This window comes from Leptonychotes weddellii, chromosome 15 (genome assembly GCF_054177405.1).
Source record: "Leptonychotes weddellii isolate Sample4059 chromosome 15, ASM5417740v2, whole genome shotgun sequence".
NCBI classification, from domain to species: Eukaryota; Metazoa; Chordata; class Mammalia; order Carnivora; family Phocidae; genus Leptonychotes; species Leptonychotes weddellii.
Genome location: NC_138383.1, coordinates 28790955 through 28900776, shown reverse-complemented (window position 1 = coordinate 28900776; position 109822 = coordinate 28790955). Strand labels below are relative to the sequence as shown.

The 109822-nt window shown below is 37.1% G+C and overlaps 3 protein-coding genes across 5 annotated transcripts in view; 1 reads left to right on the top strand and 2 right to left on the bottom strand.

Moving 5' to 3' along the window:
- Nucleotides 1-1947, top strand: part of PTRH2 (peptidyl-tRNA hydrolase 2) — a 5875-nt gene extending 3928 nt beyond the window's left edge. For both annotated transcript variants that reach the window (XM_031035606.2, XM_006740313.3), the window contains one exon: nt 1334-1947. In XM_031035606.2, coding sequence (XP_030891466.2) covers nt 1334-1867 — 534 coding nt within the window. In that variant the 3' untranslated portion in view covers nt 1868-1947. The remainder of the gene's footprint in view (nt 1-1333) is intronic.
- Nucleotides 1948-6393: 4446 nt separating this feature from the next.
- Nucleotides 6394-66164, bottom strand: CLTC (clathrin heavy chain). 2 transcript variants are annotated; one of them, XM_031035608.2, is made up of 33 exons: nt 65836-66164; nt 45058-45265; nt 41932-42200; nt 41120-41281; nt 40095-40208; nt 39500-39673; nt 35982-36179; nt 35050-35250; nt 32851-33003; nt 31919-32041; nt 31126-31263; nt 30762-30926; nt 30431-30611; nt 28857-29020; nt 24171-24296; nt 23471-23613; nt 21343-21577; nt 20546-20668; nt 19418-19563; nt 18999-19182; nt 18635-18827; nt 17807-17964; nt 17461-17625; nt 17233-17340; nt 16986-17153; nt 16706-16855; nt 16480-16611; nt 16047-16157; nt 15001-15171; nt 14425-14646; nt 13156-13176; nt 9526-9601; nt 6394-7429 (listed from the first exon to the last, which is right to left on the bottom strand). In XM_031035608.2, the coding sequence occupies exons 1-33, from the start codon at nt 65875-65877 to the stop codon at nt 7305-7307; spliced, it is 5049 nt and encodes a 1682-aa protein (XP_030891468.1). In that variant the 5' UTR covers nt 65878-66164; the 3' UTR covers nt 6394-7304. The 2 variants fall into 2 exon arrangements, with proteins under 2 accessions (XP_030891468.1, XP_006740378.1); XM_006740315.3 differs by lacking the exon at nt 13156-13176 and having other exon boundaries at nt 65836-66161.
- A 9503-nt stretch (nt 66165-75667) lies between these two features.
- The window catches only part of DHX40 (DEAH-box helicase 40), a 49404-nt gene continuing 15249 nt past the window's right edge, over nt 75668-109822 (bottom strand). Inside the window, exons 8-18 of the mRNA XM_081806034.1 lie at nt 107978-108077; nt 105879-105965; nt 105560-105742; nt 101011-101091; nt 99874-100031; nt 84541-84655; nt 83781-83889; nt 82547-82641; nt 80035-80104; nt 79312-79540; nt 75668-76958 (exon numbers count right to left, since the gene is read on the bottom strand). Coding sequence (XP_081662160.1) covers nt 76819-76958; nt 79312-79540; nt 80035-80104; nt 82547-82641; nt 83781-83889; nt 84541-84655; nt 99874-100031; nt 101011-101091; nt 105560-105742; nt 105879-105965; nt 107978-108077 — 1367 coding nt within the window. The 3' untranslated portion in view covers nt 75668-76818. The remainder of the gene's footprint in view (nt 76959-79311; nt 79541-80034; nt 80105-82546; nt 82642-83780; nt 83890-84540; nt 84656-99873; nt 100032-101010; nt 101092-105559; nt 105743-105878; nt 105966-107977; nt 108078-109822) is intronic.

Genomic DNA, 109822 nt, shown 5'->3' with positions numbered 1-109822 from the left:
CGGCTGCTAATGGGTATAGAGGTTTCTTTCTGAGGCACTGAATATGTTCTGGGATTAGATAGTGGTGATGGTTGCACAACCTTGTGGATATATTTTTAAAAATTGTACTAAATTATACACTTTAAAAAGGTGGATTTTGTAGTATGTGGATTTTATCTCAAAAAATTTAACATCTCCTATGCTATCCTCATTTATTTTTTAAAATTTTAAGTTATTTTTAAGTAATCGCTACACCCAGTGTGGAGCTTGAACCCACAACCCTGAGATCAAGAGGCACATGCTCCACCGACTGAGCCAACCAGGCAGTTTCAAAAACATTAATGTCCTAATTTTAAAATAAATGAGAAAAGGAAATTTGACTGCCGTCTATGCCATGTAGATTATGCAATGCATAATCAAGGTTATTATGTGTCAGCACTACAAATATGGTGGCCCCATGTATTTCAGTATATAAATGCTTACTCTTCCACTAGAAGAAGAAACTGATAGCTGTTTGTGCCTATACACGGAAGCATTTGAGTCCAACAGCCTCAAATGTAGACTGATATAGGTGTTTTATTGGTGACCCAAATACATACCATCAACAGCCTTGCTGAGGGAACGGGAATTTCTAAAATAAAAAGGATAAAGGATGATCTTCCTTTGTTTTATATGACAGTTATACTTCTGGTAAATTCAGTGTATATTACAACTATGCAAAAAATACTTTGTGTCCATATGTATAATGAAGTTGGGTTCTAGTCTCAGATATTAATCATTTTTCACCTATAATTTCCAGTGGGACAAATCTTCACTTCGTAAGACTTTTGGCATTCCATGCTGAGGTCTAGTAAATGTCAGCAGTGCACCTCACTCCAGGTCCGTTGTTGTGACAGCCAGAAACTTCTCTGAGCAGTTGGTACCATCCCCATTGAGAACCACTGGATTATGAAGACACAATTAAATGAGCACTATATTCCAGAGAAGGGATGAATTATTCTTGGTTTCCTTGGGTCCTTTAGACAGCTTGGTGAAATGGAGTATTTCCTTCCTCTACAAGACTTAGGGAACACTGAGCAACAGAGCTTTATTGTATCCAAGAACAAGATAGATAATCCTTATGTTGAGATTCAAAATGACCTAAACTGCTTTACCTGTATTCTTCAATCTTTTAGAAAACACGGGGGAGAAAAAAACAGTACATTAAGATCCAAAATATATTTTGCTTTTTTTTCTGGATGACCTCATATAGTTTTAAAATGTTGTTGCTTATATATATTGTCAAGGTGTCTTGTCTGATAAGCCTGTATCTTTTCACTGCTATGTAGTGATAACTTTTTTCCTTTCCTTTAAGATGCTCTCCAAATCCTTGGTGATGGAATATTTGGCTCATCCTGGTGCACTTAGCTTGGCTGCTGGAGTTGCATGTGGCATGTGCCTGGGCTGGGGCCTCCGTGTACGCTTTGGGATGATCCCCAAAAGCTCACTGAGCGAGACAGAGACCGGAAGTGAAGCAAGCATCTTAGGAGAGAGTGGGGAGTACAAAATGATTCTTGTGGTTCGAAATGACTTAAAGATGGGAAAAGGGAAGGTGGCTGCCCAGTGCTCTCATGCTGCTGTTTCTGCCTACAAGCAAATTCAAAGGAGAAACCCTGAATTGCTCAAACAATGGGAATACTGTGGCCAGCCCAAAGTGGTGGTCAAAGCCCCTGATGAAGAAACTCTGGTTGAATTATTGACCCATGCGAAAATGCTAGGACTGACTGTAAGTTTAATCCAAGATGCTGGACGTACTCAGATTGCACCAGGTTCTAGAACTGTGCTGGGAATTGGGCCAGGACCAGCAGATCTAATTGACAAGGTCACTGGCCACCTAAAACTTTACTAGGTGGAATTCTGTATGATGGTCCCACCAAGATGTGCTTTGAAACTTAAATTCTAACAATAAAAGCTGAATTTCTCCCCCCATCCAGCTTAAGTATTTTTGAGATGAAAATCCGTTTCCACGTTCTTCTATCACGTACTTGGCTCAGTTACAGTTATCTTGGGCTTAAAAAAAAAAAAAAGTTGGTTAAATGATCCTGATGGTTCAAGTGATAGCTGCTGAAACAAAAAATGTTTGAGAGAAACTGGTCACAAGATTGGGTTACAAGGGCAGGGGGAGGCAGGGGAGCATTTCCTCTGCATAGTTGGGTCCCTATGTGTTAAATAGCTCTTCTTCCCCAAAACAGTGTTGCTGTACCCCCTTGAAGGGCCAGGGTTCAAGGGTATTCTCATTGGATGCAAACTATAGTTTTCCTGCCATCACTTTTCGGATGAGTGATAGCCAACATTAACAGATCATGGTGTAACCCCACACAATGGGTTTACAATCTAACCTGGATTTTTTTTGTCTCAAAATTGAGGTTTTATAGCAGTTGATATAATCCACCTGTGCAGTACTTCATGTTCCCTGACCCACACTGGCCGAAGGTTCTCCGCAGTGCTTCTACATCATGGCCTATAAAAATTCCTTTTACTTCCCCCAACTTTCCTAATAGCAAAGGCCTTGAAAAACTTGTAAAGTGACTTGTATGGACTTTGAAGGTATTACTGGGCCCACATAAGAATTTACAGTAATTGTGGAGTTAATGTAGTGTGTCATCCCAACATCCTGTTTCTTTACCCTAGAATTTAAGGAACCAATTATTAAGGGCACCTTTATTTCCCTTTTGATCTTTATATGCATCATGACATAATTCCAGTAATTACTGTTATACCAGCTGGCCAGAATATGAAGGAGGTCCCAGTTCCCAAAAGCTATAGCTTCGTGTAGGAAAGCCTTTTAGAGGGGATCCTGACAGTATTTCTAAATTGAGTATATCCCTAAGAAGTGATGATGCCAGAGAGAATTTTGGTTAACAGATGCACGTTAAGTAGCTCCAACTCTTCATGGTTAACTTCAACAGTTAGCATTAGTTAGCATTTAACTTCAACATAAGCAGCACGATAACACAACTTAAAGTTCTAAGGTCAGTGGAGTCTGGGCAGAACACTAAAGATTACTGCGGCCAGTCTTAGTTTCTAATATTTAGTCAATTTTATAGAGTTTATGCTGGCATGACAGCACAGGAGAAATTCCATCTGTGAATGATGCCACAGTAGCAACTGCTTCTAAATAGAATGTTTATACTAGATTCAAAAGTGATGCAACAGCATGTAACTGAAATGAGGAGAACTCAATCGTAAATGCATGATTCTAGCTCAGTAATTTCTGAGGCTTGCCTCAGAGACGGATGGCTCCAAGTTCAAAGACCGTGCATTCCCAACAGGATGGCCTGCTGTGGCTGACTCAAGTAACTGTAAGAAATCATGGTACATCTACTAGGATGAACTGTACACAAATTCTAGTAAATCTGGAAATACATTATGCTTATTTCCTAGTTCACCTGTACTTAGTATTTATTTTACAGGGTGCTTAATCTTATAGTTCTCAGGGTATGTTCTGCAGAGCCCATAGGGTCCTTAAGATACTTCCATGGGGTCAAAACTATTTTCATAATACTAAGACATTTTTCTTTTTTTTGCTGTGTTGACATTTGCAAAGGTGGGTAAAACTGTTGGCACCTTTCACAAATCAAGACAGGAGCACCCTACCTATATAAGTAGTACTTCACTGCCCTATACTCACGGTAAAAAAAAAAAAGAAAAAAAAGTTCACTTAATGTCCTTGATAAAGCAGTAAAAATAAAATTTGACCCTTGACTATTTCTATTTGTCTTAATATTCTCTGTAATATTAAACACTTCTGGTACACACTGAAATATGAATGTTGTCTTGAAAAAAATGTGTGGCTGAATTGTGAGCTGAGCTGAACTAGCAGCCTTTGTCATAGAAGATTTTTACTTGAAAGAACTGACAAACTAGTTATCCATCCACACCTGGGTGTTTGGCAGATATTTCCTCATAAATTAAATGACCCAATCATTTTAAGGAAAACAACTGACAGTATTCTTGAAAACTTCTGCCTCTCCTCCCAAGTTTCCCAAAACTTTTTCCCAAGACTTTTCTGATGATATCAGTGTTCCTCACAAATATTTTTTTAAAGACACTTGTCAATATTTAGAAGACCTGTACAACTTAGTGAATCAGTATTTTCCATATAACCAATGCATGATGTAACCACAGCAATGATCCCTGGGAGTTCATTCTTTTCATGCATGGGTAAAAGATCCATTCAGAGAGACTAATGGATTTTAATATAACATCACAAAAAGTTCAGTGTTAACGGTTTCAGATTCCACATTTCAACTAACGACAAGTATCTCAAAAGGTACTCCTTTCCTTTACTAATTACATTATCTGCATGAGGCTAGACTTTCTTCACATACTTAAAAATGGAATATACTGATATAATATAGAAGCAAACATGAGAATACAGCAGTCCTCTGTGAAGATGAACTTTAGAGACTTGCAAAAAACAGTGCAATACCACTCGTTTTGAGAAATATGGTTGATTCATAATTGTTTAACATGCAATGAGTTTAAGTTATATTTAATGAATTTAAGATTTTATTTATTGATTTGACAGAGAGAGACACAGCGAGAGAGGGAACACAAGCAGGGGGAGTGGGAGAGGGAGAAGCAGGCTTCCCGTGGAGCAGGGAGCCCAATGTGGGGCTCGATCCCAGGACCCTGGGATCATGACCTGAGCTGAAGGCAGACGCTTAATGACTGAGCCACCTAGGCGCCCCTAAATGAATTTTAAAAATTTGTTTTAAATACTAATACAGTAAATATCAACACCTACAATTCCACTTAAAGCTCTTTGGGACCTTCAATAATTTAGGAGTACAAAAGGATCTTAAAGTTTGAGAACCACTAGTGTGAGAATGTCTGCATGACTAAATCAATTTACAGAAAATTCAAGCAGCCCTACTTGGAGATCATGTCAGTGTGTTCCTATTGTACTAAGTTGTACAATGTCTAGGTTGAGTATCAACAAGTATCGGATTTTTTGGTACAATGGTACAAAGATCATTGAAAACATGTTTACCTCCTGAGAGGTTTCCCATTAAATCTCTCTCCCCCTTCTTCCCTCCTGTTTCAGTTAAGTTTAGAGAATTATAAGAACTCTTAATGCCCTGTTTTTAGTTCCTTCTCCCAGACCATCATCCTATTCAGAGTAATGTTTGGGAAGACATCTTAAAATAAATGATCAATTTGGTCTACCACTTGTTGTATAATACTTTACTGCCAAGTCTTGAGGTAGGTAGGCATTTTGAGATTTAAAAATACTCCTGAAAATAATTCTGGAAAGTACTCATCGTGTTAACATACACAAGAGGGAACATGTTCAGAGGTTCAGCTTGCTCAGGATTTGAACCTATGTCATACACCACAGTTTCTTTCTACGATAGCCCATTATGGATGGTTTATGTGGAAACTATCATTGGACATAGTATCACATTAAAACGGCTTTTTTTTATTTCTTAAAGTTATAAGAAAACCTTTAATAAATATTTAACTTAAGGAAAAGAGATGAATTATTCCATTGGAAAAACAAAAACAAACCCACAGCTGATTCAAAGTACAGGAAAAGTCCAGAAGAACAAATCTTGACTCTGAAATGAATGAACTCCCAGGGATCATTGCTATTCTCCCTCATGATTTTGATGATGAAGAAAGGGGGGGAGGGGGGAGAGAGATCCAGCAGAAACAAGTACAGCCAAATGTTTGCAGAATGAAAAACCAAAAAAGGAATTTTCCAGCTAATACTATAATTTTTGATAGGAAAATAAGGGATGGGATGATTAAAAGTGGGGAAGGGCAGGGGTTCTAAGTTTAAAAAAAGAAAAAAGCCTTCCATGCAGCTTATGGTCATTTGCCCTATGTAGAGAATTACAGGCAATACAGGCTAGGTAGGGGGCTAACTCTATTGAGGATTAACAATGAAATGAACTTAAAAGTAATATTCTCAGCCATAAACAAAAAGGGCTGAATTCAAACACTGGTTAAAAAAAAAAAATTGACTTAAAGTACCCATAATGTGGGGGCCCTTACTATTCATGATAAGGGACAGTATGTTAACTACATGCTTATATACTTTTATTTCAAGTTAATAGAACATCCATGATCTGTACATTTAAGTGAAATGGTTAGAGAAAAACCTAAGGTACCACTTGGTTAAAATGATGGAGATAGCCAAAATGTAGCCCACTACAGTGCTGTTTCTTCAGACTACTGCATGTACCTTATTAACTATAGTAATGCACATGATGCAATGCTATGTTTTCACATGTCCCAATCCTCATTCCACTTCTGTGCTCCTGCCTCACTGTACTGCGCCTCAGTATCCAATATGAAACTATCACAACCATGGTTCTTTTGGTTTAAATTTGAGAGATTATTTAATTAAAACTGCCATTCTACATGTTATTTCCACAGTCCAGTAATTTATTTTAAATTTGAGTAATTTCAAATTCCACAAACAAAACTGAAGAACAGCAATATTTTGTTTGAATTCTCTCTTCTGTACACTCAGTGATCTAAAACACCACAATATCCAACATACACAAACCTCAGGGAAGGGTTAGTAAATACACACAGATTGGAATCATGGTGCGCTTTGTTCCTGAATGGAATGGTCCCACAGAAAAAGCACAGGATACAGCACAACATAAGGGCACCTGTTACATATGAAGTGAGCAAAAACACACTAGCATTTTCTATATGCGTAATGAGGAAACCTGCATAGGTTAGAGGGCCTTTTATGCTCATTTAAAAGTCAGGCAAGTTGTCTGTAATGCATTTTTCAAATAATTTGGAGAGCAGTGCAATCCAATGTAGGGTATGCTGATTAGTGTTGTCTTTGTTGGCATTGACAGTCTTACATGGTCACATACCAATATTTTTGCTGTAGCTTTTAAGTAAAAGATTTAAATGCGTTTAGACAATACATATCGAAAGCTGTTTACATACACTAAATTTAAGAGATTCAATATTAGAGTTTTTTTTTTCTTTAAACACTACAGAGTGCAAATCAGGTTCTTCACAACAGATTAAGTATTAAGCAGTTCTTCAAAGAATGAGGGGGAAGAAAAAAAAAGCCCAAGTGAATAAAACATTGAAACTATTCCCCTTTGAAAATAAATTCTAAAATGATGCGGAATGTGAAATAAGCTTTTAACACAGGTGATCCGAGTTTATAGTTAGAAACAAAAAGTAGTCCTTCATGAAATAAAGGTTATTAAGAACATGTGCCTGTTTTCCCGTTATAAACTGAGAAGCGGGTAGAGACGATGTTTCAGTACGAAAATAGGCGACTACAGGATCAGCTTTCTGTCTCACATGCTGTACCCAAAGCCAGGCTGTGGCTGCCCATAGGGCGGTGCAGTATAACCATAGCCAAAAGGTGCCTGGGGAGGGACTGCAACACTGGGTCCTGCTGTCAGCATCAACTGGGGCTGACCTAGAGAAGAAAAACATGGAAGGGACAGAGGGTGGGGGGCAGCAGGTGGGAGAAACTGTTAGCATTGTAGGACTATGACACTCTAATCTCACCCACTCGAACAACAATCACAGCTTAGAATGAGTTTGGTGGTGGCTCTTCTATCACAATTTTGGCATGACAATCACCCTAAGAAGGGTTCTGCCTAAAAAGCCAACAATTCAGGGCAGAGGACAGAACTATAACTATGATATTTCATTTCATTTAAAGCAATATTCACGGGCATGTCTGACATGACCGAGCAAGACAGCTGTATTCGCACATTAATATCTGGTGACAATATAATAAGCACAGAAAAGCTTAATTTTTTAATGGATGTGTTTTTCCCACAGAGGAACTTTTAAAGTTAGATTTAAATTTCTGATTTAAAGGGGCGCCCGGGTGGATCAGTAGGTTAGCATCTGACTCTTGACTCTCAGGTCAAGATCACAGGGTCATGCAATCAAGCCCCAAGGTGGGCTCTGCACTCAGTGGGGAGTCTGCTTAAGATTCCCTCTTTCCCTCTCCCTCTCCCCCGCCCCTGCTCTCATGCACGCGAGATCTCTCCCTTTCTCTAAAATAAATAATCTTAAAAAAAAAAAACAAACCACTGATTTAAACATACCTAAATAGTAATGAAATGAAATGGTAATCTAATGCATATCTAGCAAAGAATCTAGTACTAATTAAGAGAAAAATAACAAGACATTTAAATATGCATTAGATATGAATACATTAGAGTATACAACCTGTTTCAAATACTATGTTAACACTCTTAAGTACTTCATTTAAAAAAAAAATTTTTTAAGTAAACCCCCAACAGTGGGGCTCGAACTCACAACCCTGAGATCAAGGGTCACAGGCTCTACTGACTGAGCCAGCCAGGTGCCCCAACACTCTTATGTATTTTAAATAGTGGTTGACCACATAAAGAAAACCACCTATAGAAAACCTGGCTTATTTAAAGGGAGAAAACGACATAATACCTCTACCCACTCCCCCACGAAAGAAGTATTCTTAATCCCCTGAATGAATGTAAACCTAGTGCAAGGTTTCTCTCAGACAAGTGACCTCATGTCTGTCTTTTTTGTGAACAACCAAAATTGTTGTTTGTGAGTAAATTCTTTTTGGAAACCAGCAGTTTGTAAAAATAACTTTTAACCCTTGATACTGAAATTTTCAACTGCCTAGAAAGACTCTCCATTTAAACACTCTGAACACAAGCCAAATTCAGTAGGTGCCCCCGAAGTATTATTGTTCCTACTGTGTTTCCTATCTCAAATATGTCAAACATCTTGCTCGAATCTTTTAACCTGCTTTAATCTAATCATCTTTAATCTACTTTTAAATTTATCTTCTCCAACTTTATCAAAACTACACAGTCCTCTAAATTCCCCAAATCCTTTTTATCTATAATAAAAAGGAGATAACTGTCATAATATATTTGTATATTATCATTTCCTTTAGCAAGCTGGTCACAATTTTAAGCTTTCCTCCAAAGCTTTCCTGGCTATAGTGCTATAATTTATATCCTTCTAATTCATTGTTCAAATGAGTCTGTTCACCAAAAGTGAAAGGGAAAAGGGAAGTAGTTCAGAGAAGAAATTAAACTGCCTTCAATATTCACTGAGAGTCTCAAGATCCTATCTCTCTGGAAAGTTCTCAAATGGAAATAACCCAGTTCTCTGCCCTGGTTAGAACTTAAAGACTACTCTATGAAAAGCACACTAAAGACAGCCTTGGCATGTTCTCTTACCTTCTGCACTTCTGAAAACCAAATTCACTAATATTTCTTTCTTAGCAATTTACGAATCAGTGAGCAGGCAATAGGAAAATTTAAGTTATGATCTTAAGTGACCGTTTTTTATTATGTCTTTGCATTTAAGATGACCTTAATGAATAATGTCAAGGTCTACTTTAAGACTGTTTTCAGAAAAAGATGGTAGAATTATTCCTAAACTCAGTGAGCCTTTCACACTTTAGAAACTTACTATATTTCTGTTTTGAGGTAGGATCCCTAAAGAATGAAAACGTCTGTCTACTACTTTTCTGTAGGATTAAAAAGAGAGCAAGATTACCATAAACAATAGGTTGCGTCTCTGTAGCTTGTTCTTCCTCTTTTCTCAGTGATTCCGAAGCATCTAACTTATCCACCTGGAGAAAAACAGGTAATGTTACTTAGCATCTCAAAAGTATTACAAACCTAGGTTTATGGCAGAAAGTGGAAAAGCCTTAGTATGTTAAATTTTGTCAAAATAAAACAGACTAAAGAACATTCTCAGGCCCCCTCAAATTCATTGGCAATGTTCACAGTTCAGTCAAGGTGATTTTTAGCACTGTCATTATAAACCCTCAGGAAGGAGGGATTTATAAATGCCATAAAAGCTCACGCCAGGCTAAAACTGGGCATGCTAGGATGCAGCCAGCCTGAGGGAGGGAAATAACGAGAAGGAACCACTTTTTCAAATGAAGTTTAAACCGTATCATAGGTAATAATAATGAACTCATGACCAGGCAAGATTTCCCTCCCCAAAGGAAAAGATATCCAAAGAAGTAAATTAGTTAATGACTGGACAAATACTCATTTGGAATAAGCTATCTTTTGCCAACTGTGCACAGTTTCTGCTGATAATTGTTACAGGTGCGGACTGAAATTTAAGACACAAAGTGGCTCCATATTCCATCTTTTCAGATAAGGACAGGCTGCATGTTTTAATGCTCTATTTTCTAAGAAGTAGAAATAGTAGTAGGAATGCCTAATTTTTGCCCCAATGTCTTTGAGGAAGAATTTTTTTTTGCTTTTATTTAAGCAAAGAAGTAAATGGCTATTACATGCTAACTACCCTAAATAAAAGTGGATAGTATCAGACAGAACTAATACTGTAGGAGTCCAAATGTTTAAAAAAATAAAGAAAAAATGAAAGAAAGGAGCTGGAATACATAGGTCCTTCCACAATCTAGTTGAGTGACCCTGGCAAACCATTACACTGATCCTCAAATTTCTGTATAATGATAGCTGAATAAGATATTCTGCAAAATTTATTCTAGAACTAACATGACTCGGTTCTCTAATTCTGTGAAGAACTGGGGAGAAATATTAGGACAGTGGGCTTATGGGATGTCTACTATACAACTTCCACCTGCATTTTAAACTATATTTAAAAGTCTATCATTATACTTGAGGTAAAACCAAAACTTCAAATTTTGATGTTATCTACTACTCGTGGTTTTCAAAGTCCTAATAAGTGCGCTGGGTGAGATGAGGGGCAGAGTGCAGGAAAAACTTTTAATGAATGTTCATGGCATATTCCTCAAAAAGGCAAATAGTGAAAACCACAAAAAAAGACATGCAGACTGCAGTGAAAAGCTATAAAGACTGGGTCCTAAAGAGGTTAAAGTAGCCCATAGTTTCTATTTGAAACTATTTAAAATAGTGCATGTGGGTCTTCACATAGGTTATTAAGGTCAGGACAGTATTTTATACATATTTTGTCCCATATTAAATATTATAAATGTAAATTAAACCCATTCTAGTTTATCAGGGAATAATTTGAGAATAGTAAGTTTGAGAAAAAAGTTGAGATGTCTTCAGATAAAATGTGGTTTTTCTACACTAGGAAAAGGGTTGGTTATGTTTTTGTATGCTATTTTCCTATTTTATAGCCTAAGTGTTCATGTGTTAAAAATTACCCCAATATCAAATTAAAAACAACCATGGAGTATAAGTACCATAAGAAATACCCAATATTTGGCATTCAAACTTAAAAATTATTTCAGCTGTATACTTTAAAGCACAGTCTGTGCCATCAGGGTCAGATAGGGTTTTGCTAACTAAACAGTATCCAAGAGTGAGCTAAAGAGGTTATACAAAAAAATACATGGATGAGTGTACATAACTTCCAAGTTCTTAGAAGAAAAATGAAACACCAACCAAAAAAAAGTCACCACTGCATAATACATTTCCAGACTTTCAAGGAAAAGAATCTGAAGTGAACACATGTTTAAACATTAAGGTCAGAGGTGAATGAGTCAGATGTTCAAGAAAGACGTCCTATTAAAGTAGTACACTGAAGATTTAGAAGAACTAGCAATATCACAATGCCCAGGCATGTGGACACAGGCAGGTTGGGCATAGGGGAAAAAAACAAAAAATAGTAACTCTGAAGGAACAGCATCAAATCAAGCAAAAAATTTTTATTTTTCTATATAAGAGGACAGCCTCTGGCACAGCAACATCCAATTTTTGTTTCCATGACCCAATTTAGATTGCTCAAAAAAAAGCAGAGAAGGCTTTTATGAACACAAGCTTTTGTTAAGAGCTGTAACAAAAGTTTCTGATCCTTGGATTTAAAAAGAAAAATTAGAGGTAAGCATGTCACTGAGTTCAGTTCCATCTGTACTATTAAAAATTCACTATAATGTAAAAGGCTTTTCCACAAAGACTGCAATATGCTGCAGAGGAAAAGTTAACATGCAGTCAGTTATTCTGGTGTATGTGTGCATGAAAAAAAGGCAAAAGTACTGAAGCAAGAAGTGAGATCTGAAGATGACTGTTGCTATACAGGCTCTCAAGAAACACACACAGCCCACAGCAATGCTTTAAGAGTTTCAAAAGTAGTATGATGTAATTGCAATGACTGTTGTACATGCTTGATTTAAAACAATGCATAACACTGCAGTTCAATTACCTGTTTTTCACACACACGCTTTCTAACTGCCTTGCTTACTAGCTGCTGAAGGGCCTCACACACAATGCATTTTACTCAGGTTTGCCCTAAGTTCCAATGGTGATTCCAGTTTGGTTCAACATAATTCCAAGGCATTGTCCCCCACCCAAAGTCTTTCAAATTTGTTTCAACTTTCCTTTACCTTCCCACCCTTTTATTACAACAATCTGATACCAGACATAAGTTTGTTTCATTTATACTGGGATGGAGACAAGCCAATGAAGGAAGCAGCAACCAAAAGGTGCCTAATTACAGGAAGAAGTTAATATTGCTTTGTTATATACAGAAATAATCCATGTTGCTTAGCAACAATTATAGCAAGCTACTCTCATGATTAAAAAAGTTTTGATTCTTCTTGAAAATGGACTAGCACCATAAGAACTGGACACCTGGAGAAACATGAGGAAAGTCTCTTCGGAAGCAGCTAGTATCTCTTGTACCTACTTTCAGCAAAAAATTAGTAAGAATCAAGAGATCAGAAACTGGATCACAGTCCTTCAATACCAAAAAAAAAAACCCCAAAAAGCCTTTTAGGGCATATATATACATACATAAATTCAACAACTGTCAGGCAAGCTCACAAAATAAAACCAGAGGCTGCTTAAATTTATTTAGAGTATTAAGAAAATCCTATTATGGTCCAGATACCCTGACAGGGAAGAGAAATTTCCTGAAACTTTGGAATTAATATGGAAACTCACCATGCTCGGTTTTTAATAATATATTTAAGAGAGACTGTGAACCAACTACTGATTAGCCTCCTGCACTTCCTAAAGCCTATTAGCAGATTAGTAGCAAACATCTACTAATGTCCTACAGCTCTATTATAGTTATGTTTCAAGGGACTTGCAGAGGCTTTAGTGAAAATTTATTGGGGGGAAAAAGCAGCAGCAGCAGTGTAGAAAAGGAAGGGAAAAAAATCATGCAAATTCCTTAGACTTAGTCCTCCAGACTTAAAGATGGAAAAGAATCAACTTTCACCTTTTCCTTTATTGCATCAACCTGCAAAGGAATTCAGAAGGTGCAGCTTAGAAAAAAATCAAATTCCATATTGAGCATAAAAAGGTAGAATCAGCAACAAAGGTTTAGGGGAGAAACATCTAACCACAAAAAAAGGCATGAGAAGTGAAAATAAAGGGCATACTGGAAGCAAAATTTAGAATTTTTTTTAAACTTCAGAGCTTATTGCAGAAGAATTTATGCTAGAGTCAGTGTGATAGAAAGCAGCTTATCGCTAGTAAAACTTACAGCATTTCGGTTAACAGCAGCTTAGAGCCAGGTCTCTTAAGTTGGCATTATTCATATGAAAAGAAGTTATTCTCATCTATGGCTAATATAAGGCAACCATTTTCTTACACTGGACTTCAAGCCGTTTTTATACCGAAAATATTAATTCTTAAAAAATTATAACTGAACACAATGGTATCTACTTAGATAGCAACCTAAGGAAATACTCATACTGGGGGCCATTAGTAGTACCTTTTTTCTCCCCTTTACTCAGGCATGCTGAAGAGATCAGATGTGAAACTGATTTTAATAAGCATGTTTTGCTTTAACAAATGGATCCTTTAGGACCATTTTAAAATGTTCTACAGTAAAAGAGCCAGTAACTGTTGAGGATCAAGTGAGTAAAAAAAATATTATGACACCAAAAAGGGACATTAAGATAAGTGAATTTTGTAAGATGATTATACCCACAGCTTGTTTAATGCATTTGGAGGTAATACGTTGTTAATTATTAACCTGCTATGATATTTTTAAATTAGGGGTTAAGCTACCAAAATACTGAGAAGATTAATGGGATGTTATAAAGAATACAGATTTTGCTTCCCCAGAAGAAACAGGCAGACATATTAAAGTCAAGAAGCAACCAAATAAAAGGGAATCTATACTACTAAGTTATGGATATCTGAGTTACAAGAACGGATTTGAGGAAGATGTTACTTTGGGGGAAAAAAAAATCTTTTTAGTAGAGGTTTAAAAAAAACCCAAACATACAACATAGACATAACACTATTTACCCTCAGAAATACATGGGAGGGTAAACATTCTGACAAGTTATGTTTGAATTCCCTTTCCGTTCAAGGTCCTCTGTCAGACATACAAATTTCTGGAGAACAAAAATATCTTATGACAACCAAATGACTTAAACTTCTACTAGAGAAAAAAATTTGGAAAAATAAATCTGCATGTGGAATTTTATATATCCTCAAAATAAGTAGTTCTGAATACACCCAGAGGCACCATTACCTTTGTCAAGTATTCCTTCATGACCTGGATGAAATAGGGCATGGCAAAATCCATGATATTGTGCCTCCATGCAGTTTCCAGGACAACATCTGGCCTTAAAAGATCATAACAGGTAAAAAGACAAGCTCCAAAGCACTCTCTTTTTTCTTCCTGCAAAAACCACTGTAGGAGTTCTTCAGCCAACTCAGTATCTTTAGATTCAGAGGCATACTGCATTGCATCCTATTCAAAGGAAAGGATGAAGGTCAAATGTTAAACTCAAATATACTAAACTGGCAAAACGAGTAATACAATGGGGGAGAAAAACATCACAGTCACATCATTTAAACTGAAATTTGCTGAAAGAAAAGACGACAGGGTAACTTTTTTTTTTTAAACAGAGGTTTTGAAATAAACAGAAGATGACCCCTAGAATCAAGAAATTGACTTAATTACCATCCCCCTCAAATGGGAGCTTACAGGCAATTTTCATATACTAATACTTATATAGACCATAATCACTTCAGATATACATTTTTAGGATCAGACAGATCTAGTACTTGATTTAATAGGCCTGCCCCCACCAACTTTATCCACCTTGTACAGGCTATCTTTCTTGCACAGCTCTACACTCTGTTTCCAGCGATTGTTGCCTTTGAAGAGATAAGCAGCAATTCTTCTGAACTCAATGAGTTCATGTTTTTCCAAACGCTGAGCAAGTGAGATATTGTCAAAGTTGTCATAAGCATCTATTGATGTTCGCAGAGCCTTAAAAAAAAAAAAATCCAATGCCAAATCAGTTTTAGTTTAAAATTTGTTCCATCATTTTTTATCAAGAAGTCATTACTGTATATGACTTGACCAATATGCTGTATGATGTGTATGTATAAAATACAACTTGATCAATGAGCCTTATAATACAACAGCTTAGATTCAAGCATCAAGCCAGAAAGTTGCAAGTTGAACAAGTATTGAGGTTCTTCAACTTGATTATGTAACAATAAAGTCCTCAAAGGTACTATAAAATTTCTAAAGGTGCAATTTTCTCCATGGTTTTCAGTATCAACAACTTGCATAGTTATGAAAATGGGAGGATTTTAATTTGGAGGATAAGATTTTATGCTTTAGAGAAACTCCTGATACAAGTAAACACGATATTTAGTAATACAGATCAGCATGAGATCTGAACCCATCATGTTGACAGAGAAAGAAAAAAGGCAACTCTTAATTTTGTGTTTGCAAAATTCTTCACAAGGCAAAGTTTATTAAAAGACAGATACTAATATGCTATTGAGCAAGAAAAGCAGTGAATAAATACACTTAATACCAAGTAAGTTTTACGGACTAGTTAAGAGATCAAAGACTTTTTGAACCTCACCTAAAACCTAGATGCTTAGGGACAAAGTAACCATAATATTTTTCTAAAGCATTAACTAAGACATGATCTAAGCAAAATTCTGCAAACTTGGCAATTAAAACTCAGATTTATCAATCCTGAAAACATAACTAAATTTAGATCCCAGGCATCTAAGTACCTACTGCTTATAACCTAAGGGCTAATGGGCTTTTTTACCCCAAAACATATCAACTCAATGACTCAATCCTAACCTGAGTTTTGCGATGCAAGAACTAAAAGGTTTTACCTGATAATCTTCTTCTGTAATGAAGAGGTTGTTCAGTGATTCATTCACAGATTTGTTATTGTGGTTTTGAACTGAACGCAAATATGGTTTCACCAGTGGTAGCTGTTTAACCTTTAAAACAAAGAGCTTTGTTACAAACATAGCATATCCTTAAAGTTCAACAAAAGTTACTGAAATATGTCTTAGTTCCTTGCTATGAGATTCTGAAGGGTTTTTTGTTGTTGTTGTTGTTTAAGATTTATTTATTTGACAGAAAGAGAGAGAGCACAAGCAGGGGGAGCAGCAGAGGGAGAGGGAGAAGCAGGCTCCCCGCTGAGCAGAGAGCCCAATGTGGAGCTCAATCCCAGGACCCTGGGACCACGATCCAAGCCGAAGGCAGCCATTTAACCAACTAAGCCACTGCCCTGAGGTTCTGAAGTTTTTTAAAAATTACCTTGCTGAAATAATTGACTGCACGAGTATGATCCAACCGTGGAGACAGCACCATCAGCAAATCATTTAACAACAGAGGCTTGAATTCTAAGTAGAACTGTATTGCTCTGTAGTATAGTTCTACATTGGCAACCTAAAATTGGGAAAAATCCATATGTAAGTTAAGAGTTATTTCCTGATGAGCTCTCTCCTTTCGAAGCTTCTATCTTCTGAAGCAGACCACACACCTTGGTGATGATATCTTTGAACTGCCCTTCTTTCCATGCATCAGTTGGATGATTCATCATAGTAATTATGGCATTGTCATATTCTTCATACTTGTCATACAAAAACACCAATTCTGCCCAAAGATGAGCTTGTTCTGCAGCTCGAAGCACCTACGTAAGAAAGACTGAATTGCTTTAGATAGGAGTCTGTAATTCTAGCAAAAGCCTAAAAAAGGAAAGATATTTTAAAGTTTTAGTTACAGCTATAGAGCCACCTCACAATGTTAAAAGGTTGGGTTACCTTAGGAATATTCACTCTGGACCAGAACAGCTCCAGGTGCTCCCTCATTTTCTGTGGCTTAAATTTAGAATATAGAATAGCTAATTCGGTAAACATTCCCATATGAGCTCTCTCAAGTCCCAGTGCTGCTTCCAACATGGTTATCAGTTCTTCAAAGTATCCTCGATCCTAAATAAGGGAAATACACAATTAAAGATAAGACCATCTGTGGAAATAGCTCTCAATTAATAAGAGTCCTGTTCATTACCTGATAGTAGTTGATAAGTTCTTCCAATTCATCTGCATGTACTACTATATGAAGCCCACACATCTGAGCAAGACGGAACTCCTTGCCATCTACACAGGCAAAGCAGACCTGTAACAAAAATTTCAATTATGTAAACTCAAATATAAACATGGCTGGTTAATTCAATTAATCAGTTTAAAGAGATTTCTAAGAATCTTAATTCTTCACTCAAACTGGTGTTGAGATTACCTCTTTCCATGTTCGAGTACTGTTAGCTTTCCTAGCTCCATCAACAGCTGCCTGATATTCACCAAGGTGAACCAGGGTAGATGCCAAGCGTCCAAAATTGGAAACATTATTGTACAATAATTTAGCAGCATCATACATCTTCTCATCGTAACAACGGTCACCAACCTGAAACAAACACAATCCATTTTCAGTAAGCGTAAACTCAATCCTCTTTCCAAAGTCACAATTTAATACTGAGAAACATTTTTTCTTGGAAATCATCAATTGTGATAGGTTAGACACTATTAAAAAAGTTGCTTAACAGTTTATTTTTACACTCTGAAAAAAATCCAAAGAGGAAACCCACTTGTTGGATATGAGCATTATTTGGCCCATTGATGAACTCTTCTAACTCTGCAAGGCGGTTTGTTTTAGCCAGGGCAAATATCAATTCTGTCTCCACATAGGACTCACGAGCCTTCTTACGGGCCATCTGCAAGTACTTCACTAGTTCTTCCCAGTTTCCTAGTTACAAAGAAGAAAATAAATCCAAACACTAACATCCTAACATTTACCTTTTCACTCAAGTAAATGAGAATTGTTAATTTCCTTTCTAAGGAAACAATATAGAGAATAACAAATGTAAATGAAGAAATGTATCTAAAATGGCAAAATTTCTATTACATTTCTGTATCATCACTGACCAAATGAATAGCTGAATTCCCCTTTCCCTTAAAGTTGTAAGATTAGAACTCGATCAGAATTTTATGAGATTTCAGGGGTGTATGGGTGGCTCAGTCAGTTAAGCATCTGCCTTTGGCTCAAGTCATGATCCCAGGGTCCTGCGATCAAGTTCTGCATTGGGCTCCCCACTGAGCAGGGAGCCTGCTTCTCCTCCCCCCACTCCTCGCTTGTGCTCCCTCTCACTCTCTCTCTCAAATAAATAAAATCTTAAAAAGAATTTTGTGAGATTTCAAAATAGAAAATTAATCTTCCCTATGGACCTTTGTAAGTTCACAAAATGCAGCCCCCCTATATGTGGACTAAGATGGAGTGCTAAATGTTTTCAACAAGTAACCATGCAGTATCTCACTCCTATATAAATTCAGAATAGACCAGTATCTTAATGCTTAGTTTAATCATAGCTTAGGTACATTTTCTGAGGTCACAAACACATAAAAGAAAGAAGTCATACCACTAGTGTTGGCAGCCTGAACAACTTCCATGTAGGATGAAGGATCATCTGCTTTGATATAAGAATCAATGGCTTCTTTCACCATTCCTTTCTGCAACTGGGCTTTTGCAAGCTGACTCCAGACTGCAGGTTCATTGCAGCGTTCAGCAAACTCATATGCCCGATCCAAATTTCCAATATGTTCAATCAAGACCTAGGCAACCAATTTTTGAATTTGGGTTATAGCAGAATGAATCGTGCCACGTAGCAATTACATTTAAACAGTTAGGATTTTATTGCTTTTCTATTGCCAAAGCAATCAATTATGCTGGGCCTAACAGCGCAATGCATACATTAAATCAACTCAGGCAATCTGAAGATCTACCTGAACTGCTGAAGTATTGACATCAAATTTTCGGAAAATGGCAAATGCTTCTTCAAACAACTCATTGCAGATGGCGATATTGGCAATATCGGGGGCATCATAATTATCCAGGCGATTAATATACTCCATAACACGTGTACGGTCAGCCTTGATTGCAGTGAGGATGAGGAGGTTTTGCAGATTCCTTTTAAGAAAAAAAAATTTGCATTATTTCAAAAGCTTATTAGTCATAAAGAATAAACACTGTGGCTATGAAGAGTTTTCTGTCTCAAAGGCAGGGTGAGAAGAGGAGGGTATCAGAAGCGTCAGAATTCAAACAACATTCTCTAATCTTTGTCTCTGATTGTTCCTTCTCAAAACTGATAGGCCATAATTTAAGACTGAATATAAACAGCCAATAGGCCCTTCTTATAACATACCTGTGTTCACTGAATACAGAGTTATCAAGGACAATCTTCTCCAGCAGTTCAATGAGTTCATTAGGAAGGTCTGCAGTCATAAAAGCCTTGACAGTTACTGACACTTCTTCAGGGTCCTGAGTCTCAGACAAAGCTGTCTGTACAACCTACAGAGTATATAGATAAATATATATATAGGGAGTTAAGTACTGAAAATCAAGGAGTTAAGTACTGAAAATCAAGACATTATCTAATAAGAATAAGCTGGCATCTCAGTAGAAAACTTGAAGTAAGAATGAAGGAGAAATACCTTTAAATTCACCACACAAAGGTTTTTCTACACAAATCCACATATACCCACATCATGGGTACTTCCATTCTCTAGAAAAACCATCCTAATTATATAATTTCTCTTTTTCTCTGATTAAAATATTATGCATAATAACCACTCCTCATCATCACTTTCATAGGTAAATATGAATTCAACTACATAGATGTGGCAATAGGGACTCAGTAATTCCTCTATTTTTGGCTAATTGTATGGCTCTCGGGTGCTTCAATAAATATTTTTTCCAGGAAGCTTTGTTTTTGTTTTGTTTTTTTTTAAAGATTTATTTATTTATTTGACAGAGAGAGAGAGAGACACAGCAAGAGAGGGAACACAAGCAGGGGGAGTGGGAGAGGGAGAAGCAGGCTTCCCACTGAGCGGGGAGCCCGATGCGGGGCTCGATCCCAGGACCCTGGCATCATGACCCAAGCCGAAGGCAGACGCTTAACAACTGAGCCACCCAGGCGCCCCTCCAGGAAGCTTTGTATCTAAAATGGGAATTTTCCTTAGAAAGGCTTCCTAGGAGAGGAACGAAAAATTAATAACCTTCAATTTATTCTTTTCCATATTTGTACTTCTACTAGGAGAATTTAAGAACCATTATAACAACCTTCAATTCTTAGGGTTTTAAAAAAATGTTTTCAATTTATGATGTATGTGCAATATATATGTATATTAGTATAATTTTGTTTTCTTCTACACTTTTTACTGCCCTCTCTCATAGTTAAATATGATCCATTTGAGTACTTAGGGGTATGATGATGGGAAAGGTTTTATTCATAGTTAAAAAGATGAGCCTTAACCACATTTGCCAATTTTACCTGGTCAATTAGGGGTCTCCTGTAAGGATTGCTTTCCAGCAGCACACTACCCCATAATTCTGGATCCTTTCGGCGTACCAAATAGCGGGAAAGACTTTTGAAGAGGGAATTCTCATTGCAAACCTAAATAAGATAGATTAGGTTAGTTTCAAGATAAAAAGTAAAGACTTTTTATAGACTAACTTTAGTTTTAAAGGCTATTTCCTATGATATATACCCTGTATATCGTTTTAAAAAATCCATCACTTTTACATACAAACTTGAATAGGTTATAACCAAGTTTTTATTAAAAATCAATATGTAATCCTAGATTAAAAGGAAAAAATAAGGACATTATTGGGGCAATGACAAAATTAGAGTAAGACAGATTTTAAAATTATTCTGTCAGTGTCAAGATCACTGAAGTTGCTATCTACAGTGTGGTTATGAAAACAGTATCCTTAGTCTTAGGAAATACACACTGAAGAGGTATGCAACTTATTCTCGTATGTACACATATACATATATATGTATGTATGTTGTGTATGTGTGTTTATGTATGAGAGTGTATGAGAACACAAGTGATAAAACTACTGGGGTTAAAATGTTAATAGGTGAATATAGACTTAATTTACTATTTTGGCTACTTTAAATTCAGTTAGTGGCAGATAAAGTTTTTTTAAAAAGCACACATCTACAAGGAATGCTCTGTATTATGTAAGGCCACTGTGAAATCAAAATTCACTAATCTAACATTATACAACAGGTTTTTAAAAATGCAGCCTTCTCTCTGTACACATTTAGCTAGTAATACTCACATTAATAAGTTCCAGATCACACTGGCCACGTTCATAAGCAACACAGGCCAGATGTGGATCTCTCTTCTCACAATACTTTCCAACAACTCGACTGTCATAATAAGGATTTTCACGAAGAAATCTCTCTGGGTTGTTATTACTGTCTATGTAGATTTTGGCTAATGCGTTGTGAGTAGCAGGCTCCTCACAGCCCTCATGAATTCTGGCCTCTAGCCAAGGCAGAAGCAGTTTCAACCTAGTATTAAAAACAAAACAAAAACCACATATACATACAAAACAACACAAAGCCACACATGATATATTATTAAAAAAAAACCCATACAACTCTTGACAATGCTAACTACAGAAGTACCTTACGGTATATAATATGCTTTCCCATACATAATTTTGAATTCTCAACAATTCTATTACAAATTGGGAAATTAAGTTTCAGAGATGGCTAAATGATTTGCCCAAGATTACACAAAAGGTATAAAAGACTCTCTTTAGAATCTCCCAGACCTATGTGCTACGTTATTTAGATAGGAAACAGAAAAAAAAGAGATTATAGATTCATACTGTTCTTTTTTTATACTGGACAAAATATCCAGACTTCAGATAAATTTTTTTTGGAAGTAAGATGGGAATGTCCTATGAGAAAATAGGCCAGATTATCTAAGGTTCCTTACAATTTTAACACAATTAACAGACACTACCTACAGCCAAAGGGGGCAATACCCTAAATACACAATGTGAACAAAATCTAGTGGCTTTAGAAGCTCTGGGTTTAGTAATTCTAGAAGTCATACAATCACAACACCAAGGATCATGGTTTCACTAAGCTATAGCTTATGTTTCAATGGTCCTTTTGACCACGGCTGAAGTGTTAAAAGCACCTAGAGGGGGCTCCTGGCTGGCTCAGTTGGTGGAACACGCAACTCTTGACCTTAGGGTCATGAATTCAAGGCCCACAGTGGGTAAGAAGATTACTTAAACATTAAAATAATAATAATAATAAAAATAAAAGCACCCAAAGGAAAAACAGTAGGTCTTATTTTGGCTATAACATACTCCCACTAGGGTAAAGACACAAATTTGCATTAAGGCAAAAAAAAAAAATCATGATGCTATAAACAAGTGCAACCCAAGCAGATGTGCCATGGCAACTGAAAAAATAAACATTAGCTAAGGCACATCTAGACTAGTGACTCACGTGTGAATCTAGTTTATCACAATATAATTTGTAACTTAAAGACCAAATTGTCTAACTATAACTATCTGGCTATTTGCTTGGAATATACAAACAAACAAGACTGTTTTCAGGTATTAGATTTAAGACTCAACTGAAACCTCTTTCTAAATGTTAAATTGTTAGGACCTATAATTTCAAACTAGGCTCAAGCTTTTAAAATCAGTATTATATTCTATATCTCCACTGTCCTTGAATACAGAATTTTTCTGCTTGGAATATTCAAATACAAATTCTACAAATATCATTTCTAGGATACCTATGCCAACTCAGGTTAAAATTAAACCCCATAGGTTTTCTTGTTATCTTTTCATAGAGTAACTTCCCCACTGTTAGACCAATCTACCAACCTCATTTACTACATCAACACTTTCTAAACACACTAGTTCATCAAAATGTCCCAGCTAAAAAAAAAGACTTCATGGTATAATAAATATTAGAAGCACTTATACTATATTCTCCTCTCCTGGAAATTCAGAATTCATATTATCACATTAAGGTTCAAATTAAAAATCAGTTTAACCCACAGTTACACAGGGAATTCTTTTCTCTCATTATACTTGACATAAATTAGAGAAGAATTAGTTACTAAAACAGTGGCGTCGTACCTAACTAAAAACAGGTTTTTTACACAGTTTACATTAAAAACAGTCAACCCACACAGCTGTAATTATAAACATGTAAATAATGTCTGACAAAACTGTAATGTTTTCTAAAACAGATTTTTTTTCCAGCATTATAGCTAGCTTATCACTTCTAAATTAGGTGTCCCCAGGGAATTATGATCCATGTTTTATTGAATAGCTTTTAGGCAAATGACAGTCCGTATTTTTTATCCATTAGCATGCTGAGAAAGACTACTAATTTATCCCATTTGTGTAGGTTAAAATGGTACTACACCTGTTTCTTTTTTCAACCTCAGCAACAAGCTCATCAGTAGAGAATTGACCTCTTACAACAAGAATCAAGTTTTTAATGACATCTTCAGAGCAATCAACATCAAGCAATCCTCCAATAACCACAGGAAGTCGACTTGGATTCACCTATGGTTAAAAAAAAAAAAAAGTCATTATGTTATTAATAAGCAAAGCAAAAAGGAGTTTTTTAAAAAATTAAACTCATTTCCCTCTTTTAAGCTCAATTTTAAAATTCAGTAATAAACCAAGAGTCTAAATTTACAAGTAGACAGAAAAAGTCAGGAGGAAGTCTGGGTTGGTTAATTATCTCAGCATTGCTCTAAATTAAGTCAGTCCATCCAAAGAAGCTATAGTCACGGAATGTCTATGGAAGACTAAGTAAAAGGCCTCCATTATAGCAAAACTGCTTTTCTACATGGATCTACTGGATCTACATGGTATCTCAGGGGTTGCGTTATCAAGTAACTAGTGTGTAGGTCACCCAATTTTTTCAACTACAGCGGTCAGTTCTGTTTAATGCTTAACATGAAGGTAAAATTCTAATCTAAATAAGGATTCGGGGAGGAGGGGGCATTGACAGGAACTGTAGCAGACCACTCTTTTGTACAGTTTCAAAAGGATATGAAGATTTCCAGAGTGTGAGAAGTAAAATTTACAATAAGGTATTTTTAAGTAGTACTTACCTTCTGTACATATATCTCTATATACTTTTGAAGATTATTTCTATATAAATAGAGCACCAAATCATGGACAAAGTCAAATCGATCACATACAATGATAAGTGGTAATTGATCTGTTAGCTTCGCTTCCTAAAAAAGAACAAAATGAAGCCTTAGTTTTCTCCTTCTGTGAGCTATCAAATCTATGTATAATATGACAATCTGTTCTATACTGCTGGGAGAGGCCCACATAAACTTAGAAATGCCCTGGGAGCTAGTGTGCACCTATCCCAGTTCCACTAAATTTTTACTAAGCAAAATACCAAGTCCTTTCCACATACACCCTTTATCAAAAAAAGTAACAAATTAAGATTTGTGAGCCACCAGTGGCATTTAGAATATAAAATCATCACAGTAGGACTTTCATTAATAGTAATATTGCAAGTGAGTTTGGAGTTGACTTAAGAACTACAGTCACATTTGAAAATTACGGCATAAACGGCTCATAGTTGTTTCAAACTAATGATTTTTTCACCCCTCCCAAATCCAATCTATATAGCCAGCCTCTAACACTATTACAATAAAGCCTACAAGGAGCAGCATGATGGTTAAAAAAAAAAAAAAAAAAAAAGAAGCACATAAGGAAAAGACATCTTTAAATTACCAATCACTTTTACCATTACAAATACCAAGCTATAATCCTACTTATAGATTGACACAGATGTTACAGACAGGTAGGTAAGACCTGTACCTGGGCATTTACCTGATACATGTCCTGTTACATTCCACAGACATAAGGTACAGCACAAAAAACAACAGTTTCCATCAGGAATTCATTTATACACAGTGAAACATTCCTCAATAAATGATTCCTCTATGGCAGTCTACTAAGGAAGTACAACTAAGCAGGATAGGACTTTCCCCAATGGCAGCCACTGAGAACATTATTTGCAATGTTAAAATAAAATGGTTCCTAAGTTTAGTGCATATCACTTATCCAATTATTTATAAATTGGGTATAATTTGAAGATTAGCCTATGAAAAGTTCAGAGAACACCAAACTAACTTTGGGAATCAGGAGAAATTCCAAATAAAAAATCAAAATGGCTGTAAATCTGAAGTGGAAGTCCAGCTGCAGATTTTTCCAATTAAGGAAAGTCTAAAGCATGTTAGCACCATGGAAACTCTGTACTAACAGCTACAATCATTTCTAGAAAAAATGTTCGATCTACCTATCCAAAAGATTTCAGTTGGCCAAGTTTTTCCTACTAAACGAACATCAGAAAGTTAGTGGATCAACACACTAATCTTTATCCTCTTTAATAGACACATAAAATATTATATACTTTACCACTTAGAAAATACACTTGGAAGTAATGTAAGATTACCTAGGTGTTCTATTCTCATGCATGGGTGTTTAAGATTTCTGCTGGTAAAGACAACTATATGGTATTTCTAAAGAAAATTTAAGATTGGAAAACTAGATAAAAACTAGTATATTTTCTTGACTGCCTAAATTTGCACATGATTTCACACATGGGAGTAATGCTATTAATATTTTAAATTACTTACTAAAAAGGTTAACCCTCTAGCTCTCATGGTTAAACATTTTAAGAACAAAATTGAAATTATATAAACAGGTTCAGAGGTTTTCTTAAACATTAAGTTATTCACTTAACTAGTATTTACTCAGTACCTATAAACTGGACACTGTCCTTATGCAATATAGATATAGCAGGGAACAAAGTAAAGCATTACCTCAAGGAACTTCTGTTCTAGTGGGAAAAGGCAATGTCTTGTAACATTAAGTGTTTTAAAGAAAAGTAAAGCAGGACACCCATGGGGGAGGTGAAGATGGAATAGGAATAGGTTTTATTCTAAACAGGGTAATATGAGACAACCTTTCTCATGACATTTCATCAGAAATCTGAACAAAGGTAAGGAATTCTAGTCATGAAGATTTAAGAAAAAAGTAGAACAGGGCACAAGCAAATGTCCTGGGGCAGAAGAGGGTTCAGGGAGTTCCAGGAATAATTAAAGCAGGCCAGTGTGTTTTAAGTACAACCAGAAGAGAAAAATGGTAAAAGAAATAAGATCAAAGGTAGGAGAAAGCAGATCATGGGTCTGAAGAACAGTTCCATACTCTCTACAGAGAGCTATAGTTTCACAGGGTGAATGCATGAGCCAAATGATGCTGATGACACCATTTCATCCTGCTCACAGGCTACTTTAAAGGAGAAGTCATAATCTAACAATCTTTGTATTCCTGGTGGCTAACATGTAATTGGCACTTGAATGTTCAAGATCAGAGTATTTTTCTTACCAGAGTTTACATATAACACCAGTCAATTTTCATACACCTAGTTATCGCCAAAATGAAGTTTAATGACAGTGATGATGAGATGCAGCATTATAGCTACATTCTACAGGCCAATAAGGAAAGTGAGTAAAGGGCCCAGGATGTTCATTCTTACTACTGGGGTGAAGGGTTGAATACAATAGTAGCATCTAAGTACTAGACTCTCATCTCAGGCAGAAGACAAGACACAAGGTTTACCTCTAACTTGGGCTGGAGTTAAAATTCCTTCATAAAGTCAGAAATAACTTAAAACCAAAGAGAAAACTTGCCTGATAGAAAGTGATCACATGTTGGCTGACTCTACCTTATTTCCAAGGCCCATCAACAGAGTTTATTAACAATGGTTATCACCTGAACACCTATGACATACATGGTACTTGACTTGATCAACAAAGCTTCTGGCTGGAGAAACTGAGGCTGAGGGACATTAGTCAATTTGCCTGAGGTAACAGCTAGACAAATACCAAATGAACAAACAACAGCTAACGACAGAAACAGAATTTAAACCAGGGCTGACTGGTTTAAAAGCCCAAAATCCACATTCATTTCCCTACTCTATCAGACTTGCACCTAATTCACAGTGTGATGTGTGGAAGGGGAGTCCTCTTCTCATTAGATCTCAGGGGCTAAGCAACTTAAGGTTACACCATGCTAAAATCCAGAGGATTTTTTTTGAAGCTCAAGATCATAATTAAGTGAAAATAGTTAATTTAGTCCTATTTTACATAAAAATGACTCAAAAATATAAACCCAATTCTAAAGAAATGACCACTGAAGCCTAACAGTCGAGAGCTTAGTAACAATGAAAAAGGCATCAGTTTAAGAATCTGGTAATATTTTTAAAAACAGGAAACCGTACCGATACTCAAAGGAGGAACTGAATTGTTGTCATGGGTACTCTAGTCAAGCATAGAGCATCGAATCTTTCTCATTTGGAGGGCTTTTTGACACCAGAAAGACTTGGGTTCCAACATATCATACTAGCCAGGCTACTCAGAATATTCATGATGGCCAAGACATTATATAAAGCTATACATACTATGAGGGAAAGTTTGTCTTTTAATCTAAAATATAAGGCAACTTCTATACTTTAACTACCTCATTGTATTAAAACCTCTAAGAGTTTAGCTGTTTAATCTAGAGCCCAGTAGTAATTCTTAGTAGTAGAAAAATACAAAAGAGCAAACAGCTAATAAAACTGTAGGTTTAGATAATCTATGTTATTTTAGATACAGCATAGGAGCAGGAAAAGCCTATTTTTTCTACTGAATTATAAAATAATCATTTTGGTTTTAGTTTCAAGGTAAAATTCTCCCAAAAGACAAAAAATACTTAAGAACTTTATATATAGTCTCTAGAATCATTTCATATATATGTACATATATATAATCTAAATGCAAAATATAAATACATATATTTTTAAGAGGTAATCTAAGTGTTCTATAGTTTACCTGATTTTTATCGACAAGTGCCGATTTCAAAGCTTTATTTTTCCTCATAGTATAACTGGCAGATATGAGAATAAAGCTTAAGTTAAGTAAACATCCCTTAGGTATGTTCTGATGAGCTAAAATTCTTTAAACCATTACTCTTCACTGCAACAGAGGCAGTTCTTCTCTATAACTAGTGTCGTAAAGCTGAGGGTTTTTTTTGTTAGATCTTACCTTCAGTTGAATGAATTATACACGATTAATATTTAGTTTCTAGAGAAAAGCTAATTTGAAGAGAGAGAAACCTGTCCTTTAGATAACAAAACCTTTGTATATAATAGAGGCTCCTGAAAAGGACACCGAGGGCAAACTGATCTTAATCTTTAATAGGAGCATTCTTGAAATTCTAAAGTGACATTGAGAATCTCCAACCACTTTTCAAAATTTTTCTTCCAAATTTCAAATGGAAGGAAATTCTTTTGACATAGTGCTATTTTTTTCTTCTTTTAAAGAGATGTTCATTCTTAAGTATTACTTACCAATTCCCTACCTTATTTCAAAGGAAATAAGGAGTATTAAATTTTGAAGAAATAACTCAGCACATAATTTGAGAATGCTAAGAATTTCCCATTTAGGAAAAACAATGTTTTTTTAAATTTATTCATTTGAGACAGAGAGAGAGAGAGAGAGTAGGGGAGAGAGGAAGAGGGAGAGGGAGAAGCAGACTTCCCACTGAGCAGGGAGCCCAACGCGGGGCTCGATCCCAAGACCCGGAGATCATGACCTGAGCCGAAGGCAGACACTTAACCACCCGAGCCACACAGGCACCCCAGGGAAAACAAATATTTTAAAACTATGATGAAACCTGTGTAAAACTGATCTTCAACCCAGCCAGAAAGTGCATTACTCAAAACCACTTACCTTGAGAAAATTCTTAACTCGCTCAGGATCATAGCAGTTGCTTTCTCTGCAGATTCTTTCTACTTCTTTGATCTGCCCAGTCTTACAAGCTGCCTGAATATACTTAAAGTGCACATCTGGGTCCTGACTAAAGTTAACAATGGATCCCAGAAAATAGAAGAGACCTTAAAGAGACAAATAATTGAAATTAAGCATAGGTGCACCTTTGAAAATGATAGAACTGAAAAATATGTAAGCAATTAAAGAAACATGTCAATTATACTTCTAATTTAAAAATAACTGTTATATTGAATAGCCCCAAATAAAAACTGGGTTGCTCAAAAAGCTCAATAAGAATACTAATTAATCCAGTATCAGTTCAATAAATGAATATTCACTTTAATCCCTACAGAACAGACAATTCAATGTTTTCTAGTAGTTAAGAAGTAGTTAGGAGGTAGCTACCTAATACTAAAGCTAATCACACCATGTTCCATATGAGAAATTTTAAATGAAATCATACCATGTTCCATATGAGAAATTTTAAATGAAGTCCCCTAGAGGAGGTTTTCCTATATGTAGTTAATAGGAAAAATACAAAAGTGGTTTGAAAAGAATTTAATGCAATGCCGTTCAAAAGAACTTTCTGTGATGATAAAAATGTTCTATATCTGCACTGTCCGATACGGTAGCCACTAACCATACGCAGCTATTAAGCACTTGAACTGTGGCTACAGAACTAAAATTTTAATTGTATTCAATTTTAATTACTTTAAATTTATATAGCTACATGTCACTAGTGGCGACTGTACTTGAATGAACAGAATCAATTTAGTACATAGTTAACAGACAGAAACTGAGAAAATTATTCTTATTCTTTCTGTCTAGAGGACAATAGGACAAAAAAGGGAAAAAAGATGACTGGGGACCAGAAGTTTAGCTAATAAACCTAAGCATCATCCAATAGTGATTACACTGATACTCAGTATAGCAGTGATTCTCACATGGGGTGTTTTTTTCCCCAGGCGACAGACATATGGCAATGCCTGGAGACACTTTTGGTGATCACAACTGTTTTAGCTGCTATTGGCATCTAGAGGTAGAAGCCAGGGATGCTGCTAAATATCCTGCATGCACATGACAACCTGCCCCCAAACCAAATTATCCATAGTGCAAAAAAAACCCAAAACAAAAAAACCCAAATTATCTAAAGTGCAAAGGTAGAGAAAAGCTACTGTACAGTGACAAGTCACAAAATGTCCTTGGCTAGAAACATTTGCCATTTTAAGAGTCAGACAACAGAAGTGTGAAATCTTATTACACCTAATCGTATTTTCATTTTATACAATTATGACAAAGCTACGACATGTTTGTGTCTTAAAATTCTGCCTTTAATTCATCTATAAAATATCCAAGCTGACAGTCTCATTCATTACACATCTCTAGAACCCCACATAAAAGAGTTGACATTTATTAAATAAAACTCAAATTGTGCCATAAAATTAGCTTGTAGAAAGACAGAATTTCCAATAGTACAAGATCATAATACCCCTCTTGGCTCTCTTAATTAAAAAAACTCAGAAACTCTTAATTACCTTCAAAACTCTTGAAAGATTCAAAAAGTTCAATCAGAGATTGAGTTGACAGTTGTTCATGATACTTCGAAGCCACCTGAACACAGATCTGCAGATTCTGACGAATATTGGCAGACAGCATGGCCCTGAGACATTCTAGAGAGTCTTCTACTGATAAGGACCCAAAATAATTCACTAACCACTAGAAGACAAAATAAACAGGTAAATAAATACATAAATGAAATAATATTGAACCTAATGATGGAATGAAATTACTATTATCAGTACTACACACACATTTCAGTATACCAATCAATCATATCGTCATCTGTTAGGTAAGAGACTACAATACCTCAGGGTTAAGAAGATGGGTGTGAACAACCGCACGCTTTATGTCATATAAATCAGTGAAGTGTTCTAATGCACGCTGCAGCAGACCAGCCTTTTCACACAGCTGAGCGATATGAGCCCGGTCATAATGTGTGAACATCTGATTCCCTAGAATAGCATCTGCAACCTATAAAACCACAAATAGGACAGATTTATTTTATATCCCATTTATATCAATAATTCTATATCCAGATTACATACTAAGATTCAATAGTGAATAAAGAAAAAAGTAAAGGCATTACAGTAGCTTCAAATAGCTTAATCTAAGAAGCTCTCAGTAACTACTAGAACAGTGGAAACATGCCTAAAAAGCAGGAAAAACGTACTTGAGGCGCATGCATAAGGTTCATCTCAAGCAACCGTGTCTGTAAAGGACCTTCAGATGGGCGATTATTCTTCAGGGCATCAAGCAAGAATGCTGTACACTGTTGAATTAGATTGTATTCCATAAAGACATCTACAATCTGGAAAAAAAAGGATTTAAAGAGAATTGTTTTAAGATGTTTAAAACTTGCTTTACAATACTGTTGACAATTTGTAAATGAAATTAAATATCAGTTCACATATAAAAAAAACTGCCAGACCTAATCCCAGATTTAAATATCATTTGTACAATATAACTTCATAATTTAAGAATAAATTTTTGTCTTCTACAGTTATTTTTAGTTCTGGTAAAAAAAATATTTTAAGGTACTATATATAATAGAATACAATTAAAACAATAGTTTTAAAATTCTGATGAACTATTTAAAATATACAAAATATGAAGGAGTCTGAATCCCACTTCCTATATGCATCTCTTCCTTCACCCAATGGCAGCAACCATCCTTTTTATTATTCCCTTATTTTTCATGTATATATATCTCTCTAAACAAGATGGTTGTTTTACAGGTTTTAAAACTGTATATAGGTGGTATCTTCCTAGGAGTCCATTCTTCTGCAACTTGGGTTTTGTTTTGTTTTTTTTAATATACTTGAGGTTTATCCATGTAGACAGACACAGCTCTAATTTCTACAAATTGAAAGGTTAACCCATTCTTCTCCAAAGCTGTTTAAACCCAGATGCACCCCATTCACTTTTTAAATCAACTTCTACAGAATACATTTTAATGCCTTTACCTGTGTGATATCAGCAAGAGGTTCTTCATCCTGAACTAACATTTGGGCAAACTGTTGTCCCTGATCTGGACTGATACGCATGACATTTCTCAGCAGAAATATCCAGTCTGGAGTATATCCAACCTACAAATGGACAAAAATTTGCAACTCTACTGCAATGTTTCATTTTTATATCATTTAAAGGATTTTTCTACAATAGAATTTTGCTAATATAGAACTACTGCAAGTACAAATTCAGTTTTAACATGCTCAATTTGACCTTGGTTTATATTGGCAAATAGACACCTTGGTGATAATATATTTGAATGGAAAGCTATGAATTTTTATAACTGACTTACGCATTTTCAATGAATGACTATTTCCAAGTTTCTTCTAAAAGGTAAACAGGCCTCTGACGTCTTAAATTCTGAGAAGCCAAGCAAGAGCGTCTCCATTTTTTTTTTTTTTTTTTTTTAAAGAAATCTCTCTACCTAATGTGGGGCTCAAACTTGACTCCAAGATTAAGAGTCTCATGTCTAGGGGCGCCTGGGTGGCTCAGTTGTTAAGTGTCTGCCTTCGGCTCAGGTCATGGTCCCAGAGTCCTGGATCGAGCCCCGCACTGGGCTCCCTGCTCAGTGGGAAGCCTGCTTCTCCCTCTCCCACTCCCCCTGCTTGTGTTCCCTCTCTCACTGTCTCTCTCTGTCAAATAAATAAGTAAAATCTTTAAATAAATAAGAGTCTCATGTCTACTAAATGAGTCAGCCAGGTGCTCCCCCATGTCATTTCTGAATAAGTGTTAATTCTATATGTGAGAGCTAAAATAGGGTTTTTATACTTTTTCAAGTAAATCAAAATTTTAAAAAATTCACTATTAAACTTACTGACCATTCCTATAGGTGAATATCTCAATGTTTTAATGAATGTATACTGAGAACCTGTTTCACTGAACTCACTTTTTTAGCATATAAAACAATCTTCTGGACTTGACCTGTTTCTGCAAAGCACTGAATGACTTTATTTGGGACATTAGCCCGCAGGTACACACTAAGTGCCAATGTAGGGTCCACAGATTTCACAAGGTCACCCAGTTCTTCTGAACATTCCAGCTGTCCAAGGGAAAAAGAGATTGTTTAGTAATCATTGAGTTTTATAAATGAGCAGTTGATATTACTTCCACTATAAATAATAACTAATATGACGGGCACTTACTCAACTGTCCCAGAATATATTATAAATATGCAAGGGTTGTGGTTCATAAAGACTCTTGATCTTGTATTCACAGCATTTTCTCAGAATTCTCCACACATCCTACTTAAGGATAAAAAGCCCACCAATATCATATTGTATCTATATCACAGATACAACCAACTACTTTGTTAGGAAAGGAGGTACTTAAAAAGCAGAATCCTGAAATTCTATCGATCTATTATGAATATTCAGATCATCAGATCCACATGGCCCCAATTCTTCAAAAAGAATTCAATTTTTAATGTAATGTTATCAAGTGAAAATTTATTATTTAAGGAGCCAGATGAGGCTTACCCTAAGGACCCTTCTTAAAATTAAGGTATAATTTGTCTAAAGGATCTAAGCTCCATTATCATTTTGACTTTTAGATCTAAGGTCACAGAGCAGAACATACTAATTTTCTAAGGTCAGAGATAAAAACTTTAGAATTTTTAGGCGGTATACAAGCAGATACCCTCCTTTGCACTATTCAACCTGAGTTAGTCAGCTGCCCAAACTAGAAAACAGCTTCCCTAAGAGTTTTGATTTACATACTAGAGTTGACTTTCTACTTTTAATGGTTGTCAGAAAATAGCATTTATTAACTGAGAGGTTAAAAGTTCTACCAGAGTCTATATCTCTTAACTGAACATGCTAACTAGTATAGAGTTGACTAGTGTCCCTTTTACCATAAATAAATCCCATATGAACATTCACAAAAAAAGGTAATGATATCCAAAAAGCTTTCACACAGCTATACAGGTCAACTCAGTTACTTTGGCTGTTCCCAACCTCCCTTAACTTAAACAACTTAAACTCAAATACTCGCTAGTGTGGCTAGTAACTATTCTTCAGCAGAGACTCCTGTCCAAGCATCCCAACTCTGAAGCACTATTCTCCAGTATCCTATAAGACTGCCAGAAGCTGGGTCAAGAAACAAGCACTTAGAATTAGTAATGTAAAAATATTATCAATATACACTAAAGCTGAAAGGTATAATACTACTAAAAGTTATTCACTGCTCAGAGTATTTTAAACAGTACCACCTCCGTTCTTGACAGTGGCATATGCTAGGGTAATTCAATATTACTACTTTGTCAAAAAAGGCTTTTTATGGTGGTATGAAAGGAATAATGCCACCAAGGAACTGTTTAAACTTGTTAGTTGCCTTACAAATAAGCAAAATTTTCCATAATGTGCTCTAAGAAACACAGTACTATTAGCTGCTCTGTATAAAAAGCATAGGGAAACCCTACAGTAAAGTTTAGGTTAAGGTTAAGAACAGATTTTAAAGACGCACATTAAAAAAATTTCAAGAAACTAGTTAAATATTTTTCCATGTAATGACAATTAACATTCTGTGAAATCACTTTGGGAATCCCTATCACTGCTAATTAGACAGCCCTGATGTCTTGTATCGTATCAGTGATCCCACATTTTATGTTTCCCTTGCACATCCTAACACTTGTTACTAGTAGCAAATACAATTTTGATAATACTTGGGAATTTCTAAAAGATGTGGTATCAAGTGTGGGATGTGAGATACAAGAATATACCCTATGTCCAAATGAGTGTTACACATGTTGACAAATATGAATGTATACTGAAGTAAGTGTCTCACACCAAACTTTTCCTAAAGCAAAAGGCTAGCAATTTGCTTCCATGTTAGTAGTTTTAAGCACCAAGCAAGAATCCTGGATTCCATTCAAAAAACTGAACAAAGATACCCTATCTCAACAGGCCATAAAAAATAAATACATTTTCAAAAGGCAGTAAGTTACTGCATCTCATACAGTATCTGTCCTTGTTCTATTCCTACAAGCAGTAAATAATGGACATTTTGGTGCAGCCTAGATGTTTCTAACTTGCTACCACGGTATTTAAATACAATCAAAGCAAAAGTATGTTAACATAAGTCAATATACCTTATCTTCTTTTAACCATTTCTCCAAAAGCTGTTTCCGCCCTTGCTGAAGTACAGGCCTACACAGTTCTAAGGATTCATATTTGTTTAGCTGACCCTGGTCCAAAAGGATTCCAAAGTACTGAAGTAGAGGAGAAGTTTGACCTGGCTGGGCTGGGACACTCTGGAAACGACGGATAGTGTCTGGAGTACGAAGGATTCCCTTTAAGAAAAGGAAATGTGAAAGATTCTTTTTAAAGGTGATCCAACATCACACTAATAACTCCAAGGATCTCTTGGGTCAATCTTAAAAGCATGATTTCATCTACCAATATAACAAATTTCAAATCTTGCATACACTAACTAGCAAAGATTCAATCAATGTTATACATCTGGTTCAAGGTTATGAGATTATTCAGAATCAGAAATATACCAATCCAATTACAATGCCAGTGTGTAAGAGAACAGCATAATCGTAAAGTAATTATGGCTAGCTTTTGTTCCAGGTTCACATTAAGTGCAAACTTCAAAATAACTGATCAGGGTGTAGGGTGTTAATTCAGTCCAATATAATATTAAGGTGATGAGAATGAATTCTGCTAAATTTCAGACAAATCTTCTTACCATAAACTAAACAGAATCTATTCAATTTTCAAGTTTAGAAATAAAATCAGTAGCTATCATTGATGAGGGTAACAGTGTTGTAACTAAGTAACTGAACATTATTACATCTATATAAATCATAACTTGCTAGATCTACATAATCTTCTGACACTGAGTTTTAAAAAGCTAACCAAGTCTAGAGGCACTGTCAAGTAACTTATACTACAGGAAAATGCAACCTAAAAAGGGTTAGTTTCTCTGTGAAGAGCTGGTTCCACTTCTAACATTATTAGAAATAGAACATATTAACATTAATCCAATCATGCCAACTTCATTTCCATAACTATTTACCTTTGGTGCATTAGCAGCTACCTTTGCTGCCTCTGAGTAATTTCCCTGGGCAAAAAGAGCATTAAATTTCCGGGCAAAGAGTTCTTCAGCACCAGCTAAGTTGTTACGTACAGCCATTCTCAGAGCCAAATCAGGATTTTGTAGGACATTGGTGATATAAGGAATTATGTTTTCTTCTTCCACACATACTGACAGAACCTGCAATTTAAAGATTAATGAATAGCTGCAATGTATTCATTTGGATATCAATGATACCAAATTTGTTTAGAGCTGTTTACTACTGAATCATAAAGGTAATGAAATTGTGACAATTACATTCTTGTTGCTGTAAAAAAATTTTTAAAAATTTAGGGGCACCTGGGTGGCTCAGTCGGTTAAGCATCTGACTCTTGATTTTGGCTCAGGTCATGATCTCAGGGTCGTGGGATCGAGCCCCGCATCGGACTCCGTGCTGATGTGTGGACCCTGCTTTGAGAGTCTTTCTCTCTCTCTCTCCCTCCACCCCCACTCCTGCACACACATGCTCGCTCGCTCTCAGAAGGAAAAAAAAAAAAAAAAACACCCCAGGAGAGAGAAGACTAAAGATTGCTAAGCCATTTTGGGATTCTTAAAATATGGCCATATTTATAATATACCACCTAGTTCATACTATCTTCATACTGTCCAAACTAATTGCTTTGCTATCATCCATTCATTCTTATCATGGTTAATATCAAAGATTAAGGCTCTCCCATTTAGTTGAGCTCTGAAAGGCGGCTCTCCATATGGTTTATTGATTCTTAGGAGATAGTCTGGACAATCTACAGGACTATGAAAAAGCTCTGCAATCTAAATGAAATCTAGGGCTCACCTGGAAGAAGTTTAAGGTATACTCCTTTTAATTCTAGGATTTTTTTTTTTTTTTAACAGCATTTCAGTAATTTTAATTCCATTTACACTCCTAGAGGCCAGATTATATACTTAATGAGGGGAGGGATCACTGAATCCTCATGCACCTAAAATACTGCAATGTATGCAGTAGGCACTTAATAAATGTAACCACCAGTAAAGAAAACTTTCTAACTGCTTTTTATTTGGAGAACAGTTACTCACCCTTTCTCCTCCTAAAAAAAAAAAAAATCACTGTCACAGAATGATGCCCTACTTGCCTAACATCTAAACTACTATCAATGGACATGAGAAAGGGAGCCGTCACTTCACTATCTACATATCCATTCCTCTCCCCAGCACCAGAGCTGGTTATACACCTCAGCTTACAAACTACTTATACTATCCCAACAGCACTTCTCATATAATTTCTCATCTGTTTCTCGGTCACTATTCCACTAAGGACAGGGACATATCTTTCCTTAGTTGCATTATTAGCACCAGTGTTTTTGCCTGAAATAAATGCTTGATATATGTTAAGTAAATGAAAACGGGAAATTTCTGTCCCAGTACTAACAAGAATCAATACAATCTGAGAACTCAATAATCAAAGAGACAGGTAACAGTGTACCCTGCCTATTCTATTTTTCCTTTTGAGAAAAATGAAGAAATTTTAACTTCCAGATGCTTTAACTTTTACAGGCCAGACCCCCTCCTGCATCCCCAAAGCTTAGGCTATCCTGTATCTGCCTCATGTCATTTTACTACAAATTAAGACATTAAAAGGAAGAAAGTAATTACTTGTTCTTTACAGTCATTTAAAGCATTCCAGACCCTCACCCTTAATTTAGTGCTTAGTTCCCAGGAAAAATAAGGAAGATGAACAAATCCAGTTCCAATTACACTGCCTGAAGCTTCCTAATGATTGCTACACCTTCGTCTTCCCCAAACACCAAATCCACAGATTCATCTTTATCCTATTTTAGACTGTTCTAGCAGATTTCTAGCAACCAGTACTTAGTATCTATAAGGGACAGAGAAGGTTCCTCTACCTCTGAAGTATTCACTCAGTTCTACCAAGTTCACAATTTAAGCTAGATATTGGCAATAATGTTCTCTTGATAGCTTTTGATTTTTAAACCAATAGAAACCACAAACTCATTCCTTCAGGGCATATGTCCAGCTGCAATTGACTTTGATCAAAGACCAAAGGAAATGCCTTGAGGCCTAAGGTCACTATAAACACCCATCTCCCTACTCAAAGCAACTGGCACAGAAAATTTGTTGGGAAGGAGAATAATCAATAAATTCAGAATCAGAGTTATGAACTGCAAATATATATGGTGGAATTTTCCCAGATACTGTATTACCTTAAAAATATCAGCACAGTAGCAGAAATGAGGAAGTCTTTAACAACTTCATAATTAAATTATCACTAACCTAGTTCACCAAAAGGCCAATTCATTCCTGATTTTTCCAAGAGAGACCCATACAACTGAAAGCTACTGAGTTTTTAAAGTTGTTTTAGTGCCAAGACACTGACTGGTATAGAAATACAATTAAAAGGAAAAGCCCCTTTCCTAATGAAGAATAGTGACTAAAGCAGTTAAACAAGCAATTGTAATTCATTGTGATAGACGTAAATGAGGAGGGCTACCTATATTCTAAGGGCATAAAGCAGAAGCACCTAACCAGGTGTGGAGATGAGATAGGGAATGGATAGATAGGGAAAGACCCTTTCTCTATATTATTTGCCTTTTAACACACATACCATTTTCCAGAAATTAACAGAACAAAGGGGGAAAAAAAAACCCTATCTACTTCCTTTGCTTACTATCTGGGAAAAACACTAATTTGAAGAAAAACTAGCAAAAGGTAAGACCAATAACAGTATTGCTTGAAATTTTAAACCATTTTTTAGAAAATAAAATAACCTCCTGGTGGAATATTTCTGATCATGCTAAAATACTAAGAAAACAGAAAAAGGATCACTTCTGACAATTTCAGAATAGCTAATATTTTCCCTATCTAATTGGATAACTTTCCAGGTACCCCGCAATAGCTATCGTAAAATATCACTTTCCAACATTAAATATTTAATAATAATTAAAGTGTTAGGAAAAGAGATGTAGAAAGAATTCTTTCTCCAGTAGTTGATTAACTGTCTTAGCAAGAAAAAAAAAAAAAAAGCATACTACCTGTCAAATGTGACCCTAAGTTTCTTTGCACGTAGTCTTTTTTTTTTTTTTTAAGATTTATTTATTTATTTGAGAGGGGGAAAGGGGTGGAGGAACAGACTCTTCAAGGAGACCCCCTGCTGAGTGCAGAGCCCTACTTGATCCCTGTATCCCACAACACATGAGATGGACTTGAGCTGAAATCATGAGGGGGACACTTAACAGACTGAGCCACGTAGGCACCCCAAGAGTCATTTCTTTTGACAATGAAGACAGATAAACACAATCCTAAGTGGCTATATGTCAAACAGCTTCTTCTCTGAGTCAGGATCAAAGAGAGACTTTTTATCATATGCTTCTGTATTTTTATGTATATATTATTTCTGACAACCAAACCATTTCCTTTTTGGGAAGAAAAAGAAAAGTTAACAGTAGTGTTATTTCGCTGCTTAATTTGTTTCGAGATTTCCTTACTTGTCCCTTTCTGTTTACTCCAATTATTCCAGCTGTGGCTTCATGAGGTGCAGTAACAAAGATTGTTTCTCCACTGATTCTATTCATGTAGATACAGGTACCAGTCTCAAGATCATAGAGGTGGATATAGCCATACTTAGTAATCAAGAACACTACATCATGCTTTTCACTGATCTGTATAAAGAAAATCAACATTTCCGTAAAATCATGAATCTACAAAGAGAAAATTCAATTCCATTTGAGAGATGCTAAATTCTAGAACTTTGACAAGAGGTTTATATGAAAAATTAATACATATGGTTTCCTCATTTTTATAGCCATTTACTATCCCAAGCTCTTACAGCAAACAAAGAATATGAATAAAATGTATAACAGAGAAAATATAATTTTGAACTTAGGATAACCCAGTTTATGCATTACATGAAAATTAAGAATATTTCCTTACAAATAAATTTCCTTCACTAATAAATTTTACTATTGAATAAAGGGTATTTTTCTAAGCACTACTAAATTATATTGACTGTGAATAGTAGTTTTGGTATTAATTTTGTTATGAGGAGAGATTTTAAAAGTCCATTTGTTTTGCTTAAAATACCTGCATTGCAACAGGAAAGTCATTTTGTGCTTCTGGAGGGAAGAAAACATCCACTGCCTTCTTTGGAAAGGGCTGGTTTCCTGTAGGTGGTGTGCCAACTTCAATGATATGTAACTGTTCAAAAGAAAATAAAATTGATACACATCTCTCTCATCTAGCAGTTGATCATAGCAGCTTTATTTGTAGCCCCAGACTGGAAACAACCCAAATGTTCTAAAATAGGTGAATATTAAACTACAGTACAACTATACCATGGAATACTCCTCAGTAATAATAATAATAAAAAAAAAATTCTTGTGGACATTATGCCAAGTGGAAAAAAAAATGCCAATCTCAAAGGGTCACATGCTATACAGTTCTATTTACATAGCATTCTTGAAGTGACAATATTATACAAATGGAGAGTATTATTGGTAGTTAGGAGTTAGAGACATTGGGGAAGAGGGGAGCAAGTGGGTGTGACTATAAAGGAATAGCTGGGGGGAATCTGTGCTGATAGAACAGTATATATCACGAATCTACTCCTGTTAAATGACATAGAATGAAACAAATGTACCAATGTCAATTTCCAGTTTTTCTACTGTACTACAGCTATGTAAGATGGTATTACTCAAATTGTGGTCCACATCTATCTAGTCACTTAGGGCATTTAAAATATAGGTTATGGGCTTCACTTACTGAGTCAGACTCTCTAGATATAAGGCAAACAAATGTCATTGTAGCAAAATTGAAAAATATCAAATTAAGGCCTTTGGTAAAGACAAGCAAAATAAAGTGTCACTATAAACAGCTGATATAAAAAAGTCGTTAAAGAACATTATTCATTTTAGACAAGGATCATAAGAAAACATTATTTATTTTAGATAAGTATCACTAGAAACAGAATTTAAACAAAGTCACCTCAAATCTGAATATTAAAAACCAATTAACAATGAAGGGAGAAAACTATTTTGAAATTAGAGGACTAACTAAATTAGTAGAGAGACAAAGACAAGTTAATAATAATTTCTGAAGCCAAAACTTACCTTCCCTCCAGCTTGACCCCGTACTGCAAAACAAAATAACGTTGATTCTTCTGCGTTTCCTTCCATCTTAAACTGCGCGAAACTAGCCGCATGTCCTTCAATGGGCTGAGACACTTTCCTATCTACAGAATACAACTGCATGGCTCCCACCACACGATTTTGCTACAAAGGATCAAAGAGAACAAAGTTTGGGGACCCAATGAATCTATAACTCCCAGATTCATCAACCAGTAAAATAATTAAAATGCTTTATATCACCTTTAGCAGGATCTGTAATTCTTTGTAAATTTAGTCGCTCAATGTAGATTTGATACCTCTTAATTTAAAATTTGGCTCCAACATTATCTTATTAAAGCTTAACATGAATATTTAAAATGTGCCTCAAAAAAAACCACCTTTTTACATTATCTTGAAAAAAAAAAAATCAATTGGTAAGAGTATTCTGAAAATGTGCATCAGTATAAAGCCATTAAGCTAGTAACCTTTATTTCTTAAAAAAGACTTTCAAAATAAGTCTGATTCGGGGCGCCTGGGTGGCTCCATTGTTAAGCGTCTGCCTTCAGTTCAGGTCATGATCCCAGGGTCCTGGGAGGGAGCCCCGCATCAGGCTCCCTGCTCGGTGGGAGGCCTGCTTCTCCCTCTCCCTCTCCCCCTGCTTGTGTTCCCTCTCTCGATGTCTCTGTCAAATAAATAAATAAAATCTTTAAAAAAAAAAAAATAAGTCTGATTCACCAGGATTAAACAGAGAAGACATAATTTCAAAATAAACTGCATTCTCTATACCTTTTATTAAACATATAGAAAAATGTTACCTGTGCAGATATGCCAGTCAGAAGTAACCACTTTTGCTTTGCATCTGTACGATAATTGATAATCTGGCACCCTGCAAGGCTAGAATGGCGATCAAACATTTTCACTGGCTGAGACTCTCCTTCCATACTCCAATGATAAACTGCATTATCCGTAACAAGAGCAACCGTATTCAAAGAGATCCATTTCCAGAAGGTGACATCATCAGTCATGGTATGGGCCTTCATTTTACTTTTCATTTCAATGTTAAATATCTGAAGAGTTTTCCCAGCTAAAAACAAAATTAAGAATTATGAATCATTAGGAAAGCAAAGTTCAGGATAAATTATTATCAAGCTAGACTATCTCTGTAACAAGATCTGTAACTTCAAAACAAAATGGTTCTATCAGGAGACTAATAACCAACTACAGAAGTCACACTGATAGGGCAGCAACCTTTAAAGAGATAGCTGAGACTAAGCCAACAATCTATATCTACAGCTGAAGCAAAACTATATTACCTCTACTAAAGACATTTTAAATAGTATGACTTCTATAGAATTCTAAATCCCAACTGAAAATGAGTCTGAAGACTTAACAGTGATGGAAAACAAGGTTGTAGCCTTCATGCTGATAATTAAGAATGCTTATGCATAAACTAAGTTAGTTGTAGGTACACAGAACAAAGCAAATCTGATACAAACACATGGGGAAAATGTCTACTTTTTAAAAGGCAGTCATCCCCCATCCAACCAAGTCTTGTGGAAACTGCCTTTTTGGAGGAGGGTCTATTTCAACTCTGCCTTGTACCAAGCACATAAGAGAAGTGCATGCTACATCCCAATGGTTTAAGATACAAAGGGAAAGGCAGAGGTGCTGGAAAAAAAAGGAGACAAAGGACAGTTTGAGATGCTGTTAATATGCTGGAGATACGAACAAAGCTCAAGCTTCATCCAATTAAGACAACAAACAGTAAAAGAAGGATGAAATTTGCCTTGAGTGTTAAGAGTTCACGAAGTCAGATGCAAAGGCTTGTACTTGTAATTTGAAATCCATCAGAATGAAAAGTGATTTGGTCTAAATTAACAGAGGTCAAAGCCCAAAGCAATCTCGAAGCTAGCTAATCCACATTAGTCCTTACAGACTAAAGAAAACTCCATTCCTGAGCCACCAAGAATCTGGCTCTTGGAAAACAAAAACTGTGAGAGTGTGTGGGGGGGGGGGGCGGAGGGGCGGGAGGGGTGGTTGGCAGAATGGGACACAAAACATACATCTTTGTACCATGACCCTTCTTACCACATGTATAAAAACTTCTTCCCTAAAACAAAGAATGCTCTTCCCATCCCACACAATATGTAAACCACAACCAGACTTGAACAATTGTTAGAGTTACAGTCCTGTTTATAAAAAGAATCGAAGGGTTTAAAATTGGCTTCAGAGGGAAGCAGTATTTGGGAATGACTTACTTCCCTTTGCTGCCTTTCCCAGACCCTAGTTAACAAACTTTTACTTACTTCTACACAAAAGGGATTGGAGTATATGTATGTAGGGTGATTTGGGCAGGAGGGCAAGATGACAGCTTAACTCCGTAATACAGACATATAGGCACAAATCTATAATGCTATTACAATATTCTGAAAATCTTTGCAATTTATTCTTTTTATATAACAGGACAATAACTAATACAATCTAATTTAAGATAACTCACCATCTGCACACATAAGAAAGCATTAAGAAATGTGATAAGATAACAATAACATTAAAAATAGAAAAGAATTATGAGAAAATTAAAACGATGGCCTTTTAATAGAGAAGTGTGAGAGCTGCTAAGCAGTTGAATCTAAATTCTTTAAGGAGGCTGAAGGAAGCTTAATACCTTAAAGTATAATACATGTATTGTTTAACAGAAGCAAGAAGCTTGCTACCATAAAACATGTGGTCCTAGGTAAAAGTTGGACCATCTTTCCTTAAGATGAGATCAACAACTCCTATCTTGGATATGTAATGGTGACATAGTTATCCGACTATGCTTGCCTCCAACCCTGCATTTAATCTCCAACCAGTATCACTACTAAATACAAAGTTTAAATTATGTGAAGAAAAATCTGTTTAAAAACCTCAGCACCTGATGTATGGTGACTAACATAATAAAATTTTAAAAAATAATAAAAATTAAAAAATAAAAATAAAAACCTCAGCACCTTTAACAACTCACCCACAAATTTATCAAGAAATTACTAGGAACCTGAACTCCTCCTACTACTACGAAGAAGAAAAACAAAGCAAAATACAGACAATTAAATGCCTTTTTTAGAGTCAGCCAGCTTGTCACCTTAGTCCTCTCACAAACTTCTGTTTTAAAGGATCAGTTACATTCTCACTCTATAGTTCAAAGGAAAAAAATTAATATAGTCTCCAGACAGTATGAGTTTCTTTGAACTGAGATTGATAGGTTGTACGGTTCCCTACTGTGAGAACCAAAAAGTTAGTGTGAATAAACTCTAACACCCTTGATCCCAAAGCTTTAATATCCACCTACATATATACACACTTGTAACAATCAGTGTAAATTTAAGACTTTTTTTTTTCTAAAGTAGGCTCCACATGCAACGTGGTGGGGCTTGAACTCATGAATCCTGAGATCAAGAGTTGTATGTTCTACCCACTGAGCCAGCCAGTCACCCGATTCAAGACATTTTTAGAACTTGATAATCTAAATGAAACACACACCTGAAGTATAAAAAAGGCACAGCATAAATGGTAAGTTTATCTTCATAACAAAATTCTGCAATGTTTAAGTACTAATATTACAGTATATTTTATTCCAGAATATGAATCACTAATTTCTTGTCTTCTGTATATGGAGTTATATTTTTAGCACAGTCTTGTCACACAGCAGATATAAAATTTAAATTCAATCTAAAACTTAAAATTTTTCTAAATAGTCTATGCTGAGGAGAAAGGAAGACATTTCACAGATATATGCCAAGTCGTGAAAGCAGTTAAAATCAAATTTAGTAATAACTTTAACTTTGCAGATTTAACCAAATTTAATCTACATGCTAAAAAAGGTAAATCCTAATTACTATATTTGAATAAATTATACAAAGGGGGGAAAAAAGGAAAGAAATCCCCACAATCTTTTATACCTTTCAATGCAATTACTTTGCTAGCTGGATTCATGATGGCGCTGTCTGCTGAAATTGGTCTTCGAATTGGATTACTTGGGTCATTCATATCAATGATTACCACCTGGGCCTGCTCTCCTACTTTCTCTCTAATGCAGATGAATTTGTCTGACTCCATAGTTAGGGTACTGAAGCCAATGTTTGCTGGGTTTATACCCAGGTTCTGGAGCTGGGGGAAAAAACAAAAACATAGTAAGTCACGTTACAAAGTGAATCAGAAAGACTTGACATTCATGTATTGTTATCATTACAAATCCTCATTTAACCATTAATGCTTTAAGGTCAACAGTGACAACTCCATCACATTCATTCAAATGAGGCAATTGATAGCCAAATGATGGACCTTCTGTTCTTCCAACAAATATGGCATTCAATTATTTTGTTATAACCCTGTAGTTTTAACTAGAGATGTGTAACTCTGGGGTTAAAACTAGGAGGCAGAACAAGTACATAAAAGGGGAAAGGACTGAGCTACACCTAAAAGCTAGTGAGTTATTAATATTGAGTGACTAAATGTAGTATTACAGATTAAGTCCCACTAAAAAGTTACCAGCAGGTTTTATTAACCTTGGCCAGACTTTTTTTTTCCTCCAAAGAATAGTAAGTTCACATGGAACAAAATACAAACAAAAATGAAAAAGCACAGGGAGGAAAAAAAACAAAAACACACAAGTCTTCCTTCTGCCCAAGTCGCCCAGATACCAATTTCCCTCCTCCTCAGAGACCACCACTTTCTTATGGACTGGCTGAGCCAAGTTATTTGTATTTTATCTAAATTCTTCTGTCAAATTCTGCTAATAGGACTTAATTATAACCAGGACAGGATCTGAATAAAATACAACATAAGATTAAGAGACTGGGGGCACCTGGGTGGCTCAGTCGTTAAGCATCTGCCTTCGGCTCAGGTCATGATCCTGGGGTGCTGGGATTGAGCCCTGCATCAGGCTCCCTGCTCAGTGGGAAGCCTGCTTCTCCCTCTCCCACTCCCCCTGCTTGTGTTCCCTCTCCCCCTCTCTGTCAAATAAATAAAATCTTTTAAAAAAAGTAAGATTAAGAGACTGCACTTAACTTTCACTTTCCTCTTATACCTCAATGACTGCAAGCACAACCAGTTATAATGTGTAGTTACAGTAACACTGAATACCAGGGCAAGGAGTCAAGCAATTGTTTAACTATTATAGTAAACATGGTACATTACAAACATGGTAATACAATAGAAGATTAACTGGCTTTACAAACTCAAGTACACACTGCAAAGCAAGGCAAGTATACAAGCTATGAGGTAAGTAATTTATAACAAATTTGGTTACAATAAAACTTTATAAATTATTAATTTTCATTTCTTCCTGACTTTAACTTTATAGTAACTTTTAGGTCCAGAACTAATGAAGGACGAGGTCTCCAACCACTTATAAGGGGACTGTGGGTGGGCTTCCAGAGGCCAAGTTGTCCATCTAGTTTCAGAGGTATATACATCTATTTTTCTGAGTGGACGGTTCTCAAACTCTTGTAAATTTAATCCAGTTACCTTTCTAACAGTTTGGAGAAAAAATTCCAAAGGCTCCCAGATCACCTAGAACTCTACGTGTAAAAGCAACACATTATCTTCTTAACTATTCTGTAAAATAAGAATTCTATGTTTCTAAGTCACTACACCAAACATTCACATAAGACAAATTTTGAGGTTCAATTGTCACAGCTTAAGTCCTACAATGTTAAGAAGAGTAAAAATTAATAGTGTTAGTCAAATAGTAACTAATCGAATCCCAAATTATTCCTCAGAGGCAGGTGCAAGACAACCATAAGAAAAGAAAATTATTAGGAAAGACAGCAGAGGAAGAAAAAAAAGAAAATCAAGAAACCTTTGTTTCTTATTCCCGACTAGGTCTCCAAATAAATGCAGTCAAAAAAGCATGCTGTCAACAGCACTGACCTTCAGCCTCAGGGCAGTTTTATTTGCAGAAAAAGCAGATTTGGTTACAAATGGGTTGTATTCTTGCACTCCTTGCAATCTACATAATCTTACATTCTTTTCTCATTCTTAATTTACACATTCTACCAAGAAAGCTATGTATATATATTTTTGATCTTCTCTACCAAGAATGTACTAGTGCTATTCAAAATACTCCATGTGAAATATACATGCTGTATTTAAAAAACAAACAACAGGCAAGTGTCAAGCTCTCACCAATTCCACATGTTTAAACATTTTAAAAAACATACTTAAGTAATGCCCATTTACACTACTACACAGGAAATTGCTCCCTCCTAAAAAGCTTCTCCCAGTTGTTAGGATAAGTGACAGAACTTCAAGTGACGTATTCCTATCAGTTAACAGAAAATTGTATTTGATTTCACTTCTTCAAATAACATCAGTGAGATTTTTTCCTTACTAGTGATACTTTTCAGTGAAAGTGCTCAGAACACTCACCAATTCTTCCCATATTTTCCTACAACATATTCAAAAGGGAAACATCCCAAAACACACAGTAATAGGACAAGACACCATCATTAAAAGCAATTTTGGCTTAGGTACATCCTTAAAATAGATCATATGAAAGGGTTATACTAGGTAAGTATGTCTACTAATATCTGCATATATAAAGACTTTTAAAATGCAACAATGTTTTTAAAAAGGTTTTATTTTCAAAACAGCACAAACTAACCAGAAAAAATTCTTAGTCAATTATAAAAGTCTGATGGTATAGGAACTATCTACCACAGAAGTTGTGCAACAAACCACTAATAAACTCAGAGGACATGTAAGAGTCTCCAAACTTGCAGCTATTTTCAGAGAATACAGAATAATATCCAAATTCTGGCTACATTTTTTATAGTCTCAATTGGCAAAATGTTACCACTGAAGCTGGGGATATTGTTTTGCTATATGCTTGGAAATTCCTAGTAAAATATTCTTTAACTTCAAAAAGTTTCTACTTTTTGATTATAAATTAAAAGAATATGGAGTCAATAAACTTAGGTCCAAGAAAAGGGGTTATTTTTTTTTGAATAGTTATTACATACATATGGCAAAGTATTCAAACAGTACAAAAGGGTATACTATGAAAAGTCACCCACCTATGTTTCCAGTAATACCTCTCTCCCCCCAGCAATTAGAGATGCTTTTCCATCTTAGAGACAGCCTATGTATATGAAAGTATAGATTTCCATCCTCCCTTTAAAAAAAAAAAAACACACTAATAGCACATGCACAAAACCATACAAATTATCAACTGCTCCCTTTTGAAAGAAAACCAACTCGAATGTTGCAATTCATTTGATTTCCACACTACATTTTGGGCCCTAGTCCTACTGTAGGACTTGACACTTAAGCCTAGTTTAGTTTCCAAAAAGTTTAAATAAACAAATTTACTGTTAATCAGCCAACCCAAAACTCTGTGGGAAGTCCTGGAACTGCATGTTAGAAATGACACAAAAATGGGGCGCCTCGGTGGCTCAGTTGATTAAGTGTCTGCCTTCGGCTTGGGTCGTGATCTCAGGGTCCTGGGATTGAGCCCTGCATCAGGCTCCCTGCTCAGTGGGGAGTCTGCTTCTCCCTCTCCCTCTGCCCTCCACTTGTGTTCTCTCTCTCAAATAAATAAAATCTTAAAAAAAATACAAAAATGTTTCTTTTTCTTTCTCCTCCCCTTCTCACCCCAATTTGGATTATCATGCCTGGGGGAAAAAAAAAACTACATTTTTAGTTTTTGTAGTGAGACATAGTATTTCAGATTCCCCATTATCTAGAGAACACAGAAGGTTCTTCATTCAAGTAGACAATTACTATAAAAATATATAACTTTGATTATAAAGTACAAGTACCATCCAAAATTAGTTGGTTCTGTGGATTCTTCATAAGAACAAAATGTCTAAGTTTAATCCCAGTTTTGCCGCATAAATGATCATGGGGAAATCAGTTATCTGTGTATCTGTTTCCTCTTCTGAAACATCTGAGATCCCAGAATTATGAGGATTTAATGTAGAGCACTTAGAACAACGTCTGACGCATAGTAAAGACTCAATAGATACTATTAGAACACACATCAGTATTTAGGCCAGCTCAAATTTAGCTTTTTTTGTATTTGCATTTTACTATCTGCTTAATTCAGCTGTCCTACAGGTTGCTTGAAACCCTGGGTGTGAATATCTTTTCACTACTGATAATAGATTAGTGGTCTCTGGGTGCTTAACTTACTCAGACACTGTGAAATGCCTTTTTTTTTTTTTTTAAATAGAAAATTACACTTAAAAACTTTCAATTCTGTTCTTTAATTTGACTAAGTGAAGTTAGGCAGAGACCAGAATCTCCAAAACCACATAACATTTTCATGCTAAGTAACCCTATTTTAATTCCTATTTTTAGGTGCACCATGGAACATTGCTAAGGCTTTCTAACAAACTTGGCAAATATGCCTCTAACACCTTTGCTGAGGAAGCAAGCTGGGAAAGCTAATGCAAACAGATGGCATAAGGTCAGTATCATCAAAAATTCTCTTTGCCCTAAAGAACTCAAGACTAAAAAAACAGAAGGTAAAATGTAAAGCAAACATAGAATTTCTCTCCTCAACGTGCAGAAAAGCTTAAGGCACCTGGTTCAAAGACACACACAAACCTATACTATACCTTTCCAAAATTAGAGTTTCCCAATCGGCCAACACCACACAATTCCAGGTCAGTTTATCCAACTAAACTTTAAGTTCTTCAAATAAAAGAACTTTCTTAAAGAGTGAAACCCTCTTCCATCTTTGCCCTTCAATATGTCTAATTAATGTTACAGAGGCAAGAATCATCTTACACAGAAAGACAACATTTCTCTTGCTATACTTTTTAGGACAATTATATATATATATATATATATATTTTTTTTTTTTTTAAAGATTTTATTTATTTATTTGAGACAGAGAGAATAAGAGACAGAGAGCATGAGAGGGAGGAGGGTCAGAGGGAGAAGCAGACTCCCTGCCAAGCAGGGAACCCGATGCGGGACTTGATCCCGGGACTCCAGGATCATGACCTGAGCCGAAGGCAGTCGCTTAACCAACTGAGCCACCCAGGCGCCCAGGACAATTATATATTAAAAGAGGTTTATGAAATCAGGAATCAACACTAATATAAATAAAAGACATAAATAACAAAAAATGAAAAGCTGTTCCTTAAAGAAAGCAAACTTAAAAATGGTGAAAGACCAATGGAATTTTTAAAGTCACTCTTTTTGCAAGGATTACAATAATTAATTCAGGGAAGAATCATCAGTGGATACTAAAATTAATGGATGAAATTTCCTCCCTTTGGTAACTGTAGTATGGTTATATAAGACAGATATTTACATAGTCTCACACTATTTCCCAAGATACTTATTACAAAAGGGAAGAGAAGGGTGCCTGGGTGGCTCAGTCAGTTAAAAGCCTGACTTCAGCTCTGGTCATGATCTCAGGGCCCTGGGTCTGAGCCCCATGTTGGGCTCCCTGCCCAGTGAGGAGTCTGTTTCTTCTTCTCCCTCTGCCGCTTCCCCCTGCTTGTGCTGGCAAATAAAATCTTAAAAAAAAAAAAAAAAAGTGAAATGGCATGGTAGCTTGAATTTCTTTAAAATGTTTAAAACAAAAAAAGCAAATATTGCAAAATACCGAAAATCTAAATGACTGGGATATAGCTCTCCCCAGTCTTATATGAAAGCTTGCAAATTTATTTTTTTTAAGTTTTTAAGAAAGATTAAATTCTACTCATAATAAGGTTACAGAAACTGAAAATTAAATTGTCAGGAATAGATTTTTATTAGGCAATTTACCTGTAGGGCAAGAAGGAACGATACAACTTTCAAAAGGTAAAGATAAACCAAAGAGTGATATAATTCAAGTGTAAGAGTTATGCTCTGTAAAGGAGTTGTACACTGGATGTCTGCCCAATCAGAACTAAGAGGTTTGCTGCACTTAATACTATCCAAAATAGTGGCCACTGGTCACATGCAGCTATTCAAGTAAATAAAATTTAATATTCAGTTCCTCAGTCACACTAGTCACAGGTCAAGTACTCAACAGTCACATCTGACTACTGTATTGGAAAGCACAAAATATACAACATTTCCATCATTGCAGTCTAACGAAGAGCATTGTTTTCAGACGTTTTCTTGGGAGTCTAACAAAGAGAAAAAGAAAACTTCCTTAACATTAAACTCCGGCAAAATATGAAAGACAGTTGGTAAAGTTACACAAGAATTTCAAACAAGACAAGGAGAAGCAGGAAAAAGTAGAACTTTCAAGTTTCAGAGTCCAGATAGCTACAGGAGGCTTGGGGGAAAAAAAATCTGCAAAGTTCAATACTAGCAGAAGTGAGAACCCAAGAAAAACTCCTCAATCTGGGTGCCTCTTTCCCCTCGAGAAATCACTAGACTTTCAAATAGGGAAAGCGCAGGGTTATAAAAGACTGAGAATGTGCAGATGTAGTAAGATGCCATCTCTTCAAAGAACTTGAAAAAAGAGAGGTCTGTCTCTATGCTTGGTAAACTACCACTGCCTCAATTTCTCAATATCATGAAGCTTTTGGAGAAAGAGTACACATCTGTATGATGAATCCCTAATTTAAAAAACTGTAAGTGTGAAAGTGTATTAAAATCAAAAAGATATGGTAAAAAAAATTTTTAACTTCAGCAATATTAGATTCAGAAATCTAAGTTAAAGATTCATAAGTTTTTAACGCTTTAAAAGCTTTGTTTTTCCTGTCCTGGTTTTAAAACTATACTTGATTTGATTGTATGTGTGGCAAACAGAAAAGAGGAAGTGTCCATCCTTGCTCGAGGGCGAGCAAAGCATGGCTAAGTGCTACATGAAAGGTTAAAGTGAGTTAGCACATATCAAGCACTTAAAACACTGTGGGGCCACATAAGCACTCTCTGTTTTTTGGATTTCTATCATTTTACAGTTATCTAGCTCAGGGACTATGACATCATGACATATACTATTCCAAAAGAGATTGACTCTGATTTCATGCTACTAACATTACATAGTTAAACCTAGGGTGGGCCAATTTGCTTTGTTCAAAACACGTTACAGGTGCCTGGGTGGCTCAGGTCATGATCTCAGGGTCCTGGGATCGAGCCCCGCATCGGGCTCCCTGCTCCGCGGGAAGCCTGCTTCTCCCTCTCCCACTCCCCCTGCTTGTGTTCCCTCTCTCGCTGTGTCTCTCTCTGTCAAATAAATAAATAAAATCTTTAAAACAAAACACGTTACTAAAGACAGCTTAGGAATACCTCCATATTAACAAGGAATCAGGAACCTAGTAATGGTGAGTCAGCACCTTATTAGAATACATTAGTGATCAACCTATGAAAATATTGTTAAAGGGACCAAATGGACTATGGATATATGTAACCCAAGAGTATACATTTATTTAAAAAGGAAGAAAATGGTAGAAACCAATACAACCAAGTAAAACTATGCTATTTTTCAATGCCCAATTCTTAGACTAAAGAGGAGACTCTGTTAGCCCAGTCTCTGTCTCCGCAATCAATCGTTTGTGCCTACAAACATCTTATAATTAAAGGAATATTAGTCTTGCTTTAAGCCAGCAATTGTCACATTTGATCAAATAGGAACATTCACTGCAAACAGCCTTCTTTACAAGCATACTCAGGGAGATTGCTTCCTATTGAATGAACAGAACTCATTTACCAGCTGTATCAGCTGAAAATCAAAATACCTTAAAACTTGTGTTTATGACAGCATTACTAAGAACTTATGTTTCACAATTAGTGCTTGGCTTTACACTTTCCAGATCCTTCCTCCTTGTTTCATCTGAAGAGTGAGAATAGAAAGGAAGTATGTAGAGCTACTATGTTTCAAATGAGACTATTTTGTAAGTGGTCTATGTATATAGTCGTATTTCAGTTACCTTTTCTGTAAATGAATCTTGTATCTTTTTTTTTTTTTTTTAAAGATTTTATTTATTTATTTGAGAGAGAGAATGAGAGAGAGCAGGGTCAGAGGGAGAAGCAGACTCCCTGCCGAGCAGGGAGCCCGATGCGGGACTCGATCCAGGGACTCCAGGATCATGACCTGAGCCGAAGGCAGTCGCTTAACCAACTGAGCCACCCAGGCGCCCCGAATCTTGTATCTTGATAAAGACTTAATAGGTGTTACCACTACAGAGTTAAGAAGTCAACAATTTGAGAGAGACCTGCTGATACTTGGGATATTACTCAATGCAGTTATTTTGAAGTTAAGTGCCTAAAGATTTGGTTAACTTCCTATCCCAAGTATTTCACTCAGCATAATTTCCTTTAAAAGTCCCTAAACATCCTCTACCTTCACTAGTATCAATCACAGTGACAAAAAATGCTGACAGCAGTCACTTCATCAAGCCCTTGAAACTAGCTATGAAACCAGCAGAATGTCAAATAAAAGCTGCAGTTGCTGTCTTCTACAGGAAATGAAGAAAAATGCTGAGAATGCAGGATTCCTTTAGTTCTTCCATCAACAGGATACTGGCCATCGTTTTGTGTGCTCCACACATTTCAAGCAAATAAAAATGCCTTTAACTCTTGCTGACCCTTTGCTTCTACAGCACATTAGCTTTTGAGGTAATCACTGTCTCTTAGGAGAATTAGACTCTGGTCACTCACTCCAAAATTAAGTACTACATTCAAGAAGGAACCACAGTTGGACTGTAAGACTATTAGCTTTGGCAAATTACCAGGAAACTCAAAGAGCATTTTTTCTCCTTATAGTCAACTACTGACTGGAAGATTAAAAAACTTTAAATTTGACTCATTCTTAAATATTCCAATGATTAGATGAAATGTCACACACTGATTTTGTTCAGGCTGCAGGAGAATATAAGGAAATTTTTATGCCCCAAATCTTGCAAACTCTCCAAAGTTATGGCCTTTTCTGCATAAATGCCATTCAGCTGGCACAAAATAAGTGAACGCTACCAAAGTCATGACTGATTACAGGTGTGTACATATGTGTGTTACGGGTAGGGGTGCGGGCGAAGGGTCATAGTTTGGAATGTCCAAACATTCTTTTCAAAGAACTAGAAATGAGTCTTACTTTGAGGGTTCAAGATTCTAATAAATACTTAGTGCTGACTTAACATAAAAAACTTCAAAGGATGATTTGAATGTCCCTAGGCAGACACCAAAGGCTTGGTTTCCTGGTATAAGTAACTACAACATCTGGTCAGTTTCCTTACTATTAAAACTGTAAAGGTTACAAAGAAACTTCATTCTATGACAAAACTTCCCAAAATGTATTTTTAAGTGGGAGCCCAGTGATTCGGCTCAATCCCATTACTACTGCTACTGTTGCACATATTCATGTCTTTTTCTACCCTATACTGACAGACCTGCTAGGAAATTAGACATTCTGCGGTTATTGCTCATTTTTCTAGTTGGAGCAATCACTTAAAGCATGATCAGCATGTAGGTGCTACAAGTTACAAGACCAGTACCACTTTTTTTACATTTGAGTCACTGAAATATTTCCTTGTGAACCTAAATGCCAAAAATTCCAAGTTCAACAGAGTGAATGAATTAACACTCAGCAAGAAGAGTTACAAGCTTTCTGAAAATCATTTAATATCAACAAATTCAGGGAGTCTGAAACGTTAAAATGACTAAATGACCAGGATTTATTTTCTAATATCTATTGAGGATCTATTATTTGGCAACTTAACATCAATTCAATATTTTATAACCTACTATTTAAGTATAAGTTTTGGGTGAAATTGCCTTTGTTTACTTTGTGTTAAGCTACAAATCTGTCATTACTACTAAGGTAACAACCTATAGGGAAAATAACAGGTTTTAGACTCAGAGGGTTCTGAGTGTACAATTTGTACCTCATGTCTTTTGGGTTTTTTTAAAGATTTTATTTATTTGACAGCGAGAGACATAGCAAGAGAGGGAACACAAGCAGGGGGAGTGGGAGAGAGAGAAGCAGCCTTCCTGCCGAGCAGGGAGCCCGATGCGGGGCTCGATCCCAGGACCCTGGGATCATGACCTGAACTGAAGGCAGACACTTAACGACTGAGCCACCCAGGCGCCCCCTGTACCTCATGTCTCCTAAAAAGTGGAAAAAACTTACCATCTCCAAACTCTATAGATACTGCTTCACTGTCTGACATTCAGGGTTAAAAACATAAGACCACCTTGATTTTTGGTCAGGGAGAGGGTATGCTCTGGATGCTTGTAGATTTTTTGTTTTTAAATTCATGGTACTAAAACTTCCCCAGGCCTGTCTCAAACACTGAATATTTTAAATCTTGCTTCTTCCTTCGTTATCAGTTACATTTTCTTCCATTGTCTGAAAAAAGCTTCCATTCCAAATATTTTTGTTTCTATAGTTCTTAGATTTGTAACCTATTCTGTCACACCTCTTGTTTTAATTCTGTGATTTCTTTCTAAATTAAAAATCTGGGGCGCCTGGGTGGCTCAGTTGGTTAAGCGACTGCCTTCGGCTCAGGTCATGATCCTGGAGTCCTGGGATCGAGTCCCACGTCGGGCTCCGCTGCTCGGCAGGGAGTCTGCTTCTCCCTCTCCCGCTCCCCCCCCCTTGTGCTCTCATTCTCTATCTCATTCTCTCTCTCAAACAAATAAATAAAATCTTAAAAAAAAAAAAATCTGCAAAAAATTCAAGTTAATCTTCCACATTGCTGATTTCCACAGGGGCAATTCTGCTGTGTCCGGGATCAACTGTTTCTGTATATATTCTATTACTGCAGGCTTTTATCTCGATGGGTCTTTCTATTCATATTAGATCAAGTTTTTTTTATATGCCATAGATGATGCCAATAGTTTTCTGAAGTTTTCTTCCAGTTCCAGTAGAAAAAAAATTTTTATTTCCTCAGATCTCTTCCTAGTTCTATGGTATTTTTTCCCAATAATCACACATTTAAACAATTAATGAGCAGCTACTGTATGCCCGACACTACACTAATAGAGAATTTTACAGTAAATATGCTATGGCCTCCTCTATTCAGCGTGTAACAAGCACATAGCAATTACAAGGGTGCCTTGAGTTACAAGGATGCATGCTTAGCCCAAATATATGTGGGAGTATACACAATGTCTCAGAAGAAATGGAAATACAATCTGAAGCAGGACACACAATTTAAGGGAGGACAGAGCTACAAACGGGAGAGAACAGAACTAAAAATACCCTATGTGCCCAAATAGGGTATTCATTTTAGCAGTAGACTATTCCCTGGACACTCAAAAAAGCTTTGACTAGGGCGCCTGGGTGGCTCAGTTGGTTAAGCGACTGCCTTCGGCTCAGGTCACAATCCTGGAGTCCCGGGATCGAGTCCCGCGTCGGGCTCCCTGCTCGGCAGGGAGTCTGCTTCTCCCTCTGACCCTCCTCCCCCCTCTCATGCTCTCTCTCAAATAAATAAATAAAATATTAAAAAAAAAAAAAAAAAAGCTTTTGACTAGTACTAGAATGTGGAAAAATTGGAACTCTCATACATTGCTGGTGGGGATATAAAATGGTGCAGCTACTATGAAAAACAGTTGGGCAATCCCTCAAATAATTAGAACAGTTCTAAACCATAGGACCCGGCAATTCCACTCCTACATATATATCCAAAAGAACTGAAAACAAGTATTCAAAAAAAAAAACTTTAATGTTCATAGCAGCACCATTCATTTATAATAGCCAATGGGTGGAAAGAACCCAAATGTCCATCAACTAATGAAAGGACAAATAAAATGTAGTATATCTATTCAGCCATTAAGGAACGGAGTATGCAGACATACTGCAACATGGACGAACTTCAAACATTACGCTTAGTAAAAGACAAAAAAGGTCACTTATTATATGATTCCACTGATCAGAGAGAGCGAGCCTGTGAGAGGTTGCAGGGGATAGGAGGGGAGTGGAAATGAGATTCTGCTTAATGAATTTGGGGTTTCCTTTTGGGGCAATGAAAATGTTTTGGAGCTAGATACAGGTGATGGTTGCACAACATTGTGAATGTATTAAATACCATTAAATTGTTCCCTTTAAAATGGTTAATTTTGGGGCACCTGGGTGGCTCAGTTGTTAAGCGTCTGCCTTCGGCTCAGGTCATGGTCCCAGGATCCTGGGATCAAGCCCCGCATTGGGCTCCTCGATCTGCGGGAAGCCTGCTTCTCTCTCCCACTCCCCCTGCTTGTGTTCCCTCTCTCGCTGTCTCTCTGTCAAATAAATAAATCTTAAAAAAAAAAAAATTCTTTTAAAAAATTAAAATGGTTAATTTTAAGTTATATGAACTTTATCTCAATTTTAAAAGAACTTTGGCCCTGTTAATATAAATTCTTAGGGATTAGATATGCTTAATACATAGTTCAAGTAGTCATTTGACTTAGTTTATAAAGACATTTAGGGGCGCCTGGGTGGCTCAGTCCTTAAGTGTCTGTCTTTGGCTCAGGTCATGATCCCAGGGTCCTGGGATCGAGCCCCGCATTGGGCTCCCTGCTCTGTGGGAAGCCTGCTTCTCCCTCTCCCACTCCCCCTGCTTGTGTTCCCTCTCTCGCTGTGTCTCTCTGCCAAATAAATAAAATCTTAAAAAAAAAAAAAAAAAAGATATTTAAAATTATAAAATAATTTACAGGGGCACTTGGCAGGCTCAGTAGAGCAGATGACTCTTGATCTTAGGGTCATCAGTTCAATCCCCACATTGGGCATGGAGCCTACTTATAAAAATAAAATTATAAAGTAATTTACCTGAAAATTTTTTTCTACTCTTCACATTTCAGAAACCATCTTAACTCTTCAAATGTACTTTTTTTACATCAGTGTTTTCATTAGCACTGGAAAGTCGTCTCCATTCCATTGAAGTGTTTTTAAAAAAAAAATCCATTATGGAACAATCATGGAAATTTTATAACCTGCCTAAAATTTCCATTTGCATATTAGAAGAGCTATTTTTTTCACTTGTTTTTGGATTACGATCTCCAGAAATATACCCCTAACAACAGACTGGGTTTTTGAGGGATGTTTAAAATGTTTCCTTACCACATCCAACAGTTATAATTGTGAGGCCAGAGAACAATAATTATTGGATATGCTACATTTACCTCTTCTCAATCCAGATTTCAAGCCTATGAAAGCCTTCAATGAACAGTGTTGTAGTATTCAAAACAATTGTGAGAGGGCTCAATAAATGTGGAGACTTGATAAGGCTTTTAACATAAGGAAACTCTTGGGGTGCCTGGGTGGCTCAGTCAATTAAGTGTCTGCCTTCGGCTCAGGTCATGATCTCAGGGTCCTGGGATTGAGTCCCGAGTTGAGCTTCCCACTCAGCAGGGAATCTGCTTGTCCCTCTTCCTCTGCCCCTCCCTGCTCGTTCTCTAATAAATAAAATCTTTTAAAAAAAAAAAAAAGAGAGAGAGAAACCCATTTAAAAGAATATATATAAAAAGGAAACTTTCTTGAATATTTTATGGTAAAAAAGCAAATTACCTTGGATTTGTAAGGTTCAAAGGGAGGAATATACAGTATTGCAGAGTGGGAAAAGACATGAAATTTGTAAACTATGTTCTCCCTATGGGTTTTTTCCCCCTAATTATTCATCCTCAAATAAGGAGTGATCTAAAGTCAGCTGTTTGCTAAACTGAGCATACATGGATACTTCTGGCCTGTGTCCACAATGGTGGTTTTTAAGTCCTCTTTCTCAGCTATTCAGAACCAGATGAAGGCAACTCTCAACCTAATTCCCATTTTGATCTACTCTGATTCTCACAGTCTAGTAGATGGGAGTCATCAAATGGGTTCTGCTCTAGAGCCTCCAGGAAGAAAACAACCTTCCCAAAACCCTGTTTTCTCCTATGGGATTCATTTCAGCCTCTGTCCTCCAAAACTTTAAGATAATAAATTTGTGTTGTTTAAAACAAACAAAATTACCTATATAGATATAGATACAGATCAAAGTCATCAGAAACTGCAATCCCTACCACCCCAGTGTGCATCACTATTAGAGTTCTTTTCCTACTCCAGAAATGGACTGGATGTAGACAATAAAAGGAAAGAATCTGGTGTAACTCCAAGATCTTGGCTTCAATAACTGGATAGATGGTAGTTTTCTCCTTTAGCTTGGCATGTATGTTCTACTCTACTGGATAAAGGGAGACTCCCCTCTAGCATAGGGCTAAGAACTAACATTTGAGTGTCTCTATAAGCTAAGTCTTACAATATAAACACGAACACATACCACAGTCTAACTTCACAATTACCAAAAATTATTTTAACTTCATAAATGAGGAAGTTGAAGAAAGATAAAAAGATAGAGTTCAGATTAAACATCTGAGACATTTTCTACAATCACACACAGAATTTAAATTTTTTAATGTGGCAAAATGGTTTCAATGCACTCAATCCCTACTCTTTCAGAAATAAGGTTTAAAATCGGCTTTACTTCAGAACTTAAAGAAAAGTCCCTATTTACCCAATGATTCAGAACAGGAAGCACAACCCTACAAGTCTGTAACCATTTTTCCCCTCTATGGTTATGTTATTCACACTGAGCAAACATGTTCAACTCCTACTTTCCTTCTCCCCCACCTCAAGCACCATTGTTTACCTAGAGTTCTATTCAAGTTTTATATTACTATAAACACAAAAACATGAATAATACAGTAAAATAGAAAGAAGTTTCCTGCTTTCGTAAGTGGCTTCAGACTGGAATACATTCACTCTCTTGTCATTAAGAAAAACTCCAGACATGTTTGAGAAGTTCAGCTTTATGAGAGGGATAAAGATAATACTCATTACAAGTTAACCTGATTCCAATCATTCTGCACAATTTTCTAGTGGGAACTTGAATAAAGCCCTTTAAAAACATCATCCAACCATTTAAAGCATAGAAAATCAAAGGTTGGTTCACTGGCTCCTACTTTTCCCCTAATATAAAAACTATTGAGGAGTGCCTGGGTGGCTCAGTCGGTTAAGCACCAGTTTTCTCTCAGGGTCCTGGGATCAAGCCCCGTGTCTGGCTCCTGTCTGTCGCTCCCCACCCCCATTCTATCTCTCTCTAATAAATAAATAAAATCTTTAAAAAAACAAAAAACTATTGACCTAAAAACAAACCACTGGTAGAATGTGTACAAACACCACCACAACACAGATGCAAAGTGCTATATTTTGCAGTTCAAATTATACAGATCATTCACCAAATGAGGCAATGTGCCACAATGCAAAAAGACCAAGCATTAAAATCTGACCACCCACTCACTAGCTATGTGACTCTAAAAGTTAACTTCAGTTTCCTCATGTGCAAAAAAATAAGGCTAACCCTACCTACCTCACAGGATTTTCTTGCTAATTATAGGAGATCATGAACATAGAATATTTAGCAGTATCCTTGACACAACAGTAGGTACTCAAAAAGCTATAATGGTCAATTAATTTTGATATTATAGATGTCAGGACAATTAAGATTTGATGAATACTTATTCCCTTTAAGGACAAAATAAATTATGTCTCTCATAATACACACACAAAAAGGAGACACAAAATCCAAGTCTGACAGATGGGTTTTGTATAATGCATTCAGATCCAACCCTCCTGCCATCCCTTCAGGTTAAGAGCATTAGCCACAGGCACTTGGCCAAGGGGGAAAAAACATTTAGAGCTATAAACTTTGCTATGGTTTACAAGCTGATTTGTGAAGTAGCTTTAGCATGGTTTATATGTAAATAAATTTAGAGAAATAATCTCATTCTAATATAAAGAATGGAAATATTAGTTATGAACTCATTTCCCATCTAAGTGAGAACATTCACTTTAACACTAGCATCTTACAGGAGAACATATATAACACTAGCAAAGGTCTGACTAGCATTCCAGGTGGTTATTTTATCGGGATATAATAAAAAAGTAATTTAAAGATTTCTCTCTTGGGGCGCCTGGGTGGCTCAGTCAGTTAAACGTCTGCCTTCAACTCGGATCATGATCCCGGGGTCCTGGGATCGAGCCCCACATCGGGCTCCTTGCTCAGCAGGGAACCTGCTTTTCCCTCTCCCTCTGCTGCTCCCCCTGCTTGTGCTCTAATAAATAAATAAAATCTTTAAAAAAACATTCCTTTCTTTTGGGCACAGTTCCAGAGTGGGATCAGTTCTGTATCATATGAATATTTGTATTAAGTCCTGCACAGCATCAAAAACTGAATAATGTCCATGGTTGCAATTACGTGTGGACAGCCTTTGCCAACTAATCAATGCAAGCTATAGTCCGTATTGTTCACCACTTTGTCCCTAGTCTAACACAGTTGCTGGTAAGTACTCAAATCTTAGGTATCAAATATTTATAAACCATAAAAATCTAGGTCTACAAATAAAATACTGTGTCACTGGTTGTGAGATACATGAATAAAATATACTAGACAAAAATTATATAGCTAAACAATTAATGTTCCTAAAGTGCTACACCAAGTACTTCGGAATACATACATGGTCTCAGACCTTTACAGTAACTTTGTGAGGCGGTAAGCCTATTTTACTGAGAAAAAGAGTCTTAACCTTGTGTTCTTCAATACTGGAGCCACATTTCACAAACCACATGTGATACTGAGCACTTGAAATACGGTTACTGGGACTGATTTTAAAATTTAAAATAATTAAAACTAAATAGTAACTGATAATTGATTCAATTATGGAAAACTTAAGTATGTTTGGAATAACCCAGATACGCAAATCTGCTTTTTCAACTGTAAATATTATAAAAGTTAAACACATCAAATATTTCCAATGAAAATAGGGTCTGAACTGAGATGTGCTGTAAGTGTAAAATACACATCAGATTTTGAAAAATCAGTACCCCAAAAAAGGAATGTAAAATATCTCATTTGAAAATTTTATACTTCTTACATATTGAAATTTTAACATTCTGGGTCAAATTATAACATTCTCGGAGCGAAGTCCAACAGAAAACAGTACAGTAGGATACTGTCTAACTTCTCCTCTTAAGGCCATTCTATTTCCTTGAAATATTCTGTGTCTGAAGACCCAGGATCAAATCCTATTCTGACAGTGTTCCCTTAGGTGGAGTCTCACTTTAACTATTTAATAAGGATGTCTGGGGGGATTAAGTGAAGACCTGAAAACATGAAGCCACAGTCAGGGAAAAACAGGCTCTCACTAGAAGTCTGCTGTTCCCTTCATTCACTAGTCATTGTTCATCACCACCATGTTCCAAAAGAGACAGCAGGATTCAACTAACACTTTTTTTCAACTAACACTTTCAAATAATGTTTTAATTTTAGTTAATAAAATGTAAATATGGATGGTCAGATAAAATCTTCACTCTTACAAAGTCCATCAGTATGGCCTGTAATCATGCAGTCCAATGTTATAGACAATAGCCTCATGTGGCCATTTACATTTAATTTTAAAAGTTCCTCAGTCACACAAGCCACATTTCAATATCCCTAAGTAGCTAGTATAAATATTCATCATGGAAGAAAGTTTTGTTTTCTTGTTTTTTGTTTTTTTAAGGGAAGAATCTTAAGTAGGCTCCATGCCACGTGTGAAGCCCAAAGTGGAGCTCCATCTCACAACCCTGAGATCATGAACTGAGCCAAAATCAAGAGTCGGACGCTTCACCGACTAAGCCACTCAGGCGCCCCAGAAGAAAGTTCTATTAGACATTAACTCTCAAAATGAAAAAACACATGAGTAACAGTGACAGGAAAAACATATCATTGATATGTTTATGATATTTGAATATCATAGGGTATGGTTTCTAAAATCATGTACTGCACTACATACTAAAATGAAAATGATGGTGGTTCCACACACACACACATCCGGGTTTTAAATTATTTCCTAAACAGAGTGAAAGCATATTCACTAGAATTAGCCATACCCCTTTAAGCTGAGTAAATTGACGATTAGGAAAATTCTGAAAAACATGATACATCTTAAGCTTGGAAGCCATTCCCAGGTTAGACTGTAGCAGAATTCCAGGCAGTATGCCTCTCCAGGCAGTACAGTTACACATATAGCATATCACAGTAATACTGAGCACTGCTTCCTCTTTGCAAATCAAAACAGCCACAGCAAGAACCCCTACCATTCAATTCACAACATATTCCATGCCTGCATTTATGGATCAAAGGGAAAAGAAAAGGGTGGGGAGAACCCAAGAACCTGGGAATACAGCAGAATGTGCCAATCAGCATAAAGAAACTTAATGTGCCAAGAATTGAGAACTGCAACATTTTATGTGTAGTCTAGGAATTTTTTTAGAATCTGCAACTCTAGTAATCTCTTGCTCAAATAGGCACTCATCTGTTGACTATCAGCCTAAACATCCTAAAAAAAAAAAAAGCAAAAAACTTCGTAACTTAAAATATTAACATTCATTTGATGTAGTTCCAACCCTTGATGACAGGTACTTCAGTTGGCCATAATAGTTAAAAACAAATTTACAGTTCACCTTTAGAAAACTTTCACAGAAGCTAACTCTACACTCAAGTTCCTCAATTCTTGTTCCCAATTTTTATCCTAAGTGTTTCAGAAAGTTTTCTGTTACTTAGCAAACTGGCAGGACTCAGATAAAGACGTGAGATACCAATTAAAAATAATCCTTATTAACTTTTAAAAAAGGGATAAAAATGAGAAGTTAGGGGATATTCTGGAAGAGGTTAGTGATTGGGGCTCTTTGCACAATTAATCATTATCAGCTGGAGTATACACACTAGCAAGCTTAACTTTAGGTATGGCATATTACTACCAAAAAAATGACTAAATTCTTCAAATACATTTGCAAAGCTGCTGTATACTCAAATCTTCAAATTATTTCAGAAGGAAATGGTTTCACACTTGAGTATTTGCAGAAACTCAGAAATCAGACCCGTATTAAATCTGTCTTCAATTAGTGACAAGGCTGGATTCCAATCTTTGGGAATATTTAACAATTCTTGTCTCCTCTTTAATAGAAATGAAAAGTTACTGCCCAAACCACCACTAGTCAAGAAAGGTTTACTAATGGGAGATACCTCTGCCTTGTAACTAGCAACTGTACCTGCTTCTGTTTATAATCTACAAACATTTGTCTGCAGAAAGATTATATTTCAGAAACACTCTAAGTGAGGAGCCTGTGTTTTCCCCTCACACTCAAAAACATTATTTTCCTAAACCTCTACATTCATTTACACCTCACTCTAGCAGAAATAACCACAGCAATTAAAACTTGAATTGAGCAAAAAAGTAACTTCTGTGTCCACTCTGTCACTTAAGATTTTTTTAACCTTTTTTAAGTGTTCCATTACTTCAGGTGAATTATCTGAAAACCACAGATGACCAAAGAAAGTGTTTTACTTATTTTTTAGATTTATTATTCAATACATTTCAAGACATAAAGGAAAAAAATTTCTTGCTCGTGCAAAGATACCTGTAAAGAAACATGAAGTTATGTTACTGATAGCCTAAATATTCATATTCAACCTTTTTATTAAGAATCTTTTATGTTTATCAACTGGCGAAAGTCAATAAAATAGCCTTCAATGGCGTCCAGCAGGTCACTAACAATGTCATGTCAAACCGCAGCATCTTTTACCATTATGAATTTAGGCCTTCAGAAGATTCAGATGAGGCAGGGCTTTTTAAGGGAGTATTTGGGAAGAAAGCAAATTAAGATGAATAAATTACTGCAACCAAAGTAAAACCAGCTTGGTGAACTATGAAAATCAGAAGCTCAGAAGAGGCTTAATTCAGTCAAGCCCTCCAAAGATCATCTGCCTTGGCCCGCCACGGGCACACTGCCAGATAAGACAGTATGATGCCTACAGGAAAATGCACCATGGGAAAGAACTCTAGAACTTACTAAAAGGAAACCAATTACAGACCAAATAACTTTGCATATCTCAGAGCAGGTGTGCTCTATCTCCAGGGCTAGGTTCAATTCCAAGCAATCCTGAGGGAGGTACTTACACCAAGCCCACGACTACCTGCTACACTCCAGCAGACCCCAAGATAACCTCTGAATAACTCTTCCCTACCTCCTAAAACGAAAAAGGGGATAAAAGCCGCACCATCCTCAGAGAAGTAAGGAAAGGAAAAAAAGACAAGTACCCCTAGGGACCTTGACCCCACGCACTCTGAGACTGACACCGCCCTGAGAAATATGTTCCCCCATTCTATTCTCCTTCTGTTCCTTCAGTGACCTTCTGTTCCAACTGCCTCGGGGAAGGCAAGAGGCGAGTCGCCGGCGTTCCCCCCCACCCCCAGGGGAAGGTGCCTTTCCCAGTTGAGAGCCGCAGAGGGAGGAAGAAAAAAGGTTGCTCCTCCCCAGCCCACCCGCCCCACAACTGCTGGGTGCAGACACGATGGGGGAAAGGGAAGAGAAGAGCAATGGGAGGTGACAGCTCTGCACTGGCCTAGGGGATGAAAATCCTTGGTCTGGAAGAAACGCGGGAGAATCGCCCCCCCCCCTCCCCGCCCAATCTACCCAAATGAATGAACTGAATAAAACGGCGAAAGGGGAGGGTGTTAGAATGCGCAGTTCTTACCACCCAGGAAGTGAAAATAGAGGCCCTCGAACCCAGGCCTGGCTTCGCTGCCCTTTGCACCCCGACTCTCGTCCTTTCTATCCAAGCCCCACATCATTAACTCTTAAGCTTTCCAAGATAGAGCCCCCCTCCTCCATCTACCCCAAACACCAATACCCACCCCCCTCCGATCCTGCTTTTTCTACTTGGGCCCAGACTCCAGCTTCTCCTTTCCTACCACCCTCTCCACAGCCCTCACCGGCCCGGGCCCGGCCGCACCTGGAGATGCTCCTGAAAACGAATTGGCAGAATCTGGGCCATGGCGCTGTCGGGGTGTATGGTCTCCTCCTGTCACTGGGGCTGCGGGGCAGTGGCTGCCCGGGCTCTCCAAGGGAGAGGAGGAGAAGGGGGAGGGGGGAGGTTGGGCTCAGCAAGATACTCTCCGGGGACGCAGGAAACTGGCAGGCAGACGAAAGAGCTCGGGTCGGGGGCGGAGGCTCCAGGGTCCGGGAGAGCCGCAATGGCGGAACCGGGCGCAGCGCAGACTCCGGAAACGGCTGAGCCCTGCGGAGGGATCCCGACGACAGAACTCCGCCCAAGTCACCTCACTCCCTCCGCCTTTTGTACCCCTCCACGGAGCGCCGCGGTGCAGTGGTGCGCAGGAATTCGGGGCGCAGTGCGCCGAGGGCCTCGCTTACTGCTGCGCCACGAGGGTAAATTAGAGGACTCGAAGGGACTACTTTTTTGGACTCATCACTTTCCCCAGCCTCCTGCTTTTCCTCCCCCCACTCCTTTTTTTTGCATTTTGCCACATCATGCGACTAGCAGTGACTACGTCATTTCCGTGGGCGCTTAGGTCCCACCCACGTACTTCCGGGTGCACGTGATGCTGGTCGGGGAGGGTAGGCTCTTGCTGCCAGAATGCAGAGCGAGTTCTAGGGAAATGCAGAGTCTCCTGGGAATGGGGTGGCTGTTGGGCCGAGTTGAGGAATGGCGATGCTATTCCCTTTCCCTTTGGGCCCTGCTTATTTAAACTGAGTCCCTTATGAAGAGAACGTGGCGTGGGCAGATGGGCCCAGCCTCCCGCCCTCTCCGTGACTCAGGGAAACGGCCTCCTTGCAGAGAGCTTTCTTGGCAGCCGGCTGCAGCACTCCTCCCCCGCCTACTTTCATACCGTGGGTGGTTTCTTACGTCTCAGGGAGGGGGAATGAAATGGGGTTTGAGATCCTCCCCGCCCTTATGCACACCCTTCTGACGTTTGGAGAACCTGACGCTTGGATTCTAACTAGAACTAGCAATTTTTTTGTATGTTACCTAAATAATTGGCTCAAAGGACAGTGAAGGCCATTTATGAGGTGTCTCAGCTGGCCTTGCGATACCTTTTCTTACTCTGCGGACATTTTGGCGGACATAATATGTATATGATACGGGTCTAGCTTAGTACAGAGTTAGAGACTTTGAGTATCGTATATGTGCTACAGAATTGGACCAAAATTGTGGCAGGAGGATTTTTTTGGCCACATCATTTTCATACACATGCATTTTCATACAGACCTATAATTTAAGTACATTTAGAATTCCCAAAGCAATTGATTTTAGCTTGGATGTCTGAATGTGTGGAATACCTAACCAAAAGTGCACTGAGGTTCTGTTAATGACTGCTGTGTCATCACACATAGAAATGTAATAAATGCATTATTTTCAGAAGTCATTTAGACAGAAGAAAAATAGATTACAATTTGATGTGGCTAAAAAAATCTTAAAGATTTCGATACTGAGTTTAAGGGGGAGGTTTGAAACCTTTAAGGTTCTTCTAAGGTGTGGCTAATACACATTCTTATAAAAGGGGATTAACTACTAGCGGTGTATTTCAGTAGGACCACCTTAACATTGCCAGTTAATTAGCAGTATTTGGGAATATAAGCGCTTCAAAATTGGAGCATCTTGTTTTCCAACAGCATTAAGATAACTACAATATTCATTATCGATTAATAACCTTCCCAATACCTGATTGCTAAGGTATAAGCTGTAACATTTCATTAATAGCACAAATGCATTAAAGGTTTGAGAATTTAGCTATGTGCCTTTCATCTTTATAAGAGATGTGGCTATTTTTCCAGAACGATCTTGAGGAAAAACAAGTACACAGTAATTCTTTCTAATGCCCTTTTAAGTTAAACATAAAACCCTATTAGGTATACAATAATTTTGTGTGTTAAGCAGTTTTGCTTAGAGAAGTTTGCTTAATCATTTAAATTGCTTTTAATGTTTTTCCCAAAATACATCTCACATACTTAGGTTGAGAGAAGAATCTTTGGCAGGTAAGAGAGGAGACAGAAGGCTATTATGCAAAGAATAAGAGTGAATATTTATGGTAGACAAAATTGTGTTTTGTTTTATTAGGCCAGATGCTTGAAGATGTTCTGTATTCTGCAACATTTGAAATAACCTTTCTAATTCCAGTTTAATAGTAGCTGCTTTCAATCCTTTTGGGAAGTAGACAAATTCTAAGTTAAAAATCTAAAGGAGTTATTGTTTTATTATAGTAAAAGCAGTAGCTTAATCAGGTTACATGTCTAATCTCAGAATCTGGGATACAAGAGCTGTATCACGATTGGGCCACCAATATTTTTTGTAATTTGTTAATAACTGTCTTGCATTTTCATACAGACCTATAATTTTAAGTACATTTAGAATTTCCAAAGCAATTGATTTTAGCTTGGATGTCTGAATGTGTGGAATATATAACCAAAAGTGCACTGAGGTTCTGTTAATGACTGCTGTGTCATCACACATAGAAATGTAATAAATGCATTATTTTCAGAAGTCATTTAGACAGAAGAAAAATAGATTACAATTTACCAGTTCATTTTGAACACTATATCCTTCAAATCAATAAATCCAAAATTTTTCAAGAGGAAAGCTGATCCAGAGGATAAACATTAAAACTCAAACCTGTGCATTTTAAAGATCAATAATTTTGGCTGAGGTAATAAGGAGAGTTTTTCATGGTAGTAAGCTGTTCCCTGCTAATGGTGTAAAGGCAGGAAAGGTTATCCTTGGTTTAAAAGTCCCGAAGGCTGAGTCACTGTTCCCAGTTACCTGAGCAGTAATCAAATGGCTTTGGTTTCAGGTGCTACCTTAAGTTAGAGAAGATAGATAACCTTATAAATCAGAAAACAAATGCTGGGTTTTGGGTTTTTTTCTAACTATGACAAAGTCTTCTAATACATCTGCAAATTTTTTAAAGATTTTATTTATTTGGCAGAGAGAGAGCGAGGGAGCACAAGCATGGGGAGCAGCAGAGGAAGAGGAGGAAGGAGGCTCCCCACTGAGAAGAGAGGCCAACATGGGCTTGATCCCAGGGGCCCCTCCTCCCCCCAATGGGATCATGACCTGAGCTAAAGGCAGATGCTAACCAACTGAGCCACCCAGGTGCCGCTATCTCGACTGCTATTAATGTATTATCATCCTGGCTTTTAGTTCCAGAAAATATTATAGTAAGTAGCCATATTAATAAAAGTGGTCAAATTCTTCCAATTTGAAGCTATTTTTATCAGAATATTCAATAGTAGCTCCTCACTCTGAGTCACAGCAAGCACCATTAGAAAAACTGCATTGCTGATATGCTATTTTGAGGAGTGTCAGTTTCTCAAAACCTATACCAAAAAACCTTTATCGTACCTGTAATTTTTATGGCAGGAAATAATATGTATATATAATGTAAAATATAACAATATGATGTTTTATATAAAATATATATATAACACATACAGTGAGAATGACACCTCAGAAGAACATTCACTGGATTCCTCTATAGTTGTTTATCTTCAAGCAGCCCCCAAATTAAGGCTCCTGCCTTTTAACTTGACCTTTTAAAAACATCGGGAGCTAGCTACATTGCAAAAGCCACAAAGTAAAGGCATTTCTCAAACATTAAGAGATTAATTTTAGGGGCACCTGGGTGGCTCAGTCATTAAGCGTCTGCCTTCGGCTCAGGTCATGATCCCAGGATCAAGCCCCGCATCAAGCCCCGCATCGGGCTCCCTGCTCCGCGGGAAGCCTGCTTCTCCCTCTCCCACTTCCCCTGCTTGTGTTCCCTCTCTTGCTGTGTCTCTCTCTGTCAAATAAATAAAATCTTTAAAAATATATGTTAATTTTAAAGCAGAACTTTAAAAGCCTAACACACTGTACCAATTATTTAAAATTCAGATTTTAGTGAAACCAAGAGGGATATACTTTAACATTACCCAGTAAGTGGTTTTGCCATTTAAACAGCAGCTTTGAAACATCTCAGCCCCCTAGGGCCACAGATATGAATCCCTCAGGATTAGGTAAAAAGCAGCATATCAAATACACTGACTCAGGTATCAGTCAACCTACAGTGTCCACTTTATTTTGGCCCTGTACAAGGCACTGATTATAGGCAAAGCTCACCTGAAAAGAAACATTTACAAAGCCAGAAAAAAATTTTCATGGCCTTTTTAGTATGAGATGGGCCTGAATTTATACTTAATATCATTCACTTACTCAGGCTTGTCTTAAATCTAATTTATACAGACAAGTTTTATAATGTATCATGGATGGCAAATAAGATCTATAATGAATCTTTATTCTGTGTCAGGATTGAGCATGTTCCAAGTGAATCCCGAAGTGAATCCCTGTGGGAATACAAACTGGAATCTAGTCATATTATATAGGCCCCTCCCATGTTGTCTAAAGGTTAAATCAGATTCCAGCAGAGGAATGAAGTGGCTCATAACATTACCTTAAAAAGTCATCTCAGTAAAGTTGGTTCAAATAGAGTGATACACAGAGCATTATGGACAGAAAAACCCAGAAGAGTTATAACACTGCTGATCAATAGGGAGTCAGATGCCATGTCACTATATCCCCTTCATATCCAAAAATAAAAGTCACAAGAGCTGGAGAAGTTCTATACAGTGAAGGGACGATGAGGATCAGGATGTTGGAATGATTGTTATGGTCTGGTTTTTTTTTTTTTTTTCTTTCCTTTCTAAATACGTAGAACTGTCTCTATTCATCTCCTAGAATTATTACCATCTCCAAAGCAAGGCATGACCCACAAACATGTTTTCTCGGCAATCTTAAAATTCTGTCACACTCCAGGGATAGTTCTACTAGTAGCAACTCACGTATGCAGCCTTCTTATGGTAGTAAACTCTCAAAACAGAATGGTAAAAACAGATCTAGTAAACAAAGTTTTTGATTAACTCAATAATAAAGTTTCAAGGAAGTATAATCTAATTTACTTGGTCAACAAATACCTTTCAGGACATACAATGAAAAATTAAATACTCAATGTTAAAATCTTTTGATTAAACAATTTTTTTTTAAAGATTTTATTTATTTATTTGACAGAGAGAGACAGTGAGAGAGGGAACACAAGCAGGGGGTAGTGGGAGAGGGAGAAGCAGGCTTCCCGCTGAGCAGGGGGCCTGATGTGAGGCTCGATCCCAGGACCCCGGGATCATGACCTGAGCCGAAGGCAGTCGCTTAACCAACTGAGCCACCCAGGCGCCCCTGATTAAACAATTTTTTATATGGGGAAAGCAATTCTGAATTTTCAAGTCCTCGAGTTCATCACTGTGAAATTTCTGTAAGTACACCTACATATGTAGCCTGATCTGAATATGTACCAAATTTAGGACACACTACAAATTACTTTTTTAAAAATGACTTATCTTAACATGTCATGACTGATAAAAGTGGATTATGTAAAACTAACCAAAAACTTGGTTATTTCCTTTTCCTGGTTGCTTTTATTCCAAATACCTGTGAGTTTATAACGTTGTACAGTATATAACTACACAACTATTCATTCCATAACATTCCAGTAAAGAAAAATATGTAGCATTCATATAAGCCTACCTCATTTATTGATTTAAGTTTCTTTTTCTTTTTGGAGTCAGCCCTGTTAGCACCAAGAGACATGAAAAGTTCTCTTTAGGGTGAAAATAAAAACCTGATAAAAACAGCCCTTTACCATCTCTGTATTTTTGGACTATCTAGCTAAACCACCAAATCAGAGGTAGAGATGAGATTATACTCCTCATTACTGAGGAAGGCTTAAAAATTCCATTTCTTGAAAGGTAACCAAATAGAGTAGCAGACTGGCACACAATGGCAGTCTCTTAAGTGCTATATGCTGTAAAAGAATAACCCGAGTCCAAGCCAACTTTCACATTTTTCTGTCTGCAAGAATGAGTGGCACTCAAATTATTCATTTGACCTAGTGTTAGCCCACATTACAGACTGGAAACTGAAAAATACTTCAAAAAAGCCCCTCAAGGTGACACTAATATTCTTTCCATGCTTAATTCTGGTTCCTCTCCCAATCACACACTCTGTTTCCTTTCTTAATCTAGTCCAAGTTCTACTCTGCCTTAAAAACTCAGCTTAAAATCTATTTATCCTATTTCTTAAGCTATTATAACATTTATTGACTGTATCACCTATTTAATTCAAAGCCTGGGCCAACTTATGTTGTCAATAAGCATACCTGGAGCTAGTACAATTATTTATAAACATCTATCATATGCAAAAGGCACCAAACTGGGTGCTATGCTGTATTTTGGATTAACCCATCTCATTTCCTATGTATTAGCTGAGCACCAAGTAATATTAGGTTAAGAAACATGTAGATTTTATCTGGACAAGTAATGTGATTCTTTTCTCTGAAAATCTTTAATAGTTGGGGTGCCTGCCCGGCTCATCAGTAAAGCATGCAACTCTTGATCTCAAGGTTGAGTTCAAGCCCCACATTGGGTGTGGAACCTACTTAAATAAATAAATAAATAAATAAATAAATAAATAAATAAATGGGTGCCTAGGTGGCTCAGTCAGTTAAGCGTCTGACTCTTTTTTTGGCTCAGGTGGGGATCTCAAGGGTCATGAGATCGAGCCTTGCGTTAGGCTCCTCACTCAGTGGGGAACCTGCTTGATGATTCTCTTCCTCTGCCTCTCCCGCCACTTGTACTCTCTCTAAAATAAATAAATCTTTAAAAAAAGAGTTGAAAATCTTTAATAATTTCACAAGAGAATTTTGTATTATTCATATTCTAAGGTTAAAGAAACAGCTAACAAGTAATATAGATTACTCTGAAAATTCTGAGAATAAAGATTATAATTTAAATTTATTAATGCCTAACATTAGGCTCAATCCTATCAACTCTGCTATCAAGAAAAATAAAAGCCAGAAAAATCTCAGATATTTCATGAAATTAAGATCTTTTCTTACAAATGAAATAATCTGAATTAGAATGGGTATGTGAAAAGTAGCTTTCCTGGATTAAAGTGCAAGTGGTAAAGAAGTGAAGTCAAAAGAATAATGTTTCCTGATAGGAAAATTACATGATATTTAAATTTTACCGTCCGTAAGTTTTATTGGAATACAGCCGTACCCATTTGTTTATGTACTGTCTATGGCTGTTTTTTATACTACAACAGCGGAGTAGTTTCAAGAGAGACTGTATCGCCTGAAAGCCTAAAATATTTACTATCTGACCTTATCAAATTCAAATCAGTTATTTCTTGTAGACAGTTTGAACATAAGGAAAAAGAGCTGAATATCTAAATATGTAAATTAACATAATAATGAGGCACTTTTGTCTATAATTAGAAGAATTTTTTTGAGGGGCGCCTGGGTGGCTCAGTCGGTTAAGCGACTGCCTTCAGCTCAGGTCATGATCCTGGAGTCCCGGGATCGAGTCCCGCATCGGGTTCCCTGCTTGGCAGGGAACCTGCTTCTCCCTCTGACCCTCCCCCCTCTCATGAGCTCTCTCTCTCATTCTGTCTCAAATAAATAAATAAAATCTTTAAAAAAAAAAAAAAGAAGAGTTTTTTTGAGGGACTACAGGCTACAGTAAGACAGGCACTTTACAACATTGCTGTTGGGAATGCAAACTGGTTCACCTGTTCTGCAAAGCAGTTTAAGAGTAGGCATCAGGAGTCTCAAAAATCACTTTCACTGCTGTATAGAATTTGACCATAAGAACATAGAACAATTATTCAACCATTTCTCTACTGATACGTATATACTGTTCTCATTTTTGCTATTAGAAACAACGGAGTATAACAATTTTATGAATGCTGTATTTAGCATATTTTTAAGTACTGAACGTCAATCATCAAATGATGCTAAATCTACATGAGTCAAACTTTATGAGGAACAGAGTATTTTATATAATCCCAAAGAGTTCTTAGGATATGAATCTAAAGGTGGGCTTGCTGGGTCATAGGTTATGCACATCTTCAACTTTACTAGATATTGCCAAAATGTTCTCTAAAATAAGAGCAATTTATTCTATGCCAACACTTTTCAGGCATATTGATTGTTGCCAATCTGATGAAAAAGAATGGCATCTCACTGTTTTACACTGGATTTCCCTAATTACTAGTAAGATTCAGTACCTTGTCTTACTGAACATTCGTGTTTCCTCTTTTGTGAGAAAACATGTCCTTTGGCCATTTTTCTATAACATTTGTCATTTGTTTTTGTTTTGTTTCATTTAGTAATTTGAAGGTGAATCCTCATTCTTTAAAGAATAAATTTGTCCATTACCACTACTGTTCCTCCAAGGCTCCTTCCACCTTCTTAACTAGATCTAGTATTCCTCTTAACCTATGGACAGCCTCTCTCAGGGGAAGTCACCTATTTTTATAGGAACTGTTGTCACAATTACCTTAAAGCTTTAATGATGTCATTCTCCTTTAATACATTTGTATAGTACAAAATAAGTCCAAATTCCATAGCTTGGCTTTCAAAGCCTTGTATAATCTGTTCTGAACCAACATTTTTAGCCTATTACTATCCTACATGTACTCTATGCACCAAATAAACTGGTTTGCCACCCTTCTCAAATAGCCCCTGGGCTTTCTAATTCTCTGTCTTGATCTATGCTACTCCTAGCATCCATCTGTATACTGGAAATTCTTCTTCAAAGAAAGCTCTTTCTCAATGCCAACAAATAAATATAGGAAAGAATGAGGGGGGAAAAAAATCACCATTTTGCAACCATAAAAATAACACTGATTCAGCAAGAGTCATCAAGTTATGGTAAATCCAGAGGGTGGTAATTTATGAGGAATAGGCTATTTAACATAATCTCAACATATCTCTCCCCAAATTACTTAATAATAAGAGTAACTACACTGAAGAAATCAAAATACCCTAACCAAGTAATCAAAATTAATGTCACCAATAAGGGGCAAATACCATGTACCTCCAGATTTGATGCCTTAGGAAAGACATTGGCAATACATATGCAGTTTTCCAGTCATGGAATTCCCAACATGTGTTAAATATCAGAGAAATCCAAACTGAGGACATTCTATAAAATAACAGCCTGGGGGCACCTGGGTGGCTCAGTCAGTTAAGCGTCTGACTTGATTTTTGGCTGAGGGCATGATCTCAGGGTCATGAGATCAAGCTCTGCGCTGCTTAAGATTCGGTCTCCCTCTCCCTCTCTAAAAAAAAAAAAAAAAAAAAAAAGAATAATAACTTAGCCTGTATTACTAAAAAATGTCAGAAGTGTTATTCAAAAGTCTTAAATGTGAAAGTCCAAGAAAGACTGAGGACATTTTCCAGACTAAAAGAGATTAAATACAGTATATGATTCTTGACTGGATCCTGAACTGGGGGAAAATGCTATCAAGAACATTACTGGGAAATGTGATTACGTACTATAGATTTAGAATGTGTGGCTAATATTTACTGAAATGAAAGAGCATTTATTCTAAGAGTCCACATACAGCCCTACCACATCTAAGGAAGTACACTGATACATATACCTGAGAAGAGAACCTGGTAAGACTAATGTGCTGAAAGAGTGTCAAGAGCACTGAAGATTACAATGAGCAAAGCAACAATGCTGGGAATGTTAGAGGAACCATCATCACTCACCTTACCTTAAGAACAAACCCACAGATTTGGGTCCTCACAGGGTTTTTCAATAAAGGCTCAAGTTTCTAATATTGAACAGAAAACTGTTTAGATGCCAAAGGAAATAACTGCAAAAGTTAGTTACCTATGAAAAATTTAGATTCTTAATTTTTACAAAAAATATCTAAAAACACACATTATACTACCTTTTGAATTTTAATGACACTAATAGCTTTATTTAACAAACACTGAGTGACTACTATGTGCAAAGCACTGTGCTAGGTGCCATGAAAAATACAAAGATGAGAAAGACACAGTCCCTGCCCACAAGGAGCGTATAATCTAGTGGGGGAGACAGACAAATACACAAATAACTAGAATACAAGGCAGTAAACAACAGAGTGGGCAAGTGCTGAGTGTGGCCTGAGTGTGATATTAACTAGCCTCAAGGTTCCAATTTGAAACACTGGTGATGTGGTGTTGGCTGCTTTGAAAAACTCCCATCTCAAGATCAGCATAACAGATGTTTAAATGGTCCTACCCAAGCAGCTGGAGGCAAGAGAGTAGGCCAGGTGGAGGGGCTGTTTGAAACACTGTCACACCTACATACATGGTGCTGATACAGGTATGTAGGGACAGCTAAAAAAAACATATATATATATCATCTGTCCTTTGGTTAATGGCTATAGCTACTGTTTTAAACAATATATTTTTATATAAAAAGGAATTTGTATAATCCCAGAAAAATCAATTTAAGGATTAATATTAATTCAACAAAGAAACTTGCCATAGGCAATTTTCTTATTTACTAATTGATTAAGTCTTTTCTCTAAATATCTATAAAGCTCTGTAGCAATTAAACGGTTAGACATCTAAGTATTGCTGAGTAAAAACCTCTTATATTCAGCCTTCTGAAGGAAATGGTCACATACCTGATAACCTGATATAATACTATTCTAACAGCAACAAGAAGGCCTTAAAGAGATTTAAGGAAAATAATTTTTAATGCTTCAAATGCAAATGGAATACACGCTGATTAAATACAATTCAATGTTCTTTGAAAATATCTCAGTGACAGCATCTGATACCAGTTAAGGCCAGCAAAACTGAAGTGAGGAAAATATCACATGTATTGTCTTTCATTGGTTTCATATATCATTGTCTATGACAATGGCAATTCAATCTTTTCTTTGAAAATTTCATTTATTGGTATTGATGAACTTGGATTTGCTTTTAGCTTGTATGCTAGTAACAGCTGCTGACCACTTCCTCTTGGTAGTGCTGTCTGATATAAATGGCAAAGTAGAAGCACATTTCCTGGCCGCTTTTCCTACTTCCTGAATTGGAGGGTTCACTGCTTAGCCTGTTTCCTTCCGTGTGTCACTGTGATCCTGGGACCTTTGCTGCTTTCGCTCAAGAAAACGAGCACGTGCATCTGATATGGATTTATCATCATTTCTTCTCTGCATTTTCTTTAGGACTTCTTTTGAGATTCCATCTGAAAACATTACAAATTAATCCAGTAAAACTTTAGTCGTGAAACTCAGTACAAGAAGTGTTAAAAGAAGGAGATGCCCTGATTTTTCAATGTTAAGGGGGGAAAAAAGGAAATTAAATTTTGTTCTTTCAAAAGAAACAAATAAGTCTATGGTTAGAAAATAAGAAGAAAGAAAGAGGGAAGGGGAAAAAAAGGAAGAGAGAAAGAAATGCAAGCATGAAGGCCTAAATGTTCGAATAACCGACCCTAATTCAAACATGTAGTACAGTTATACACTGCAACAAAACACTACATTTCTAAAGACTCTTCCAGATCTTGGGCAAATTTCCTTACCACTCTATTTCTCATGATGTTAAAAAAGGATAATACAATTTGCTCCATCAATCAGCCTCAGAAGAGGAAGACAGAATCCCAAACAGGCTCCAGGCTCATTGTGGAGTTAATGCGGGGCTCGATCTTACAACCCTAAGATCATCACTGAGCCGAAATCAAGAGTCTGACACTTTAACCGACTGAGCCACCACCGGGGTGCCCCACTGCCTTAGACTCTTAAGTTCTTGCATGGTATAAGAATTAACATGGGTTCTTGGAATTAGACCTAATTCTAGCTGAGGGCATGAATAAATGTTACTAAATGCAGAGGACATGACCCTCATTTCTTCTGGCCAGTTGTATATTGTTAGGTCTTCACAACTATATATATATATATATATCGTGGGGGGAATGGTAATGCTGGTGAAAATCCATCAGCAGATATCTATATTTACCTTTCTCTATCTTTTATATATCTTAATTTTTCGTATGAGGCTGTATAGTTTATGTATTTTTTTTTCATTTAAAAAATTAAGGTATAATTTATCTACAATAAAATATACCCTTTTTAGTAAACAGTTCTATGAATTTTCACAAGTACATTACAGTCTGTGACCAAACTCAAGAGACAGAATCCTCAACCCCCAAAATTCCCTCCTGTCCCTTTGTGGTCAGCCCCTCCTCTCATCCCCAGCTTCTGACAACCACTGATTTCAACACATCTATTTTTTAAAAGGCATTGGTCTTGGGGCGCCTGGGTGGCTCAGTTGGTTAAGCGACTGCCTTCAGCTCAGGTCATGATCCTGGAGTCCCGGGATCGAGTCCCGCATCAGGCTCCCTGCTCGGCAGGGAGTCTGCTTCTCCCTCTGACCCTCCCCACTCTCATGTGCTCTCTCTCATTCTCTCTCTCTCAAATAAATAAATAAAATCTTAAAAAAAAAAAAAAAGGCATTGGTCTTTCCACCCCAAGTTGACCTTTATTATAAAATCATAGGGGTGCCTAGGTGGCTCAGTGTGTTAAGTGCCCGACTCTTGATTTCGACACAGGTCATGATCTCAGGGTTGAGAGATCAAGCCCTAGCTTAGCACAGAGCCTGCTTGAGATTCTCTCTCTCCTTCTGCCCCTTCCCACCCTGTGCCCTCTCTGTCTCATTCATTCATTCATTCATACATACATAAATAAAATCTTATTTTAAAAAATCAGCCCAGAAAGCTTTACTGAAAAGCTTTTTGTATATGTGAGCTGAAAATTAAACTTTATCTCCTAGTTCAGTATAACTGTTTATGCCTCCTAACTAGAGACCTAACATTTTACAGAAAGATCCCGTAGGAAAAAAAGATGTTCTGAAGTAATAGTTCACAAAATTTTATAAACAAAATAAAAATAGCAAAGGACTACTGAGAAGCAGTATGCTATTATGATTAAGAGTATAAGCCATCAAGGGGTGCCTGCATGGCTCAGTTGGTTGAGCATCTGCCTTTGGCTCAGGTCATGACCCTAGGGTCCTGGGATTGAGTCCTGCACTGGGCTCCCTGCTCCGTGAGGAGGCTACTTCTCCCTCTACCTCTCCCGCTCCCCCTGCTTGTGTTCTCTCAAAAAATAATCTTAAAAAAAAAAGAGTATAGACCATCAAGTCAGTTTCCTTGGGTTCAAAATCCAGACTCATGAATTATTAACTATGGGATTTTCAGCAAATTATTGTAACTGCTAAGTATTTCCTCATCTATAACGTGGGGATATGTACTTACCTCATGGGGTTATTGTGAAAACTCAATGGGGTAATGCCAGTTGTTAGCACATGGTAAAAGCTCAACAGATACTGTTGTTAATAATGTTGGACAGAGGAGTTAAGGAAAACATGATTAACTGGAAGGAAAGAAGGAAGTCAAAGTAACGAAGTCTGAGACTCCCGACCAATCTTTGCTTTCTGAGGAGACAGAACCAGAATCTACGCCCTATAACAGTATTTCTGTAATTATATGAGAATTTGGACATATATGCTCCTTGGACTTATATCACTAGAACAAGCGACTGACTCACCCTTTAGATGCTTTACGTTTTCCTTATTTGTCCATCTCCTTCTTGCATCTTCTCTCACTTCACGTCGGGCCACACTGCTCAAATCATGTGCATTAAATTCATGCAACTTGGGTAACAAGTCTCTCACCCATTCGTAACGGATTGGACACACAATTCTTGCGTAGACCTTGGTGGTAACTAATACCTCATGAAAAATGATCCATTCGAGTTTGGTTTCTTGTTCATGAAGCTATACAAAAGATTTCATTTAAGGATGATAACTCAGTAACTTGCCTCATTCCACATTTGACCAGCCACATACTAACAGCCCAAACTCTTCTGAATTAATTCCTATATTCTTCAATCAAACAGAAGGCATGGGCCAACCAGTACCTTTACAGCTTTATGTAATAAAGATATATGCTAAATTTACCCTCAAAGTGAAAAGTAGAAGACATTTATGCATGACTTAGTCCTACACCTTTACAAATTTCTTTCCTTTATTAAAAATAGGACGCTTTAGGGGCGCCTGGGTGGCTCAGACAGTTAAGCGTCTACCTTCGGCTCGGGTCATGATCCCAGGGTCACAGGATCGAGCCCCATGTTGGACTCCCTGCTGAGCAGAGAGCCTGCTTCTCCCTCCCCCTCTGCCTGCTGCTTCCCCTGCTTGTACACTCTCTCTCTGTCAAAAATAAATAAAATCTTAAAAAAAATAGGACACTTTAATAATAATAAGGCACTTACTGCTGAGGAAGGATGAATGTGAACTGGGCTTCCACGCCCATCCATTGTGCAAAACGTTCTCCCAACAGATCTAAAAAACAAAACAAAACAAAAATCAAAGGATAAAGACAAGAACAGTAAAACAATGAAATAAGTAGAGCACCAAGTCTAACAATAAACAATTATAATATGTTCTACCACAAAAAGTGTTATAAGCATAAGTTTAAACTTTTTCAAGTGTCACTATAACTTCTCTACTAACTCCTCTTAAATAATGATACAACTTCTCATTACATACAACCTAAACAGTCATTTCAGTTAAGTACAAAGATTTTTGGTTAATAAGTAATAATATCAACAATAATACTGTATTTGTGTTTTAAAGTTTCCAAAATGATTTTATAATAAAGCCTCAAAACAACCTGTGAGTTTTGAGAGCAAGTCATTTTTATTAAGAAGTCAAAACTGAAATTCAAATAAATCAACTAGCCTTCTAAAGATCACAGAGTTAATGTATGGTGAAAGCAAGTCCCAAACATAGGTCTTCTGACTTAAATACAGTGTTCTTTATAGTATGCTACATCTCTTTTTAAAGGGATAATTTTCCCTATTCTAAAATCTGATAATTAGAACATTGCACCTATCATTTCTCTAATTCATGTTCTTAACTTCAAATTCCTATCCTCTTCTGGGGCGCCTGGGTGGCTCAGTTGGTTAAGCGTCTGCCTTTGGCTCAGGTCATGATCCCAGGGTCCTGAGATTGAGTCCCACATTGGGCTCCCTGCTCAGCATGGAGCCTGCTTCTACCTCTCCCCCTCCCTCTTCCCCCCACCCCGCTCGTGCTCTCTTTTTCTCTCTCTCTCAAATAAATAAAATCTTTTAAAGAAATTTCTATCCTCTTCTATACTTCCCTACATAAATGTTATTCCAAAAACTTGTCAAAATATTAGCCCTAGTTCAATCATCACCACAGATGATTTCCTATAATACTTTATAAACACTCCCATTATAACTCAGATCAGACTGCATTATAATTGTTTATATACTGTACGGTACAAAAATCTTTTTTACTTGAACCATTTGAGTTAGTTGCCAACCTTATACCTCATCATCCACAAATATCTGAGTGTATATTTCCTATAATCAAGGACATTCTCCTACATGACCATAATATATAATACAACCATCAAAACCAGGGAATTAACACTGAACATGACTAACATCTAACCCTCAGACCCCAATAAAGTTTTATCCAAATGTCCTAATAATATCCTTTATAGCAAAAGAATCCAATTCAGAATCAAGTATTAATTTTACTTTTCATGTCCCCTTAGTCTCTTTCATAATGGCATACTCCCCCAGTCTTTCTTTGATCTTCAGGATCTTGACAGCTTTTTGAATAGTAATTTTGTAGTATGCCCCTCAATTTGAGTTTGTTTGTTTCATGATGACTAGATTTAGGTTATACATCTTTGGCAAGAACATCACAGAAGTGAAGCTGTATTCTTCATTATATCCTATCAGGAAGAACATGATTTCGATTTGTTTCATTACTGATGGTGTTCACTTTGATGGCTTCATTTGGGTAGCATCTGCCAGGTTTCTCCATTAAAAGTTACTTTTCCCCTTTCCCGTTGTAATTAATAAGACTTTTGTGGAGAGGTGCTCAACTAATTCCATTTGTCATTAAACTTTTAATTTACTCATTAATTTATATGACTATAGACCCATGATTTCACACTTTATTTAATGGGCTATATAATCCATTACTATCAATATTTATTTTGATGCTTAGAATGTCCTATATTGGATCAGTCGGGGCCTATTCAGGCTAGCTCCAGTGTACTTCTAACATGGCCTCAAACCTCATAGATCACTTCTTGCTTGCTGGCAAAATAAGATGTTCTGGGCTCATCTTGTACTTTCCCATCCCTATTTCTCCCTTTCAGTATTTCCAATACTCCCTTCACCATTCTTTAATATATTTAATTATGTGATCAATTCCTTTGTATATAATGAGTCTCCTATCATCACCATTGTTATCCCTTCCCCTAAGAAGATGCCCTCCCTCACTACACTCAGACTCTAAACTCAGACTCTAAACTCAACACCAAACACCTCCCGTATGAGTGCCTTCCCCCTCCTGCTCAATTGCTGACACTCCACACCAAGCTATTCTTCCTCAGAGATGCCATGCTCAACATATTTGTCTTTCATACTCCACATAGAGCCACCCCTCTGCAAGAAAACCCTGGTCACTAAACTTAGGTGCTGATCCCCCATGCTAGACAGCTATCCTACAAACTGTTCTATGAATCCTACAAACTCCCTCTTACTGAACTTGAGCGCCAATATCCCACTCTGAACCACTGCAGCTCCCCCTACACAAGTGACAATTATGGTAGTCATTGTAATTGATGTCCTGATAATCACAGGGCTTAGATAAATCATCAATCTTTAATATTAAATAGTTCAACATCGTAGTCAAATACAGTAGTATTTCTTATCCATTTCTCAAGCTCATATTGCTTACCTTCGAGCTACATTTTTGAAATAGCCTGCACAAAGACATCTTCGTAGTACTTCATGTTTAGGGCCTTCAAAGGTCTCTCTTGGGAAATCACTTTGCTATAGAAATAATAATATATATATACAGTGGTAATATCACAGAATAATATGAAATAATCTTTTATTTTGAAAACTACACATTTCTAGAGACTTCTGTTTCTGGCCAATATGAAGTAAGAGGGATCAGATTTGGGGCGCCTCGGTGGCTCAGTTGTTTAAGCGTCTGACTCATGATTTCAGCTCAGGTCATGATCTCAAGGGTCGTGGGATCGAGCCCCATGACAGGCTCCACGCACAGCACAGAGTCTGCTTGTCCCTCTCCCTTTGCTCCTCCCCTCGATCGCACTCTCTCTCAAATAAATAAATAATAAAATCTTAAAAAAAAAGAGAGCTCAGATTTACCCTTCTCCTTAGAAACAACCAAAAATGTACAAAACATATGAAATAATGATTTCCAAAATACTGTATATCAAGCAATAAAGGATAGTGATCTCTGAGAAATAAATGAAGTATGGGAAATAAATGAAGTAAGCCCAATGACTGCCCCAGCTTACAGTCAACCTTGAGAGAGATTCTGGATGAAGGCTCAAGGAAGGAAAAACCCAAGTGGAACCTGGAGAACTCCCTGAGCTAAAGAGACAGAGCTGGGGCACCTGGGTGGCTCAGTCAGTTAAGCGTCTGCCTTCGGCTCAGGGTCCTGGGATCAAGCCCTGCATTGGGCTCCCTGCTCAGTGGGGAGTCTGCTTCTCCCTCTCCCTTTGCTGCTCCCCCTGCTTGTGCTCTCTCTCTCTCTCTGTCAAATAAATAAATAAAATCTTTAAAAAAAATTTAAAGAATTTAAAAAACATAAAGAGAAAGAGCTGAGAGTCCAGGAAGACTAAGACGACTAGAGTTCACAGGCCAAGAGTTCAGGAGAGAAGAGAACTTGATAGAGACAAAACTCCAGAGATTTGCAGAAGGGCCTCCACAAGTGTTTAGCTGAGCACTGGTTAGCATATAAATGTGAGGCAACCACACAAGACCAGGAAAAGAACCTCCCCAAAGGATAAGAGGTAACAGTTCTTGGTACTCACAGTTAGAAATGGGGCCTATTTCTACAAATCAGAGATCAGAACACCTCATAATTTCCATAGCTAGGGGACAGTACTCTGAGAATCTTGCCAAAATGCTACTCAAGAGAAGATCATTATAATAATTACCTGTTTAAGCTTCCTGATTAGTTCTCGAAGTTGAGCTTCAACACGAAATGCAGAAAATAAGCATCTCCAATGAATCCAATGTTTTTGGCACCACGAAGCTGGAGCTCCACTGCAAAACAAAAATACTGGTATCTTGAAAATAACTTCTATAAGAGAAAGACAGTCTAACAGGTGCACCTGGCTGTCTCACTCAGTAGAGCATGTGACTCTTGATCTCGGGGTTATGAGATCAAGCCCCATGTTGGTCACAGAGTTTACTTAAAAAAACCAAAAAACAAAAAGACAGTCTAACATTTTCATTTCTATTATAAAGCTAGAAACAAATAAGCAACAGTCAGTTCTTTTATGAGACTTGTCCAATTACTGAGAAAGCACTTTAAGGAATTTGAAAAAACTAATGCAGGTGCCTCTGAGTGAATTAAAAAATAATTTATAAATGAATTTCTTCTTATACATAGATGCTTTAACAAATATATACAATCATTTTCACATCTAAGCTACTTCTACAGAAACAAAATTCTATAAGGTCATCTTCAGGAAAGGTTTAGGGAGAGAAAAAAGAAGAGAACTAATACTATATAATAAATGCCTACTTAGTAACAGTCACCTGGCATAGATAAATCTCACTAATGTTCACAAAAATACCTTGAGGTCAACAGTACCCCCACTGAATCTTACTGTCTAAAGTCACATAGTAAATACATATTGGAGCTATATTTCAAACTGACAACTTTCTAGTACATAGAACTATTCCACATACCTTGATTTGCACTGTTCAAAGATGACAGCTAAAGTTGCAAAGTCATTAAATCCTCCAGCTTTAGCTGCCAATTCTCTATGTCTTTGTTCTGCTTCCTTCTGGTACTCTGGATCAACTAAAATGACAATCAGAGAGGCAATTTAGTTATACTTTACATCAAATGCCTACAATCACTTTGTTTACTCAAAGTCATTAAAATCTGCCTCATCATCTACAGCGGAATAGAGTGAACTATATTAACTCTTCTGGGGGGTGGGGGGCTCTAATTACTCCCACAACTCCTTTTCTATTGGATATTTAACCAAAATAGTAATAATAATTCTCCCAATACATCTGCCTTTAAAATGGTATTTAGAATTTATTTTTTAAGTTTGATTATAAGAGTAACCCATGTTCACAGTAAAAAAAATTATGTAAAAGTTCAACATTTACCACTTTGTGCATCATCCTTCAAGATATTTTCTTTTTTTATGTTTTTTAAATTTTTTTAAAAAATTTATTATTAACATATGTATTATTTGTTTCAGGGGTACAGGTCTGTGATTCATCAGTCTCACAGCGCTCACCACAACACATACCTTCGCCAATGTCCATCACCCAGCCACCCCATCCCGCTACCCCCCTCCCCTCCAGCAACTCTAAGTTTGTTTCCCGAGGTTTGTCTCCCTCTCTGGTTCCGTTTTGTTTCATTTTTTTCCTCTCTTGCCCTATGATCTTCTGCCTTGTTTCTTAAATTCCACATATCAGTGAGATCATATGATAATTGTCTTTCTCTGGCTGACTTATTTTGCTTAGCATAATACCCCTAGTCCCATCCATGTCGTTGCAAATGGCAAGATTTCATTTTTTTGATGGCTGTGTAATATTCCATCATACACACACACCCACACACCCACATCTTCTTTATCCATTCATCTGTCAATGGACATCTGGGCTCTTTCCATGGTTTGGCTATTGTGTACATTACTGCTATAAACACTGGGGTGCAGGTGCCCCTTCGGATCACTACATTTGTATCTTTGGGGTAAATACCGAGTAGCGCAATTGATGGGTCATAGGGTAGCTCTATTTTCAACTTTTTGAGGAACCTCCATGCTGTTTTCCAGAGTGGCTGCACCAGCTTGCATTCCCACCTACAGAAAGGGTTCCTCTTTCTCCCCATCCTTGCCAATATCTGTGGTTTCCTGACTTGTTAATTTTAGCCATTCTGACTGCTGTGCGGTGGTATCTCATTGTGATTTTGATTTGTATTTCCCTGATGCCTTCAAGATATTTTCTATGTATATACCAGCGTATGCATATGATGGTTTATTTTTACATAAATGGGTTATATGTTTTGAAACTTCCTTTATTTAATAATGGCTTCATGTCAGTACATGTAGAATTATTCATTCTCAAAATAGCTACATTGTATCCCCAGGGGTATAAGGAACATAACTCAATTTAACCAGTCCCTATTTATCCAGTTCCTAATTAAGGGCAATTAGACAGGACTACCATGTAAGCAGAACTGAACTACTACAAGCTTTTCTTTCCTTTTTTTGACTTTATATTGAAGTAAAACATGCATGCAGAAAACTACCAGGTCATAACTGCATAGCTCAATGTTAACAAACACAACATACCAATATACCCAACACCCAGATCAACAAACAGAATATTACTAGCATCCAGAAGCCCTCTTTTTGCTCTCCTTCCAATAACTATCTATTCCCCTCCACAAGGGTAACCAGATCCTGACTTCTAACCCCACAGAAGGGTTTTGCCTGTTTCTAAATTTTGTATAAATGTACTTCATGTGTCTGGTTTCTTTTGCTCAACATTATGTTTTTGAGATTTATCTTTACTGACATGGACCCAATCCCACTCAGCACTGATATGCTCTCTGATTGCCCAAGTTCCCCACATAGTACTTTACCCAAGCTAAATTTCTTTCAGTTCCACTTTTTTTTTTTTTTTCAAAATTTCCTAGGGTTCCTTCATTCATTCTACCACATCATACCACAATTCCTATTCCTTCAGTATACCCATCACAACTAGATTTAGCATAGGCACCACGATGCCTGATACTAGAGAGCAGCACTTATATAGACTACGATGTGAATCTGCAAAGCAGCAGTTCTGGTATTAGGAGGAAAGCAATCTGATTAAAGAAAACACTCATGAAGATAAAAAGTCTTTCATCCCAGGCGTTAAGTAGCTTCCACCTTTGTTACCTAGGTAACAAATGAAGGAAGCAGCTAGAGAAAAAAGAAGAATATGATTAATTACAGACCATACAAACAGGCCTGCCAAGGTGAAAATACAATTCCCATCTCCTGAACCACTCAGGGAAACTGATTTTTAAGCCAAAACATTTAATTTCAAGTACTGAATCACCACTGCCTAAAAGGTATTATGCCAAAAGTCAAATTGCACTAGACTTGAGCATCAACCTGTCCCGGCTCCCAACACTAGGAGACAAGTCTATCTATCAGGCAGGGGCCCCTGGATTCCTGAATTGTGTTTCCTGCTATAGAAATGTAGAGCACCAGCTGCCTTAGACCCCTGGGCTATAAAGCCTCAGACAAGCTTCCTACCTTGGCTCAGTTCTTATTTTCTCTGCCTCTAGCCAACCATTCAATTTGGCTATAATACCTCCTAGCATAATTTATACAGGTGGCTTACCATCTCTTATTAAAAGGTCAGTAGAACTGCAACAACTTTTAGTGTAGATTACAATTTTAAGCTCAGCTCATATTTTCTGAATATTAACTCTGCATGGTTAGTGTTGGATCCCTGTTGTTTACAGTGGCTACCTGCTCACATTTTTAAAAATGTAGAGAGCATATCGCTTCCCTGGATGTCCATCCCATGTTGCTACCTTCTCTTTGTCTCTTCCTCCATTATTCTCAAAGTCAAGAGAAGAGATAACATTATTTTGTTCCTTTTCCCTGACTCTCCCCCTCCCAAATCTAATTAATTAAAATTAAAACAGGCAGAAGTCCCATAGTAAATTCAGGATATGTATAGGAAAGTCAAAACCCATATCACACACAGTTCCTACAATCTCAGCAAGTTTATCCGCTAAACAACAGTCTGACTATCCATCTTTAATTACTTTCCAGTAGACTCATCACTTTCTTTATTATCTTTCCCCAGATGAAATTCTTTTTTTTTTTTAAGATTTTATTTATTTATTTATTTATTTGACAGAGAGAGAGACACACACACAGCGAGAGAGGGAACACAAGCAGGGGGAGTAGGAGAGGGAGAAGCAGGCTTCCTGCCAAGCGGGGAGCCCGATGCGGGGCTGGATCCCAGTAGCCTGGGATCACGACCTGAGCCAAAGGCAGACACTTAACGACTGAGCCACTCAGGCACCCCGTCCCCAGATGAAATTCTATTATCAGTTTTATGTCTTGCAAATAGGTAGATCTACTGAAGCAAGAACTGTAAGTAACAAGATGAAGCAGTAAAACAAGGTTACATCAGCTGAACTTCTCCATTTGGGAAGATAATTCAATACTTTTCTATATAGCAATCAAACAGAAAACAAAACAGAGGATTTCAATAATAAGTCCTCAGAGCTGAAACAGGGGAATAAAACCACAAGTGTCACATGCACATAAAATGCCCTTTATTTCTAAAAATGTCACAATTAACATAATTAAAGACTGCAGAACCAACCCAGTGTTATTTTAAATTTGTTCCATTTTAAGGCAATGCTTTTTACCACCTAAAAAATATTTAACAGCTCTGACTCTACTGTCTGACTTAAAACAATATCTATACTAGCAGATATTGGATACAGTTTACTACAGCAAAAGACAGATCATTAAAAATGTTGACAGTGTGATCATCTTGATATCTATAATCTTAATTTAATGTTAGATGTGAGAATACTATCCAGTTTTACCAGTAAGTATATGATAAACTAAATTAGGTGATCTCCAAGACTCAAGCCAGAAAGGACTGCTTAACCTATAAAGACTACAAATGCTTATAGAAGCAGCTGGAAAGCCAATACACATTTTGGGTGTAACAAGATCCTAGCAAGTCACATGCTCAAATCCTGAAGCTGCATTTTGCAGCAGCTAAAGTTCTTCATGATCCAGGTTTAAAAATTAATTTTATATATATATGCCAAAGTATCTCTCTAAGTTATGAAGAAAAAACCGGTAGCAATTGTTGCCTCTAGGAATCAGACCTAAGGACATCTTTAGGAGAGGAAGACTTACTTTTCACTTAATTCTTTGTGCAGTGTTTGAATATTTAACTATGTACATATATTGGAAATGGTGATGTGAGGAGTTAGGTGAAACCTCTGTCCCAGACAGACATCTGTTAAGCCAGTCAAAATTACCAAAGACAATCATTCAAAGTCTCTGGAGATTGACTGAATCTATGTACTTCAGTAAGAACAGAAGGAAGGATCACATTCGAGTAGGAACTACACTCTACCCCCATAGTTCTGTGTGTGGAAGAACTATTCCAGAGCGCTTAGCAGCCAGAAAGTGGCAGCCTTTCCCTCATCTCCAGCTCCTACTCTGTAAGGAGGATCAAGGCCCAACAGCTCATGACTGTGAATTACTGCTTTCCCTTCCCTTACAGCTCTGGATTGCAGAAAAGCTATTCTAGTGAGTTCAGCAGCTGAGTGGTAGTTCCCACTACTCCCAGTTTCCTAGAGCTATACCAGGTTTTTGTTTTTGTTTTTGGCAGTCACAGATGCCATCTCACCAAGCTTTATGCTAAGGAAGATATATACTGGGCAGTGGTGGTAACCAAAGCACCAGTTCCCACCACCTCCCACTTCAAGCTTCTGCTCAATAGGGAGGATCTTGGTGGGGCAGCCAGTGAAGAGCCCATCCATTCTCAATCAACTCCCAGCTCCTGCTCCACAGCACAGAGGTTCTTCCCAGAAGACGATAGAAACAAGCACTATTAAAAACCAGCAATACTTTGCCCCTGCCAAGGTGCCCAACTTTATTTGGATCAGACTATAGAGTAATTTATGCCCCAAGGGCACTGTCAAAAACAACAGAGCAATCAGGTAGCAATCAGTGGAGACTAACAGCTTAATCTGTTACCATTAGAGGCAGACCAGCAAGAAATTAAGGCAGGCCAAAAACTTAACAGAAAGATCAGAGAAACCAGCTAAACCCATAGTTGTCCTGATGTTCTGAAAGACTATGCAGATCTCCAAGGTTGTACCTTCTGAGGAGGTACAAAAGGAAAGGGAACATCTGAGCCTCTGGTCTATGGCTGAACACAGAACAAACTCATAAACTCTGAACCGTGAAAGCAGTGTCCAAACCACATAACACAGATTCAACAGGAAAGGGTGCAAACATCACTAGCTTAAAGGTATTAAGTACAACCTGCAACCAACCAGTAGCTGACTGCTGGAACTGAAATGTACAATAAAAAATAGGAAGACTTCACTAAGTGGGGCTCAATAGTAGATTTGGGCTGGAAGAAGAAAGAATCAGCAAAATATAGATCAAGAGAGATTATGCAATCCAAAGAACAGAGAAAAAAAAAAGAACGATGAAAAATGAGCAGTCTCAGAGACATGTGGGACACCATTAAGCACATGAACACTTGTATAATGGGACTGCCAGAAAGAAAGAAGAGGAAGAGGTAGAAAAAATTTTAAGGAAATAATGGCTGAAAAATTCCAAAATTTGATGAAAAACATTAATCTACACATTGAGGAGGCTTAATGAACCCCAAGTAGGATAAAAGCAAAAAGACCCAGACTCATAATAGCCAAAATACTGAAAAGCAGCAAAAGGAAAATGACTTATGCACAAGAGAATGCCAATAAAATTAACAGATGATTTCTCAACAGATGTGATGGATGCTGGAAGACTGTGGGATGGTATATTTATTCACAGTGTTGAAAGAAACTGTCACCTAAGAATCCTATATCCAGTAAAATGATCTTTCAAAATGAAGGCAAAATAAAGACATTCCCAGAAAACAAAACCTGAAAGAATTCATTGCTGGCATACCTGACTTACTGGAAATAATAAAGGAAGTTATTCAGGCTGAAAGGAAGTGACACCAGATAGTAATTTGACACTGAAAAAGAGCACTGGTAAAAGTAAACATGTAGGTAAATAAAAAAGAGAGTATAATTATTATTTTTTTAAGATTTTATTTATTTATTTGAGAGAGACACAGTGAGAGAGGGAACACAAGCAGGGGGAGTGGGAGAGGGAGAAGCAGGCTTCCCACTGAGCAGGGAGCTCTATGTGGGGCTCGATCCCAGGACCCTGGGATCATGACCTGAGCCGAAGGCAGAGGCTTATTAACCAACTGAGCCACCCAGGCACCCTGAGAGTATAATTATTTCTTCTATTATGTCCCCTTATGTGACTTAAAAAGAAATTGCATGAAACATTACCTATAAAATTGTGTTGTTGGGCCTATTAACATAGAAATATATTTGATAGGGGCGCCTGGGTGGTTCAGTCGTTAAGCGTCTGCCTTCGGCTCAGGTCATGATCCCAGGGTCCTGGGATCAAGCCCCACATAGAGCTCCCTGCTCTGCGGGAAGCCTGCTTCTCCCTCTCCCACTCCCCCTGCTTGTGTTCCCTCTCTCACTGTGTCTCTGTCAAATGAATAAATAAAATATTTAAAATATATATATATATATTTGATAATAACACTTCATGTATTACCTATTTTTTTAAATTTATTTTTAAAGATTTTATTTATTTATTTGAGAGACGGAGAGAGTGAGCAATGAGCAGTGGCGGGGGGGGGGGCGGCAAGGGAGAAGGAGAAAGACTCCCTACTGAGCAGGGACCCCAATGTGGCGCTCGATCCCAGGACCCCGGGATCATGACCTGAACTGAAGGCAGACGCTTAGCCAACTGAGCCACCCACCCAGGCCCCTATGTACTACCTATTTTTAAAAAAAGAGGCGTAGGTCAGTATCTAAGGGGAAAAAAACCTCAATCCTGTATCTGACATAACAATAGAAAAGGCTACTGCTATTTTATAGTTGCATTTTCATTCTGTGGAATTTAGAAATGCTGAATCTCTGAGTTACCTTAGTGCTTTGGGGGTAATGCATGTTTCATATCCATTAACATGACTGACATCAAGTAATTCACAAACATAAGACTTAATCAAAAATATCTCACCAGGGGTGCCTGGGTGGCTGAGGGTAGGTAGGTTAAGCGTCTGCCTTCAGCTCAGGTCATGATTTCAGAGTCCTGGGATAGAGCCCTGCATCGGGCTCTCTGCTCAGCAGGGAATCTGCTTCTCCCTCTCACTCTCCTTCTGGGCTCTCCCTCTCTCTCAAATAAATAAAATCTTTAAAAAAAAAACAAAAAACCTCACCAAATCAAAGTACAGAATATAAGACATATTCCTACTGGCTATATTATCTGAATATTCTAAAGCGTTAGATCTATGTCCACAGATATCTAAGGCCAAGTATTAGGCTAACAAAGGGAAGTCTCCCTTTTCCTTGAGTGCCTACAAATATAGCTCACTTTCAAATAATGTTTTCCTAAAGTGTAGGTCCCAAATAAAGGCCTTCAAGATACCAAAAACCAACGCAAGGACTTGACAAAAACAAACAAACAAAAAAACAAAGAACACATAATTAAAACCTAAGACCTGAGCACCTGGGTGGCTCAGTTAGTTAAATGTCTGCCTTTGGCTCAAGTCATGATCCCCGGGGTCCTGGGATAGAGCCCTGCATCGGGATTCCTGCTCAGCAGGGAATCTGCTTCTCCATCTCCCTCTGCTCCTCCCCATTGCTCATGCTCTCTCTTTCTCTAATAAACAAATAAAATCTTAAAAACAAACAAATAACCTAAGACCTGAACAACCTAAAAAGCTAAAAAGTTGAGTCAACAATCCATCCACAGACAGAAGATTCTAAACAAAAATTTTAAAACCTGGGAGGCTTGGTCGGATGAGCGACCAACTCCTGGTTTCGGCTCAGGTCATGATCTCAGGGTGGTGGGATCGAGCCCCACAATGGCCTCGGCCTCCATGCTGAGCGTAGAGTCTGCTTGAAATTCTCTCTCTTCCTTTCCCTCTGCCCCTCCCCTCTGCTCACGCAGGCAGGCACATACGCAGGTGCACTATCTCTCCCTAGAATACATAAATAAAATCTTTAAAAGAAAAAAAAATTTTAAACCAGTACCTGACCTTCTACTTCCAGTACTGGAATGGACTTAATTTTTCATTTCTTCTCAACTTCTTTCAAAGACATATGAAGATTTAAAGGAAATATTATATACTGTATTTGAAGTTTATAACATATGTAAATGTAATTTATATGACAACAATAGCACATATGATGGAAGAGTGAATGGAACTAAATTGTTGCAAGGTTTCCTATATTTTACAAGAGGCAATAAAGTATTCATTGAGTAAACTGTGATTAAAGATGTATATTATCAGCCCTACAACAAGGACATGTTAACCAAGAGCAACAAGAATAAAGGGTTCAATACAATCCCTATCAAAATTCTAGCAGGCTTTTTCTTGAAAAAACTGATATGCTGATTATAAAATTTATATAGAAATGCAAGGAATATGGAATAACCACAAGGGTATCGAAAAACGAACACAATGTTGATTTCAAAATTTATCATAAAGCTATGTAATCAACACAAAGTGGCACTGACATAAGGATAAACAAACAGATCAATGGAATAAAGTCCAGAAATAGAGTCACACATATATAGTCCATAGATTTTTCTAAAAAGGTGCCAATACAATTCAGTGGGGGAAAGAAATCTTTTTCATAAATGTGCTGGAATAAGTGGATATTCACAGAGGGAAAAAAGTAACCTAGACCTCTACCTCATACCATATACAAAACTTAATTCCAGATGGATCATTGTACTAAACTTTATTAAAAGCTCAATACTGTAAAGCTTCTAGGTAAGTATCAATAGAAATATGAGAGAGAAGTATATTTTCATGATCCTAAGGCAGGAAAAAATCTTTTAGCATTCAGATAGTAACCACAAAAATAGTTAACTGATGTATGAAACTTACCAAAATTCAAAAGCTCCCCTCGTCAAAAGCCACGGGTCAGAAAGTAAACAGAAAAGCCCAGAGTGGGAACAACTACATGCAACTCATATCTACCAAATAACTGGTGTCCAGAATAAATTAAAAACTCAGACATTCCATCATTTTTTAATAAATTTAAAACCTGAGTAAAAGATTTTAACAGACAATTCACAAAGGAAGATAAATGGCCAATAATCACATGAATGCACAAAAATATTAGTCAGCAGGAAAATGCAAATTAAACCATAAGGAGGGATCACCAATACGTAATAGAATGAATAAAATAACATGACAGGCAATACCAAATGTTGAGGAAGACATGTGGTACAAACATTGCTGATGGAATTTTAAAATGGCATAGCCATTTTGGGAAAAGGGTTGGCAATTTCTTTTTTTTTTTTTTTTTAAGATTTATTTGAGAGAGAGCAAGAGAGAATGTGAGCAGGGGGAGGGGCAGAGGGAGAGAGAATCCCAATCCCAAGCAGACTCACCATTGAGTGTGGAGCCTGATATATGGCTGCATGGGGGGGTGGAGGGAGGGGGCTTGATCCCAGGACAAGCCGAAATGGGATGCTCAACCTACTGAGCCACCCAGGCACCCCAAAGGGTTGGCAATTTTTTTATTTTTTATTTATTTATTTTTTATTTTTTAAAGATTTTATTTATTTATTTGAGAGAGAGAGAGAGAGAGCACATGAGAGGGGGGAGGGTCAGAGGGAGAAGCAGACTCCCTCCTGAGCAGGGAGCCCAATGTGGGACTTGATCCCGGGACTCAAGGATCACGACCTGAGCTGAAGGCAGTCGCCCAATCAACTGAGCCACCCAGGCACCCAAGGGTTGGCAATTTCTTAAACACATGCCTACTCAATAATGCAGCAATTTGTTCCTAGGTAGTTACCTAAAAGATATGAAAATATACATCCACAAAAGACCTACACAGGAATGTTCAAAACAGCCATTGTTTTGGTTTTTTTTTTAAGATTTACTTATTTGAGAGAGAGAGAAAGTGCATACGTGTAAGAAGGTGGGGTGGGAGGAGCAAAGGGGCAGGGAGAGGGACAAGCAGACTCTACGCTGAGCCTGGAGCCCAACCCAGGCTCAATCTCAGGACCCTGAGATCACAACCTGAGCTGAAACCAAGAGTCCAATGTTTAATGGACGGTGCCACCCAGGTGCCCCTTAACAGCTGTATTTATAAATAGCAACAAACACGAAACAATTCAAATGTCTATCAATAGGATAATGGAAAAAAAAACTAACTGTAGTATGTTCACACCTCAAATTACTACTCAATAAAAAGAACAAAAGCACTGATAAATACAATATGGATGAATCTCACCACATTAAATGGTTGACCAGAAGAAGCCAAACACAAAAATGTACATGTAAATCTATTTACATGAAGTTTCAGAAAAGCCAAACCTAAAAAAAATAATAATAGAGAAATAGCTGACTGGGGAGAGGGAGGATAGTTAGATTCTGATTGCGAAGGGGCACTGAGGAAATTTTCCGGAGTGGTAAAACTGTTCCATATCTTGACAGGGGTATAGGTTATATGGGCGTGTGCACTTTGCAAAATTAAATGAATTATACACCTAAGATTTATACATTTCACTACATGTACATTTTACCACAAAAATAAAAACGGTAGGGGCACCTGGGTGGCTCAGTTGGTTGAGCATCTGCCTTCGGCTTAGGTTATGATCTCAAAGGTCCTGGGATCGAACCCCGTGTCAGGCTTCCTGCTCAGTGGGCAGTCTGCTTCTCCCTCTCCCTCTGCCTCCCCCACCTCCACCGGTGCTCTCGCTCGCTCTGTCTCTCTCTCTCTCAAATAAATAAAATCTTTAAAAAATAATAATAATAAAAATAAATAAATAAAAACTGTAAGCAGACAGTGGTTTATCTTAGGAATTCTAAAACTACTTTTGTATATTCTAGGGACAATGGACAATTTGATGGACTAGATAATAGTATTGTGTCAATATTAAATTTCCTAATTTTGATAAATGTACTATGGTTAAATAAGAGATTGCCCTTATTCTTAGTAAATATACATTACCAATACTTTGTGGTAAGGGAGTGTAACATTCCTAAATGATTCTAAAAAAGACATAAAATGCATACATAAATACAGAGAGAGACAGAGAAAGAGAAAAAGAATAGTAAAGCAAATACAGTAAAATGTTAAAAACTGCTGAAACTAGGTAAAAGGTATAAAGGAATTCCTTTACTATTCTTTCAACATTTCTGTAAGTTTGAAATTGTATTCCAATAGAAAGGTAATTAAGAAAAAAGAGCTAATACACAGTGGTTTCATCTATTTAAAAATTCCAATGAGGAAAACCAGTTCCTTTTTCTGGCCTTACAAGATTATTAGCTTGGATCACCCTAATCTAATCTAACTCCCTGATTTTACAAATGAAAAATGAAGTCCAGAAAAACTAGGCCAATAGTCAGATAATTAGGTTGCAGTGGAGTCAGGTTAGAACCCTGATCTCTTGACTCTCACTTCAATACTCTTTAATAGTTTTTAGAATATTTTTAGCTTTGAAACCCAGCCAAACTTATTTATTTACTTAAAGATTATTATTAAAGTATAGGGGCGCCTGGGTGGCTCAGTCGTTAAGCGTCTGCCTTCGGCTCAGGTCATGATCCCAGTGTCCTGGGATCGAGCCCCGCATCGGGCTCCCTGCTCTGCGGGAAGCCTGCTTCTCCCTCTCCCACTCCCCCTGCTTGTGTTCCCTCTCTCGCTGTGTCTCTCTCTGTCAAATAAATCTTAAAAAAAAAAAAAAGATTATTATTAAAGGATAGCTGACATACAATGCTACATTAGGTTCAGGTGTACAACACAGTGATTGAACAATTCTATACATTACTCAATGCTCACCACAGTAAGCGTATTTACTATAGAACATTATTACAATACTACTGACTGTATTCTCTATACTGTACTTTCATCTCCATGACTTATTTATTTTTTTAAAGATTTTATTTATTTCACAGAGAGAGACATAGCGAGAGAGGGAACACAAGTAGGGGGAGTGGGAGAGGGAGAAGCAGGCTTCCCGCGAAGCAGGGAGCCCGATGTGGGGCTCGATCCCAGGACCCTGGGACCATGACCTGAGCCGAAGGCAGACACTTAACGACTGAGCCACCCAGGCGCCCCAACTTATTTATTTTATAACTGGAAGTTTCTCTTAATTCCCTTCATCCATTTCACCCATCCCCCACCCACCACCCAGCCAACCTTATTTACTGAATATAGTCTTTTTTTTTTTTTTAGATTTTATTTACTTATTTGAGAGAGAGAGAGAGCAGGAGAGGGGGGAGGGCCAGAGGAAGAAGCAGGCTCCCTGCTGAGGAGCCAGACGCGGGGATCGATCCTGGGACTCGGGATCATGACCTGAGCCCAAGGCCCCCAAGAGCCCTTGCATATTAGTCTTCACTAGAAAAAAACAATTGTAATTAGGGGTTTTACTAGAACCAAAATTCTGACACTTAAAACTACAATCTAGGGGGGAGGGAAAAAAAAAGACTAGGCAGCCCACTGATTAAACCAGAGTATTTTTATAGAAAAATGTATCCTCCATTATAGTCTTGGCAATAAATAAACCAATCTGGACACACACTCACAGCCTATAAAGGGATATGGCCAATATGATAGCACACACTATTGTTAGTTTTGGCTGCAGGCAAGATACACTACTCAGAAGGTCTTTTATTTATTTTTCATTCATTCAAGGGGGGAGGGGCAGAGGGCGAGGGAGAGAGAAAACCTTAAGCAGGCCCATCATGGGGGTTTGATCTCACAACCCTCAGATCATGACCTGAGCCAAAATCAAGAGTCAGAAGCTTAACTGACTGAGCCACCCAGGCTCTCCCAGAAGCTCTTTAAAAAAGAAATTGTGACCGGGGCGCCTGGGTGGCTCAGTTGGTTAAGCGACTGCCTTCGGCTCAGGTCAAGATCCGGGAGTCCCTGGATGGAGTCCCGCATCGGGCTCCCTGCTCAGCAGGGAGTCTGCTTCTCCCTCTGACCCTCCCCCCTCTCATGTACTCGCTCTCTCTCCTTCTCTCTCTCTCAAATAAATAAAATCTTTAAAAAAAAAAAAAAAAAAGAAATTGTGACCGCCCCCCCACCCCCATTAGAAGAAAGTAAAGCTGCTATGAGACTAAGTTGTGTCCCATACTGACACACCAAGAAAGGAAAGCAGAAGTTTAAAGACATGGGAACCTCAAAACAATTCTCTTAGAACTTCCATTTCTTTTGAGACTAGGGAAGAAAAGTTAATATATTACTAATGTACTATAACAGGGTAAAGGTCTACCATACTATCTCCCTTTACCAATGAAAGGAAACTCTCAGCCAGGAACATTACAAACTCTCTATTTCAAACAACTAAGTTAAAGAATAACAAAATGTAAAATCCGTTTATCCTCAGTTTCATGTCTCATAGGGCTAGATATATGGTAATAAAAAATGCCCAGTGAATTACCGGAGAATCTGAATAAATGGAGAGATAGTTCATGTTCATGGAAAGAAAGGCTCAATACTGCCAAGATATCAGTTCTTTCCAGCCTGATCTACAGATTCAACATAATCCCAAATAAAGTCCCAGCTACTTATTTTATAGATATCAACAAACTGGTTGAAAAGTTTACATAGAAAGGGAAAAGACCTAAAATAGCCAAAACAGTGTTGAAGGGGAAGGGCAAAGTCAGAGAACTGACCCTATCCAACTTCAAGACTTACTATAAAGCTCCAATATTCAAGACAGTGTGGAATTGACAGAAGAATAGGAAAAAAAGTCAATGGAACAGAATACAGGGCCCAGAAACAGACCCACACAAATATAGTTTAATGATCTTTAACAAGGGGGGAAGGCATTTCAATGGAAAAAGGATAGCCTTTTGAACAAATGGGGCTAGAACAAATGGACATCCAATTCCTAGAAAATAACAGGAGAAAACCTAGAGGATGTTGGGTATGGTGGTAACTTTTCAAATATTAACACCAAAGGCATGACCCATGAAAGAAATAATTGAAAACTGGACCTCATTAAAATCAAAAACTTCTGCTCTATGAAACACAGTATCAAAAGAATGAGAGGGCAAACCACAGACTTGGAGAAAATATTTGCAAAAGACATACCTGATAAAGGACTGTTACCCAAAATATACAAAGAACTCTTAAAATTCAACAATAAGAAAACTACCCAATTTAAAAAGATCCAGGGGCGCTTCGCTGGCTTAGTTGGTAGAGCATGAGACTCCGTCTCAGGGTTGTAAGTTTGAGCCCCACATTGGGTATAGGGATTACTTAAAAATGAAATCTTTAAATAACATAATAAAATAAAAAGACCTGAATGGACACCTCACCAAAAAAAAAAAAAAACAAAAAACTACAGATGGCAAATAAGCATATAAAAAGATGGTTAACATCATTTGTCATCAGGGATCTGCATGTTAAAACAACAAGATACCACTAACACACTTATTAGAATGGTCAAAATCTAAAACAATGACAACACCAAATGCTGGTGAGGATGTGGAGCAACAGGAATTCTCAGACTCATTGCTGGTGAGAATGCAAAATGGTGCAGACACTTTGGAAGATAGTTTAGCAGTTTCTTACAAATATTATTATACTACAACTCAGCAGTGAGTTGAAATCCTATGTCCACACAAAAACCTGTGCACGGATTACAGCAGCTTTATTCATAACTGCCAAAACTTGAAAGCAACCAAGATGTCCTTCAATAGGAGAAAAGATAAATAAATCCCATACAATGGAATATTGTTCAGCAATAAAAAGAAATGAACTATTATGCCACAAAAAGACAACAAGGAGCCTTAAATGTGCATTGCTAAGCTACAGAAGCCAGTCTGAAAAGGCTATGTACTGTATGATTCCAATCATGTGGCATTCTGGAAAAGGGAAAACTATGGAGACAGTAAAAAGACCAGTGATTGCAAGGGCTTGGGAGAAGGGAAGTAGGGATGAATAGGTGGACCACAAGGGGATGTTTAGGGCAGTGAAATTACTTAGTATATTACTGTAATGGTGGAAATGTGTCATTACAGATTTGTTAAAACCCAAATATACAATAAAGTGACCCTTTTAGTTAATCATAATGTATCGATACTGGCTCATCAATAACAAATGTATGACACTAAAGAAAGATGTTAATCATGAGGAAACTGTGTGCATCTGTACTTATCCTCAATTTTTCTTTAAACCTAAAACTGCTCTAAAAAATAAAGTCTATTAATTTTTAAAAAACTCATCAATAAACTTCTTACCTGGTCTAATGAAGACATTTTCCACAGATAACATTGCTGCTATTGGAAGTAGTAAATCTTCACAATCCAGAGAAGCAGCCTTTATTACTGCACATGTCAGATGTGGAGGGAGAGGAAATTCCACCATAGACAAACCCAATCTGGTCACATGGCCACTCCTTAACAGAAAGAAAAGGCTCTTAAGTCTTTCTACCTTGGGAGAGTAAAAATGAAATGTTCATCATTCAAAATAAATCAGATATAGTTTATATTACCTTAAATCAACTCCAGAAATTCAATTCAATATAAGAAACATGACACACTGATCATTGATAAAAGAAAACATCAAGCTGATATATTCCCTGTTTTCAAGGGCCAATACATCCAAAAAAATTAAACAATGAGGCAGAATAAAGTACTATAATAAAAGACACAAAATGCTACAGAAGCATAGAGGATGTCCTTGAAGAAATAAGAGAATGATAATTAACAAATCTTTCCCCATCACACAATCATGAGAACAAGGACTCTGGCTCTCTTATTTTCATATACCCAGCTTAAAGCCTGGTACTGAAATGGTACTCAAAAATTACTTGTTAAATAATACCAAATATAAACATAGTTTTATCATACAATTTTAAAATTCAGAATTGTGGCAAAGAAAAACTGAGGACAAATTCTAATTTCAGATAAAACAATCCATTCAATTTAAACAAATCATTTTTTCACTGATAAAGGAAACTATTAAGAACCCTATTTGAAAAATAGATTGAGGGGGCGCCTAGGTGGCTCAGTCAGGTAAGCATCCAACTCTTGATTCTGGTTCAGGTCATGATCTCAGGGTCATGGGATCAAGCACTGTGTCAGGCTCTGCACTCAGCGTGGAGTCTGCTTGTCCCTCTCCCTCTGTTCCTCCCCTGGCACACTCTCTCTCTCTCCCTCTCTCTCTCAAATAAATAATAACTAAATAAAATAAAATAAAATATTATAAAATAGAGAGTGGGGTGCCTGATTGGCTCAGTTGGTACAGCATGTGACTCTTGATCTTGGGGTCATGAGTTTGAGCCCCATGTGTGACACAGAGTTTACTTAAAAATAATAAAATGGAACAGAAAGAGATTAACATCTGTTGTGGTTGGTTTGTTGTTGTTGTTTTACCTGTCAATAGCATCACACTGGTAAAGTTGTTTAAGAGCTTCCAAAATGAGTCTCTCATTAGGTGGATCCAAATAGGGAAATCTGTGTGTTTAAATTAGACATGAATAAGATTCCATTCCTTGACCATTGTAAAATTTTATACAGACTTGAAAATTTCTTTAAAGGTTTTATTTCTCTTTTTCAAGCCCTCCTCTTTTTTTTTTCTAAGCAGTCTATGATCATGATCAGCCTTCAGCAAAGGAGGAAATTATTTTTTCTGAATCACACTCTTTTTTTTTTAAATTTTTATTTAAATTCTAGTTAGTTAACATACAGTACAATGTTGGTTTCAGGAGTATAACTCAGTGCTGAATCACACTCTTCTATTTAATTCAAAAAACACTTCTTTTTGATCCCCCTTAGCTGGAACACTCATCATTCTTCTCTACCTATCTTATTCCTGCCCCATTCTTCATAGCCAATGCCAAATCTACTCTGTTCTGTAGCCCACAATTTTTATTACAATTTTATAAACCAGTGGAGAAAAAATGCAAACATTATAAGTTGATTAACAGTACTTCAATATGGCTTTTTTTTTTTTAAAGATTTTTATTTATTTATTTGAGACAGAGAGAACGAGAGACAGAGAGCATGAGAGGGAGGAGGGTCAGAGGGAGAAGCAGACTCCCTGCCGAGCAGGGAGCCCGATGCGGGACTCGATCCCGGGACTCCAGGATCATGACCTGAGCCGAAGGCAGTCGCTTAACCAACTGAGCCACCCAGGCGCCCTCAATATGGCTTTTAATAAAATGGTAAGTATATTCGATTAATTTTACCGTATTTGCTTTATGTATATTCTTATTTTCTCCTGAACTATCTGAAAACAAGGTACAAATACATGCCAATTCACCCACAAAATACTTCAGCATGCATCCTCTGAAAATAAAGACATTTTAGGGGTGCCTAGGTGGCTTAGTCAGTTGAGTGTCCCACTCTTGGTTTTAGCTCAGGTCATGATCTCAGAGTCCTGAGATGGGGCCCACATCGGGCTCCACAATCAGCGCAGAGTCCACCTGGGATTCCTTCCCTCTTCCTCTCCCACCCTTCTGCCTTCCCCCTGCTCACGTGCACACTCACTCTAAAATAAATAAATGAAAAATAAAATCTTTGAAAATAAAAACATTCTCTTACATAATCACAATACTATTAATGAACATAAGACAATAATATTCACAAAGGGTGGCATTTAACCAAGCCTGAGTATATATACATATTATCTTAATAATAACAATAATTACTTAATACTATCTGCACTGGATTGCTTTTTTCACCATAAGTCTTGAGATGGTTAAGTCATCTACTCCAATTTCTCACCTTGAAAAAGTCCAACAAAGGACAAAAGGTCCAATACCTTACATAAAAGTCCATTCCAGGATTCACAGCTCTATTTAAAAACAAATAAACAAAAATCTCGCAGACTGTTCTATAGTCAGTTTTCCTACAACTTGTACCAACAAGTCCTGGTATCTTCTAGAGCAAGAGTCGGCAAACATTTTCTGTAAAAGGCCAGATAGTAAATATTTTAGGTTTTGTAGGCCATATGGTCTCTGTCACAATTATTCAACTCTGCTGTTGTAGCAAAAGCAACCATACGTGAATGAATATGCATGGCTGTGTTCCAATAAAATTTTATTTACAAAAACAGCCAGTGAGCCTGGACCATAGTTTTCGACCCCTGTCCTAGAGCAATACCAAACGAGTCAGCTTCCTCTTCTACATGGGTGCCCTTTCAGATTTGTAAAAACTACCTTTCTCCCTTGATTATACCAATTACCAAATTTGCAAGCACTGCTTGTATTATTTGCTTTCTAAAAGACCCATCATACCTGATTACCATCTTTTAGAAACACACTAGCTTGTCAAAATCCTCATAAAATGTGATGATACTCATAAATGAACTCCAAATATAGAGTGACCAACACAGAACAGGAATGCTATAATTCCAGTCATTTGGACATTGCAGTCTATTAACATAACTAAAGTCTATGCCAGTAGGAATTTTTTATTTTCTAAACAGAATATAAATTGCAAGCTCATACTAAGTTGTGGTGATCTGATAATTTCAGATCTTTTCCACGTGTATCTCCTTAATGTATAACCAAAACAAAGGATATAAGATGTAATCTTTCAGACTTTTGCCTTGTTGATTTTTGCCTAGTAAGATCATTCTAAAGGGCGCCTGGGTGGCTCAGTTGGTTAAGCAACTGCCTTCGGCTCAGGTCATGATCCTGGAGTCCCAGGATCAAGTTCCGCATCAGGCTCCCTGCTCAGCAGGGAGTCTGCTTCTCCCTCTGACCCTCCTCCCTCTCCTGCTCTCTCTCTCATTCTCTCTCTCAAATAAATAAAATCTTAAAAAAAAAAAATCATTCTAGGGCGCCTGGGTGGCTCAGTTGGTTAAGCGACTGCCTTCGGCTCAGGTCATGATCCTGGAGTCCCGGGATCGAGTCCCGCATCGGGCTCCTTGCTCAGCAAGGAGTCTGCTTCTCCCTCTGACCCTCTCCCCCCATGCTTTCTCTCTCTCAAATAAATAAATAAAATCTTTAAAAAAAAAAAAAATCATTCTAAATCCTCCAGTTTTAATCTACTGATTAGATATCAAGACATTTTCCAGCAATCTATAACCATGACTTCAATATCTTTAATATTTTCATTGACAATGCTCATGAGGAAAGAGCAAAGTTCAGCATACAATCAGCAAAACCTCCATCTGGGCTATGCTAAGCAATTAATCAATACATTCTGGATTTGGCTATTTGGCAACTATATTCAGCAGTACTGTCACATTATTCACAAAGATGAGTAAGACAGATATAATAGATACATAATAGATAGATAGATATAAACTTATCATGTACTGTGTAGAAAACAAGAGATATTAGGTTATCATTCAATAAATTCTTATGGTGCACCCGTTATGTGGACAGTCCTGTCTTCAAACTAAAAAGGAAATGGTTTATTATGACATATTCTTTGTGAACCATTTTGATTCATATGGATTACTATAAATCACCATTAAATTCTCTAAAACCATTTTTCTAATAAACTCTGCTAGAATTTGCTGAAGATCAATTTGAAGCACACTGGGCAGTTGTTTCCAGATTCTGCCCTTTTCCTAAATGAAGAAGTCAAAACATTTGTATTTCTCACAATTTTCTGGCAAGCTGTTCTGCATAATTTCTCTTAGATAACCCCAAATCTGCAAGTTAATACTGGCTCTATTTCCCCTTATTCTACACACATATTAAAAAGAGAGAGGGAAAAAAAAATAAAAAGAGGAAAGGGACACCCAGCTGATTCAGTTGGTGGAACATGTGACTCTTGATTTCGGGGTTTCAGTTCAAGCCCCACAATGGGTATACAGATTACTTAAAAATAAAATCCTAAAAAGAGAGAGGGAAATCTTTTTTGTGTGTGTGTCTCTAGCATTTTGGAGACTTTTAGTACATTCTAAGTCTTGAAACTTAAGATGGAAAAATAACTCAGTGCAGATGATATTAAGTAATTATTATTCCTACTTTTCTAATATATATTCTTCATTATATGCCACTCTTAATATTATTCCTATTTTTCTAATACATATTTATTCTTGATTATATGTTGCTTTATAATTATATATTACTCACAAAAATCATATTATGAATATTATTTTAAAATCTGGGTTCATCTGAAAGCTTTCTGTTTAGCCATTTTGATTTCTTTAAATCATTTTTCTTTCTCATTGGTATCATTCATAATTATACGCTTTCCTCTTTCTAAGATCTGTATTCTCATTTAGAAAATCTCTAGTTTTAAACTATCCAAGAAATATTTTAATTGGCTTTCCAAGAGTATACAAGACATATTTGGATATACCTAGTAATTATTTCCCTTCTTATGAATTTAAAGAATGCACGGTCACCTTCTCCCAAGGTTCCTGACCCTTTCACATTTGCAGACAATTTAGCCTAAAATTAAGACCAAGAACAGTATTTTCCTTCATTACTTTCTCTAACATGTATAATATGAAATTTCAACCCCTACAACAATATTCTATCCTATGCCAATTAATTATATAGTTTAACATTTGAGTAACTTAACAGTTGTCCCATTCTTTCTTTCATGTGTCTGAATCTTGTTTCTCTAATATAACTTAAGTTTAGTGAAAGCAAAATACTACCACAGAGTATTACTCTATCTCTCACAGTACTTGCTACAATGTTAGTCATACAAAAGATGCTACCAGAAAACCACTTTCTGATTGGAATAAGGGTCATTATATACCTTTCATTACAGATAAGCAGTGGCCACTGAATGATCCAAATAAACATCAGCATGAAGTACCCCATTATGCCAAGGTTAAAATAGGAGCAAGGAATAAAATCACAGGAAAGCACTGCAAAGAAGCCTTTTATTTGGGTTTAGCTAAACCTCGAAATGAGGGGGATGTAGGAGTCAAATACTTCAAAAGAATTCTGAGGAATAACCTGGCTCCATCCTAACAAATTTTTCTTTTTTCAAATTGTCTACGTACCTTATAACATCGTGTATGGCAAGGCACTTTAAGGTCAGAACTACAGATGTCAAACTAGTTCTCTTAATCTCAGGGATCACATGGTCAGGCATACACTGGTTCCAAAACTCTTTACTATAGATCCGAAAGCATTTTCCTGAGGAAGTCCTGCCAGCTCGGCCGCTTCGCTGTAACGCCTCACTCCTTTAGAAGAAAAAAAACCAGAAGGCCCCAAAACGTACTGGAAGTTTTCTAAGTAGCTAACATCATACCCCCAAACCAGTTAAAAATGACCTAACAAACTGTTCTTTGAACAAAAAAGCTTGGCATAGAGACTTACTTTGAAATTGGAACCACCTCCAGGATGTCCAACCCTAATCTTGGATTGTGATTTAACTGCTTCACAAAGCCACCATCTACCACATATCTAAGAAGAATGAAAACCAGTTAAGCTTCTAGAAAATAAGACTTGTTGATTTTTAACCACTTTGGATTCTCCTTTTCTACCAAACTAACAACTACATGATGACTTTTATATTAAATGTAAAACTTGAAAGTCAAGAAATGAGAACCCCTGTACATCACTAATGGAAATGTAACATGGTTAAGCCAATGTGCAAAATGGTTTGAAGGTTCCTCTAAATGTTAAACACAGAATTATCACATGACCCAGAAATCGCATTCTTAAGCATATACCGCAAAAGAACTGAAACAAGTACTCAGCCAATACCTGTAGACATATTTTTATAGAAGCACTATTCATAAGAGCCAAAAGGTAGAAATAACCTAAATGTCCATTAACCATTAAGGGATAAATGGATAAACAAATTATGGCATATACATATAATAGAATATTATTCAGCCATAAAAATGAATGATGTGTTGACACAAGGTTCATCAATGTGGATGAACCTTGAAAGCATGATAAGTGAGAGAAGCCAGACACAAAAGTTTACACATTGTTTGACCATTTATATGAAATATCCAGAATAGGATCTCCATAAAAACAGAAAATAGGCTGGTGGTTGACAAAGGCTGGAATGGAAGGGGGCCTGGGGAGTAACTGCTTAAAGGGTATAGGGCTTTATTTTGGGGTAATAAAAATGTTTTAGAAGTAGACAGAGGTAGTGTTAGTGTTTGTACAACACTGTAAATGTACTAAATACTAATTGTTCACTTTTAAATGTTAATTTTACATTATGTGAATTTCTTCCCAAAAAAACGAACTTGGAAGTCACCTCTAGACCACTCTAATAGGCTTAGAATCTAATTTCCAGGTAGCCTTTAACAACACCATTTAAGTCACCTAAACAGAGAACAAGTCAGGTAAATAAGTTAGGAATAGTAATAAGTCTACCATTCACTAAGGGAACATTCCAAAACTATTTAATGATTTTAGCTTTGCTGGAAACAAAAAATTACAGAGGTAAACTTACTCCAAATAAGTCAAAGTCCTTAGTGAAATAATTATTTTTAAAGTAAAGGAGAAAAGCAAAGGAAATTAAACTTTCTCTTAGATCTGGGTGATCATTTTACCCAAAAGAAAGATACAGGATCTTTGAGATTCAGGTACAGCCTTCCTGTGGCAAACAGATAGACTTTTATAATTAAGGACATAAAATATATTGGATAAAAGATAAATATCCAAAAGGGCTGTGGTTCAATACACTAAAAGAACTTCACATTAACCATCAGTCTAGACTTAAAATTTCCCAGTGTTTCTCCACTACATTTACCCAAAAATTGATGGCATCATTGATTACATCAAAAAAGAGACTCACATTATAGTTCATTTCACAAAAAGGTGAAAAGTGAGAAACAGTACCTTCAGCTAAACACTGGGACATACGACCCCACCAAGTGGAGGTGCCAGATGAGAAGGGAATTATCATATCATCTTAGGTATATGGTGATAATGAGTACAGAAGAACAGCTTTGGCTTTCTATTCAATGAATAATGAATAATGAAACCCACGAAGCATTACACATAATCTTAAGTTTGGGAAGAGAAAGCTACAAATTGCCAAATACAAGTAGTTAAAAAGTATGATCAGGAATACTATGTGTACCTCCTACTCCATTTCCTAATCATGGCAAACAATAATTATAAAAAATAGTAAGTGAATGGGGCGCCTGGGTGGCTCAGTCAGTTGGGCGTCTGCCTTCGGCTCAGGTCATGATCCCAGGGTCCTGGGATCGAGCCCCGCATCGGGCTCCCTGTTCGACGGGAAGCCTGCTTCTCCTTCTCCCTCTCCCACTCCCCCTGCTTGTGTTCCCTCTCTCGCTGTGTCTCTCTCTGTCAAATAAATCAATAAAATCTTTAAAAAAAAAAAGTAAGTGAATACAAGTAGGTGAGAAGGAAATTAGTGGAGGGCACAGAGGAGCAAACTCAAACCTAAGTGGCTTCCTTGGCTTTAAAAGAAACTTTAAAAGTTGTACCTGATTCCATCTATTGTCAAAGATGTTGCAGAAATATTGGTGGATATGACACATTTTCTAATTCCAGGTGGAGGTGGCAAAAATATTCTCCTCTGTTGATCTAAAATACACGTAAAGAGAAAATGTTAATTTACAACATGCATTTGCCAAACTCCACATTTTTTTAAAAGAGTTTATTTATTTATTTGAGAGAGAGAATGAGAGAGAGAGAGCACATGAGAGGGGGGAGGGTCAGAGGGAGAAGCAGACTCCCCGCTGAGCAGGGAGCCCGATGCGGGACTCGATCCCGGGACTCCAGGATCATGACCTGAGCCGAAGGCAGTCGCTTAACCAACTGAGCCACCCAGGCGCCCCCAAACTCCACTTTTGAAAAACTTACTTCTTTTATGTTTCCTTCACCTCTTTAATTATCTTGAATTCAAAATAGCAAAACTTATCTTTGCTTCACCTTTTACTGCTAACATTTCTAGTTCCATTAAATCACAGATTATTATTGCTAAAATAAACCCTAGAGCAGAGTCCTTTATGTAGGTCATAGCTCCCTTTGAGAGTATTTAAAAGCTGTGGCCCTCTTCTCCATTAAAAGGCACATATGTATACACACACGTATACACACATGTGCACACACACACTTCAAACAATTTCAGGGTTTTCAGGGACTCACTGCAGTCGATCCATGGACTACACATTAAGGACCTCTCTCTACCTTAAAGATTGACTAGCTAAGTGGTTTTCACCCTTTGGGGTATATTTCTGATGGCTACCTCTCTAAGCAAGTAACACCATACTTATTTCCCCTATCCACACAGTCTCAAGAGTGAACCCCAGCAACAATGCTTGTACTATAGTACCTTGTTCCTCCAACCATAGTTTATGGGACCAAAGATAAACATCTCCCCCAAGCTAGGGCAATCTCCTAGAATTTGGAATAAGGTCCAAGAGATACTCTATTTGATTAGGCTAGTCTCTTGCAAAGAAGAAAAATGAACTTGTGAACCATAGGGAAGTGGTTAATGTACATGAAGGAAAATCTAAAAAGAAAATAATGAATTAGCCATGAAAGTTGGTAAGAGAGTATTTCTGGGTTCCTGGCTCTTCCCAGGCCTGGGTGTAAAATTAGTAAGACAGATTTGGCCAGACTTGCTCTCCTGCCAGGTTAAGCACAAAATAAGAGAGTTAAGAATATTTGCAGGGGCACCTGGGTGGCTTAGTTGTTAAGTATCTGCCTTCGGCTCAGGTCATGATCCTAGGGTCCTGGAATTGAGCCCCGCATCAGGCTCCCTCCTTGCCAGGAAGCCTGCTTCTCCCTCTCCCACTCCCCCTGCTTGTGTTCCCTCTGTTGCTGTCTCTCTGTCAAATAAATAAATAAAATCTTAACAACAAAAAAAGAGAATGTTTGCAAGGAAATTATTATGGTATGGGTGAAAGAAGTGAAGGCTGATAAAGGACAAGTGTCAGTGCACTCCGAACATTGTTGAATTACAAACAGTAGAGTATCTGGCAAAAACAGAAAGATGTTTAAAACTGAGATCAGAAATGATGGTAATGACAAATATCCCTGATGAACATGGATGCAAAAATTCTCACCAAAATACTGGCCAATAGGATCCAACAGTACATTAAAAGGATTATTCACCATGACCAAATGGGATTTATCCCTGGGCTGCAAGGTTGGTTCAACATCCGCAAATCAATCAATGTGATACAATACATTAACAAAAGAAAGAACAAGAATCATATGATCCTCTCAATAGATGCAGAAAAAGCTTTTGACAAAGTACAGCATCCTTTCTTGATCAAAACTCTTCAGAGTATAGGGATCGAGGGTACATACCTCAATATCAT

Coding starts and splice junctions, on each gene's coding strand:
- CLTC (XM_031035608.2), bottom strand. CDS start 65,877: ATGGCCCAGATTCTGCCAATTCGTTTTCAGGAGCATCTCCAG. Junction 17,965..18,634: donor TCAGGCTGCCAACACTAGTG/GTATGACTTCTT, acceptor CTTTGTAACTAG/GAAACTGGGAAGAACTAGTG. Junction 16,612..16,705: donor TCAAAGATATCATCACCAAG/GTGTGTGGTCTG, acceptor TCCCAATTTTAG/GTTGCCAATGTAGAACTATA.